Source organism: Salmo salar, chromosome ssa01, assembly GCF_905237065.1.
Source record: "Salmo salar chromosome ssa01, Ssal_v3.1, whole genome shotgun sequence".
Classification (NCBI taxonomy): Eukaryota; Metazoa; Chordata; class Actinopteri; order Salmoniformes; family Salmonidae; genus Salmo; species Salmo salar.
This window is the reverse complement of record NC_059442.1, coordinates 107882192-108026370: the sequence shown is the minus strand read 5'-3', so window position 1 is coordinate 108026370 and position 144179 is coordinate 107882192. Positions and strand designations below refer to the sequence as shown.

The 144179-nt window shown below is 40.9% G+C and overlaps 2 protein-coding genes across 14 annotated transcripts in view; one reads left to right on the top strand and one right to left on the bottom strand.

The window, feature by feature from the left end:
• Positions 1 to 17553, top strand: part of LOC106584643 (ankyrin-3) — a 110944-nt gene extending 93391 nt beyond the window's left edge. For 11 of the 13 annotated variants that reach the window (XM_045687372.1, XM_045687365.1, XM_045687350.1 and 8 more), the window contains 4 exons: positions 1 to 91; positions 4896 to 5124; positions 10545 to 10628; positions 12372 to 17553. The exon at positions 1 to 91 ends at the window's left edge or, in 10 of these variants, runs on beyond it. In XM_045687372.1, coding sequence (XP_045543328.1) covers positions 1 to 91; positions 4896 to 5124; positions 10545 to 10628; positions 12372 to 12431 — 464 coding nt within the window. In that variant the 3' untranslated portion in view covers positions 12432 to 17553. The remainder of the gene's footprint in view (positions 92 to 4895; positions 5125 to 10544; positions 10629 to 12371) is intronic. The other 2 variants (XM_045687343.1, XM_045687360.1) reach the window with 2 other exon arrangements.
• Positions 17554 to 26715: 9162 nt separating this feature from the next.
• Positions 26716 to 123702, bottom strand: LOC106591913 (phytanoyl-CoA hydroxylase-interacting protein-like). Its single transcript, XM_045687338.1, has 5 exons — positions 123527 to 123702; positions 43649 to 43845; positions 34466 to 34640; positions 31324 to 31441; positions 26716 to 29327 (listed from the first exon to the last, which is right to left on the bottom strand). Exons 1-5 carry the CDS (start codon positions 123573 to 123575, stop codon positions 28787 to 28789), a joined length of 1080 nt encoding a protein of 359 aa, XP_045543294.1. The 5' UTR covers positions 123576 to 123702; the 3' UTR covers positions 26716 to 28786.
• Positions 123703 to 144179: the final 20477 nt, after the last annotated feature.

Here is a 144179-nt window from a genome sequence, read left to right as displayed (position 1 = left end):
GTTGGCATAGTGAGACGTCCGGCGTGAACGTGGAGCCCCCGACACCTGGCCGCAGTCTGAGTGCTGAGGGCAACGACCTCCAGGACACCAGGTAGAATCTGATATCATTATTAAACATGAATAATGTTGTCAGGGGTGGAGCTTAGCTTTCCCTCCCGTGGGTCCCCCTCTTGAACCTAAATTCTTCCTCAGTATGGGCAATCGCTACATGATTTACCAATGATTTACGTTTTATCTACCATGCACACAAGCTTTTATAAGGCTACAGAAATGTGTGCCTGCAGTTACAAATTAAGTCCTAAACTATATAGCTACATATACTACAATACGCGTGATGTGGGTACTGTTACCATCTAGGTAATGATGGTATGGTATGTATTGGTATGGTATGTATTGTTGGTGTATTGTTGTCTCTACCTTCTTGCCCTTTCTGCTGTTGTCTGTGCCCAAAAATGTTTGTACCATGTTGTGTTGTTGTCATGTTGTGTTGCTACCATGCTGTGTTGTCATGTGCTGCTACCATGTTGTTGTCATGTATTCTACCATGTTGTTGTCATGTTTTCTACCATGCTGTGTTGTCATGTGTTGCTACCATGCTGTGTTGCTACCATGTTGTGATTCTACCATGCTGTGTTGTCATGTGTTGCTGCTGCCATGTTGTGTTTCTACCATGCTGTGTTGTCATGTTGTGCTGCTACCATGTTGTTGTCATGTGTTGCTGCCATGTTGTGTTTCTACCATGCTGTGTTGTCATGTGTTGCTACCATGCTGTGTTGCTGCCATGTTGTGTTTCTACCATGCTGTGTTGTCATGTGTTGCTGCTACCATGTTGTTGTCATGTGTTTCTACCATGCTGTGTTGTCATGTTGTGCTTCTACCATGTTGTTGTCATGTGTTGCTACCATGCTGTGTTTCTACCATGTTGTGCTTCTGCCATGCTGTGTTGTCATGTGTTGCTGCCATGTTGTGCTTCTGCCATGTTGTGTTTCTACCATGCTGTGTTGTCATGTGTTTCTACCATGCTGTGTTGCTACCATGTTGTTTTTCTACCATGCTGTGTTGCTACCATGCTGTGTGTCTACCATGTTGTGTTGCTACCATGCTGTGTTGCTGCCATGTTGTGTTTCTACCATGTTGTGTTGCTACCATGCTGTGTTATGTGTTGCTGCCTTCCTATGTTGTTGTCTTAGGTCTCTCTTTATGTAGTGTTGTGTTGTCTCTCGTGTTGTGATGTGTGTTTTGTCCTACATTTAAATGTTTAATTCTAGCCCCCGTCTCCGCAGAAGCCCTTTTGGTAGCCCGTCATTATGAATAACAATTTGTTCTTAACTGACTTGCCTAGTTAAAAAAGGTTAAATAAAATTAAATATTAAAAATAAATATAGCATAACCAGTGTCATGACTGTCCTGATCAGGTCAGGGTACAGGAGACCACCACCCAACAGATTATCTCCCAAAACCCCAACAGAGGAGGAGAGATCTAGGGGTCTGAAGATGTGGGGGTTTTATGACCCCTCACGCCATAATAAACCTTAGGCCACAGAGAAATTCCTTTGTCCTCACAATGGAATTCTGGCCTCAGAACATTAAACATGCAATAAAGGGACTTTGGAACAATGGTTTCCGTCAGCCACAACGGTGGTCATGACGAGAGGTGGAATATGAAAATGTATGTAACTTTTGAATTGTTATTAAAGGTTAAGAGATGACGTTATTATGAAAACATTGTACCTTTAAGAGTTTTCCCAGTATATGCCTGATGTTTATACATTGTACGTTGTGTGGAAAATATCCAAATCAAAGAGAATGTTTTGGTAAAGATGAGATGTGAAGGTAGTGTCTAAAATAGGATTTTAGTCAAATCTAGGCCTTGCCCCTTAACTTGGTCCGCCCAGAGAATTGCCCTAAAGGCGGTTACGCCCACTTCTGACCCAAGGGTATAAGGCAGGAGAGTGAAGAATTAACATAGGAGACTAAGTGACCCCAAGCTGAAGCTAAGGTCCAACAAAGTCAACGAACGCCAAAACGAAACACAAGGTTGAAGACAAAGAAATCTTTTTCTACACGAGCTACGGACGAGTAGCTGTGTCTAAGCGGGTGAATTCAAGCCGAACCACACTCTCCATTGAATCGTGGTATATACACCGTTCGAGTCCGAAGCTGTGAGCTCTGAGCTACAGAGCTGTCTGTCCTCAGAAGACCCCTTTCAGATCAAGGGCGAGGGATCAGACCACTTAGCCAAGAAGGACACTGACATCGTGAGGACAACCAGAGAGTTGCGCCGGAGAAGTGCGTCATTGAGAAGCCTAAACGACACACGCGGAGCTTCCCACCTGAGACCTCCAACACGTAATTACATCATTATATTCTGACCCATAAGAGCGGCAGTTCGGGGCAAGGCTAGGTTTAAATAAGCATGGCTGACAAATGAACCCAAATGTATATTTCTCTCGTGTACTTTCTTGATTTCTCTCTCTTTTAAATCCCCATTTTGGGTAACACGCGCCATAGTGTGTTGGCCCGTTATACTAAGTCCTAATCAATATCTAGACTGTGTTTTGTGCATGTGTAATTTTATCATCATTTTAGCTTGCTAGTAAATAAATAATCAACTAAGATTGGTGTGGTAAACTCATTGGTGAAGCCCGGGTCCGTGCAGATTCCCGGATTATGCGACGTTCAGAATGAGACTGTAGAGGAAATTGATTAATTTAGCGACTGTTGTAAAATCGATATTCTGATATCCTTTGAGTTAATTTGGGAAATAGAAACTCAATCAAAATACTGTTCCCATGGTGCCCCAGGTTGATGAGTTAATAATTGCTTGATTCATCGCTTAATTCATTTAATCATGCAATTATAAACCGTTAATCATTCGATGAGCAACAGTCGTCACATTAACTAATACAACGTCACGACACCAGTAAATAATACGCACAGACAAATGACATGGTGTAGATAATAAATCTGGAACTGCGTTGTTGGTTAAGGGCTTGTTAGTCAGCTTTTCACTGTATTTGGTGCATGTCACGAATAAAATTTGATTTGATTTGAAATGGCAAAATTGTATCACAAATAGCATTGAAAATTGGCTTAAAACCTGTTAGGGCTAGGGGGCAGCATTTGCACGTCTGGATAAAAAAATGTACCCGATTTAATCTGGTTACTAATCCTACCCAGTAACTAGAATATGCATATACTTATTATATATGGATAGAAAACACTCTAAAGTTTCTAAAACTGTTTGAATGGTGTCTGTGAGTATAACAGAACTCATTTGGCAGGCAAAACCCTGAGACATTTTCTGACAGGAAGTGGATACCTGATGTGTTGTATTACCTTTAAACCTATCCCATTGAAAAACACAGGGGCTGAGGAATATTTTGGCACTTCCTATTGCTTCCACTAGATGTCACCAGCCTTTACAAAGTGTTTTGAGTCTTCTGGAGGGAGATCTGACCGAACAAGAGCCATGGAACGATGATGTCCCATTAGACACCTGGCGCGCGAGTTCATGTTGGGTACCCTCGTTCCAATACGTTATAAAAGAGTATGCATTCGTCCACCTTGAATATTATTCATGTTCTGGTTAAAAAGGCCCTAATGATTTATGCTATACAACGTTTGACATGTTTGAACGAACGTAAATATATTTTTTCCCCTCGTTCATGACGAGAAGTCCGGCTGGCTTAGATCATGTGCTAACAAGACGGAGATTTTTGGACATAAATGATGAGCTTTTTTGAACAAAACTACATTCGTTATGGACCTGTGATACCTGGAAGTGACATCTGATGAAGAGAATCAAAGGTAATGGATTATTTACATAGTATTTTCGATTTTAGATCTCCCCAACATGACGTCTAGTCTGTATCGCAACGCGTATTTTTCTGGGCGCAGTGCTCAGATTATTGCAAAGTGTGATTTCCCAGTAAGGTTATTTTTAAATCTGGCAAGTTGATTGCGTTCAAGAGATGTAAATCTATAATTCTTTAAATGACAATATAATATTTTACCAATGTTTTCTAATTTTAATTATTTCATTTGTGACGCTGACTTGACTGCCGGTTATTGGAGGGAAACGATTTCCTCAACATCAATGCCATAGTAAAACGCTGTTTTTGGATATAAATATGAACTTGATAGAACTAAAAATGCATGCATTGTCTAACATAATGTCCTAGGAGTGTCATCTGATGGAGATTGTAAAAGGTTAGTGCATCATTTTAGCTGGTTTTATGGTTTTGGTGACCCTGTCTTTGACTTGACAAAACATTACACACAACTCTTGTAAATGTACTGTCCTAACATACTCTAAATTTATGCTTTCGCCGTAAAACCTTTTTGAAATCGTAAAACGTGGTTAGATTAAGGAGATGTTTATCTTTCAAAGGGTGTAAAATAGTTGTATGTTTGAAAAATTTGAATTTTGACATTTATTTGGATTCAAATTTGCCGCTCTTGAAATGCACCTGCTGTTGATGGAGTGCACCACGGGTGGCACGCTAGCGTCCCACCTAGCCCATAAACTACAATGCATTTTATTGAATAACTGTTCATTTGTATCTGCCTTAATTTATACAAATCAATTTGAAGTAATCTCCCCCGCTCTCCCTCTCCCACCCTCCCCTCTCCTCCTATCTACCCCTTCCTCTCTCCTCCCCCTGTCTCCCCCGCCCTCCCTCTCCCACCCTCACCCTCCCCTTCCTGTCTCCCCCGCCCTCCCTCTCCCACCCTCCCACCCTCCTCTCTTCCCCTTCCTCTCTCCTCCCCCTGTCTCCCCTTCTCCTCCTCTCTTCTCCTTCCTCTCTCCTCCCCGTCTCCCCTTCTCCTCCCCCCTCCTCCTCTCTTCCCCTTCCTCTCTCCTCCCCCTGTCTCCCCTTCTCCTCCCCCAGCCCTGTGAATTCCCTGGACTCCCTGACGACATCACCTGTCCGACCAGCAGAGAAATCCAATGGAGACCACGCTGACTTCCTGTCCCAGACCGGGTCACATCCTGAGGCCCAGGCTTCGTCCAACGGGGTGAAGGGTCATGGCCAGGTCGAGGACGAGGGAAGGGCGTCGGCGTCACAAGGAGGGCAGGAGGAGGAGGGAGGAGTGCAGAGGTCACAGCACAAAGTCCAGGTAACTCTACACAGCATGACTCTGTGCTGTTATTGTGGACATGGCTGTTCTTCTGTTCTCACCTCACAAGGTTTATGTGTTATGAGGAAGACCAATGTACTCTGGTATCTAGCTGGTGAAGACCAATGTACTCTGATATCTAGCTGGTGGAGACCAATGTACTCTGGTATCTAGCTGGTGGAGACCAATGTACTCTGGTATCTAGCTGGTGGAGACCAATGTACTCTGGTATCTAGCTGGTGGAGACCAATGTACTCTGGTATCTAGCTGGTGGAGACCAATGTACTCTGGTATCTAGCTGGTGGAGACCAATGTACTCTGGTATCTAGCTGGTGGAGACCAATGTACTCTGGTATCTAGCTGGTGGAGACCAATGTACTCTGGTATCTAGCTGGTGGAGACCAATGTACTCTGGTATCTAGCTGGTGGAGACCAATGTACTCTGGTATCTAGCTGGTGGAGACCAATGTACTCTGGTATCTAGCTGGTGGAGACCAATGTACTCTGGTATCTAGCTGGTGGAGACCAATGTACTCTGGTATCTAGCTGGTGGAGACCAATGTACTCTGCTATCTAGCTGGTGGAGACCAATGTACTCTGGTATCTAGCTGGTGGAGACCAATGTACTCTGCTATCTAGCTGGTGGAGACCAATGTACTCTGGTATCTAGCTGGTGAAGACCACGCTCAGTGGATCAAGGTGGAAAACAAATGCATCTTCTTCCCTTGTGGCTGGACAGTGTATTTCTTTAAGACAAACCTCTGAGCCAGGATCTAAAATCATTCCTGTACATGTCAGTCAGGATCTAAAATCATTCCTGTACATGTCAGCCAGGATCTAAAATCATTCCTGTACATGTCAGCCAGGATCTATGACAGGGCTGTTATGAACCACATGTCAGCCAGGATCTATGACAGGGCTGTTATGAACCACATGTCAGCCAGGATCTATGACAGGGCTGTTATGAACCACATGTCAGCCAGGATCTATGACAGGGCTGTTATGAACCACATGTCAGCCAGGATCTATGACAGGGCTGTTATGAACCATGTCAGCCAGGATCTATGACAGGGCTGTTATGAACCACGTGTCAGCCAGGATCTATGACAGGGCTGTTATGAACCAGGTCAGCCAGGATCTATGACAGGGATGTTATGAACCAGGTCAGCCAGGATCTATGACAGGGCTGTTATGAACCACATGTCAGCCAGGATCTATGACAGGGCTGTTATGAACCACATGTCAGCCAGGATCCATGACAGGGCTGTTATGAACCACATGTCAGCCAGGATCTATGACAGGGCTGTTATGAACCACATGTCAGCCAGGATCTATGACAGGGCTGTTATGAACCATGTCAGCCAGGATCTATGACAGGGCTGTTATGAACCATGTCAGCCAGGATCTATGACAGGGCTGTTATGAACCACGTGTCAGCCAGGATCTATGACAGGGCTGTTATGAACCAGGTCAGCCAGGATCTATGACAGGGCTGTTATGAACCAGGTCAGCCAGGATCTATGACAGGGCTGTTATGAACCACATGTCAGCCAGGATCTATGACAGGGCTGTTATGAACCAGGTCAGCCAGGATCTATGACAGGGCTGTTATGAACCATGTCAGCCAGGATCTATGACAGGGCTGTTATGAACCACATGTCAGCCAAGATCTATGACAGGGCTGTTATGAACCAGGTCAGCCAGGATCTATGACAGGGCTGTTATGAACCAGGTCAGCCAGGATCTATGACAGGGCTGTTATGAACCAGGTCAGCCAGGATCTATGACAGGGCTGTTATGAACAAGGTCAGCCAGGATCTATGACAGGGCTGTTATGAACCAGGTCAGCCAGGATCTATGACAGGGCTGTTATGAACCAGGTCAGCCAGGATCTATGACAGGGCTGTTATGAACCACATGTCAGCCAGGATCTATGACAGGGCTGTTATGAACCATGTCAGCCAGGATCTATGACAGGGCTGTTATGAACCACGTGTCAGCCAGGATCTATGACAGGGCTGTTATGAACCACATGTCAGCCAGGATCTATGACAGGGCTGTTATGAACCACATGTCAGCAGGATCTATGACAGGGTTGTTATGAACCACATCAGCCAGGATCTATGACAGGGCTGTTATGAACCATGTCAGCCAGGATCTATGACAGGGCTGTTATGAACCAGGTCAACCAGGATCTATGACAGGGCTGTTATGAACCACGTCAGCCAGGATCTATGACAGGGATGTTATGAACCACGTCAGCCAGGATCTATGACAGGGCTGTTATGAACCAGGTCAGCCAGGATCTATGACAGGGCTGTTATGAACCAGGTCAGCCAGGATCTATGACAGGGCTGTTATGAACCAGGTCAGCCAGGATCTATGACAAGGCTGTTATGAACCAAGTCAGAGCCCTAACCCTACCTGGTTCATCAGGAGGGTGGTAGAGATAAGGAGACCAGCTCTGTGGTGTGTTGCCCCAGTGAGGCCTGTGCTGTTGTCAATGTGCTGTCTGTCTGTGTGGCATGTCTGTCTGTGTGGCCTGGGCCTGTCTGTCTGTGTGGCCTGGGCCTGTCTGTCTGTCTGTGTGGCCTGGGCCTGTCTGTCTGTCTGTGTGGCCTGTCTGTCTGTGTGGCCTGTCTGTCTGTGTGGCCTGGGCCTGTCTGTGTGTGTGGCCTGGGCCTGTCTGTCTGTGTGTGTGGCCTGTCTGTCTGTGTGGCCTGGGCCTGTCTGTCTGTCTGTCTGTGTGGCCTGGGCCTGTCTGTCTGTCTGTGTGGCCTGGGCCTGTCTGTCTGTCTGTGTGGCCTGGGCCTGTCTGTCTGTCTGTGTGGCCTGGGCCTGTCTGTTTGTGTGGCCTGGGCCTGATGTGACAGTCAGTCTCTACAGGAACCTAGATCTCTGCTGTCTTTCTGCTGACCAGCTGCTCCCAACGAGCTGCCGCTGCTGGCTGACTGGGTCGATCTGTTCGCGGCTACTTCCACTGTCCATGTGGTAACAGCTAGTGAATGAGAGGAGCACTCCCCAGCTCTCTGACATGTTTTACATCCATCTACTTCCACTGTCTGTGTGGTAACAGCTAGTGAATGAGAGGAGCACTCCCCAGCTCTCTGACATGTTTTACATCCATCTACTTCCACTGTCCGTGTGGTAACAGCTAGTGAATGAGAGGAGCACTCCCCAGCTCTCTGACAAGTTTTACATCCATCTACCTCCACTGTCCGTGTGGTAACAGCTAGTGAATGAGAGGAGCACTCCCCAGCTCTCTGACATGTTTTACATCCATCTACTTCCACTGTCCGTGTGGTAACAGCTAGTGAATGAGAGGAGCACTCCCCAGCTCTCTGATATGTTTTACATCCATCTACTTCCTCGCCTGGCTCCATTTTATCATCAAAGTATTGACAGGTTTTATATCACAGCATGAATTCACACTCACATTGTTCCAGATTATTCTGCCATTCATTCTAATAGACGTAGTTAAAGTCAGTCTTGCATACTGTTGTTGGCTGATGTTGGCTTGTGTTGTTCCATGTCCGCTGTTACCATCACCAGCTGGGGTTTCCTCTGGATCCCTCTACGAAGCTCATCTTATAGACATTTCATGTTCTGTGTTTATTTGATGAGTGGTGGTATTAAAGGTCATGTTGTGGCAGTGCTTTTTGAAAATTGAGCTTTGTGTTGATAATGTCCCCAGGGCAGGTAGACGAACCTCAGGTAGACGAACCTCAGGTAGACTGACCTCAGGTAGACGGACCTCAGGTAGACGAACCTCAGGTAGACGAACCTCAGGTAGACGAACCTCAGGTAGACGAACCTCAGGGGTAACTACCCTCAGGGGTAACTACCCTCAGGGGTAACTACCCTCAGGTAGACTACCCTCAGGGTAACTAACCTCAGGTAGACTAACCTCAGGTAGACTAACCTCAGGGTAACTAACCTCAGGGTAACTAACCTCAGGTAGACTAACCTCAGGGTAACTAACCTCAGGGAGACTAACCTCAGGGTAACTAACCTCAGGTAGACTAACCTCAGGTAGACTAACCTCAGGTAGACTAACCTCAGGGTAACTAACCTCAGGGTAAGTAACCTCAGGTAGACTAACCTCAGGTAGACTGACTTCAGGTAAACTAACCTCAGGTAGACTAACCTCAGGGTGACTAACCTCAGGGTGACTAACCTCAGGGTGACTAACCTCAGGGAGACTAACCTCAGGGAGACTAACCTCAGGGAGACTAACCTCAGGGTGACTAACCTCAGGGTGACTAACCTCAGGGTGACTAACCTCAGGGTGACTAACCTCAGGGAGACTAACCTCAGGGAGACTAACCTCAGGTAGACTAACCTCAGGGTAAGTAACCTCAGGTAGACTAACCTCAGGTAGACTGACCTCAGGTAGACTGACTTCAGGTAAACTAACCTCAGGTAGACTAACCTCAGGGTGACTAACCTCAGGGTGACTAACCTCAGGGTGACTAACCTCAGGTAGACTAACCTCAGGTAGACTAACCTCAGGGAGACTAACCTCAGGGAGACTAACCTCAGGTAGACTAACCTCAGGTAAACTAACCTCAGGGAGACTAACCTCAGGGTAACTAACCTCAGGGCAACTAACCTCAGGGCAAGTAACCTCAGGTAAACTAACCTCAGGTAGACTAACCTCAGGTAGACTGACTTCAGGTAAACTAACCTCAGGTAAACTAACCTCAGGTAAACTAACCTCAGGGAAACTAACCTCAGGGCAACTAACCTTAGGGCAACTAACCTTAGGGCAAGTAACCTCAGGTAAACTAACCTCAGGGTAAGTAACCTCAGGTAAACTAACCTCAGGTAAACTAACCTCAGGTAGACTAACCTCAGGGTGACTAACCTCAGGGTGACTAACCTCAGGGTGACTAACCTCAGGGAGACTAACCTCAGGTAGACTAACCTCAGGTAGACTAACCTCAGGTAGACTAACCTCAGGTAGACTAACCTCAGGGTAACTAACCTCAGGGTAACTAACCTCAGGTAGACTAACCTCAGGTAGACTGACCTCAGGTAAACTAACCTCAGGTAAACTAATGATGACAGGTTAGCTAACCTCAGGTAAACTAACCTCAGGTAAACTAATGATGACAGGTGAACTAACCTCAGGTAAACTAATGATGACAGGTAAACTAATGATGACAGGTAAACTAACCTCAGGTAAACTAACCTAAGGTAAACTAACCTAAGGTAAACTAATGATGACAGGTAAACTACCGTCAGATCTGATCCTACTGTACCATATCATCCTCAGGTAGACTAACCTCAGGTATACTAACCTCAGGTAAACTAATGATGACAGGTAAACTAACCTCAGGTAAACTAACCTCAGGTAAACTAATGATAACAGGTAAACTACCGTCAGGTCTGATCCTACTGTACCATTTCATCCTCAGGGAGAAGAGGCCAGAAACATCCCTGTGGAGTCAGTGACAGAAGAGCAGTTCACAGACGAGGATGGAAACATTGTCTCCCGAAAAGTAACTGCTGTACCCCCTTCACTACACACCCCACCCCCATATTACATCCTTCCCCTGTCCTCTCTGATATCACCTGAACATCTCCCCCTGTCCTCTTCTGATATCACCTGAACATCTCCCCCTGTCCTCTTCCGATATCACCTGAACATCTGCCCCTGTCCTCTTCTGATATCACCTGAACATCTCCCCCTGTCCTCTTCTGATATCACCTGAACATCTCAACCTGTCCTCTTCTGATATCACCTGAACATCTCAACCTGTCCTCTTCTGATATCACCTGAACATCTCCCCCTGTCCTCTTCTGATATCACCTGAACATCTCCCCCTGTCCTCTTCTGATATCACCTGAACATCTATTCCTGTCCTCTTCTGATATCACCTGAACATCTCACCCTGTCCTCTTCTGATATCACCTGAACATCTCTCCCTGTCCTCTTCTGATATCACCTGAACATCTCACCCTGTCCTCTTCTGATATCACCTGAACATCTCCCCCTGTCCTCTTCTGATATCACCTGAACATCTCCCCCATGCCCATCCTCCCCATCCCCATTCCTCTGTCCTAACATGACTTTATACCCATTGATAAGTGTTGCAGAGAAGAAAGGAAGGAAATAAGCCACATTTTAGCTAAATGTATTATTATCGTCTCTTAAACAACCACTACACAGGGTCATTCCATACTTTGAAATAGGTAGCATTTGTGTTAAAAAAAAAGGTGACCCAATTTTCCCGTGTCCAAGGGCATTGAAATATTTGATATTGATTTATACACTTTGTTCTGTTGGAATTTAGAATTCCCAAATCAAAGCTAAGGTCATCAGGAAAGTAGTACGTTGTATTGCTGCTACGGCAACTACTTTTACTGCTACTACTACTGCTACTACAGAGGAGGTGAAAGCAGGAGAAGCAGCAGGAGGAGGAGGCAGGAAGGAAAATAAAGGCAGGAAGAGAAACAAGCGCTCCCGAGGAGGCCCTAAGGCAGAGCAGGAGAGCTCTAAGGGTCAGAGGTTTGCTCCATGATCATAGAGTAGACTGTAGTGTGGTGTTGACACTAACGGTAGACTAGTGGAGAGAGGTCCAACTAGACAGTAGACACTAACGGTAGACTAGAGGTGGAGAGAGGTCCAACTAGACAGTAGACACTAACGGGAGGATAGTAGTGGAGAGAGGTCCAACTAGACAGTAGACACTAACGGTAGACTAGTAGTGGAGAGACGTCCAACTAGACAGTAGACACTAACGGTAGACTAGTGGAGAGAGGTCCAACTAGACAGTAGACACTAACGGGAGACTAGTGGAGAGAGGTCCAACTAGTATAGGAGAGTTCCAGTCTGCCTGGTGTTTCCTTTCAGCATGTCTAGGACACTAGTGTAGGAGAGTTCCAGTCTGCCTGGTGTTTCCTTTCAGCATGTCTAGGACACTAGTGTAGGAGAGTTCCAGTCTGGTGTTTCCTTTCAGCATGTCTAGGACACTAGCGTAGGAGAGTTCCAGTCTGCCTGGTGTTTCCTTTCAGCATGTCTAGGACACTAGCGTAGGAGAGTTCCAGTCTGTCTGGTGTTTCCTTTCAGCATGTCTAGGACACTAGCGTAGGAGAGTTCCAGTCTGCCTGGTGTTTCCTTTCAGTCTGTCTAGGACACTAGTGTAGGAGAGTTCCAGTCTGCCTGGGGTTTATTTGTGTTCTGCCGGCCTGCCCCTCATTCTGCCATCGTCCTGTCTAACCCCTCTCGCTGTGTGTTGCAGTCTGGAGAAGGGTCAGGGTCGAAGGTGAAAAAGAAGCAAGTGGAAAAGGATCAATGGTAATAGTTGTGTGCTCAACCTGGTACGTACAAGTATGGAGCTCAGGACTGATAGAATATGGAGGGAAATGGGGATCACTTAACACTACAGCCAGGTGGTATCCTGTCTGATCCAGGACAGGCTGTCTGGATCCATTATCCTGTCTGCTCCAGGACAGGCTGACTGGATCCATTATCCTGTCTGATCCATTATCCTGTCGGCTCCAGGACAGGCTCAGTCTGGATCCATTATCCTGTCGGCTCCAGAAAAGGCTCAGTCTGGATCCATTATCATGTCGGCTCCAGGACAGGCTCAGTCTGGATCCATTATCCTGTCGGCTCCAGGACAGGCTGTTTGGATCCATTATCCTGTCGGCTCCAGGACAGGCTCAGTCTGGATCCATTATCCTGTCGGCTCCAGGACAGGCTCAGTCTGGATCCATTATCCTGTCGGCTCCAAGACAGGCTCAGTCTGGATCCATTATCCTGTCGGCTCCAGGACAGGCTGTCTGGATCCATTATCCTGTCGGCTCCAGGACAGGCTGTCTGGATCCATTATCCTGTCGGCTCCAGGACAGGCTCAGTCTTGATCCATTATCCTGTCGGCTCCAGGACAGGCTGTCTGGATCCATTATCCTGTCAAATCCAGGACAGGCTCAGTCTGGATCCATTATCCTGTCGGATCCAGGACAGGCTCAGTCTGGATCCATTATCCTGTCAGATCCAGGACAGGCTCAGTCTGGATCCATTATCCTGTTGGCTCCAGGACAGGCTGTCTGGATCCATTATCCTGTCGGATCCAGGACAGGCTCAGTCTGGATCCATTATCCTGTCGGCTCCAGGACAGGCTCAGTCTGGATCCATTATCCTGTCAGATCCAGGACAGGCTCAGTATGGATCCATTATCCTGTCGGATCCAGGAAAGGCTCAGTCTGGATCCATTATCCTGTCAGATCCAGGACAGGCTCAGTCTGGATCCATTATCCTGTCGGATCCATTATCCTGTCGGCTCCAGGACAGGCTCAGTCTGGATCCATTTTCCTGTCGGCTCCAGGACAGGCTCATTCTGGATCCATTATCCTGTCGGCTCCAGGACAGGCTCAGTCTGGATCCATTATCCTGTCAGATCCACGACAGGCTCAGTCTGGATCCAATATCCTGTCGGATCCAGGAAAGGCTTAGTCTGGATCCATTTTCCTGTCGGCTCCAGGACAGGCTGTCTGGATCCATTATCCTGTCGGCTCCAGGACAGGCTGTCTGGATCCATTATCCTGTCGGATCCATTATCCTGTCGGCTCCAGGACAGGCTCAGTCTGGATCCATTTTCCTGTCGGCTCCAGGACAGGCTCATTCTGGATCCATTATCCTGTCGGCTCCAGGACAGGCTCAGTCTGGATCCATTATCCTGTCAGATCCACGACAGGCTCAGTCTGGATCCAATATCCTGTCGGATCCAGGAAAGGCTTAGGCTGGATCCATTTTCCTGTCGGCTCCAGGACAGGCTGTCTGGATCCATTATCCTGTCGGATCCATTATCCTGTCGGCTCCAGGACAGGCTGTCTGGATCCATTTTCCTGTCGACTCCAGGACAGGCTCAGTCTGGATCCATTATCCTGTCGGCTCCAGGACAGGCTCAGTCTGAATCCATTATCCTGTCGGATCCAGCAACCGGCTGTCTGGATCCATTATCCTGTCGGCTGGAGGACAGGCTCAGTCTGGATCCATTATCCTGTCAGATCCACGACAGGCTCAGTCTGGATCCATTATCCTGTCAGATCCACGACAGGCTCAGTCTGGATCCATTATCCTGTCGGATCCAGGACAGGCACAGTCTGGATCCATTATCCTGTCGGATCCAGCAACCGGCTGTCTGGATCCATTATCCTGTCGGCTGGAGGACAGGCTCAGTCTGGATCCATTATCCTGTCAGATCCACGACAGGCTCAGTCTGGATCCATTATCCTGTCGGCTCCAGGACAGGCTCTGTCTGAAGCCAAAATAGAAATGTGCTTAACCTAACTCTCCCCAGTCAAACCCTAACCCTAATCCCAGTGTCCTGCCCAGATATAGTTTTATCCTAACTCTGCCCAGTCAACCCCTAATCCTAATCCCACAGTGTCCTGCCCAGATATAGTTTTATCCTAACTCTGCCCAATCAAACCCTAATCCCACAGTGTCCTGCCCAGATATAGTTTATCCTAACTCTCCCCAGTCAAACCCTAACCCTAATCCCACAGTGTCCTGCCCAGCTATAGTCTTATCCCAACTCTGCCCAGTCAAACCCTAATCCCAGTGTCCTGCCCAGCTATAGTCTTATCCTAACTCTGCCCAGTCAAACCCTAATCCTAATCCCACAGTGTCCTGCCGAGATATAGTTTTATCCTAACTCTCCCCAGTCAAACCCTAATCCCACAGTGTCCTGCCCAGATATAGTTTTATCCTAACTCTGCCCAGTCAAACCCTAATCCCACAGTGTCCTGCCCAGATATAGTCTTATCCTAACTCTCCCCAGTCAAACCCAAACCCTAATCCCACAGTGTCCTGCCCAGATATAGTGTTATCCTAACTCTGCCCAGTCAAACCCTAACCCTAATCCCACAGTATCCTGCCCAGATATAGTTTTATCCTAACTCTGCCCAGTCAAACCCTAACCCTAATCCCACAGTATCCTGCCCAGATATAGTCTTATCCTAACTCTGCCCAGTCAACCCCTAATCCCACAGTGTCCTGCCCAGATATAGTCTTATCCTAACTCTTCCCAGTCAACCCCTAATCCTAATTCCACAGTGTCCTGCCCAGATAGTCTTATCCTAACTCTGCCCAGTCAAACCCTAACCCTCATCCCACAGTATCCTGCCCAGATATAGTCTTATCCTAACTCTGCCCAGTCAACCCCTAATCCCACAGTATCCTGCCCAGATATAGTCTTATCCTAACTCTGCCCAGTCAAACCCTAATCCCACAGTGTTCTGCCCAGATATAGTCTTATCCTAACTCTGCCCAGTCAACGCCTAATCCCACAGTGTCCTGCCCAGATATAGTCTTATCCTAACTCTGCCCAGTCAACCCCTAATCCCACAGTGTCCTGCTCAGATATAGTCTTATCCTAACTCTGCCCAGTCAACCCCTAATCCCACAGTGTCCTGCCCAGATATAGTCTTATCCTAACTCTGCCCAGTCAACCCCTAATCCTAATCCTACAGTGTCCTGCCCAGATATAGTCTTATCCTAACTCTGCCCAGTCAACCCCTAATCCCACAGTGTCCTGCCCAGATATAGTATTATCCTAACTCTGCCCAGTCAACCCCTAATCCTAATCCCACAGTGTCCTGCCCAGATATAGGCTTATCCTAACTCTTCCCAGTCAACCCCTAATCCTAATTCCACAGTGTCCTGCCCAGATAGTCTTATCCTAACTCTGCCCAGTCAAACCCTAACCCTAATCCCACAGTATCCTGCCCAGATATAGTCTTATCCTAACTCTGCCCAGTCAACCCCTAATCCCACAGTATCCTGCCCAGATATAGTCTTATCCTAACTCTGCCCAGTCAAACCCTCACACTTTCTGAGGGCCTTGCAGTCTTGTTAGTTCAGCTGGTTAATGAAGAGAGACATTAAACTATTCACAGCATACACAGTGGTGAGAGATTTAAACTCACGTTGATCTAAATCACCTGTCATGTGTTTTTGATTTGCAGGTTTGTTGATGTTTCATGACTTCCTGGAAGGGAGATAACTGGAACCTTGAAGCAGGACAACAGCCAATAAGAACGTGTGTCTGCAGCTTTCACGTTAACGCATGGTTTTTACAGCAAGACCACTTTATTTGATTTCGCATGAGCATGAAAAAACGTACTTTTTCTGTCCACAACCTGGGCTCCAGCCGTGACCTGTCGTTACCACGGTGACAGGAGAACAGGGGTGTGGTCTTGCTCCATCATGGCGTCAGGACGACAGTAGCCACGCCTCCAAGCATCTTCTCGAAACCAATGAGGCACAACAGGACGTTTGATTGACAGATTAGAGGAACACTTAGAGTCACCTTCTACAAGCCTTATATTTTCTGTCCTGTAGCCACACCACTGGGGTGGGTGTATACAGTGGTTGTGTTTTTTTAATGACAACGGGGGGTTTGGTTGTATATAAACGACACTGTAAAACCTTCTGAAGTTAGTCACTGATAGAAAGTTCTCTGCACTGGTAGGACAGCTACGCAAAGCATTGGAATGAAATGCAAATATTTGACTCCACCTTTATGAAAACGCTTGGGTGTTACTGCACATGTCTAATTATCAGCAGGAAATGTTTGTCAAATCAAAATGGAAGCTTGATTTTAACCTAACTCCACTGCAACTCTCAAACATCACTTCTGTGAACAATATTTCCTCAGAGTACTAATATTTTGATGCATGAGATTCACCTGGTTTGACTTAGTTTTCCTCATTTGCGAACATTGTATTATGAAATAAGGTGTTTATTTCTATCAGTCTGTCTACTCTGCTCTGGCACTGACTGTTTTAAAGAAACATGAACTCACACAGCCACCCTGGGGGACAGCAGGACAGAGAGGGAACCTTCATTCTAATGCTTTATGAGGGCCCACTGTGTAACCTGGAATATACCTCTACTATTAAAGACCTGGAGCTATGAGAGCTCCCAATTTATAACGTAGACTGGCACATTGGAAAGGGTTAGAGAGGTATTACCCCAATTTATAATGTGACTGGCACATTGGAAAGGCTTAGAGCGTTTAGCCCAATTTATAATGTAGACTGGCACATTGGAAAGGGTTAGAGAGGTATTACCCCAATTTATAATGTAGACTGGCACATTGGAAAGGCTTAGAGAGCTATTACCCCATTTTATAATGTAGACTGGCACATTGGAAAGGGTTAACAGTTATCATGTGTATTGGCTCTAAACCAATCATTGCTCATTATTTTAGCAGTATAATGTTATGTTTTAAGCCTGCTGTGGTTTAAAGGGGCATTTTGTCTTTGGGTTTTGGTGCCATATTTCCTTCCGTTGTATCTATTCATATGAGACCACCTAAAGCATTGACTGATGATCTGGTAACGTATGTATGACAACCAACATGGATGATCCAATTCATTATTTAAGCAGAAATAAATTGTGATTAAACTGAACATTTCTGAGGTTGTGTTTTCATTCATTTCTACAGTATGTTCTAAATACTTTTGGGGGATTTTATTTAAAAATTTGCCAAGAATGTACATGTTGCAATACAGAAGGCCATATGAAAACCTCTAGATACATACTGTTTGAATAGTGTTCAGTTATGAGGTTGACTGTCATTTGTAACATACACTGAGAGTACAAAACATTAGGAACACCTGCTCTTTCAATGACAGACTGACCAGGTGAAAGCAATGATCCCTTATTGATGTCACTTGTTAAATCCATTTCAATCAGTGTAGATGAAGGGGGGGAGACAGGTTAAAGAAGGATTTTTAAGTCTTGAGTCAATTTTCGTATTTGTATTTATTAAGGATCTCCGTTAGTTCCTGCCAAGGCAGCAGCTACTCTTCCTGGGGTTTATTATAGATCCCCGTTAGTTCCTGCCAAGGCAGCAGCTACTCTTCCTGAGGGTTTATTACGGATCCCCGTTAGTTCCTGCCAAGGCAGCAGCTACTCTTCCTGAGGGTTTATTACGGATCCCCGTTAGTTCCTGCCAAGGCAGCAGCTACTCTTCCTGAGGGTTTATTACGGATCCCCGTTAGTTCCTGCCAAGGCAGCAGCTACTCTTCCTGAGGGTTTATTACGGATCCCCGTTAGTTCCTGCCAAGGCAGCAGCTACTCTTCCTGAGGGTTTATTATGGATCCCCGTTAGTTCCTGCCAAGGCAGCAGCTACTCTTCCTGAGGGTTTATTACGGATCCCCGTTAGTTCCTGCCAAGGCAGCAGATACTCTTCCTGGGGTTTATTACGGATCCCCATTAGTTCCTGCCAAGGTAGCAGCTACTCTTCCTGGGGTTTATTATGGATCCCCATTAGTTCCTGCCAAGGTAGCAGCTACTCTTCCAGGGGTCTAGCAACATTAAGGCAGTTATACACAATAAAAAATATTACATGACATTACATTTCATAACACTTTTCACAACGCACTGTGTTCCCTCAGGCCACTACTTTACTATCACATATATCCAATACAACATCCATGTGTATGTGTGTGTAGAGACATGGATTGTGTGTGTGTGTGTGTGTGTGTAGAGACATGGATTGTGTGTGTGTAGAGAGACATGGATTGTGTGTGTGTGTGTGTAGAGACATGGATTGTGTATGTGTGTGTGTATGTGTGTGTGTAGAGACGTGGATTGTGTGTGTGTGTGTGTGTAGAGTCATGGATTGTGTGTGTGTGTGTAGAGACATGGATTGTGTATGTGTGTGTGTAGAGACGTGGATGGTGTGTGTGTGTGTGTGTGTGTGTAGAGCCATGGATTGTGTGTGTGTGCCATTCAGAGGGTGAAGTTTTAAGGGCCATTGAGCTGGTATGGTAGCAGGCGCCAGACACACTGGTTTGTGTCAATAACTGCAATGCTGCTGGGTTTTCACGCTCAAACAGTTTCCCGCGTGTAACAAGCATGAACGGTCCACCACCCAAAGGACATCCAGCCAACTTCACAGAACTGTGGGAACCTAGGCCTTAGAGTCAACATGGACCAGCATCCCTGTGGAAGTCTTTCGACACCTTGTAGAGTCCATGCCCCGACGAACTGAAGCTGTTCTGAGGGCAAAAAGGGGGTGCAACTCAATATGAGGAAGGTGTTCTTAATGTTTTGTCCACTCATTGTAGATGTAGCGTTGTTATTTCTGGACCATTCATTTGAGCAGTGCCTCCTGCATTTAATGTAGTTCCACAGGTGGCGACGGGGGGGGGGTCACTGTCTACACAAACATCATCACAACAGTCAACATGAACCACTCCGCTCTGTTGATGTTGCGGGAAGGACGATGGTGGACTGTTCTAGTGGGAGCCGTCCTGACGGGGCCTGGCAGCAGTTCATCTCCTCGTCTAACGTGTCCAAACCAGGCGTACTAATTTCACCGCTCAGAACAATCGACTTGCTAGAGACCAGAGTGTTGAACATCGAGATAGAAACATCCAGACAGAAATATACAGCAGGAAGAGAACAGGGACCTACGCCAAGCTAGGAGCAATATTATGAGTAGTAGCTAGAAACATCCAGACAGAAATACACAGCAGGAGAAGAACAAGGACCTACGCCAAGCTAGCAGCAATATTATGAGTAGTAGCTAGAAACATCCAGACAGAAATATACAGCAGGAGAAGAACAAGGACCTACGCCAAGCTAGCAGCAATATTATGAGTAGTAGCTAGAAACATCCAGACATAAATATACAGCAGGAGAAGAACAGGGACCTACGCCAAGCTAGCAGCAATATTATGAGTAGTAGCTAGAAACATCCAGACAGAAATATACAGCAGGAGGAGAACAGGGAACTACGCCAAGCTAGCAGCAATATTATGAGTAGTAGCTAGCTTTGTGTAAATAAAGAGTGAATTCAAAACTGGCTAATGTAATGTAACAGCTGGCCAATGTAACAGGCATCTGTAAATATTAATCAACAAGGTTGTCATGAGAGTATTTCCATTTATGTTAACTGGGTTTTGCTTCATTAGTCTCATCACCTAACTAACGTTAGCTTAGCAACTTGCTACACCAAATCAAATGTTATTGGTCACATTTGCTAAGAATATATGAGTATAAAATATATGGATGAGCAGTGACAGAGCGGCTAAGATGCAATAGATAGTAAAGACTAGATAGTGAAGGATACAGTATACAGTAAATACATATGAGATGAGTAATGCGAAATATGTAAACATTATTAAAGTGACTAGTGTTCCATTATTAAAGGGGCCAGTGTTCCATTATTAAAGTGACTAGTGTTCCATTATTAAAGTGACTAGTGTTCCATTATTAAAGTGACGAGTGTTCCATTATTAAAGGGGATAGTGTTCCATTATTAAAGTGGCCAGTGTTCCATTATTAAAGTGACTAGTGTTCCACTATTAAAGTGTCTAGTGTTCCATTATTAAAGTGTCTAGTGTTCCATTATTAAAGTGGCCAGTGTTCCATTATTAAAGTGACTAGTGTTCCATTATTAATGTGACTAGTGTTCCATTATTAAAGTGACTAGTGTTCCATTATTAAAGGGGCTAGTGTTCCACTATTAAAGTGTCTAGTGTTCCATTATTAAAGTGGCCAGTGTTCCATTATTAAAGTGACCAGTGTTCCATTATTAAAGTGACTAGTGTTCCATTTATTAAAGTCTGTAGGTAGGCAGCCACCTCTCTGTGCTAGTGGTGTCTCTTTAACAATCTGATGGCCTTGAGATAGAAGCTGTTTATTAATCTGTCCCAGCGTTGATCTGTCACAGCTTTGATCTGTCCCAGCTCTCTGTCCCAGCTTTGATCTGTCCCAGCTCTCTGTCCCAGCTTTGATCTGTCCCAGCTTTGATATGTCCCAGCTTTGATATGTCCCAGCTCTCTGTCCCAGCTTTGATCTGTCCCAGCTTTGATATGTCCCCGCTTTGATCTGTCCCAGTCATCTGTCCCAGCTTTGATCTGTCCCAGCTTTGATATGTCCCAGCTTTGATCTGTCCCAACTCTCAGTCCCAGCTTTGATCTGTCCCAGCTTTGATCTGTCCCGGCTTTGATCTGTCCCGGCTTTGATCTGTCCCAGCTCTCTGTCCCAGCTTTGATCTGTCCCAGCTCTCATGCACCTGTACTGACCTCACCTTATGGATGATAGCGGGGTGAACAGGCAGTGGCTCGGGTGGTTATTGTCCTTGATGATCTTTTTGGCCTTCCTGTGACATCGGGTGCATTTTTTTCAGCCTCTTGAGGTTGTTGTGCCTTCTTCACCACACTGTTTGTGTGGGTGGATCATTTCAGTTTGTCCGTGATGTGTACACAGAGGAACTTAAAACTTTCCACCTTCTCCACTGCGGTCCCATTGATGTGGATAGGGGGATGCTCCCTCTGCTGTTTCCTGAAGTCCACGATCATCTGTTTTCTTGACGTTGAGTGTGAGGTTATTTTCCTGACACCACACTCCGAGGGCCCTCACCTCCTCCCTGTAGGCTGTCTCGTCGTTGTTGGTAATCAAGTCGACCACTGTAGTGTTGTCTGCAAACTTAATGATTGAGTTGGAGGCGTGCATGGCCACACAGTCGTGGGTGAACAGGAAGTACAGGAGAGGGCTGAGAACGAACCCTTGTGGCGCCCCAGTGTTGAGGATCAGCGGAATGGAGATGTTGTTACCTACCTTCACCACCTGGGGGCGGCCCATCAGGAAGTCCAGGACCCAGTTGCACAGGACGGGGTCGAGACCCAGGGTCTCAAGCTTAATGATGAGTTTGGAGGGTACTATGGTGTTGAACGAATTGCAAAAATCACTGAAGCTGGAGTCTTATATCTCCCTCTCTAACTATAAGTATCAGCTGTCAGAGCAGCTTACCGATCACTGTACCTGTACACAGCCAATCTGTAAATAGCCCATCCAACTACCTCATCCCCATATTGTTACTTATTTTTTTGCTCCTTTGCACCCCAGTATCTCTACTTGAACATCATCATCTGCACATCTATCACTCCAGTGTTAATGGTAAATTGTAATTATTTCGCCTCTATGGCCTATTTATTGCCTTACCTCCCTACTCTTCTACATTTGCACTCACTGTATATAGACTTTTCTATTGTGTTATTGACTGTACATTTGTTTATGTGTAACTCTGTGTTGTTGTTTGTGTCGCACTGCTTTGCTTTATCTTGGCCAGGTCGCAGTTGCAAATGAGAACTTGTTCTCAACTGGCCACCTGGTTAAATAAAGGTGAAATAAAACTGTTGATGGCTATTTAACAGTCAATAAATCAAATGTATTTATAAAGCCCTTTTTACATCAGCTGATGTCACAAAGTGCTGTACAGAAACCCAGCCTAAAACCCCAAACAGCAAGCAATGCAGGTGTAGAAGCACAGTGGCAAGGAAAAACTCCCTAGAAAGGCCAGAACCTAGGAAGAAACCTAGAGAGGAACCAGGCTCTGAGGGGTGGCCAGTCCTCTTCTGGCTGTGCCGGGTGGAGATTATAACAAAACATGGCCCACACAACCCAGTTACAACGTGACTAGAACCTCCACACAGCCCAGTTACAATGTGACTAGAACCTCCACACAGCCCAGTTACAACATGACTAGAACCTCCACACAGCCCAGTTACAACGTGACTAGAACCTCCACACAGCCCAGTTACAACGTGACTAGAACCTCCACACAGCCCAGTTACAACGTGACTAGAACCTCCACACAGCCCAGTTACAACGTGACTAGAACCTCCACACAGCCCAGTTACAATGTGACTAGAACCTCCACACAGCCCAGTTACAACGTGACTAGAACCTCCACACAGCCCAGTTACAACATGACTAGAACCTCCACACAGCCCAGTTACAATGTGACTAGAACCTCCACACAGCCCAGTTACAATGTGACTAGAACCTCCACACAGCCCAGTTACAACATGACTAGAACCTCCACACAGCCCAGTTACAACGTGACTAGAACCTCCACACAGCCCAGTTACAATGTGACTAGAACCTCCACACAGCCCAGATACAATGTGACTAGAACCTCCACACAGCCCAGTTACAACATGACTAGAACATCCACACAGCCCAGTTACAATGTGACTAGAACCTCCACACAGCCCAGTTACAACGTGACTAGAACCTCCACACAGCCCAGTTACAATGTGACTAGAACCTCCACACAGCCCAGTTACAACGTGACTAGAACCTCCACACAGCCCAGTTACAATGTGACTAGAACCTCCACACAGCCCAGTTACAACGTGAGTACAACCTCCACACAGCCCAGTTACAACGTGAGTACAACCTCCACACAGCCCAGTTACAACGTGACTAGAACCTCCACACAGCCCAGTTACAATGTGACTAGAACCTCCACACAGCCCAGTTACAATGTGACTAGAACCTCCACACAGCCCAGTTACAATGTGACTAGAACCTCCACACAGCCCAGTTACAATGTGACTAGAACCTCCACACAGCCCAGTTACAACATGACTATAACCTCCACACAGCCCAGTTACAACGTGACTAGAACCTCCAAACAGCCCAGTTACAACGTGACTAGAACCTCCACACAGCCCAGTTACAACATGAGTTGTCCAGTCCGTGCTGCTGTATGCATGCCATGTTCATAACTGGCCACTAGATGGGGTTGTTACATTGAGTAACCTCCATAGCACAGTCAGGCAGCTTCTTTTGTTGTCTCGACCTCTGAATGATCGGCTATGAAAAACCCAGCTGATATTTACTCCTGAGGTGCTGACCTGTTCACCGGACGTGCTACCTGTCCCAGACCTGCTGTTTTCAACTCTCTAGAGACAGCAGGAGCGGTAGAGATACTCTCAAAGATCGGCTATGAAAAACCCAGCTGACATCTTCTCCTGAGGTGCTGACCTGTTGCACCATCTACAACCACTGTAATTATTCTTATCATTTACTCCTGAGGTGCTGACCTGTTGCTCTCTCTACAACCACTGTGATTATTATTATCTGACCCTGCTGGTCATCTATGGACGTTTCAACATCTTGGCCATGTTCTGTTATAATCTACACCCGGCACAGCCAGAAGAGGACTGGCCACCCTAGGGAGTTTTTTTTTTTTTTTCCTGGCCACCGTTCTTCTACATCTGCATTACTTGCTGTTTGGGGTTTTAGGCTGGTTCTGTATAAGCACTTTGTGACATCGGCTGGTGTAAAAAGGGCTTTCTAAATACATTAGATTTGGAACAGGCAACACTAACTGAACCGCAACAGGGTTCTCCTTTGGACCGTATCTGTTGGCCTCATTAACCTCGGGGAACACAAGTTCAAGTCTTGTTCCCCGAGGCTGGTGTTGTTTTAGTCAAATGAGCTTGAATTCCTCACCGAGGCTGGTGTTGTTTTAGTCAACATTCTACATTTCTATGGCGGAATCTGTAATGCTTCAGCTTTCCAGACGTGCTGGTAGGATACATGAATAAAGCCCTATCCTGGTAGGATACATGGATAAAGCCCTAAGGGTTACAGCATACCGACGTCCTGGTAGGATACATGAAACCGTTTGATCAGAAGAGATGCGTAAAGTCCCTCATTTTACATTTTAGTAGACACTCTTATCCAGAGCAACTTACAGTAGTGAAGGCATACATTTCATTTCATGCATTTTTTTGTTTGTTTTTGTACTGGCCCCCCGTGGGAATCGAACCCACAACCCTGGCGTTGCACACACCATGCTGGCGTTGCAAACACCATGCTCTACCAACTGAGCCACAGGGAAGGCCTAACAGGTGTATAATACCTTATTTATTATAATAATATAGCAGTGCATTCTATAGTTTTTCTACGCTATAATCTGCCAGTTGGGGAGGACTCCTTTTGACAGGTCTCATGGGGTCAGTCTACTCAGAGGTGTGGGTGAGAAACTCTCTGTGTCTGATGCCACCTGGGAGTGATGCAATGTGAACCCAATACTGAGGATACACTCTTAGAAAAAAGGGTTCCAATGGGGTTCTTCAGCTGTCCCCATAGGAGAACCCTTTTTGGTTCCAGGGAAAACCCTTTTTGGTTCCACACATACCCTTTTGGGTTCCATGTGGAACCCTCTGTGGAAAGGGTCCTACTGTATATGGTACCTAAAAAGGGTTCTACCTGGAACCAAAAGGGTTCTGCCGGGAACCAAAAGAGTTCTACCGACAACCAAAAGGGTTCTACCTGGAACCAAAAGAGTTCTACCTGCAACCAAAAGGGTTCTACCTGGAACCAAAAGGGTTCTACCTAGAACCAAAAGGGTTCTACCTGCAACCAAAAGGGTTCTACCTGGAACCAAAAAGGGTTCTTTAAAGGTTTCTCCAATGGGGACAGCTAAAGATCAATTTTAGGTTCTAGATAGCACCTGTTTTTTCTAAGAGTGTACGGCATGAGACACCGCTATAAATGGCTCAAAATTCAACTCTGTGCAAACCTGCCCTGTCATCAAGAAGCCCCAATCAGAACCATGTCAAACTGGAACAGCTGGTTGCAGTAGAATTCAATCTTGTTTTGTGTCTCTGCATGTCAACCAACATCAACTGTTGAATTGTTGTGGTTCAGTCAGCTGTGGTTAAATGTGACTCATTTCTATCCAATCATGCGTCCTGGTTAGGATCTGTTGTACACATCCTCTGATAACACGAACAGTTTGAATGTTAGCTTTACCGCACGCTCAATTAGCATTTACTGACTTAGCAGTTTGAATGTTAGCTTTACCGCACGCTCATTTAGCATTTACTGACTTAGCAGTTTGAATGTTAGCTTTACCGCACGCTCATTTAGCATTTACTGACTTAGCAGTTTGAATGTTAGCTTTACCGCACGCTCATTTAGCATTTACTGACTTACCAGTTTGAATGTTAGCTTTACCGCGCGCTCATTTAGCATTTACTGACTTAGCAGTTTGAATGTTAGCTTTACCGCACGCTCATTTAGCATTTACTGACTTAGCAGTTTGAATGTTAGCTTTACCGCACGCTCATTTAGCATTTACTGACTTAGCAGTTTGAATGTTAGCTTTACCGCACGCTCATTTAGCATTTACTGACTTAGCAGTTTGAATGTTAGCTTTACCGCACGCTCATTTAGCATTTACTGACTTACCAGTTTGAATGTTAGCTTTACCGCGCTCATTTAGCATTTACTGACTTAGCAGTTTGAATGTTAGCTTTACCGCGCGCTCATTTAGCATTTACTGACTTACCAGTTTGAATGTTAGCTTTACCGCGCGCTCATTTAGCATTTACTGACTTAGCAGTTTGAATGTTAGCTTTACCGCGCGCTCATTTAGCATTTACTGACTTAGCAGTTTGAATGTTAGCTTTACCGCGCACTCATTTAGCATTTACTGACTTACCAGTTTGAATGTTAGCTTTACCGCACGCTCATTTAGCATTTACTGACTTACCAGTTTGAATGTTAGCTTTACCGCGCGCTCATTTAGCATTTACTGACTTACCAGTTTGAATGTTAGCTTTACCACGCGCTCATTTAGCATTTACTGACTCAGCAGTTTGAATGTTAGCTTTACCGCACGCTCATTTAGCATTTACTGACTTACCAGTTATTTCGTTTAGAATGTTTCTAAAGCTATCCCTCGGCTGTGATCACAGTCTGGTTCACCTATTTTTTATACAGTAAAAATAAATATTTTTCTATGTTGGTTTTGTGATGTTTATTATGTTGAACACAGGATAATGTAGTTTCTGTTTAATGATGGTAATACATATAACACAGAACCCATCAGACATCAGACTGACATCAGTGTAATGCTGCAACCTGCTATGCTTCAGGCTGGGATTCAATCCCATCGCGGCTTTAAAGGCATTGTTCCTTCATTCGTGGAGATCCCATTCACTGGAAACGCTGCAAATATCAGCTCCATAGGAACTTGTCTTTAAAAACCGCAATACCTATAACCCGCGATCGGAATGAATCCCTGCCGTAGAATCATCCAGAAATCACATTCCATTACAAGATAACATTAGAATGATCCAGTAATCACATTCCATTACAAGATAACATTAGAATGATCCAGTAATCACATTTCATTACAAGATAACATTAGAATGATCCAGTAATCATCACATTCCATTACAAGATAACATTAGAATGATCCAGTAATCACATTCCATTACAAGATAACATTAGAATGATCCAGTAATCACATTTCATTACAAGATAACATTAGAATGATCCAGTAATCATCACATTCCATTACAAGATAACATTAGAATGATCCAGTAATCATCACATTCCATTACAAGATAACATTGGTATGATCCAGTAATCATCACATTCCATTACAAGATAACATTAGAATGATCCAGTAATCACATTCCATGACAAGATAACATTAGAATGATCCAGTAATCACATTCCATCACAAGATAACATTAGAATGATCCAGTAATAATCACATTCCATTACAAGATAACATTAGAATGATCCAGTAATCACATTCCATTACAAGATAACATTAGAATGATCCAGTAATCACATTCCATCACAAGATAACATTAGAATGATCCAGTAATCACATTCCATTACAAGATAACTGTAACGGTCGTCGTAGTAAGTGGACCAAAGCGCAGCGGGTTGAGTGCTCATTATATATTTATTTATTTTGAATACTTAAGAAAACAAAACAAGAAAACATATGAACGAACAGGATTACAGGCTAAACACAGCTATGCAATCACAACTTCCCACAAAACCCAAACAAAACACACCCCTCTATATAGGACCTTCAATCAGAGGCAACGTGGAGCAGCTGCCTCCAATTGAAGGCCAAATCAATAAACTAAACATAGAACTAAAAAGACTAGAACATAGAAATATACTAACATAGAACATAGCCCAAAAACCCCGGAAGACACTAACCAAACACCCCTCTACATAAACACACACCCCGAACCACATAAAACAAATACGCCCCTGCCACGTCCTGACCAAACTACAATAACAAATAAACCCTTTACTGGTCAGGACGTGACAATAACATTAGAATGATCCAGTAATCATTACATTCCATTACAAGACAATGTCACATAATACTAATTCATTATGCCTTGTTGAAGCTGTTACCACAGCTTGTTTCTAGCAGCTTGGTCAAGGTGTTGTTACCTTTGGCATATCATTACATTGCACCTGTATAATATGACTGATGTCTGTTAGAATCACCACAGCCAGTAGGATTACAGAATCACCACAGCCAATAGGGTTAAAGAATCACCACAGCCAATAGGGATATAGAATAACCACAGCCAATAGGGATATAGAATAACCACAGCCAATAGGGTTAGAGAATAACCACAGCCAATAGGGTTAGAGAATCACCACAGCCAATAGGGTTAGAGAATCACCACAGCCAGTAGGGTTAGAGAATCACCACAGCCAATAGGGTTAGAGAATCACCACAGCCAATAGGGTTAGAGAATCACCACAGCCAGTAGGGTTAGAGAATCACCACAGCCAGTAGGGTTAGAGAATCACCACAGCCAATAGGGTTAGAGAATCACCACAGCCAGTAGGATTAGAGAATCACCACAGCCAATAGGGTTAGAGAATCACCACAGCCAATAGGGTTAGAGAATCACCACAGCCAATAGGGTTAGAGAATCACCACAGCCAATAGGATTAGAGAATCACCACAGCCAATAGGGGTAGAGAAGTATTATTATCCGTAGAACTGCAGGGACCTCGTAGTAACACCCCCTCCCTCCCCCACAGTTAGCCAGTTAGCGCCCCACGCTAATGTTACAGGTCTTGCAACTGGGGTCCTTCTTAGCATTGATGGTAGACATGCTACTGAACTGGTGTCCTTGGATCTCCTCCACGCTGCCTAGGGCCAGGTCCACGGGCTCGGTGTAGATCACCTCCAGAATCACATCCTGGGCGTGGTGGAACACCAGCCGCCCCTCCTCCTCCTCCTGGGTGCATGTCAGGAAGCGGTTGTCTGAGATGTCCAGCGCCGGGAGACGGCCCTTACAGAATAGGTCCCCTGGGGAGCCCTCTCGGGCCAGCACCAGGATCACGTAATGGTAGGCTGTGTACATGCAGTAGAAGTCCCCGAAGTACAGGTTGGTCTTGGTGTTGAACAGGGCCTCGGCCTGGATCTCGAAGCGGTAGCGTCCGTAGGGGGAGTCCTGCGGGGGCTTGCCTGTGTTGAACTCCGTGTTGCAGCTGAAGTAGATGCCTTTCAGCTTGCCACTGATGGGAGAGCCGTGGCTGCCACTGTTGTCCTTTACAGCCGGGAGCATCCGTTTCTCCTGTGTCTCTCTGGAATCACAAGAGGGGCTTATCACCACACCAGACCACATTAATCAACCAGCATGCAAACACTATCAAACACAGAGACAGACAATCAGCAAGGAAACAGAACTCTGAGTCTACAACAGGTCATCTTCCCATTAGTCCTATCCTGCTTGAAGGACAAGGAAAAATAGCTTTTAGGAACACAAACCTTTCCTCGTTACTCACCATGGATCACTTTTAGAATGTCAGAATGTATCTCAACAGAATCACACTTTGAGAATCTTAATCATTTGACAGATACTGCGGCTCGCTGGAGGTGTACACGGGCGGCCTCCCATTCACTTTGCCAGAAAACCAGCACGGACCGTCACCGCAGTGAGACCCCGGTGTTTGCACCGGGGGACCGGGTCTGGCTCTCAACCCGAAACCTGCCCCTCCGCCTGCCCTGCCGGAAGCTGGGGCCGTGGTTTGTGGGGCCCTTCAAAGTCCTGAGGAGGGTGAACGAGGTGTGTTACAGATTACAGCTTCCCTCTGATTATCGTATTAACCCCTCGTTCCATGTGTCTCTCCTCAGGCCGGTGGTGGCTGGTCTGCTCCAGGAATTTGAGGTGCGGGAGGTCCCTCCTTTGGACATCGAGGGGGCCCCGAAGTACTCCGTTCGTTCCATCCTGGATTCGAGGCGTCGGGCAGGGGGCCTTCAGTACCTCGTGGAGTGGGAGGGGTACGGTCCGGAGGAGAGGTGCTAGGTTCTGGTTGCGGATGTGTTGGACCCTGAACTGCTGCCGGTGTTTCACCGTCGCCGGCCGGATCGCCATGCGCTTCACCCTCCGGGTCGTCCCCGAGGTCGGTGTCGGCGCGCCGCTGGAGCCGCGCGTCAAGGGGGGGGTACTGTCACGACTTCCGCTGAAGTCAGCTCCTCTTCCTTGTTCAGGCGGCGTTCGGCGATCGACGTCACCGGCTTTCTAGCCATCGCCGCTCCATTTCTCATATGTCCATTTGTTTTGTCTTGTTCCATACACACCTGGTTTTAATTCCCCAATTAATCTACATGTATTTAGTCCTCTGTTCCCCATCATGTCTTTGTGTGTAATTGTTTATTGTTATGTGCAATGTTCACGCGTTATACTTTTGTACATGTTCCGTGTTTTCTTTTGGGCACTTTGATGTCATTTTGTGCCTCTTTCTTGACCAGAATAAAAGTGCGCCTGTTAAATCTACTCTGCTCTCCTGCACCTGACTTTGCCTCCCGTACACAGCCGTAACAGGGATTCAATCTTGCAACACTATTACCTAAACTATTATCAATACAATACTAGTACCAATACAATTATGAATACAATACTATTACCTATACTATTATCAATACAATACTATTACCAATACTATTACCAGTACCATTAAGAATACAATACTATTACCAATACTATTAAGAATACAATACTATAAGCAATATATTATGAATACATTAATATTACCAATACTATTAAGAATACAATACCATTACCGATAGTATTATCAATAGTATTATCAATACAATACTATTACCAAATACTATTATGAATACAATACTATTACCAATACTGTTATGAATACAATAATATTACCAATACTGTTACCAATACTATTATGAATACAATACTATTACCAATACTATTATAAATACAATACTATTATCAATACAATACTATTACCAATACTATTATCACTACAATACTATTACCAATACTATTATAAATACACTACCATTATCAAATACTATTTTCCAATACTATTATCAATACAATACTATTACCAATACAATACTATTGCCAATATTATTATAAATACAATACTATTACCAATACTAGTATCAATTCAATACTATTACCAATACTAGTATCAATACAATACTATTACCAATACTAGTATCAATACAATACTATTACCACTACTAGTATGAATTCAATACTACCATCTACTCTCTCATTACCAATAGAAAGCTGTTGAGCTTTTAAAGGTTGAGAGAATATGCTGTACGTACCTCGTTTTATTGAAGTAGTCCTCCTGCTGGTTCCGATAAAACACTGAGAAGCTCAACATCCTGCCAGCTACCCCCTCAGCCTTCTCCAGCAACTGTGTCAGATGCACAGTGGAGTAGTCTGGGGGAAAATAATAATGCACAGTGGAGTAGTCTGGGGAAAAACAATAATGCACAGTAGAGTAGTCTGGGGGAAAATAATAATGCACAGCAGAGTAGTCTGGGGGAAAATAATAATGCACAGTGGAGTAGTCTGGGGAAAAATAATAATGCACAGTAGAGTAGTCTGGGGAAAAATAATAATGCACAGTAGAGTAGTCTGGGGGAAAATAATAATGCACAGCAGAGTAGTCTGGGGGAAAATAATAATGCACAGTAGAGTAGTCTGGGAAAAAAAAAATAATGCACAGTAGAGTAGTCTGGGAAAAAAATTATAATGCACAGTAGAGTAGTCTGGGAAAAAATAATAATGCACAGTAGAGTAGTCTGGGGAGAAATAATAATGCACAGTAGAGTAGTCTGGGGAAAAAAAAATAATAATAATTTGAATCAAATCAAAGTTTATTTGTCACATGCCCTGAATACAACAGGTGTAGTAGACCTTACAGTGAAATGCTGAATACAACAGGTGTTGTAGACCTTACAGTGAAATGCTGAATACAACAGATGTATTAGACCTTACAGTGAAATGCTGAATACAACAGGTGTAGTAGACCTTACAGTGAAATGCTGAATACAACAGGTGTAGTAGACCTTACAGTGAAATGCTGAATACAACAGGTGTAGAAGACCTTACAGTGAAATGCTGAATACAACAGGTGTAGACCTAACAGTGAAATGCTGAATACAACAGGTGTAGACCTAACAGTGAAATGCTGAATACAGGCTCTAACCAATAGTGCAAAAAGGTATTAGGTGAACAATATGTAAGTAAAGAAATAAAAGCAACAGTAAAAAGACAGTGAAAAACAGTAGTGAGGCTATATACAGTAGCGAGGCTATATACAGTAGAGGCTATATACAGTAGAGAGGTTATATACAGTAGAGAGGCTATATACAGTAGAGAGGCTATATACAGTAGCGGGGCTATATACAGTAGTGAGGCTATATACAGTAGAGAGGCTATATACAGTAGAGCCTATATACAGTAGAGAGCCTATATACAGTAGAGAGGCTATATACAGTAGAGGGGCTATATACAGTAGAGAGGCTACATACAGTAGAGAGGCTATATACAGTAGAGAGGCTATATACAGTAGAGAGGCTATATACAGTAGAGAGGCTATATACAGACACCGGTTAGTCAGGCTGATTGAGGTAGTATGTACATGTAGATATGGTTAAAGTGACTATACATATAGGATGAACAGAGAGTAGCAGTAGCGTAAAAGAGGGGTTGGCGGGTGGTGGGACACAATGCAGATAGCCCGGTTAGCCAATGTGCGGGAGCACTGGTTGGTCGGCCCAATTGATGTAGTATGTACATGGATGTATAGTTAAAGTGACTGCATATAAAATTAACAGAGAGTAGCAGCAGCGTAAAAGAGGGGTTGGGGGGCACACAATGCAGATAGTCCGGGTAGCCATTTGATTACCTGTTCAGGAGTCTTATGGCTTGGGGGTAAAAACTGTTGAGAAGCCTTTTTGTCCAAGACTTGGCTCTCCGGTACGCTTGCCATGCGGAAGTAGAGAGAACAGTCTATGACTGGGGTGGCTGGGGTCTTTGACAATCTTTAGGGCTGGGCCGTACGCACTACCCTCTGTAGTGCCTTACGGTCGGAGGCCGAGCAGTTGCCATACCAGGCAGTGATGAAACCGGTCAGGATGCTCTCGATGTTGTAGCTGTAGAATCTTTTGAGGATCTCAGGACCCATGCCAAATCTTTTTCGTTTCCTGAGGGGGAATAGGCTTTATCGTGCCCTCTTCACGACTGTCTTGGTGTGATTGGACCATTCTAGTTTGTTGGTGATGTGGACACCAAGGAACTTGAAGCTCTCAACCTGCTCCACTACAGCCCCGTCGATGAGAATGGGGGCGTACTCGGTCCTCCTTTTCCTGTAGTCCACAATCATCTTCTTAGTCTTGGTTATGTTGAGGGATAGGTTGTTATTCTGGCACCACCCGGCCAGGTCTCTGACCACCTCTCTATAGGCTGTCTCGTCGTTGATCAGGCCTACCACTGTTGTGTCATCTGCAAACTTAATGATGGTGTTAGAGTCGTGCCTGGCCATGCAGTCGTGGGTGAACAGGGAGTACAGGAGGGGACTGAGCACGCACCCCTGGGGAGCTCCAGCGTTGAGGATCAGCGTGGTAGATGTGTTGCTACCTACCCTCACCACCTGGGGGCGGCCCGTCAGGAAGTCCAGGATCCAGTTGCAGAGGGAGGTGTTTAGTCCCAGAGGCCTTAGCTTAGTGATGAGCTTTGAGGGCACTATGGTGTTGAACGCTGAGCTGTAGTCAATGAACAGCATTCTCATATAAGTGTTCCTTTTGTCCAGGTGGGAAAGGGCAGTGTGGAGTGCAATGGACATTGCATCATCTGTGGATCTGTTTGGGCGGTATGCAAATTGGAGTGGGTCTAGGGTTTCTGAGATAATGGTGTTGATGTGAGTCATTACCAGCCTTTCAAAGCACTTCATGGCTATGGACGTGAGTGCTACGGGTCTGTAGTCATTTAGGCATGTTGCCTTTGTGTTCTTGGGTACAGACCAAACTTGCACTTTTTGATAAGCTATTCCACAGGGGATTAAAACCTGAGGAAGTTGTCATTTGGTTGCCAGTTGGTTGTCAGTTGGTTGTTGTGACCCTGGAGGATTGGAGCCGTCTGTCTCCATGACGATGACTTTGGTGCTATTCATAGTCCTCCGTTAAGAAATCACTGTCACATCTCTGCTGCTATGTAACTCTAAACCATCAGCTGTCTGTCTGCTCATTGGCACGGTTCTTCCCTCAATTAAACTCTCTCTCCCCCACCAGCTCTCCCTAATTATCCCTCCACCTCTTTCTACATCTTCATGCTCTACCTCTCCGGTTTCTCTCTTTATTTCATCACTCTTTCTTTTCTGTTTGTCACCCCATCTCTCCTCTATTTCATCACTCTTTCTCTCTCTGTTTGTCACCCCGTCTCTCCTCCCCTTGTTCTCACCTGCAGTGTAGAATTCAATGATCTCACTCCATTCAGAGACGGCATAGTTCCCGTCACTCTGCTTGGAGGCAGTCTGGACAGCTACAGTGTAATCTGTCCTGGGGCTCAGGAACCAGTGGCCTCTCACTGTCATGGGCAGTGGCACCGCCTTCGCCACCAGCTTAGTGGGGACATCCTGAAACACAGGGACAGACAAACCACTTAGTGAGGACATCCTGACACACAGAGAAAGACAACCAGTTAAACTTTTTAGTGACAGGGGGCAGTATTCGGAAATTCAGATGAATGACGTGCCCAAATTAAGCTGCCTGCTACTCGGGCCCAGAAGGTAGAATATGCATAGATTTGGATAGAAAACACTCTGAAGTTTCTAAAACTGTTTGAATGATGTCTGTGAGTATTACAGAACTCATATGGCAGGCAAAAACCTGAGAAAAATCCAACCAGGAAGTTTGACCTCACATGGTTGTAGTCATTTCAAATGATGTTCTATCTAAACTACATTGTCTGTGATGTCATATTGCACTTCCCAAGGCTTCCACTAGATGTCAACAGTCATTAGAACCTTGTTTGAGGCTTCTACAATGCAATTTGATTGAATAATACCCGGAACAGTAAGTGGTCGACCTGGTGTCATTGACTTACCTCGTGCACGCTCACGTAGGGCTAGCCATTTTTATTTTTCTTCTGTAATGAATCTGCTATAGTCCGGTTGGAATATTATCGAAATTCTACGTTAAAAACACCCTAAAGATTGATTGTGAACATGATTTGACATGTTTCTACAAACGCTGAGGGAACTTTATAACTTTCCGTCGACGGTGGATAGATGCATTTTAGAATGGTGATCTGGACGCGCCATCAAAACGGATTTATTTCGACATAAATTATGGACTTTATTGAACAAATTAACATTTATTGTGGAAGTGGGAGACCTTCCGAGTGCATTCAGCCGAAGATCAGCAAAGGTAAGATAATATTTTTAACATATTTCAGCGTTTTGTGGATGCCGTGGCTGGACGGCTAACTGAATAGCTTGGGGCTCAGTACTCAGAATATTGAACAATGTGCTTTCTCCGTAAAGTTATTTTGAAATCTGACAAAGCGGTTGCATAAAGGAATAGTTCATCTATACTTCTTTAATTAATTATATATTTTGTCAACGTTTATGATGAGTATTTCTGTAAATTATGGTGCCCATTCACCGGAAATTTTGGGGTGAATACATTTTCTGAACTTCCCGCGCCAATGTAAAATGGGTTTTTTGGATATAAATATGAACTTGATGGAACAAAAAATGCATGTATTGTCTAACATAATGTCCTAGGAGTGTCATCTGATGAAGATCGTCAAAGGTTAGTGCATAATTTTAGCTGGTTTTGTGCTTTTGGACGGCTACCCTTGCTTGGAAAATGGCTGTCCTTGCTAGGAAAATGGCTGTGTTGTTTTTTTTGTTGCTGTGGTGGTATCCTAACATAATCTAATGTTTTGCTTTCGCTGTAAAGCCTTTTTGAAATCGGACAACGTGGTTGGATTCAGGAGAGGTTTATCTTTCAAATGGTGTAAAATAGTCGTATGTTTGAGAAAATTGAATTGTGGTATTTTAGTTGTTTTTGTATTTCGCGCCATGCGATCCCATTGGCTGTTGGCTAGGGGTTCCGCTAGCGGAACGCCTAGATGTAAGAAGTTAAGGAGAAGTGTATCTATAATTCTTTGAATAACAGTTGAATATTTTATCAACGTTTATGATGAGTATTTCTGTAAATTGATGAGATCATTCACCGGAAGTTTTGGGAGGCAAAACATTTCTGAACATTACACGCCAATGTAAAATGGGGTTTTTGGATATAAATATGAACTTTATCGAGCAAAACATACACGTATTGTGTAACATGAAGTCCTATGAGTGCCATCTGATGAAGATCATCAAAAGTTAATGATTAATTTGAGCTGTATTTCTGGTTTTTGTGACGCCTCTCCTTGCTTGGAAAATGGCTGTGTGGTTTTTCTTGTCTCGGCGCTGTCCTAACATAATCTAATGCTATGCTTTCGCCGTAAAGTCTTTTTGAAATCAGACAATGTGGTTGGATTAACGAGAAGTTCATCTTTAAAATGGTGTATAATAGTTGTATGTTTGAGAAATTTGAATGATGAGATTTTTGTTGTTTTGAATTTGCCGCCCTGCTATTTCACTGGCTGTTGAATAGTGTGTCCCGCGGGTGGGACGCTAGTGTCCCACATTTCCCAGAGAGGTTAATGAGGACATAATAAAACACAAGGAGAGACAACCAGCTTAGTGGAGACATCCTGAAACACAGAGACAGAGAACCAGCTTAGTGGGGACATCCTGAAACACAGAGACAGACAACCAGCTTAGTGGGGACATCCTGAAACATAGAGACAGACAAACCACTTAGTGGGGACATCCTGAAACACAGACAGACAACCAGCTTATTGGGGACATCCTGAAACAGAGGCATACACCCAGCCTAGTGGGGACATCCTAAAACACTCAGACAGACAACCAGCTTAGTGGGGACATCCTGAAACAGAGGCATACACCCAGCCTAGTGGAGACATCCTGAAACACAGATACAGACAACCAGCTTATTGGGAACCTCCTGAAACACAGGGATAGACAAACAGTTTAGTGGGGACATCCTGAAACACAGACAGACAACCAGCTTAGTGGAGATCCTGAAACACAGAGACAGACAACCAGCTTAGTGGGGACATCCTGAAACACAGAGACAGACAACCAGCTTAGTGGGGACATCCTGAAACACAGAGACAGACAACCAGCTTAGTGGGGACATCCTGAAACACAGACAGACAACCAGCTTAGTGGGGACATCCTGAAACACAGGGACAGACAACCAGCTTAGTGAGGACAGAATAAAACACAAAGAGAGACAACCAGCTTAGTGGAGACATCCTGAAACACAGAGACAGACAACCAGCTTAGTGGGGACATCCTGAAACACAGAGATAAAAAAACAGCTTAGTGGAGACATCCTGAAACACAGAGACAGACAACCAGCTTAGTGGGGACATCCTGAAACACAGAGATAGACAACCAGCTTAGTGGGGACATCCTGAAACACAAGGACAGACAAATCAGTTTCATGGGGACATGGACTGATGCAGAAAGCAGGATGTAGTAAACCATGATGCAGTGTAGGCTACCCTGCTGGAAGCTACAGTCTGTCCTCTAACCCTAAAGTAAGCCTTATTTGTATTTTGTATTTATTATGGATCCCAATTAGTTCCTTCCAAGGCAGCAGCTACTCTTCCTGGGGTTTATTATGGATCCCCATTAGTTCCTGCCAAGGCAGCAGCTACTCTTCCTGGGGTTTATTATGGATCCCCATTAGTTCCTGCCAAGGCAGCAGCTACTCTTCCTGGGGTTTATTGTGGATCCCCATTAGTTCCTGCCAAGGCAGCAGCTACTCTTCCTGGGGTTTATTGTGGATCCCCATTAGTTCCTGCCAAGGCAGCAGCTACTCTTCCTGGGGTTTATTGTGGATCCCCATTAGTTCCTGCCAAGGCAGCAACTACTCTTCCTGGGGTTTATTATGGATCCCCATTAGTTCCTGCCAAGGCAACAGCTACTCTTCCTGGGGTTTATTATGGATCCCCATTAGTTCCTGCCAAGGCAGTAGCTACTCTTCCTGGGGTTTATTGTGGATCCCCATTAGTTCCTGCCAAGGCAGCAGCTACTCTTCCTGGGGTTTATTGTGGATCCCCATTAGTTCCTGCCAAGGCAGCAGCTACTCTTCCTGGGGTTTATTATGGATCCCCATTAGTTCCTGCGAAGGCAGCAGCTACTCTTCCTGGGGTTTATTATGCATCCCCATTAGTTCCTGCCAAGGTAGCAGCTACTCTTGCTGGGGTTTATTGTGGATCCCCATTAGTTCCTGCCAAGGCAGCAGCTACTCTTCCTGGGGTTTATTATGGATCCCCATTAGTTCCTGCAAGGCTACTCTTGCTGGGGTTCATTATGGATCCCCATTAGTTCCTGCCAAGGCAGTAGCTACTCTTCCTGGGGTTTATTATGGATCCCCATTAGTTCCTGCCAAGGCAGCAGCTACTCTTCCTGGGGTTTATTGTGGATCCCCATTAGTTCCTGCCAAGGCAGCAACTACTCTTCCTGGGGTTTATTATGGATCCCCATTAGTTCCTGCCAAGGCAACAGCTACTCTTCCTGGGGTTTATTATGGATCCCCATTAGTTCCTGCCAAGGCAGTAGCTACTCTTCCTGGGGTTTATTGTGGATCCCCATTAGTTCCTGCCAAGGCAGCAGCTACTCTTCCTGGGGTTTATTGTGGATCCCCATTAGTTCCTGCCAAGGCAGCAGCTACTCTTCCTGGGGTTTATTATGGATCCCCATTAGTTCCTGCGAAGGCAGCAGCTACTCTTCCTGGGGTTTATTATGCATCCCCATTAGTTCCTGCCAAGGTAGCAGCTACTCTTGCTGGGGTTTATTGTGGATCCCCATTAGTTCCTGCCAAGGCAGCAGCTACTCTTCCTGGGGTTTATTATGGATCCCCATTAGTTCCTGCAAGGCTACTCTTGCTGGGGTTCATTATGGATCCCCATTAGTTCCTGCCAAGGCAGTAGCTACTCTTCCTGGGGTTTATTATGGATCCCCATTAGTTCCTGCCAAGGCAGCAGCTACTCTTCCTGAGGTCCAAAATTAAGGCAGTTATACATTTTTTTTCAACATTACAATACATTCACAACAGATTATTATGACAGGCAGAGGTAACATTAGTGCATCAGTGTGTGACTGTGTGGGTTTATGGCTGTGTGTGACTGTGTGGGTTTGTGTGGGTTTATGGCTGTGTGTGTTTGATAGGAAGTGAGTGAACTTCACACCTCACTTAATATATAGTGGACGTCGTTGCTGATGCCTGAGTTTACAGCCCTGTGTCTCTCTGCAGACCTGCTACAAAGCCATGTATTAGTACCAGCAGCATTACAGCAGTGGGAAATGAAACATTAAAGGGAAATATCAAATGTGTTGCAGTGAAAGACCAGGCTCACTATTCATTACCCACTATCCTCTACAGTCTTAGCTATTACCCACTATCCACTACCCACTAGCCTCTACAGCCTCAGCTATTACCCACTATCCACTATCCTCTACAGGCTCAGCTATTACCCACTGCCCACTACCCACTATGCATTACCCACTACGCATTACCCACTATTCATTACCCACTACGCATTACCCACTATTCATTACCCACTGCCCACTACCCACTACGCATTACCCACTACGCATGACCCACTAGCCTTTACAGTCTCAGCTATTACCCACTATCCACTAGGCTCTACAGTCATAGCTATTACCCACTATCCACTATCCACTAGCCTCTACAGTCTTAGGTATTACCCACTATCCACTAGGCTCTAAAGCCTCAGCTATTACCCACTATCCACTAGCCTCTACACTCTCAGCTATTACCCACTATCCACTATCCTCTACAGGCTCAGCTATTACCCACTATCCACTACCCACTAGCCTCTACAGGCTCAGCTATTACCCACTATCCACTAGCCACTAGCCTCTACAGCCTCAGCTATTACCCACTACTGAGGCCTCTACAGCCTCAGCTATTACCCACATCCACTATCCACTAGCCTCTACAGTCTCAGCTACTACCCACTACCCACTAGCCTCTACAGCCTCAGCTATTACCCACTGTCCACTAGCCTTTACAGTCTTAGCTATTACCCACTATCCACTAGCCTCTATAGCCTCAGCTATTACCCACTATCCACTAGCCTCTACAGTCATAGCTATTACCCACTATCCACTAGCCTCTAGCCTCTACAGCCTCAGCTATTACCCACTACCCACTAGCCTCTACAGACTCAGCTATTACCCACTATCCACTAGCCTCTAGCCTCTACAGACTCAGCTATTACCCACTACCCACTATGAACTATCCACTAGCCTCTACAGCTTCAGCTATTACCCACTATCCACTATCCACTACAGCCTCAGCTATTACCCACTACCCACTATCCACTATCCACTAGCCTCTACAGACTCAGCTATTACCCACTATTCACTAGCCACTAGCCTCTACATTCTCAGCTATTACCCACTACCCTCTACAGACTCAGCTATTACCCACTATCCACTATCCTCTAGCCTCTACAGCCTCAGCTATTACCCACTATCCACTAGCCTCTACAGTCTCAGCTGTTACCCACTATCCACTAGCCTCTACAGGCTCAGCTATTACCCACTGCCCACTATCCTCTACACACTCAGCTATTACCCACTAGCCTCTAGCCTCTACAGGCTTAGCTATTACCCACTATCCACTAGCCTCTACAACCTCAGCTATTACCCACTATCCACCAGCCACTAGCCTCTACAGACTCAGCTATTACCCACTATCCACTAGACACTACAGCCTCAGCTATTACCCACTAGCCTCTAGCCTCTACAGGCTTAGCTATTACCCACTATCCACTAGCCTCTACAACCTCAGCTATTACCCACTATCCACTAGCCACTAGCCTCTACAGACTCAGCTATTACCCACTATCCACTAGACACTACAGCCTCAGCTATTACCCACTATCCACTAGACACTACAGTCTCAGCTATTACCCACTATCCACTATCCACTGGCCTCTACAGACTCAGCTATTACCCACTATCCACTAGCCTCTACAGACTCAGCTATTACCCACTATCCACTACCCACTAGCCTCTACAGTCTCAGCTACTACCCACTATCCACTAGCCTCTACAGGCTCAGCTATTACCCACTATCCACTAGCCTCTACAGCCTCAGCTATTACCCACTACCCACTAGCCTCCAGCCTCTACAGGCTCAGCTATTACCCACTACCCACTACCCACTATCCTCTACCCTGTAGCCAGGCTCAGAAATGTTACTGGAGGCTTAAGGGATTAACAGCTGATCTGCACCATCAAATCATTGAGAGCAGAACCCAAAGGTCAGAGATCTATTAGGGATAGTGTTACATACACATACAGTTGAAGTCGGAAGTTTACATACACTTAGGTTGGAGTCATTAAAACTAATTTTTCAACCACTCCACAAATTTCTTGTTAACAAACTATAGTTTTGGCATCTACTTTGTGCATGACACAAGCAATTTTTCCAACAATTGTTTACAGACAGATTATTTTACTTATAATTCACTGTATCACAATTCCAGTGGGTCAGAAGTTTACATACACTTAATTGACTAAATTTGCCTTTAAACAGCTTGGAAAATTCCAGAAAATGATGTCATTGCTTTAGAAGCTTCTGATAGGCTAATTGACATAATTTGAGTCAATTGGAGGTGTACTTGTGGATGTATTTCAAGGCCTACCTTCAAACTCATCATGGGAAAATCAAAAGAAATCAGCCAAGACCTCAGAAAAAAATGGTAGACCTCCACAAGTCTGGTTCATCCTTGGGAGCAATTTCCAAATGCCTGAAGGTACCACGTTCATCTGTACAAACAATAGTACGCAAGTATAAACACCCTGGGACCACGCAGCCATCATACCTCTCAGGAAGGAGATGCGTTCTGTCTCCTAGAGATGAACGTACTTTGGTGCAAAAAGTGCAAATCAATCCCAGAACAACAGCAAAGGACCTTGCGAAGATACTGGAGGAAACAGGTACAAAAGTGTCTATATCCACAGTAAAACGAGTCCTATAATGACATAACCTGAAAGGCCGCTCAGCAAGGAAGAAGCCACTGCTCCAAAACTGCCATAAAAAAGCCAGACTACGGTTTGCAACTGCACATGGGGACAAAGATTGTACTTTTTGGAGAAATGTCCTCTGGTCTGATAAAACCAAAATAGAACTGTTTGGCCATAATGACCATCGTTATGTTTGGAGGAAAAAGGGGGAGGCTTGCAAGCCAAAGAACACCATCCCAACCGTGAAGCATGGTGGTGGCAGCATCATGTTGTGGGGGTGCTTTGCTGCAGGAGGGACTGGTGCACTTCACAAAATAGATGGCATCTCCCGACAGACCTGGTGTAGACCTGGTGAGGCAGGAAAATTATGTGGATATATTGAAGCATCATCTCAAGTCATCAGTCAGGAAGTTAAAGCTTGGTTGCAAATGGGTCTTCCAAATGAACAATGACCCCAAGCATACTTCCAAAGTTGTGGCAAAATGGCTTAAGGACAACAAAGTCAAGGTATTGGAGTGGCCATCACAAAGCCCTGACCTCATCCTATAGAAAATTTGTGGGCAGAACTGAAAAAGCGTGTGCGAGCAAGGAGGCCTACAAACCTGACTCAGTTACACCAGCTCTATCAGGAGGAATGGGCCAAAATTCACCCAACTTATTGTGGGAAGCTTGTGGAAGGCTACCCGATACGTTTGACCCAAGTTAAACAATTTAAAGGCAATGCTACCAAATACTAATTGAGTGTATGTAAACTTCTGACCCACTTGTAATGTGATGAAAGAAATAAAAGCTGAAATAAATCATTCTCTCTACTATTTTTCTGACATTTCACATTCTTAAAATAAAGTGCTGATTCTAACTGACCTAAAACAGGGAATTTTTACTAGGATTAAATGTCAGAAATTGTGAAAAACTGAGTTTAAATGTATTTGGCTAAGGTTTATGGAAACTTCCGACTTCAACTGTATATTACCGTACAGCCCTGAAGGATGTCTGAACAATGTACTGTATGATGTACTGTATCTAACCTGTATTGATGGACTGTATTGTATTGATGTACTGACTGTATTGATGCACCTTGTGTTTGAACTATAAGATGGACTGTATTGTATTGATGTACTGACTGTATTGATGGACTGTATTGTTTTAATGGACTGTATCTAACCTGTATTGATGGACTGTATTGATGTACTGACTGTAATGATACACCTTGTGTTTGAACTATAAGATGGACTGTATCTAACCTGTATTGATGGACTTTATTTATGGACTGTATTGTATTGATGGACTGTATCTAACCTGTATTGATGGACTGTATTGATGTACTGACTGTAATGATGCACCTTGTGTTTGAACTATATGATGGACTGTATCTAACCTGTATTGATGTACAGACTGTATTGATGCACCTTGTGTTTGACCTATAAGATGGACTGTATCTAACCTGTATTGATGGACTGTATTGTATTGATGTACTGACTGTATTGATGCACCTTGTGTTTGAACTTGTTGGAGTTGTTGTGCTCCTTTTTGTTGAGGTCTAGGAAGTAGTTAGTGATGCGGTCCTTGGCTCTACAGTCCATGTCCCAGTTGATCTTGAAGGAGTCACAGGTGATATTGGTGATCTTGACGTTCTGAGGAACAGGAAGATACTCCTTTTCCGCGATGCTGCTGTCCTGAGAGTTGTTTCCTGTCAACACAGGAAATAGACAACACAGTCAACAATGAGTCAGAAAATAGTAAATAAATCAATAAAGGCATTTGAGAGGGAGAGGAGCAACATGCTTGCAGGTTGCAGCTGGTGGGGATCTGCTCTGCCTCCAGCACACCTGTCTCCTCTCACACAATCACATACACCCACACAGAGAGGGAGAGAGGGAGAGAGAGAGAGAGAGAGAGAGAGAGAGAGAGAGAGAGAGGGAGTGGGAGAGGGAGAGGGAGAGAGGGAGGAGAGAGAGAGGGGGGAGAGAGAGGAGGAGGGAGAGGAGAGAGAGAGAGGGAGAGGGAGATGTAACAGAGAGTAACAGAATGGTATGGGGTACAGCCCACTGTAAGTGGTATGTAGTAACAGAATATGGGGTATAGCCCACTGTAAGAGGTATGTAGTAACAGAATGGTATGGGGTATAGCCCACTGTAAGTGGTATGTAACAATAGTAACAGAATGGTATGGGGTATAGCCCACTGTAAGTGGTATGTAGTAACATAATGGTATGGGGTATAGCCCACTGTCAGTGGTATGTAGTAACAGAATATGGGGTATAGCCCACTGTAAGTGGTATGTAGTAACAGAATGGCATGGGTTATAGCCCATTGTAAGTGGTATGTAGTAACAGAATGGTATGGGTTATAGCCCACTGTAAGTGGTATGTAGTAACAGAATGGTAGGTAATAACAGCATGGTATGGGATGTAGCCATAAAGGATAGGACACCTAGCCTCTAGTTAATATCAGCCATAAAGGAAAGGTCACTTAACCTGTAGTTAATATCAGCCCTAAAGATAAGGAGACTTACCTGTAGTTAATATCAGCCCTAAAGGAAAGGAGACTTAACCTGTAGTTAATATCAGCCCTAAAGGAAAGGAGACTTAACCTGTAGTTAATATCAGCCCTAAAGGAAAGGAGACTTAACCTGTAGTTAATATAAGCACTAAAGGAAAGGAGACTTAACCTGTCGTTAATATCAGCCCTAAAGGAAAGGAGACTTAACATGTAGTTAATATCAGCCTTAAAGGAAAGGACACCAAGCCTGTAGTTAATATCAGCCCTAAAGGAAAGGAGACTTAACCTGTAGTTAATATCAGCCCTAAAGGAAAGGAGACTTAACCTGTAGTTAATATCAGCCCTAAAGGAAAGGAGGCTTAACCTGTAGTTAATATCAGCCCTAAAGGAAATGAGACTTAACCTGTAGTTAATATCAGCCCTAAAGGAAAGGACACCAAGTCTGTAGTTAATATCAGCCCTAAAGGAAAGGGGACTTAACCTGTAGTTAATATCAGCCCTAAAGGAAAGGAGACTTGACCTGTAGTTAATATCAGCCCTAAAGGAAAGGACACCAAGCCTGTAGTAAATATCTGCCCTAAAGGAAAGGAGACTTAACCTGTAGTTAATATCAGCCCTAAAGGAAAGGAGACTTAACCTGTAGTTAATATCAGCCCTAAAGGAAAGGAGACATAACCTGTAGTTAATATCAGCCCTAAAGGAAAGGACACCAAGCCTGTAGTTAATATCAGCCCTAAAGGAAAGGAGACTTAACCTGTAGTTAATATCAGCCCTAAAGGAAAGGATACTTAACCTGTAGTTAATATCAGCCCTAAAGGAAAGGACACCAAGCCTGTAGTTAATATCAGCCCTAAAGGAAAGCATACTTAACCTGTAGTTAATATCAGCCCTAAAGGAAAGGAGACTTGACCTATAGTTAATATCAGCCCTAAAGGAAAGGACACCAAGCCTGTAGTTAATATCAGCCCTAAAGGAAAGGAGACTTAACCTGTAGTTAATATCAGCCCTAAAGGAAAGGAGACTTGACCTGTAGTTAATATAAGCCCTGAAGGAAAGGAGACTTAACCTGTAGTTAATATCAGCCCTAAAGGAAAGGAGACTTAACATGTAGTTAATATCAGCCTTAAAGGAAAGGACACCAAGCCTGTAGTTAATATCAGCCCTAAAGGAAAGGAGACTTAACCTGTAGTTAATATCAGCCCTAAAGGAAAGGAGACTTGACCTATAGTTAATATCAGCCCTAAAGGAAAGGACACCAAGCCTATAGTAAATATCAGCCCTGAAGGAAAGGAGACTTAACCTGTAGTTAATATCAGCCCTAAAGGAAAGGAGACTTAACCTGTAGTTAATATCAGCCCTAAAGGAAAGGAGACTTAACCTGTAGTTAATATCAGCCCTAAAGGAAAGGACACCAAGCCTGTAGTTAATATCAGCCCTAAAGGAAAGGAGACTTAACCTGTAGTTAATATCAGCCCTAAAGGAAAGGAGACTTGACATGTAGTTAATATCAGCCCTAAAGGAAAGGACACCAAGCCTGTAGTAAATATCAGCACTAAAGGAAAGGAGACTTAACCTGTAGTTAATATCAGCCCTAAAGGAGAGGAGACTTAACCTGTAGTTAATATCAGCCCTAAAGGAAAGGAGGCTTAACCTGTAGTTAATATCAGCCCTAAAGGAAATGAGACTTAACCTGTAGTTAATATCAGCCCTAAAGGAAAGGACACCAAGTCTGTAGTTAATATCAGCCCTAAAGGAAAGGGGACTTAACCTGTAGTTAATATCAGCCCTAAAGGAAAGGAGACTTGACCTGTAGTTAATATCAGCCCTAAAGGAAAGGACACCAAGCCTGTAGTAAATATCTGCCCTAAAGGAAAGGAGACTTAACCTGTAGTTAATATCAGCCCTAAAGGAAAGGAGACTTAACCTGTAGTTAATATCAGCCCTAAAGGAAAGGACACCAAGCCTGTAGTTAATATCAGCACTAAAGGAAAGGATACTTAACCTATAGTTAATATCAGCCCTAAAGGAAAGGAGACTTGACCTATAGTTAATATCAGCCCTAAAGGAAAGGACACCAAGCCTATAGTAAATATCAGCCCTGAAGGAAAGGAGACTTAACCTGTAGTTAATATCAGCCCTAAAGGAAAGGAGACTTAACCTGTAGTTAATATCAGCCCTAAAGGAAAGGAGACTTAACCTGTAGTTAATATCAGCCCTAAAGGAAAGGAGGCTTAACCTGTAGTTAATATCAGCCCTAAAGGAAATGAGACTTAACCTGTAGTTAATATCAGCCCTAAAGGAAAGGACACCAAGTCTGTAGTTAATATCAGCCCTAAAGGAAAGGGGACTTAACCTGTAGTTAATATCAGCCCTAAAGGAAAGGAGACTTGACCTGTAGTTAATATCAGCCCTAAAGGAAAGGACACCAAGCCTGTAGTAAATATCTGCCCTAAAGGAAAGGAGACTTAACCTGTAGTTAATATCAGCCCTAAAGGAAAGGAGACTTAACCTGTAGTTAATATCAGCCCTAAAGGAAAGGACACCAAGCCTGTAGTTAATATCAGCCCTAAAGGAAAGGAGACTTAACCTGTAGTTAATATCAGCCCTAAAGGAAAGGATACTTAACCTGTAGTTAATATCAGCCCTAAAGGAAAGGACACCAAGCCTGTAGTTAATATCAGCCCTAAAGGAAATGAGTCTTAACCTGTAGTTAATATCAGCCCTAAAGGAAAGGACACCAAGTCTGTAGTTAATATCAGCCCTAAAGGAAAGGGGACTTAACCTGTAGTTAATATCAGCCCTAAAGGAAAGGAGGCTTAACCTGTAGTTAATATCAGCCCTAAAGGAAAGGAGGCTTAACCTGTAGTTAATATCAGCCCTAAAGGAAATGAGACTTAACCTGTAGTTAATATCAGCCCTAAAGGAAAGGACACCAAGTCTGTAGTTAATATCAGCCCTAAAGGAAAGGGGACTTAACCTGTAGTTAATATCAGCCCTAAAGGAAAGGAGACTTGACCTGTAGTTAATATCAGCCCTAAAGGAAAGGACACCAAGCCTGTAGTAAATATCTGCCCTAAAGGAAAGGAGACTTAACCTGTAGTTAATATCAGCCCTAAAGGAAAGGAGACTTAACCTGTAGTTAATATCAGCCCTAAAGGAAAGGACACCAAGCCTGTAGTTAATATCAGCCCTAAAGGAAAGGAGACTTAACCTGTAGTTAATATCAGCCCTAAAGGAAAGGATACTTAACCTGTAGTTAATATCAGCCCTAAAGGAAAGGACACCAAGCCTGTAGTTAATATCAGCCCTAAAGGAAATGAGTCTTAACCTGTAGTTAATATCAGCCCTAAAGGAAAGGACACCAAGTCTGTAGTTAATATCAGCCCTAAAGGAAAGGGGACTTAACCTGTAGTTAATATCAGCCCTAAAGGAAAGGAGACTTGACCTGTAGTTAATATCAGCCCTAAAGGAAAGGAGACTTAACCTGTAGTTAATATCAGCCCTAAAGGAAAGGAGACATAACCTGTAGTTAATATCAGCCCTAAAGGAAAGGACACCAAGCCTGTAGTTAATATCAGCCCTAAAGGAAAGGAGACTTAACCTGTAGTTAATATCAGCCCTAAAGGAAAGGATACTTAACCTGTAGTTAATATCAGCCCTAAAGGAAAGGACACCAAGCCTGTAGTTAATATCAGCCCTAAAGGAAAGGAGACTTAACCTGTAGTTAATATCAGCCCTAAAGGAAAGGAGACTTGACCTGTAGTTAATATCAGCCCTAAAGGAAAGGACACCAAGCCTGTAGTTAATATCAGCCCTAAAGGAAAGGAGACTTAACCTGTAGTTAATATCAGCCCTAAAGGAAAGGAGACTTGACCTGTAGTTAATATAAGCCCTGAAGGAAAGGAGACTTAACCTGTAGTTAATATCAGCCCTAAAGGAAAGGAGACTTAACCTGTAGTTAATATCAGCCCTAAAGGAAAGGACACCAAGCCTGTAGTTAATATCAGCCCTAAAGGAAAGGAGACTTAACCTGTAGTTAATATCAGCCCTAAAGGAAAGGAGACTTGACCTATAGTTAATATCAGCCCTAAAGGAAAGGACACCAAGCCTGTAGTAAATATCAGCCCTGAAGGAAAGGAGACTTAACCTGTAGTTAATATCAGCCCTAAAGGAAAGGAGACTTAACCTGTAGTTAATATCAGCCCTAAAGGAAAGGAGACTTAACCTGTAGTTAATATCAGCCCTAAAGGAAAGGACACCAAGCCTGTAGTTAATATCAGCCCTAAAGGAAAGGAGACTTAACCTGTAGTTAATATCAGCCCTAAAGGAAAGGAGACTTGACATGTAGTTAATATCAGCCCTAAAGGAAAGGACACCAAGCCTGTAGTAAATATCAGCACTAAAGGAAAGGAGACTTAACCTGTAGTTAATATCAGCCCTAAAGGAAAGGAGACTTAACCTGTAGTTAATATCAGCCCTAAAGGAAAGGAGGCTTAACCTGTAGTTAATATCAGCCCTAAAGGAAATGAGACTTAACCTGTAGTTAATATCAGCCCTAAAGGAAAGGACACCAAGTCTGTAGTTAATATCAGCCCTAAAGGAAAGGGGACTTAACCTGTAGTTAATATCAGCCCTAAAGGAAAGGAGACTTGACCTGTAGTTAATATCAGCCCTAAAGGAAAGGACACCAAGCCTGTAGTAAATATCTGCCCTAAAGGAAAGGAGACTTAACCTGTAGTTAATATCAGCCCTAAAGGAAAGGAGACTTAACCTGTAGTTAATATCAGCCCTAAAGGAAAGGACACCAAGCCTGTAGTTAATATCAGCACTAAAGGAAAGGAGACTTAACCTGTAGTTAATATCAGCCCTAAAGGAAAGGAGACTTGACCTATAGTTAATATCAGCCCTAAAGGAAAGGACACCAAGCCTATAGTAAATATCAGCCCTAAAGGAAAGGAGACTTAACCTGTAGTTAATATCAGCCCTAAAGGAAAGGAGACTTAACCTGTAGTTAATATCAGCCCTAAAGGAAAGGAGACTTAACCTGTAGTTAATATCAGCCCTAAAGGAAAGGAGACTTAACCTGTAGTTAATATCAGCCCTAAAGGAAATGAGACTTAACCTGTAGTTAATATCAGCCCTAAAGGAAAGGACACCAAGCCTGTAGTTAATATCAGCCCTAAAGGAAAGGGGACTTAACCTGTAGTTAATATCAGCCCTAAAGGAAAGGAGACTTAACCTGTAGTTAATATCAGCCCTAAAGGAAAGGACACCAAGCCTGTAGTAAATATCAGCCCTAAAGGAAAGGAGACTTAACCTGTAGTTAATATCAGCCCTAAAGGAAAGGAGACTTAACCTGTAGTTAATATCAGCCCTAAAGGAAAGGACACCAAGCCTGTAGTTAATATCAGCCCTAAAGGAAAGGAGACTTAACCTGTAGTTAATATCAGCCCTAAAGGAAAGGAGACTTAACCTGTAGTTAATATCAGCCCTAAAGGAAAGGACACCAAGCCTGTAGTTAATATCAGCCCTAAAGGAAAGGAGACTTAACCTGTAGTTAATATCAGCCCTAAAGGAAAGGACACCAAGTCTGTAGTTAATATCAGCCCTAAAGGAAAGGGGACTTAACCTGTAGTTAATATCAGCCCTAAAGGAAAGGAGGCTTAACCTGTAGTTAATATCAGCCCTAAAGGAAAGGAGGCTTAACCTGTAGTTAATATCAGCCCTAAAGGAAAGGAGACTTAACCTGTAGTTAATATCAGCCCTAAAGGAAAGGACACCAAGTCTGTAGTTAATATCAGCCCTAAAGGAAAGGATACTTAACCTGTAGTTAATATCAGCCCTAAAGGAAAGGAGACTTGACCTGTAGTTAATATCAGCCCTAAAGGAAAGGACACCAAGCCTGTAGTTAATATCAGCCCTAAAGGAAAGGAGACTTAACCTGTAGTTAATATCAGCCCTAAAGGAAAGGAGACTTGACCTGTAGTTAATATAAGCCCTGAAGGAAAGGAGACTTAACCTGTAGTTAATATCAGCCCTAAAGGAAAGGAGACTTAACATGTAGTTAATATCAGCCTTAAAGGAAAGGACACCAAGCCTGTAGTTAATATCAGCCCTAAAGGAAAGGAGACTTAACCTGTAGTTAATATCAGCCCTAAAGGAAAGGAGACTTGACCTGTAGTTAATATCAGCCCTAAAGGAAAGGACACCAAGCCTATAGTAAATATCAGCCCTAAAGGAAAGGAGACTTAACCTGTAGTTAATATCAGCCCTAAAGGAAAGGAGACTTAACCTGTAGTTAATATCAGCCCTAAAGGAAAGGAGACTTAACCTGTAGTTAATATCAGCCCTAAAGGAAAGGACACCAAGCCTGTAGTTAATATCAGCCCTAAAGGAAAGGAGACTTAACCTGTAGTTAATATCAGCCCTAAAGGAAAGGAGACTTGACATGTAGTTAATATCAGCCCTAAAGGAAAGGACACCAAGCCTGTAGTAAATATCAGCCCTAAAGGAAAGGAGACTTAACCTGTAGTTAATATCAGCCCTAAAGGAGAGGAGACTTAACCTGTAGTTAATATCAGCCCTAAAGGAAAGGAGGCTTAACCTGTAGTTAATATCAGCCCTAAAGGAAATGAGACTTAACCTGTAGTTAATATCAGCCCTAAAGGAAAGGACACCAAGCCTGTAGTTAATATCAGCCCTAAAGGAAAGGGGACTTAACCTGTAGTTAATATCAGCCCTAAAGGAAAGGAGACTTAACCTGTAGTTAATATCAGCCCTAAAGGAAAGGACACCAAGCCTGTAGTAAATATCAGCCCTAAAGGAAAGGAGACTTAACCTGTAGTTAATATCAGCCCTAAAGGAAAGGAGACTTAACCTGTAGTTAATATCAGCCCTAAAGGAAAGGACACCAAGCCTGTAGTTAATATCAGCCCTAAAGGAAAGGAGACTTAACCTATAGTTAATATCAGCCCTAAAGGAAAGGAGACTTGACCTGTAGTTAATATCAGCCCTAAAGGAAAGGACACCAAGCCTGTAGTAAATATCAGCCCTAAAGGAAAGGAGACTTAACCTGTAGTTAATATCAGCCCTAAAGGAAAGGAGACTTAACCTGTAGTTAATATCAGCCCTAAAGGAAAGGAGACTTAACCTGTAGTTAATATCAGCCCTAAAGGAAAGGAGGCTTAACCTGTAGTTAATATCAGCCCTAAAGGAAAGGAGACTTAACCTGTAGTTAATATCAGCCCTAAAGGAAAGGACACCAAGTCTGTAGTTAATATCAGCCCTAAAGGAAAGGGGACTTAACCTGTAGTTAATATCAGCCCTAAAGGAAAGGAGACTTGACCTGTAGTTAATATCAGCCCTAAAGGAAAGGACACCAAGCCTGTAGTAAATATCTGCCCTAAAGGAAAGGAGACTTAACCTGTAGTTAATATCAGCCCTAAAGGAAAGGAGACTTAACCTGTAGTTAATATCAGCCCTAAAGGAAAGGACACCAAGCCTGTAGTTAATATCAGCCCTAAAGGAAAGGAGACTTAACCTGTAGTTAATATCAGCCCTAAAGGAAAGGAGACTTAACCTGTAGTTAATATCAGCCCTAAAGGAAAGGACACCAAGCCTGTAGTTAATATCAGCCCTAAAGGAAAGGAGTCTTAACCTGTAGTTAATATCAGCCCTAAAGGAAAGGACACCAAGTCTGTAGTTAATATCAGCCCTAAAGGAAAGGGGACTTAACCTGTAGTTAATATCAGCCCTAAAGGAAAGGAGGCTTAACCTGTAGTTAATATCAGCCCTAAAGGAAAGGAGGCTTAACCTGTAGTTAATATCAGCCCTAAAGGAAATGAGACTTAACCTGTAGTTAATATCAGCCCTAAAGGAAAGGACACCAAGCCTGTAGTTAATATCAGCCCTAAAGGAAAGGAGACTTAACCTGTAGTTAATATCAGCCCTAAAGGAAAGGAGACTTGACCTGTAGTTAATATCAGCCCTAAAGGAAAGGACACCAAGCCTGTAGTAAATATCTGCCCTAAAGGAAAGGAGACTTAACCTGTAGTTAATATCAGCCCTAAAGGAAAGGAGACTTAACCTGTAGTTAATATCAGCCCTAAAGGAAAGGACACCAAGCCTGTAGTTAATATCAGCCCTAAAGGAAAGGAGACTTAACCTGTAGTTAATATCAGCCCTAAAGGAAAGGAGACTTAACCTGTAGTTAATATCAGCCCTAAAGGAAAGGACACCAAGCCTGTAGTTAATATCAGCCCTAAAGGAAAGGAGACTTAACCTGTAGTTAATATCAGCCCTAAAGGAAAGGACACCAAGCCTGTAGTTAATATCAGCCCTAAAGGAAAGGAGACTTAACCTGTAGTTAATATCAGCCCTAAAGGAAAGGAGACTTAACCTGTAGTTAATATCAGCCCTAAAGGAAAGGAGACTTAACCTGTAGTTAATATCAGCCCTAAAGGAAAGGAGACATAACCTGTAGTTAATATCAGCCCTAAAGGAAAGGACACCAAGCCTGTAGTTAATATCAGCCCTAAAGGAAAGGAGACTTAACCTGTAGTTAATATCAGCCCTAAAGGAAAGGAGACTTAACCTGTAGTTAATATCAGCCCTAAAGGAAAGGACACCAAGCCTGTAGTTAATATCAGCCCTAAAGGAAAGGAGACTTAACCTGTAGTTAATATCAGCCCTAAAGGAAAGGAGACTTGACCTGTAGTTAATATCAGCCCTAAAGGAAAGGACACCAAGCCTGTAGTTAATATCAGCCCTAAAGGAAAGGAGACTTAACCTGTAGTTAATATCAGCCCTAAAGGAAAGGAGACTTAACCTGTAGTTAATATAAGCCCTGAAGGAAAGGAGACTTAACCTGTAGTTAATATCAGCCCTAAAGGAAAGGAGACTTAACATGTAGTTAATATCAGCCCTAAAGGAAAGGACACCAAGCCTGTAGTTAATATCAGCCCTAAAGGAAAGGAGACTTAACCTGTAGTTAATATCAGCCCTAAAGGAAAGGAGACTTGACCTGTAGTTAATATCAGCCCTAAAGGAAAGGACACCAAGCCTATAGTAAATATCAGCCCTAAAGGAAAGGAGACTTAACCTGTAGTTAATATCAGCCCTAAAGGAAAGGAGACTTAACCTGTAGTTAATATCAGCCCTAAAGGAAAGGAGACTTAACCTGTAGTTAATATCAGCCCTAAAGGAAAGGACACCAAGCCTGTAGTTAATATCAGCCCTAAAGGAAAGGAGACTTAACCTGTAGTTAATATCAGCCCTAAAGGAAAGGAGACTTGACATGTAGTTAATATCAGCCCTAAAGGAAAGGACACCAAGCCTGTAGTAAATATCAGCACTAAAGGAAAGGAGACTTAACCTGTAGTTAATATCAGCCCTAAAGGAGAGGAGACTTAACCTGTAGTTAATATCAGCCCTAAAGGAAAGGAGGCTTAACCTGTAGTTAATATCAGCCCTAAAGGAAATGAGACTTAACCTGTAGTTAATATCAGCCCTAAAGGAAAGGACACCAAGCCTGTAGTTAATATCAGCCCTAAAGGAAAGGGGACTTAACCTGTAGTTAATATCAGCCCTAAAGGAAAGGAGACTTAACCTGTAGTTAATATCAGCCCTAAAGGAAAGGACACCAAGCCTGTAGTAAATATCAGCCCTAAAGGAAAGGAGACTTAACCTGTAGTTAATATCAGCCCTAAAGGAAAGGAGACTTAACCTGTAGTTAATATCAGCCCTAAAGGAAAGGACACCAAGCCTGTAGTTAATATCAGCACTAAAGGAAAGGAGACTTAACCTGTAGTTAATATCAGCCCTAAAGGAAAGGAGACTTGACCTGTAGTTAATATCAGCCCTAAAGGAAAGGACACCAAGCCTATAGTTAATATCAGCCCTAAAGGAAAGGAGACTTAACCTGTAGTTAATATCAGCCCTAAAGGAAAGGAGACTTAACCTGTAGTTAATATCAGCCCTAAAGGAAAGGAGACTTAACCTGTAGTTAATATCAGCCCTAAAGGAAAGGAGGCTTAACCTGTAGTTAATATCAGCCCTAAAGGAAATGAGACTTAACCTGTAGTTAATATCAGCCCTAAAGGAAAGGACACCAAGTCTGTAGTTAATATCAGCCCTAAAGGAAAGGGGACTTAACCTGTAGTTAATATCAGCCCTAAAGGAAAGGAGACTTGACCTGTAGTTAATATCAGCCCTAAAGGAAAGGACACCAAGCCTGTAGTAAATATCTGCCCTAAAGGAAAGGAGACTTAACCTGTAGTTAATATCAGCCCTAAAGGAAAGGAGACTTAACCTGTAGTTAATATCAGCCCTAAAGGAAAGGACACCAAGCCTGTAGTTAATATCAGCCCTAAAGGAAAGGAGACTTAACCTGTAGTTAATATCAGCCCTAAAGGAAAGGAGACTTAACCTGTAGTTAATATCAGCCCTAAAGGAAAGGACACCAAGCCTGTAGTTAATATCAGCCCTAAAGGAAATGAGACTTAACCTGTAGTTAATATCAGCCCTAAAGGAAAGGACACCAAGTCTGTAGTTAATATCAGCCCTAAAGGAAAGGGGACTTAACCTGTAGTTAATATCAGCCCTAAAGGAAAGGAGACTTGACCTGTAGTTAATATCAGCCCTAAAGGAAAGGACACTAAGCCTGTAGTAAATATCTGCCCTAAAGGAAAGGAGACTTAACCTGTAGTTAATATCAGCCCTAAAGGAAAGGAGACTTAACCTGTAGTTAATATCAGCCCTAAAGGAAAGGAGACTTAACCTGTAGTTAATATCAGCCCTAAAGGAAAGGAGACATAACCTGTAGTTAATATCAGCCCTAAAGGAAAGGACACCAAGCCTGTAGTTAATATCAGCCCTAAAGGAAAGGAGACTTAACCTGTAGTTAATATCAGCCCTAAAGGAAAGGAGACTTAACCTGTAGTTAATATCAGCCCTAAAGGAAAGGACACCAAGCCTGTAGTTAATATCAGCCCTAAAGGAAAGGAGACTTAACCTGTAGTTAATATCAGCCCTAAAGGAAAGGAGACTTGACCTGTAGTTAATATCAGCCCTAAAGGAAAGGACACCAAGCCTGTAGTTAATATCAGCCCTAAAGGAAAGGAGACTTAACCTGTAGTTAATATCAGCCCTAAAGGAAAGGAGACTTGACCTGTAGTTAATATAAGCCCTGAAGGAAAGGAGACTTAACCTGTAGTTAATATCAGCCCTAAAGGAAAGGAGACTTAACATGTAGTTAATATCAGCCTTAAAGGAAAGGACACCAAGCCTGTAGTTAATATCAGCCCTAAAGGAAAGGAGACTTAACCTGTAGTTAATATCAGCCCTAAAGGAAAGGAGACTTGACCTGTAGTTAATATCAGCCCTAAAGGAAAGGACACCAAGCCTGTAGTAAATATCAGCCCTAAAGGAAAGGAGACTTAACCTGTAGTTAATATCAGCCCTAAAGGAAAGGAGACTTAACCTGTAGTTAATATCAGCCCTAAAGGAAAGGAGACTTAACCTGTAGTTAATATCAGCCCTAAAGGAAAGGAGACCAAGCCTGTAGTTAATATCAGCCCTAAAGGAAAGGAGACTTAACCTGTAGTTAATATCAGCCCTAAAGGAAAGGAGACTTGACATGTAGTTAATATCAGCCCTAAAGGAAAGGACACCAAGCCTGTAGTAAATATCAGCCCTAAAGGAAAGGAGACTTAACCTGTAGTTAATATCAGCCCTAAAGGAGAGGAGACTTAACCTGTAGTTAATATCAGCCCTAAAGGAAAGGAGGCTTAACCTGTAGTTAATATCAGCCCTAAAGGAAATGAGACTTAACCTGTAGTTAATATCAGCCCTAAAGGAAAGGACACCAAGTCTGTAGTTAATATCAGCCCTAAAGGAAAGGGGACTTAACCTGTAGTTAATATCAGCCCTAAAGGAAAGGAGACTTGACCTGTAGTTAATATCAGCCCTAAAGGAAAGGACACCAAGCCTGTAGTAAATATCTGCCTTTAAGGAAAGGAGACTTAACCTGTAGTTAATATCAGCCCTAAAGGAAAGGAGACTTAACCTGTAGTTAATATCAGCCCTAAAGGAAAGGACACCAAGCCTGTAGTTAATATCAGCACTAAAGGAAAGGAGACTTAACCTATAGTTAATATCAGCCCTAAAGGAAAGGAGACTTGACCTGTAGTTAATATCAGCCCTAAAGGAAAGGACACCAAGCCTATAGTAAATATCAGCCCTAAAGGAAAGGAGACTTAACCTGTAGTTAATATCAGCCCTAAAGGAAAGGAGACTTAACCTGTAGTTAATATCAGCCCTAAAGGAAAGGAGACTTAACCTGTAGTTAATATCAGCCCTAAAGGAAAGGAGGCTTAACCTGTAGTTAATATCAGCCCTAAAGGAAAGGAGACTTAACCTGTAGTTAATATCAGCCCTAAAGGAAAGGACACCAAGCCTGTAGTTAATATCAGCCCTAAAGGAAAGGGGACTTAACCTGTAGTTAATATCAGCCCTAAAGGAAAGGAGACTTGACCTGTAGTTAATATCAGCCCTAAAGGAAAGGACACCAAGCCTGTAGTAAATATCAGCCCTAAAGGAAAGGAGACTTAACCTGTAGTTAATATCAGCCCTAAAGGAAAGGAGACTTAACCTGTAGTTAATATCAGCCCTAAAGGAAAGGACACCAAGCCTGTAGTTAATATCAGCCCTAAAGGAAAGGAGACTTAACCTGTAGTTAATATCAGCCCTAAAGGAAAGGAGACTTAACCTGTAGTTAATATCAGCCCTAAAGGAAAGGACACCAAGCCTGTAGTTAATATCAGCCCTAAAGGAAATGAGTCTTAACCTGTAGTTAATATCAGCCCTAAAGGAAAGGACACCAAGTCTGTAGTTAATATCAGCCCTAAAGGAAAGGGGACTTAACCTGTAGTTAATATCAGCCCTAAAGGAAAGGAGACTTAACCTGTAGTTAATATCAGCCCTAAAGGAAAGGACACCAAGCCTGTAGTAAATATCTGCCCTAAAGGAAATGAGACTTAACCTGTAGTTAATATCAGCCCTAAAGGAAAGGAGACTTAACCTGTAGTTAATATCAGCCCTAAAGGAAAGGAGACTTAACCTGTAGTTAATATCAGCCCTAAAGGAAAGGACACCAAGCCTGTAGTTAATATCAGCCCTAAAGGAAAGGAGACTTGACCTGTAGTTAATATCAGCCCTAAAGGAAAGGACACCAAGCCTGTAGTAAATATCAGCCCTAAAGGAAAGGAGACTTAACCTGTAGTTAATATCAGCCCTAAAGGAAAGGAGACTTAACCTGTAGTTAATATCAGCCCTAAAGGAAAGGAGACTTAACCTGTAGTTAATATCAGCCCTAAAGGAAAGGAGACTTAACCTGTAGTTAATATCAGCCCTAAAGGAAAGGAGGCTTAACCTGTAGTTAATATCAGCCCTAAAGGAAAGGAGACTTAACCTGTAGTTAATATCAGCCCTAAAGGAAAGGACACCAAGTCTGTAGTTAATATCAGCCCTAAAGGAAAGGGGACTTAACCTGTAGTTAATATCAGCCCTAAAGGAAAGGAGACTTGACCTGTAGTTAATATCAGCACTAAAGGAAAGGACACCAAGCCTGTAGTAAATATCAGCCCTAAAGGAAAGGAGACTTAACCTGTAGTTAATATCAGCCCTAAAGGAAAGGAGACTTAACCTGTAGTTAATATCAGCCCTAAAGGAAAGGAGACTTAACCTGTAGTTAATATCAGCCCTAAAGGAAAGGACACCAAGCCTGTAGTTAATATCAGCCCTAAAGGAAAGGAGACTTAACCTGTAGTTAATATCAGCCCTAAAGGAAAGGACACCAAGCCTGAAGTAAATATCAGCCCTGAAGGAAAGGAGACTTAACCTGTAGTTAATATCAGACCTAAAGGAAAGGAGACTTAACCTGTAGTTAATATCAGCCCTAAAGGAAAGGAGACTTAACCTGTAGTTAATATCAGCCCTAAAGGAAAGGAGACTTAACCTGTAGTTAATATCAGCCCTAAAGGAAAGGAGGCTTAACCTGTAGTTAATATCAGCCCTAAAGGAAATGAGACTTAACCTGTAGTTAATATCAGCCCTAAAGGAAAGGACACCAAGTCTGTAGTTAATATCAGCCCTAAAGGAAAGGGGACTTAACCTGTAGTTAATATCAGCCCTAAAGGAAAGGAGACTTGACCTGTAGTTAATATCAGCCCTAAAGGAAAGGACACCAAGCCTGTAGTAAATATCTGACCTAAAGGAAAGGAGACTTAACCTGTAGTTAATATCAGCCCTAAAGGAAAGGACACTTAACCTGTAGTTAATATCAGCCCTAAAGGAAAGGAGACTTAACCTGTAGTTAATATCAGCCCTAAAGGAAAGGACACCAAGCCTGTAGTTAATATCAGCCCTAAAGGAAAGGAGACTTAACCTGTAGTTAATATCAGCCCTAAAGGAAAGGATACTTAACCGTTAGTTAATATCAGCCCTAAAGGAAAGGAGGCTTAACCTGTAGTTAATATCAGCCCTAAAGGAAATGAGACTTAACCTGTAGTTAATATCAGCCCTAAAGGAAAGGACACCAAGTCTGTAGTTAATATCAGCCCTAAAGGAAAGGGGACTTAACCTGTAGTTAATATCAGCCCTAAAGGAAAGGAGACTTAACCTGTAGTTAATATCAGCCCTAAAGGAAAGGACACCAAGCCTGTAGTAAATATCAGCCCTAAAGGAAAGGAGACTTAACCTGTAGTTAATATCAGCCCTAAAGGAAAGGAGACTTAACCTGTAGTTAATATCAGCCCTAAAGGAAAGGACACCAAGCCTGTAGTTAATATCAGCCCTAAAGGAATGGATACTTAACCTGTAGTTAATATCAGCCCTAAAGGAAAGGAGACGTGACCTATAGTTAATATCAGCCCTAAAGGAAAGGACACCAAGCCTATAGTAAATATCAGCCCTGAAGGAAAGGAGACTTAACCTGTAGTTAATATCAGCCCTAAAGGAAAGGAGGCTTAACCTGTAGTTAATATCAGCCCTAAAGGAAATGAGACTTAACCTGTAGTTAATATCAGCCCTAAAGGAAAGGACACCAAGTCTGTAGTTAATATCAGCCCTAAAGGAAAGGGGACTTAACCTGTAGTTAATATCAGCCCTAAAGGAAAGGAGACTTGACTTGTAGTTAATATCAGCCCTAAAGGAAAGGACACCAAGCCTATAGTAAATATCAGCCCTGAAGGAAAGGAGACTTAACCTGTAGTTAATATCAGCCCTAAAGGAAAGGAGACTTAACCTGTAGTTAATATCAGCCCTAAAGGAAAGGAGACTTAACCTGTAGTTAATATCAGCCCTAAAGGAAAGGATACTTAACCTGTAGTTAATAACAGCCCTAAAGGAAAGGAGGCTTAACCTGTAGTTAATATCAGCCCTAAAGGAAATGAGACTTAACCTGTAGTTAATATCAGCCCTAAAGGAAAGGACACCAAGTCTGTAGTTAATATCAGCCCTAAAGGAAAGGGGACTTAACCTGTAGTTAATATCAGCCCTAAAGGAAAGGAGACTTAACCTGTAGTTAATATAAGCCCTAAAGGAAAGGACACCAAGCCTGTAGTTAATATCAGCCCTAAAGGAAAGGAGACTTAACCTGTAGTTAATATCAGCCCTAAAGGAAAGGAGACTTAACCTGTAGTTAATATCAGCCCTAAAGGAAAGGAGACCAAGCCTGTAGTTAATATCAGCCCTAAAGGAAAGGAGACTTAACCTGTAGTTAATATCAGCCCTAAAGGAAAGGACACCAAGCCTGTAGTTAATATCAGCCCTAAAGGAAAGGGGACTTAACCTGTAGTTAATATCAGCCCTAAAGGAAAGGAGACTTGACCTGTAGTTAATATCAGCCCTAAAGGAAAGGACACCAAGCCTGTAGTAAATATCAGCCCTAAAGGAAAGGAGACTTAACCTGTAGTTAATATCAGCCCTAAAGGAAAGGAGACTTAACCTGTAGTCAATATCAGCCCTAAAGGAAAGGAGACTTAACCTGTAGTTAATATCAGCCCTAAAGGAAAGGACACCAAGCCTGTAGTTAATATCAGCCCTAAAGGAAAGGAGACTTAACCTGTAGTTAATATCAGCCCTAAAGGAAAGGATACTTAACCTGTAGTTAATATCAGCCCTAAAGGAAAGGACACCAAGCCTGTAGTTAATATCAGCCCTAAAGGAAAGGATACTTAACCTATAGTTAATAACAGCCCTAAAGGAAAGGAGACTTGACCTGTAGTTAATATCAGCCCTAAAGGAAAGGACACCAAGCCTGTAGTAAATATCAGCCCTGAAGGAAAGGAGACTTAACCTGTAGTTAATATCAGCCCTAAAGGAAAGGAGACTTAACCTGTAGTTAATATCAGCCCTAAAGGAAAGGAGACTTAACCTGTAGTTAATATCAGCCCTAAAGGAAAGGATACTTAACCTGTAGTTAATATCAGCCCTAAAGGAAAGGAGGCTTAACCTGTAGTTAATATCAGCCCTAAAGGAAATGAGACTTAACCTGTAGTTAATATCAGCCCTAAAGGAAAGGACACCAAGTCTGTAGTTAATATCAGCCCTAAAGGAAAGGGGACTTAACCTGTAGTTAATATCAGCCCTAAAGGAAAGGAGACTTAACCTGTAGTTAATATCAGCCCTAAAGGAAAGGACACCAAGCCTGTAGTTAATATCAGCCCTAAAGGAAAGGAGACTTAACCTGTAGTTAATATCAGCCCTAAAGGAAAGGACACCAAGCCTGTAGTTAATATCAGCCCTAAAGGAAATGAGACTTAACCTGTAGTTAATATCAGCCCTAAAGGAAAGGACACCAAGTCTGTAGTTAATATCAGCCCTAAAGGAAAGGGGACTTAACCTGTAGTTAATATCAGCCCTAAAGGAAAGGAGACTTGACCTGTAGTTAATATCAGCCCTAAAGGAAAGGACACCAAGCCTGTAGTAAATATCTGCCCTAAAGGAAAGGAGACTTAACCTGTAGTTAATATCAGCCCTAAAGGAAAGGACACCAAGCCTGTAGTTAATATCAGCCCTAAAGGAAAGGAGACTTAACCTGTAGTTAATATCAGCCCTAAAGGAAAGGAGACTTAACCTGTAGTTAATATCAGCCCTAAAGGAAAGGACACCAAGCCTGTAGTTAATATCAGCCCTAAAGGAAAGGATACTTAACCTGTAGTTAATATCAGCCCTAAAGGAAAGGAGACTTGACCTGTAGTTAATATCAGCCCTAAAGGAAAGGACACCAAGCCTGTAGTAAATATCAGCCCTAAAGGAAAGGAGACTTAACCTGTAGTTAATATCAGCCCTAAAGGAAAGGAGACTTAACCTGTAGTTAATATCAGCCCTAAAGGAAAGGACACCAAGCCTGTAGTTAATATCAGCCCTAAAGGAAAGGATACTTAACCTGTAGTTAATATCAGCCCTAAAGGAAAGGAGACTTGACCTATAGTTAATATCAGCCCTAAAGGAAAGGACACCAAGCCTGTAGTAAATATCAGCCCTAAAGGAAAGGAGACTTAACCTGTAGTTAATATCAGCCCTAAAGGAAAGGAGACTTAACCTGTAGTTAATATCAGCCCTAAAGGAAAGGAGACTTAACCTGTAGTTAATATCAGCCCTAAAGGAAAGGAGACTTAACCTGTAGTTAATATCAGCCCTAAAGGAAAGGAGGCTTAACCTGTAGTTAATATCAGCCCTAAAGGAAATGAGACTTAACCTGTAGTTAATATCAGCCCTAAAGGAAAGGACACCAAGTCTGTAGTTAATATCAGCCCTAAAGGAAAGGGGACTTAACCTGTAGTTAATATCAGCCCTAAAGGAAAGGAGACTTGACCTGTAGTTAATATCAGCCCTAAAGGAAAGGACACCAAGCCTGTAGTTAATATCTGCCCTAAAGGAAAGGAGACTTAACCTGTAGTTAATATCAGCCCTAAAGGAAAGGAGACTTAACCTGTAGTTAATATCAGCCCTAAAGGAAAGGAGACCTAGCCTGTAGTTAATATCAGCCCTAAAGGAAAGGAGACTTAACCTGTAGTTAATATCAGCCCTAAAGGAAAGGAGACTTAACCTGTAGTTAATATCAGCCCTAAAGGAAAGGACACCAAGCCTGTAGTTAATATCAGCCCTAAAGGAAATGAGTCTTAACCTGTAGTTAATATCAGCCCTAAAGGAAAGGACACCAAGTCTGTAGTTAATATCAGCCCTAAAGGAAAGGGGACTTAACCTGTAGTTAATATCAGCCCTAAAGGAAAGGAGACTTGACCTGTAGTTAATATCAGCCCTAAAGGAAAGGACACCAAGCCTGTAGTAAATATCAGCCCTAAAGGAAAGGAGACTTAACCTGTAGTTAATATCAGCCCTAAAGGAAAGGAGACTTAACCTGTAGTCAATATCAGCCCTAAAGGAAAGGAGACTTAACCTGTAGTTAATATCAGCCCTAAAGGAAAGGACACCAAGCCTGTAGTTAATATCAGCCCTAAAGGAAAGGAGACTTGACCTGTAGTTAATATCAGCCCTAAAGGAAAGGACACCAAGCCTGTAGTAAATATCAGCCCTAAAGGAAAGGAGACTTAACCTGTAGTTAATATCAGCCCTAAAGGAAAGGAGACTTAACCTGTAGTTAATATCAGCCCTAAAGGAAAGGAGACTTAACCTGTAGTTAATATCAGCCCTAAAGGAAAGGAGACTTAACCTGTAGTTAATATCAGCCCTAAAGGAAAGGAGGCTTAACCTGTAGTTAATATCAGCCCTAAAGGAAATGAGACTTAACCTGTAGTTAATATCAGCCCTAAAGGAAAGGACACCAAGTCTGTAGTTAATATCAGCCCTAAAGGAAAGGGGACTTAACCTGTAGTTAATATCAGCCCTAAAGGAAAGGAGACTTGACCTGTAGTTAATATCAGCACTAAAGGAAAGGACACCAAGCCTGTAGTAAATATCTGCCCTAAAGGAAAGGAGACTTAACCTGTAGTTAATATCAGCCCTAAAGGAAAGGAGACTTAACCTGTAGTTAATATCAGCCCTAAAGGAAAGGAGACTTAACCTGTAGTTAATATCAGCCCTAAAGGAAAGGACACCAAGCCTGTAGTTAATATCAGCCCTAAAGGAAAGGAGACTTGACCTATAGTTAATATCAGCCCTAAAGGAAAGGACACCAAGCCTATAGTAAATATCAGCCCTGAAGGAAAGGAGACTTAACCTGTAGTTAATATCAGCCCTAAAGGAAAGGAGACTTAACCTGTAGTTAATATCAGCCCTAAAGGAAAGGAGACTTAACCTGTAGTTAATATCAGCCCTAAAGGAAAGGAGACTTAACCTGTAGTTAATATCAGCCCTAAAGGAAAGGAGGCTTAACCTGTAGTTAATATCAGCCCTAAAGGAAATGAGACTTAACCTGTAGTTAATATCAGCCCTAAAGGAAAGGACAACAAGTCTGTAGTTAATATCAGCCCTAAAGGAAAGGGGACTTAACCTGTAGTTAATATCAGCCCTAAAGGAAAGGAGACTTAACCTGTAGTTAATATCAGCCCTAAAGGAAAGGACACCAAGCCTGTAGTAAATATCTGACCTAAAGGAAAGGAGACTTAACCTGTAGTTAATATCAGCCCTAAAGGAAAGGACACTTAACCTGTAGTTAATATCAGCCCTAAAGGAAAGGAGACTTAACCTGTAGTTAATATCAGCCCTAAAGGAAAGGACACCAAGCCTGTAGTTAATATCAGCCCTAAAGGAAAGGAGACTTAACCTGTAGTTAATATCAGCCCTAAAGGAAAGGATACTTAACCTGTAGTTAATATCAGCCCTAAAGGAAAGGAGGCTTAACCTGTAGTTAATATCAGCCCTAAAGGAAATGAGACTTAACCTGTAGTTAATATCAGCCCTAAAGGAAAGGACACCAAGTCTGTAGTTAATATCAGCCCTAAAGGAAAGGGGACTTAACCTGTAGTTAATATCAGCCCTAAAGGAAAGGAGACTTGACCTGTAGTTAATATCAGCCCTAAAGGAAAGGACACCAAGCCTGTAGTAAATATCTGCCCTAAAGGAAAGGAGACTTAACCTGTAGTTAATATCAGCCCTAAAGGAAAGGAGACTTAACCTATAGTTAATATCAGCCCTAAAGGAAAGGAGACGTGACCTATAGTTAATATCAGCCCTAAAGGAAAGGACACCAAGCCTATAGTAAATATCAGCCCTGAAGGAAAGGAGACTTAACCTGTAGTTAATATCAGCCCTAAAGGAAAGGAGGCTTAACCTGTAGTTAATATCAGCCCTAAAGGAAATGAGACTTAACCTGTAGTTAATATCAGCCCTAAAGGAAAGGACACCAAGTCTGTAGTTAATATCAGCCCTAAAGGAAAGGGGACTTAACCTGTAGTTAATATCAGCCCTAAAGGAAAGGAGACTTGACCTGTAGTTAATATCAGCCCTAAAGGAAAGGACACCAAGCCTGTAGTAAATATCTGCCCTAAAGGAAAGGAGACTTAACCTGTAGTTAATATCAGCCCTAAAGGAAAGGAGACTTAACCTGTAGTTAATATAAGCCCTAAAGGAAAGGACACCAAGCCTGTAGTTAATATCAGCCCTAAAGGAAAGGAGACTTAACCTGTAGTTAATATCAGCCCTAAAGGAAAGGATACTTAACCTGTAGTTAATATCAGCCCTAAAGGAAAGGACACCAAGCCTGTAGTTAATATCAGCCCTAAAGGAAATGAGACTTAACCTGTAGTTAATATCAGCCCTAAAGGAAAGGACACCAAGTCTGTAGTTAATATCAGCCCTAAAGGAAAGGGGACTTAACCTGTAGTTAATATCAGCCCTAAAGGAAAGGAGACTTGACCTGTAGTTAATATCAGCCCTAAAGGAAAGGACACCAAGCCTGTAGTAAATATCTGCCCTAAAGGAAAGGAGACTTAACCTGTAGTTAATATCAGCCCTAAAGGAAAGGAGACTTAACCTGTAGTCAATATCAGCCCTAAAGGAAAGGAGACTTAACCTGTAGTTAATATCAGCCCTAAAGGAAAGGACACCAAGCCTGTAGTTAATATCAGCCCTAAAGGAAAGGAGACTTAACCTGTAGTTAATATCAGCCCTAAAGGAAAGGATACTTAACCTGTAGTTAATATCAGCCCTAAAGGAAAGGACACCAAGCCTGTAGTTAATATCAGCCCTAAAGGAAAGGATACTTAACCTATAGTTAATAACAGCCCTAAAGGAAAGGAGACTTGACCTATAGTTAATATCAGCCCTAAAGGAAAGGACACCAAGCCTATAGTAAATATCAGCCCTGAAGGAAAGGAGACTTAACCTGTAGTTAATATCAGCCCTAAAGGAAAGGAGACTTAACCTGTAGTTAATATCAGCCCTAAAGGAAAGGAGACTTAACCCTTAGTTAATATCAGCCCTAAAGGAAAGGATACTTAACCTGTAGTTAATATCAGCCCTAAAGGAAAGGAGGCTTAACCTGTAGTTAATATCAGCCCTAAAGGAAATGAGACTTAACCTGTAGTTAATATCAGCCCTAAAGGAAAGGACACCAAGTCTGTAGTTAATATCAGCCCTAAAGGAAAGGGGACTTAACCTGTAGTTAATATCAGCCCTAAAGGAAAGGAGACTTAACCTGTAGTTAATATAAGCCCTAAAGGAAAGGACACCAAGCCTGTAGTTAATATCAGCCCTAAAGGAAAGGAGACTTAACCTGTAGTTAATATCAGCCCTAAAGGAAAGGATACTTAACCTGTAGTTAATATCAGCCCTAAAGGAAAGGACACCAAGCCTGTAGTTAATATCAGCCCTAAAGGAAATGAGACTTAACCTGTAGTTAATATCAGCCCTAAAGGAAAGGACACCAAGTCTGTAGTTAATATCAGCCCTAAAGGAAAGGGGACTTAACCTGTAGTTAATATCAGCCCTAAAGGAAAGGAGACTTGACCTGTAGTTAATATCAGCCCTAAAGGAAAGGACACCAAGCCTGTAGTAAATATCTGCCCTAAAGGAAAGGAGACTTAACCTGTAGTTAATATCAGCCCTAAAGGAAAGGAGACTTAACCTGTAGTCAATATCAGCCCTAAAGGAAAGGAGACTTAACCTGTAGTTAATATCAGCCCTAAAGGAAAGGACACCAAGCCTGTAGTTAATATCAGCCCTAAAGGAAAGGAGACTTAACCTGTAGTTAATATCAGCCCTAAAGGAAAGGATACTTAACCTGTAGTTAATATCAGCCCTAAAGGAAAGGACACCAAGCCTGTAGTTAATATCAGCCCTAAAGGAAAGGATACTTAACCTATAGTTAATAACAGCCCTAAAGGAAAGGAGACTTGACCTATAGTTAATATCAGCCCTAAAGGAAAGGACACCAAGCCTATAGTAAATATCAGCCCTGAAGGAAAGGAGACTGAACCTGCAGTTAATATCAGCCCTAAAGGAAAGGAGACTTAACCTGTAGTTAATATCAGCCCTAAAGGAAAGGAGACTTAACCTGTAGTTAATATCAGCCCTAAAGGAAAGGATACTTAACCTGTAGTTAATATCAGCCCTAAAGGAAAGGAGGCTTAACCTGTAGTTAATATCAGCCCTAAAGGAAATGAGACTTAACCTGTAGTTAATATCAGCCCTAAAGGAAAGGACACCAAGTCTGTAGTTAATATCAGCCCTAAAGGAAAGGGGACTTAACCTGTAGTTAATATCAGCCCTAAAGGAAAGGAGACTTAACCTGTAGTTAATATAAGCCCTAAAGGAAAGGACACCAAGCCTGTAGTTAATATCAGCCCTAAAGGAAAGGATACTTAACCTGTAGTTAATATCAGCCCTAAAGGAAAGGACACCAAGCCTGTAGTTAATATCAGCCCTAAAGGAAATGAGACTTAACCTGTAGTTAATATCAGCCCTAAAGGAAAGGACACCAAGTCTGTAGTTAATATCAGCCCTAAAGGAAAGGGGACTTAACCTGTAGTTAATATCAGCCCTAAAGGAAAGGAGACTTGACCTGTAGTTAATATCAGCCCTAAAGGAAAGGACACCAAGCCTGTAGTAAATATCTGCCCTAAAGGAAAGGAGACTTAACCTGTAGTTAATATCAGCCCTAAAGGAAATGAGACTTAACCTGTAGTTAATATCAGCCCTAAAGGAAAGGACACCAAGTCTGTAGTTAATATCAGCCCTAAAGGAAAGGGGACTTAACCTGTAGTTAATATCAGCCCTAAAGGAAAGGAGACTTAACCTGTAGTTAATATAAGCCCTAAAGGAAAGGACACCAAGTCTGTAGTTAATATCAGCCCTAAAGGAAAGGAGACTTAACCTGTAGTTAATATCAGCCCTAAAGGAAAGGACACCAAGCCTGTAGTTAATATCAGCCCTAAAGGAAATGAGACTTAACCTGTAGTTAATATCAGCCCTAAAGGAAAGGACACCAAGTCTGTAGTTAATATCAGCCCTAAAGGAAAGGGGACTTAACCTGTAGTTAATATCAGCCCTAAAGGAAAGGAGACTTGACCTGTAGTTAATATCAGCCCTAAAGGAAAGGACACCAAGCCTGTAGTAAATATCTGCCCTAAAGGAAAGGAGACTTAACCTGTAGTTAATATCAGCCCTAAAGGAAAGTACACCAAGCCTGTAGTTAATATCAGCCCTAAAGGAAAGGAGACTTAACCTGTAGTTAATATCAGCCCTAAAGGAAAGGATACTTAACCTGTAGTTAATATCAGCCCTAAAGGAAAGGACACCAAGCCTGTAGTTAATATCAGCCCTAAAGGAAAGGATACTTAACCTATAGTTAATAACAGCCCTAAAGGAAAGGAGACTTGACCTATAGTTAATATCAGCCCTAAAGGAAAGGACACCAAGCCTATAGTAAATATCAGCCCTGAAGGAAAGGAGACTTAACCTGTAGTTAATATCAGCCCTAAAGGAAAGGAGACTTAACCTCTAGTTAATATCAGCCCTAAAGGAAAGGAGACTTAACCTGTAGTTAATATCAGCCCTAAAGGAAAGGATACTTAACCTGTAGTTAATATCAGCCCTAAAGGAAAGGAGGCTTAACCTGTAGTTAATATCAGCCCTAAAGGAAAGGAGACTTAACCTGTAGTTAATATCAGCCCTAAAGGAAAGGACACCAAGTCTGTAGTTAATATCAGCCCTAAAGGAAATGGGACTTAACCTGTAGTTAATATCAGCCCTAAAGGAAAGGAGACTTAACCTGTAGTTAATATCAGCCCTAAAGGAAAGGACACCAAGCCTGTAGTTAATATCAGCCCTAAAGGAAAGGATACTTAACCTATAGTTAATAACAGCCCTAAAGGAAAGGAGACTTGACCTATAGTTAATATCAGCCCTAAAGGAAAGGACACCAAGCCTATAGTAAATATCAGCCCTGAAGGAAAGGAGACTTAACCTGTAGTTAATATCAGCCTTAAAGGAAAGGAGACTTAACCTCTAGTTAATATCAGCCCTAAAGGAAAGGAGACTTAACCTGTAGTTAATATCAGCCCTAAAGGAAAGGATACTTAACCTGTAGTTAATATCAGCCCTAAAGGAAAGGAGGCTTAACCTGTAGTTAATATCAGCCCTAAAGGAAATGGGACTTAACCTGTAGTTAATATCAGCCCTAAAGGAAAGGAGACTTAACCTGTAGTTAATATCAGCCCTAAAGGAAAGGACACCAAGCCTGTAGTTAATATCAGCCCTAAAGGAAAGGAGACTTAACCTGTAGTTAATATCAGCCCTAAAGGAAAGGATACTTAACCTGTAGTCAATATCAGCCCTAAAGGAAAGGACACCAAGCCTGTAGTAAATATCTGCCCTAAAGGAAAGGAGACTTAACCTGTAGTTAATATCAGCCCTAAAGGAAAGGAGACTTATCCTGTAGTAAATATCAGCCCTAAAGGAAAGGAGACTTAACCTGTAGTTAATATCAGCCCTAAAGGAAAGGACACCAAGCCTGTAGTTAATATCAGCCCTAAAGGAAAGGAGACTTAACCTGTAGTTAATATCAGCCCTAAAGGAAAGGATACTTAACCTGTAGTTAATATCAGCCCTAAAGGAAAGGACACCAAGCCTGTAGTTAATATCAGCCCTAAAGGAAAGGATACTTAACCTATAGTTAATATCAGCCCTAAAGGAAAGGAGACTTGACCTATAGTTAATATCAGCCCTAAAGGAAAGGACACCAAGCCTATAGTAAATATCAGCCCTAAAGGAAAGGACACCAAGCCTATAGTAAATATCAGCCCTGAAGGAAAGGAGAATTAACCTGTAGTTAATATCAGCCCTAAAGGAAAGGAGACTTAACCTGTAGTTAATATCAGCCCTAAAGGAAAGGACACCAAGCCTGTAGTAAATATCTGCAATAAAGGAAAGGAGACTTAACCTGTAGTTAATATCAGCCCTAAAGGAAAGGAGACTTAACCTGTAGTTAATATCAGCCCTAAAGGAAAGGAGACTTAACCTTTAGTTAATATCAGCCCTAAAGGAATGGAGGCTTAACCTGTAGTTAATATCAGCCCTAAAGGAAATGAGACTTAACCTGTAGTTAATATCAGCCCTAAAGGAAAGGACACCAAGTCTGTAGTTAATATCAGCCCTAAAGGAAAGGGGACTTAACCTGTAGTTAATATCAGCCCTAAAGGAAAGGAGAATTGACCTGTAGTTAATATCAGCCCTAAAGGAAAGGACACCAAGCCTGTAGTAAATATCTGCCCTAAAGGAATTGAGACTTAACCTGTAGTTAATATCAGCCCTAAAGGAAAGGAGACTTAACCTGTAGTTAATATCAGCCCTAAAGGAAAGGACACCAAGCCTGTAGTTAATATCAGCCCTAAAGGAAAGGATACTTAACCTATAGTTAATAACAGCCCTAAAGGAAAGGAGACTTGACCTATAGTTAATATCAGCCCTAAAGGAAAGGACACCAAGCCTATAGTAAATATCAGCCCTGAAGGAAAGGAGACTTAACCTGTAGTTAATATCAGCCCTAAAGGAAAGGAGACTTAACCTGTAGTTAATATCAGCCCTAAAGGAAAGGAGACTTAACCTGTAGTTAATATCAGCCCTAAAGGAAAGGATACTTAACCTGTAGTTAATATCAGCCCTAAAGGAAAGGAGGCTTAACCTGTAGTTAATATCAGCCCTAAAGGAAATGAGACTTAACCTGTAGTTAATATCAGCCCTAAAGGAAAGGACACCAAGTCTGTAGTTAATATCAGCTCTAAAGGAAAGGAGACTTAACCTGTAGTTAATATCAGCCCTAAAGGAAAGGACACCAAGCCTGTAGTTAATATCAGCCCTAAAGGAAAGGAGACTTAACCTGTAGTTAATATCAGCCCTAAAGGAAAGGATACTTAACCTGTAGTTAATATCAGCCCTAAAGGAAAGGAGGCTTAACCTGTAGTTAATATCAGCCCTAAAGGAAATGAGACTTAACCTGTAGTTAATATCAGCCCTAAAGGAAAGGACACCAAGTCTGTAGTTAATATCAGCCCTAAAGGAAAGGGGACTTAACCTGTAGTTAATATCAGCCCTAAAGGAAAGGAGACTTGACCTGTAGTTAATATCAGCCCTAAAGGAAAGGACACCAAGCCTGTAGTAAATATCTGCCCTAAAGGAAAGGAGACTTAACCTGTAGTTAATATCAGCCCTAAAGGAAAGGAGACTTAACCTGTAGTCAATATCAGCCCTAAAGGAAAGGAGACTTAACCTGTAGTTAATATCAGCCCTAAAGGAAAGGACACCAAGCCTGTAGTTAATATCAGCCCTAAAGGAAAGGAGACTTAACCTGTAGTTAATATCAGCCCTAAAGGAAAGGATACTTAACCTGTAGTTAATATCAGCCCTAAAGGAAAGGACACCAAGCCTGTAGTTAATATCAGCCCTAAAGGAAAGGATACTTAACCTATAGTTAATATCAGCCCTAAAGGAAAGGAGACTTGACCTATAGTTAATATCAGCCCTAAAGGAAAGGACACCAAGCCTATAGTAAATATCAGCCCTGAAGGAAAGGAGAATTAACCTGTAGTTAATATCAGCCCTAAAGGAAAGGAGACTTAACCTGTAGTTAATATCAGCCCTAAAGGAAAGGACACCAAGCCTGTAGTAAATATCTGCCCTAAAGGAAAGGAGACTTAACCTGTAGTTAATATCAGCCCTAAAGGAAAGGAGACTTAACCTGTAGTTAATATCAGCCCTAAAGGAAAGGAGACTTGACCTGTAGTTAATATCAGCCCTAAAGGAAAGGACACCAAGCCTGTAGTAAATATCTGCCCTAAAGGAATTGAGACTTAACCTGTAGTTAATATCAGCCCTAAAGGAAAGGAGACTTAACCTGTAGTTAATATCAGCCCTAAAGGAAAGGACACCAAGCCTGTAGTTAATATCAGCCCTAAAGGAAAGGATACTTAACCTATAGTTAATATCAGCCCTAAAGGAAAGGAGACTTGACCTATAGTTAATATCAGCCCTAAAGGAAAGGACACCAAGCCTATAGTAAATATCAGCCCTGAAGGAAAGGAGACTTAACCTGTAGTTAATATCAGCCCTAAAGGAAAGGAGACTTAACCTGTAGTTAATATCAGCCCTAAAGGAAAGGAGACTTAACCTGTAGTTAATATCAGCCCTAAAGGAAAGGAGACTTAACCTGTAGTTAATATCAGCCCTAAAGGAAAGGAGGCTTAACCTGTAGTTAATATCAGCCCTAAAGGAAATGAGACTTAACCTGTAGTTAATATCAGCCCTAAAGGAAAGGACACCAAGTCTGTAGTTAATATCAGCCCTAAAGGAAAGGGGACTTAACCTGTAGTTAATATCAGCCCTAAAGGAAAGGAGACTTGACCTGTAATTAATATCAGCCCTAAAGGAAAGGACACCAAGCCTGTAGTAAATATCTGCCCTAAAGGAAAGGAGACTTGACCTGTAGTTAATATCAGCCCTAAAGGAAAGGAGACTTAACCTGTAGTTAATATCAGCCCTAAAGGAAAGGACACCAAGCCTGTAGTTAATATCAGCCCTAAAGGAAAGGAGACTTAACCTGTAGTTAATATCAGCCCTAAAGGAAAGGATACTTAACCTGTAGTTAATATCAGCCCTAAAGGAAAGGACACCAAGCCTGTAGTTAATATCAGCCCTAAAGGAAATGAGACTTAACCTGTAGTTAATATCAGCCCTAAAGGAAAGGACACCAAGCCTGTAGTTAATATCAGCCCTAAAGGAAAGGAGACTTAACCTGTAGTTAATATCAGCACTAAAGGAAAGGAGACTTGCCTGTTTGGCCCTGTCCGGGGGTATCATCGGATGGGGCCACAGTGTCTTCTGATCCATCCTGTCTCAGCCTCCAGTATTTATGCTGCAGTAGTTTATGTGTCGGGGGGCTAGGGTCAGTCTGTTACATCTGGAGTATTTCTCTTGTCTTATCCGGTGTCCTGTGTGTATTTAAATATGCTCTCTCTAATTCTTTCTTTCTCTCTTTCTGTCTTTCTCTCGGAGGACCTGAGCCCTAGGACCATGCCTCAGGACTACCTGGTATGATGACTCCTTGCTGTCCCCAGTCCACCTGGCCGTGCTGCTGCTCCAGTTTCAACTGTTCTGCCTGCGGCTATGGAACCCTGACCTGTTCACCGGACGTGCTTGTTGCACCCTCGACAACTACTATGATTATTATTATTTGACCATGCTGGTCATTTATGAACATTTTAACATTTTGACCATGTTCTGTTATAATATCCACCCTGCACAGCCAGAAGAGGACTGGCCACCCCTCATAGCCTGGTTCCTCTCTAGGTTTCTTCCTAGGTTTTTGGCCTTTCTAGGGAGTTTTTCCTAGGGAGTTTTTCCTAGCCACCGTGCTTCTTTCACATGCTTTGCTTGCTGTTTGGGGTTTTAGGCTGGGTTTCTGTACAGCACTTTGAGAATATCAGCTGATGTACGAAGGGCTATATAAAAATAAATTTGATTTGATTTGATTTGATTTGATTTGACTTAACCTGTAGTTAATATCAGCCATAAAGGAAAGGAGACTTAACCTGTAGTTAATATCAGCCCTAAAGGAAAAGAGACTTAACCTGTAGTTAATATCAGCCCTAAAGGAAAGGAGACTTGACCTGTAGTTAATATCAGCGCTAAAGGAAAGGACACCAAGCCTGTAGTAAATATCAGCCCTAAAGGAAAGGAGACTTAACCTGTAGTTAATATCAGCCCTAAAGGAAAGGACACCAAGCCTGAAGTAAATATCAGCCCTAAAGGAAAGGAGACTTAACCTGTAGTTAATATCAGCCTTAAAGGAAAGGAGACTTAACCTGTAGTTAATATCAGCCCTAAAGGAAAGGACACCAAGCCTGTAGTAAATATCAGCCCTAAAGGAAAGGAGACTTAACCTGTAGTTAATATCAGCCCTAAAGGAAAGGACACCAAGCCTGAAGTAAATATCAGCCCTAAAGGAAAGGAGACTTAACCTGTAGTTAATATCAGCCTTAAAGGAAAGGAGACTTAACCTGTAGTTAATATCAGCCCTAAAGGAAAGGAGACTTAACCTGTAGTTAATATCAGCCCTAAAGGAAAGGAGACTTAACCTGTAGTTAATATCAGCCCTAAAGGAAAGGATACTTAACCTATAGTTAATATCAGCCCTAAAGGAAAGGAGACTTAACCTGTAGTTAATATCAGCCCTAAAGGAAAGGAGACTTAACCTGTCGTTAATATCAGCCTTAAAGGAAAGGAGACTTAACCTGTAGGTAATATCAGCCCTAAAGGAAAGGAGACTTAACCTGTAGTTAATATCAGCCCTAAAGGAAAGGAGACTTAACCTGTAGTTAATATCAGCCCTAAAGGAAAGGAGACTTGACCTGTAGTTAATATCAGCCCTAAAGGAAAGGACACCAAGCCTGTAGTAAATATCAGCCCTAAAGGAAAGGAGACTTAACCTGTAGTTAATATCAGCCCTAAAGGAAAGGAGACTTAACCTGTAGTTAATATCAGCCCTAAAGGAAAGGACACCAAGCCTGTAGTTAATATCAGCCCTAAAGGAAAGGAGACTTAACCTGTAGTTAATATCAGCCCTAAAGGAAAGGATACTTAACCTGTAGTTAATATCAGCCCTAAAGGAAAGGACACCAAGCCTGTAGTTAATATCAGCCCTAAAGGAAAGGATACTTAACCTATAGTTAATATCAGCCCTAAAGGAAAGGAGACTTGACCTATAGTTAATATCAGCCCTAAAGGAAAGGACACCAAGCCTATAGTAAATATCAGCCCTGAAGGAAAGGAGACTTAACCTGTAGTTAATATCAGTCCTAAAGGAAAGGAGACTTAACCTGTAGTTAATATCAGCCCTAAAGGAAAGGAGACTTAAGCTGTAGTTAATATCAGCCCTAAAGGAAAGGAGACTTAACCTGTAGTTAATATCAGCCCTAAAGGAAAGGAGACTTAACCTGTCGTTAATATCAGCCTTAAAGGAAAGGACACCAAGCCTGTAGTTAATATCAGCCCTAAAGGAAAGGAGACTTAACCTGTAGTTAATATCAGCCCTAAAGGAAAGGAGACTTAACCTGTAGTTAATATAAGCCATAAAGGAAAGGAGACTTAACCTGTAGTTAATATCAGCCCTAAAGGAAAAGAGACTTAACCTGTAGTTAATATCAGCCCTAAAGGAAAGGAGACTTGACCTGTAGTTAATATCAGCGCTAAAGGAAAGGACACCAAGCCTGTAGTAAATATCAGCCCTAAAGGAAAGGAGACTTAACCTGTAGTTAATATCAGCCCTAAAGGGCAGGACACCAAGCCTGAAGTAAATATCAGCCCTAAAGGAAAGGAGACTTAACCTGTAGTTAATATCAGCCTTAAAGGAAAGGAGACTTAACCTGTAGTTAATATCAGCCCTAAAGGAAAGGACACCAAGCCTGTAGTAAATATCAGCCCTAAAGGAAAGGAGACTTAACCTGTAGTTAATATCAGCCCTAAAGGAAAGGACACCAAGCCTGAAGTAAATATCAGCCCTAAAGGAAAGGAGACTTAACCTGTAGTTAATATCAGCCTTAAAGGAAAGGAGACTTAACCTGTAGTTAATATCAGCCCTAAAGGAAAGGAGACTTAACCTGTAGTTAATATCAGCCCTAAAGGAAAGGAGACTTAACCTGTAGTTAATATCAGCCCTAAAGGAAAGGAGACTTAACCTGTAGTTAATATCAGCCCTAAAGGAAAGGAGACTTAACCTGTAGTTAATATCAGCCCTAAAGGAAAGGAGACTTAACCTGTCGTTAATATCAGCCTTAAAGGAAAGGAGACTTAACCTGTAGTTAATATCAGCCCTAAAGGAAAGGAGACTTAACCTGTAGTTAATATCAGCCCTAAAGGAAAGGAGACTTAACCTGTAGTTAATATCAGTCCTAAAGGAAAGGAGACTTGACCTGTAGTTAATATCAGCCCTAAAGGAAAGGACACCAAGCCTGTAGTAAATATCAGCCATAAAGGAAAGGAGACTTAACCTGTAGTTAATATCAGCCCTAAAGGAAAGGAGACTTAACCTGTAGTTAATATCAGCCCTAAAGGAAAGGACACCAAGCCTTTAGTAAATATAAGCCCCAAAGGAAAGGAGACTTAACCTGTAGTTAATATCAGCCCTAAAGGAAAGGAGACTTAACCTGTAGTTAATATCAGCCCTAAAGGAAAGGAGACTTAACCTGTCGTTAATATCAGCCTTAAAGGAAAGGACACCAAGCCTGTAGTTAATATCAGCCCTAAAGGAAAGGAGACTTAACCTGTAGTTAATATCAGCCCTAAAGGAAAGGAGACTTAACCTGTAGTTAATATCAGCCCTAAAGGAAAGGAGACTTAATCTGTAGTTAATATAAGCCATAAAGGAAAGGAGACTTAACCTGTAGTTAATATCAGCCCTAAAGGAAATGAGACTTAACCTGTAGTTAATATCAGCCCTAAAGGAAAGGAGACTTGACCTGTAGTTAATATCAGTGCTAAAGGAAAGGACATCAAGCCTGTAGTAAATATCAGCCCTAAAGGAAAGGAGACTTAACCTGTAGTTAATATCAGCCCTAAAGGAAAGGACACCAAGCCTGAAGTGAATATCAGCCCTAAAGGAAAGGAGACTTAACCTGTAGTTAATATCAGCCTTAAAGGAAAGGAGACATAACCTGTAGTTAATATCAGCCCTAAAGGAAAGGAGACTTAACCTGTAGTTAATATCAGCCCTAAAGGAAAGGAGACTTAACCTGTAGTTAATATCAGCCCTAAAGGAAAGGAGACATAACCTGTAGTAAATATCAGCCCTAAAGGAAAGGAGACTTAACCTGCCGTTAATATCAGCCTTAAAGGAAAGGAGACTTAACCTGTAGTTAATATCAGCCTTAAAGGAAAGGAGACTTAACCTGTAGTTAATATCAGCCCTAAAGGAAAGGAGACTTAACCTGTAGTTAATATCAGCCCTAAAGGAAAGGAGACTTAACCTGTAGTTAATATCAGCCCTAAAGGAAAGGAGACTTAACCTGTCGTTAATATCAGCCTTAAAGGAAAGGAGACTTAACCTGTAGTTAATATCAGCCCTAAAGGAAAGGAGACTTAACCTGTAGTTAATATCAGCCCTAAAGGAAAGGAGACTTAACCTGTAGTTAATATCAGTCCTAAAGGAAAGGAGACTTGACCTGTAGTTAATATCAGCCCTAAAGGAAAGGACACCAAGCCTGTAGTAAATATCAGCCATAAAGGAAAGGAGACTTAACCTGTAGTTAATATCAGCCCTAAAGGAAAGGAGACTTAACCTGTAGTTAATATCAGCCCTAAAGGAAAGGACACCAAGCCTTTAGTAAATATAAGCCCCAAAGGAAAGGAGACTTAACCTGTAGTTAATATCAGCCCTAAAGGAAAGGAGACTTAACCTGTAGTTAATATCAGCCCTAAAGGAAAGGAGACTTAACCTGTCGTTAATATCAGCCTTAAAGGAAAGGACACCAAGCCTGTAGTTAATATCAGCCCTAAAGGAAAGGAGACTTAACCTGTAGTTAATATCAGCCCTAAAGGAAAGGAGACTTAACCTGTAGTTAATATCAGCCCTAAAGGAAAGGAGACTTAATCTGTAGTTAATATAAGCCATAAAGGAAAGGAGACTTAACCTGTAGTTAATATCAGCCCTAAAGGAAATGAGACTTAACCTGTAGTTAATATCAGCCCTAAAGGAAAGGAGACTTGACCTGTAGTTAATATCAGTGCTAAAGGAAAGGACATCAAGCCTGTAGTAAATATCAGCCCTAAAGGAAAGGAGACTTAACCTGTAGTTAATATCAGCCCTAAAGGAAAGGACACCAAGCCTGAAGTGAATATCAGCCCTAAAGGAAAGGAGACTTAACCTGTAGTTAATATCAGCCTTAAAGGAAAGGAGACATAACCTGTAGTTAATATCAGCCCTAAAGGAAAGGAGACTTAACCTGTAGTTAATATCAGCCCTAAAGGAAAGGAGACTTAACCTGTAGTTAATATCAGCCCTAAAGGAAAGGAGACATAACCTGTAGTAAATATCAGCCCTAAAGGAAAGGAGACTTAACCTGCCGTTAATATCAGCCTTAAAGGAAAGGAGACTTAACCTGTAGTTAATATCAGCCTTAAAGGAAAGGAGACTTAACCTGTAGTTAATATCAGCCCTAAAGGAAAGGAGACTTAACCTGTAGTTAATATCAGCCCTAAAGGAAAGGAGACTTAACCTGTAGTTAATATCAGCCCTAAAGGAAAGGAGACTTAACCTGTAGTTAATATCAGCCCTAAAGGAAAGGAGACCAAGCCTTTAGTAAATATCAGCCCCAAAGGAAAGGAGACTTAACGTGTAGTTAATATTAGCCCTAAAGGAAAGGAGACTTGACCTGTAGTTAATATCAGCCCTAAAGGAAAGGAGACTTAACCTGTAGTTAATATCAGCCCTAAAGGAAAGGAGACTTAACCTGTAGTTAATATCAGCCCCTAAAGGAAAGGAGACTTAACCTGTAGTTAATATCAGCCCTAAAGGAAAGGAGACTTAACCTGTCGTTAATATCAGCCTTAAAGGAAAGGACACCAAGCCTGTAGTTAATATAAGCCCTAAAGGAAAGGAGACTTAACCTGTAGTTAATATCAGCCCTAAAGGAAAGGAGACTTAACCTGTAGTTAATATCAGCTCTAAAGGAAAGGAGACTTAACCTGTAGTTAATATAAGCCATAAAGGAAAGGAGACTTAACCAGTAGTTAATATCAGCCATAAAGGAAAGGAGACTTAACCTGTAGTTAATATCAGCCCTAAAGGAAAGGAGACTTGACCTGTAGTTAATATCAGCGCTAAAGGAAAGGACACCAAGCCTGTAGTAAATATCAGCCCTAAAGGAAAGGAGACTTAACCTGTAGTCAATATCAGCCCTAAAGGAAAGGAGACTTAACTTGTAGTTAATATCAGCCCTAAAGGAAAGGAGACTTAACCTGTAGTTAATATCAGCCCTAAAGGAAAGGAGACTTAACCTGTAGTTAATATCAGCCCTAAAGGAAAGGAGACTTAATCTGTAGTTAATATAAGCCATAAAGGAAAGGAGACTTAACCTGTAGTTAATATCAGCCCTAAAGGAAATGAGACTTAACCTGTAGTTAATATCAGCCCTAAAGGAAAGGAGACTTGACCTGTAGTTAATATCAGTGCTAAAGGAAAGGACATCAAGCCTGTAGTAAATATCAGCCCTAAAGGAAAGGAGACTTAACCTGTAGTTAATATCAGCCCTAAAGGAAAGGACACCAAGCCTGAAGTGAATATCAGCCCTAAAGGAAAGGAGACTTAACCTGTAGTTAATATCAGCCTTAAAGGAAAGGAGACATAACCTGTAGTTAATATCAGCCCTAAAGGAAAGGAGACTTAACCTGTAGTTAATATCAGCCCTAAAGGAAAGGAGACTTAACCTGTAGTTAATATCAGCCCTAAAGGAAAGGAGACATAACCTGTAGTAAATATCAGCCCTAAAGGAAAGGAGACTTAACCTGCCGTTAATATCAGCCTTAAAGGAAAGGAGACTTAACCTGTAGTTAATATCAGCCTTAAAGGAAAGGAGACTTAACCTGTAGTTAATATCAGCCCTAAAGGAAAGGAGACTTAACCTGTAGTTAATATCAGCCCTAAAGGAAAGGAGACTTAACCTGTAGTTAATATCAGCCCTAAAGGAAAGGAGACTTAACCTGTAGTTAATATCAGCCCTAAAGGAAAGGACACCAAGCCTTTAGTAAATATCAGCCCCAAAGGAAAGGAGACTTAACGTGTAGTTAATATTAGCCCTAAAGGAAAGGAGACTTGACCTGTAGTTAATATCAGCCCTAAAGGAAAGGAGACTTAACCTTTAGTTAATATCAGCCCTAAAGGAAAGGAGACTTAACCTGTAGTTAATATCACCCCTAAAGGAAAGGAGACTTAACCTGTAGTTAATATCAGCCCTAAAGGAAAGGAGACTTAACCTGTCATTAATATCAGCCTTAAAGGAAAGGACACCAAGCCTGTAGTTAATATCAGCCCTAAAGGAAAGGATACTTAACCTGTAGTTAATATCAGCCCTAAAGGAAAGGAGACTTAACCTGTAGTTAATATCAGCTCTAAAGGAAAGGAGACTTAACCTGTAGTTAATATAAGCCATAAAGGAAAGGAGACTTAACCAGTAGTTAATATCAGCCATAAAGGAAAAGAGACTTAACCTGTAGTTAATATCAGCCCTAAAGGAAAGGAGACTTGACCTGTAGTTAATATCAGCGCTAAAGGAAAGGACACCAAGCCTGTAGTAAATATCAGCCCTAAAGGAAAGGAGACTTAACCTGTAGTCAATATCAGCCCTAAAGGAAAGGAGACTTAACTTGTAGTTAATATCAGCCCTAAAGGAAAGGAGACTTAACCTGTAGTTAATATCAGCCCTAAAGGAAAGGAGACTTAACCTGTAGTTAATATCAGCCCTAAAGGAAAGGAGACATAACCTGTAGTAAATATCAGCCCTAAAGGATAGGAGACTTAACCTGCCGTTAATATCAGCCTTAAAGGAAAGGAGACTTAACCTGTAGTTAATATCAGCCCTAAAGGAAAGGAGACTTAACCTGTAGTTAATATCAGCCCTAAAGGAAAGGACACCAAGCCTGTAGTTAATATCAGCCCTAAAGGAAAGGAGACTTAACCTGTAGTTAACATCAGCCCTAAAGGAAATTTGACCTAACCTGTTGTTAACATCAGCCCTAAAGGAAAGGAGACTTAACCTGTAGTTAATGTCAGCCCTAAAGGAAAGGAGACTTAACCTGCCGTTAATATCAGCCTTAAAGGAAAGGAGACTTAACCTGTAGTTAATATCAGCCTTAAAGGAAAGGAGACTTAACCTGTAGTTAATATCAGCCCTAAAGGAAAGGAGACTTAACCTGTAGTTAATATCAGCCCTAAAGGAAAGGAGACTTAACCTGTAGTTAATATCAGCCCTAAAGGAAAGGAGACTTAACCTGTCGTTAATATCAGCCTTAAAGGAAAGGAGACTTAACCTGTAGTTAATATCAGCCCTAAAGGAAAGGAGACTTAACCTGTAGTTAATATCAGCCCTAAAGGAAAGGAGACTTAACCTGTAGTTAATATCAGTCCTAAAGGAAAGGAGACTTGACCTGTAGTTAATATCAGCCCTAAAGGAAAGGACACCAAGCCTGTAGTAAATATCAGCCATAAAGGAAAGGAGACTTAACCTGTAGTTAATATCAGCCCTAAAGGAAAGGAGACTTAACCTGTAGTTAATATCAGCCCTAAAGGAAAGGACACCAAGCCTTTAGTAAATATAAGCCCCAAAGGAAAGGAGACTTAACCTGTAGTTAATATCAGCCCTAAAGGAAAGGAGACTTAACCTGTAGTTAATATCAGCCCTAAAGGAAAGGAGACTTAACCTGTCGTTAATATCAGCCTTAAAGGAAAGGACACCAAGCCTGTAGTTAATATCAGCCCTAAAGGAAAGGAGACTTAACCTGTAGTTAATATCAGCCCTAAAGGAAAGGAGACTTAACCTGTAGTTAATATCAGCCCTAAAGGAAAGGAGACTTAATCTGTAGTTAATATAAGCCATAAAGGAAAGGAGACTTAACCTGTAGTTAATATCAGCCCTAAAGGAAATGAGACTTAACCTGTAGTTAATATCAGCCCTAAAGGAAAGGAGACTTGACCTGTAGTTAATATCAGTGCTAAAGGAAAGGACATCAAGCCTGTAGTAAATATCAGCCCTAAAGGAAAGGAGACTTAACCTGTAGTTAATATCAGCCCTAAAGGAAAGGACACCAAGCCTGAAGTGAATATCAGCCCTAAAGGAAAGGAGACTTAACCTGTAGTTAATATCAGCCTTAAAGGAAAGGAGACATAACCTGTAGTTAATATCAGCCCTAAAGGAAAGGAGACTTAACCTGTAGTTAATATCAGCCCTAAAGGAAAGGAGACTTAACCTGTAGTTAATATCAGCCCTAAAGGAAAGGAGACATAACCTGTAGTAAATATCAGCCCTAAAGGAAAGGAGACTTAACCTGCCGTTAATATCAGCCTTAAAGGAAAGGAGACTTAACCTGTAGTTAATATCAGCCTTAAAGGAAAGGAGACTTAACCTGTAGTTAATATCAGCCCTAAAGGAAAGGAGACTTAACCTGTAGTTAATATCAGCCCTAAAGGAAAGGAGACTTAACCTGTAGTTAATATCAGCCCTAAAGGAAAGGAGACTTAACCTGTAGTTAATATCAGCCCTAAAGGAAAGGACACCAAGCCTTTAGTAAATATCAGCCCCAAAGGAAAGGAGACTTAACGTGTAGTTAATATTAGCCCTAAAGGAAAGGAGACTTGACCTGTAGTTAATATCAGCCCTAAAGGAAAGGAGACTTAACCTTTAGTTAATATCAGCCCTAAAGGAAAGGAGACTTAACCTGTAGTTAATATCACCCCTAAAGGAAAGGAGACTTAACCTGTAGTTAATATCAGCCCTAAAGGAAAGGAGACTTAACCTGTCATTAATATCAGCCTTAAAGGAAAGGACACCAAGCCTGTAGTTAATATCAGCCCTAAAGGAAAGGATACTTAACCTGTAGTTAATATCAGCCCTAAAGGAAAGGAGACTTAACCTGTAGTTAATATCAGCTCTAAAGGAAAGGAGACTTAACCTGTAGTTAATATAAGCCATAAAGGAAAGGAGACTTAACCAGTAGTTAATATCAGCCATAAAGGAAAAGAGACTTAACCTGTAGTTAATATCAGCCCTAAAGGAAAGGAGACTTGACCTGTAGTTAATATCAGCGCTAAAGGAAAGGACACCAAGCCTGTAGTAAATATCAGCCCTAAAGGAAAGGAGACTTAACCTGTAGTCAATATCAGCCCTAAAGGAAAGGAGACTTAACTTGTAGTTAATATCAGCCCTAAAGGAAAGGAGACTTAACCTGTAGTTAATATCAGCCCTAAAGGAAAGGAGACTTAACCTGTAGTTAATATCAGCCCTAAAGGAAAGGAGACATAACCTGTAGTAAATATCAGCCCTAAAGGATAGGAGACTTAACCTGCCGTTAATATCAGCCTTAAAGGAAAGGAGACTTAACCTGTAGTTAATATCAGCCCTAAAGGAAAGGAGACTTAACCTGTAGTTAATATCAGCCCTAAAGGAAAGGACACCAAGCCTGTAGTTAATATCAGCCCTAAAGGAAAGGAGACTTAACCTGTAGTTAACATCAGCCCTAAAGGAAATTTGACCTAACCTGTTGTTAACATCAGCCCTAAAGGAAAGGAGACTTAACCTGTAGTTAATGTCAGCCCTAAAGGAAAGGAGACTTAACCTGTAGTTAATATCAGCCCTAAAGGAAAGGAGACTTAACCTGTAGTTAATATCAGCCTTAATGGAAAGGAGACTTAACCTGTAGTTAATATCAGCCCTAAAGGAAAGGAGACTTAACCTGTCGTTAATATCAGCCTTAAAGGAAAGGACACCAAGCCTGTAGTTAATATCAGCCCTAAAGGAAAGGAGACTTAACCTGTAGTTAATATCAGCCCTAAAGGAAAGGAGACTTAACCTGTAGTTAATATCAGCCCTAAAGGAAAGGAGACTTAACCTGTAGTTAATATAAGCCCTAAAGGAACGGAGACTTAACCTGTAGTTAATATCAGCCCTAAAGGAAAGGAGACTTAACCTGTAGTTAATATAAGCACTAAAGGAAAGGAGACTTAACCTGTCGTTAATATCAGCCTTAAAGGAAAGGACACCAAGCCTGTATTTAATATCAGCCCTAAAGGAAAGGAGACTTAACCTGTAGTTAATATCAGCTCTAAAGGAAAGGAGACTTAACCTGTCGTTAATATCAGCCTTAAAGGAAAGGAGACTTAACCTGTAGTTAATATCAGCCCTAAAGGAAAGGAGACTTAACCTGTAGTTAATATCAGCCCTAAAGGAAAGGAGACTTAACCTGTAGTTAATATCAGTCCTAAAGGAAAGGAGACTTGACCTGTAGTTAATATCAGCCCTAAAGGAAAGGACACCAAGCCTGTAGTAAATATCAGCCATAAAGGAAAGGAGACTTAACCTGTAGTTAATATCAGCCCTAAAGGAAAGGAGACTTAACCTGTAGTTAATATCAGCCCTAAAGGAAAGGACACCAAGCCTTTAGTAAATATAAGCCCCAAAGGAAAGGAGACTTAACCTGTAGTTAATATCAGCCCTAAAGGAAAGGAGACTTAACCTGTAGTTAATATCAGCCCTAAAGGAAAGGAGACTTAACCTGTCGTTAATATCAGCCTTAAAGGAAAGGACACCAAGCCTGTAGTTAATATCAGCCCTAAAGGAAAGGAGACTTAACCTGTAGTTAATATCAGCCCTAAAGGAAAGGAGACTTAACCTGTAGTTAATATCAGCCCTAAAGGAAAGGAGACTTAATCTGTAGTTAATATAAGCCATAAAGGAAAGGAGACTTAACCTGTAGTTAATATCAGCCCTAAAGGAAATGAGACTTAACCTGTAGTTAATATCAGCCCTAAAGGAAAGGAGACTTGACCTGTAGTTAATATCAGTGCTAAAGGAAAGGACATCAAGCCTGTAGTAAATATCAGCCCTAAAGGAAAGGAGACTTAACCTGTAGTTAATATCAGCCCTAAAGGAAAGGACACCAAGCCTGAAGTGAATATCAGCCCTAAAGGAAAGGAGACTTAACCTGTAGTTAATATCAGCCTTAAAGGAAAGGAGACATAACCTGTAGTTAATATCAGCCCTAAAGGAAAGGAGACTTAACCTGTAGTTAATATCAGCCCTAAAGGAAAGGAGACTTAACCTGTAGTTAATATCAGCCCTAAAGGAAAGGAGACATAACCTGTAGTAAATATCAGCCCTAAAGGAAAGGAGACTTAACCTGCCGTTAATATCAGCCTTAAAGGAAAGGAGACTTAACCTGTAGTTAATATCAGCCTTAAAGGAAAGGAGACTTAACCTGTAGTTAATATCAGCCCTAAAGGAAAGGAGACTTAACCTGTAGTTAATATCAGCCCTAAAGGAAAGGAGACTTAACCTGTAGTTAATATCAGCCCTAAAGGAAAGGAGACTTAACCTGTAGTTAATATCAGCCCTAAAGGAAAGGACACCAAGCCTTTAGTAAATATCAGCCCCAAAGGAAAGGAGACTTAACGTGTAGTTAATATTAGCCCTAAAGGAAAGGAGACTTGACCTGTAGTTAATATCAGCCCTAAAGGAAAGGAGACTTAACCTTTAGTTAATATCAGCCCTAAAGGAAAGGAGACTTAACCTGTAGTTAATATCACCCCTAAAGGAAAGGAGACTTAACCTGTAGTTAATATCAGCCCTAAAGGAAAGGAGACTTAACCTGTCATTAATATCAGCCTTAAAGGAAAGGACACCAAGCCTGTAGTTAATATCAGCCCTAAAGGAAAGGATACTTAACCTGTAGTTAATATCAGCCCTAAACGAAAGGAGACTTAACCTGTAGTTAATATCAGCTCTAAAGGAAAGGAGACTTAACCTGTAGTTAATATAAGCCATAAAGGAAAGGAGACTTAACCAGTAGTTAATATCAGCCATAAAGGAAAAGAGACTTAACCTGTAGTTAATATCAGCCCTAAAGGAAAGGAGACTTGACCTGTAGTTAATATCAGCGCTAAAGGAAAGGACACCAAGCCTGTAGTAAATATCAGCCCTAAAGGAAAGGAGACTTAACCTGTAGTCAATATCAGCCCTAAAGGAAAGGAGACTTAACTTGTAGTTAATATCAGCCCTAAAGGAAAGGAGACTTAACCTGTAGTTAATATCAGCCCTAAAGGAAAGGAGACTTAACCTGTAGTTAATATCAGCCCTAAAGGAAAGGAGACATAACCTGTAGTAAATATCAGCCCTAAAGGATAGGAGACTTAACCTGCCGTTAATATCAGCCTTAAAGGAAAGGAGACTTAACCTGTAGTTAATATCAGCCCTAAAGGAAAGGAGACTTAACCTGTAGTTAATATCAGCCCTAAAGGAAAGGACACCAAGCCTGTAGTTAATATCAGCCCTAAAGGAAAGGAGACTTAACCTGTAGTTAACATCAGCCCTAAAGGAAATTTGACCTAACCTGTTGTTAACATCAGCCCTAAAGGAAAGGAGACTTAACCTGTAGTTAATGTCAGCCCTAAAGGAAAGGAGACTTAACCTGTAGTTAATATCAGCCCTAAAGGAAAGGAGACTTAACCTGTAGTTAATATCAGCCTTAATGGAAAGGAGACTTAACCTGTAGTTAATATCAGCCCTAAAGGAAAGGAGACTTAACCTGTCGTTAATATCAGCCTTAAAGGAAAGGACACCAAGCCTGTAGTTAATATCAGCCCTAAAGGAAAGGAGACTTAACCTGTAGTTAATATCAGCCCTAAAGGAAAGGAGACTTAACCTGTAGTTAATATCAGCCCTAAAGGAAAGGAGACTTAACCTGTAGTTAATATAAGCCCTAAAGGAACGGAGACTTAACCTGTAGTTAATATCAGCCCTAAAGGAAAGGAGACTTAACCTGTAGTTAATATAAGCACTAAAGGAAAGGAGACTTAACCTGTCGTTAATATCAGCCTTAAAGGAAAGGACACCAAGCCTGTATTTAATATCAGCCCTAAAGGAAAGGAGACTTAACCTGTAGTTAATATCAGCTCTAAAGGAAAGGAGACTTAACCTGTAGTTAATATAAGCCCTAAAGGAAAGGAGACTTAACCTGTAGTTAATATCAGCCCTAAAGGAAAGGAGACTTAACATGTAGTTAATATCAGCCTTAAAGGAAAGGACACCAAGCCTGTAGTTAATATCAGCCCTAAAGGAAAGGAGACTTAACCTGTAGTTAATATCAGCTCTAAAGGAAAGGAGACTTAACCTGTAGTTAATATCAGCCCTAAAGGAAAGGAGGCTTAACCTGCCGTTAATATCAGCCTTAAAGGAAAGGAGACTTAACCTGTAGTTAATATCAGCCTTAAAGGAAAGGAGACTTAACCTGTAGTTAATATCAGCCCTAAAGGAAAGGAGACTTAACCTGTAGTTAATATCAGCCCTAAAGGAAAGGAGACTTAACCTGTAGTTAATATCAGCCCTAAAGGAAAGGAGACTTAACCTGTAGTTAATATCAGCCCTAAAGGAAAGGACACCAAGCCTTTAGTAAATATCAGCCCCAAAGGAAAGGAGACTTAACGTGTAGTTAATATTAGCCCTAAAGGAAAGGAGACTTGACCTGTAGTTAATATCAGCCCTAAAGGAAAGGAGACTTAACCTTTAGTTAATATCAGCCCTAAAGGAAAGGAGACTTAACCTGTAGTTAATATCACCCCTAAAGGAAAGGAGACTTAACCTGTAGTTAATATCAGCCCTAAAGGAAAGGAGACTTAACCTGTCATTAATATCAGCCTTAAAGGAAAGGACACCAAGCCTGTAGTTAATATCAGCCCTAAAGGAAAGGATACTTAACCTGTAGTTAATATCAGCCCTAAAGGAAAGGAGACTTAACCTGTAGTTAATATCAGCTCTAAAGGAAAGGAGACTTAACCTGTAGTTAATATAAGCCATAAAGGAAAGGAGACTTAACCAGTAGTTAATATCAGCCATAAAGGAAAAGAGACTTAACCTGTAGTTAATATCAGCCCTAAAGGAAAGGAGACTTGACCTGTAGTTAATATCAGCGCTAAAGGAAAGGACACCAAGCCTGTAGTAAATATCAGCCCTAAAGGAAAGGAGACTTAACCTGTAGTCAATATCAGCCCTAAAGGAAAGGAGACTTAACTTGTAGTTAATATCAGCCCTAAAGGAAAGGAGACTTAACCTGTAGTTAATATCAGCCCTAAAGGAAAGGAGACTTAACCTGTAGTTAATATCAGCCCTAAAGGAAAGGAGACATAACCTGTAGTAAATATCAGCCCTAAAGGATAGGAGACTTAACCTGCCGTTAATATCAGCCTTAAAGGAAAGGAGACTTAACCTGTAGTTAATATCAGCCCTAAAGGAAAGGAGACTTAACCTGTAGTTAATATCAGCCCTAAAGGAAAGGACACCAAGCCTGTAGTTAATATCAGCCCTAAAGGAAAGGAGACTTAACCTGTAGTTAACATCAGCCCTAAAGGAAATTTGACCTAACCTGTTGTTAACATCAGCCCTAAAGGAAAGGAGACTTAACCTGTAGTTAATGTCAGCCCTAAAGGAAAGGAGACTTAACCTGTAGTTAATATCAGCCCTAAAGGAAAGGAGACTTAACCTGTAGTTAATATCAGCCTTAATGGAAAGGAGACTTAACCTGTAGTTAATATCAGCCCTAAAGGAAAGGAGACTTAACCTGTCGTTAATATCAGCCTTAAAGGAAAGGACACCAAGCCTGTAGTTAATATCAGCCCTAAAGGAAAGGAGACTTAACCTGTAGTTAATATCAGCCCTAAAGGAAAGGAGACTTAACCTGTAGTTAATATCAGCCCTAAAGGAAAGGAGACTTAACCTGTAGTTAATATAAGCCCTAAAGGAACGGAGACTTAACCTGTAGTTAATATCAGCCCTAAAGGAAAGGAGACTTAACCTGTAGTTAATATAAGCACTAAAGGAAAGGAGACTTAACCTGTCGTTAATATCAGCCTTAAAGGAAAGGACACCAAGCCTGTATTTAATATCAGCCCTAAAGGAAAGGAGACTTAACCTGTAGTTAATATCAGCTCTAAAGGAAAGGAGACTTAACCTGTAGTTAATATAAGCCCTAAAGGAAAGGAGACTTAACCTGTAGTTAATATCAGCCCTAAAGGAAAGGAGACTTAACATGTAGTTAATATCAGCCTTAAAGGAAAGGACACCAAGCCTGTAGTTAATATCAGCCCTAAAGGAAAGGAGACTTAACCTGTAGTTAATATCAGCTCTAAAGGAAAGGAGACTTAACCTGTAGTTAATATCAGCCCTAAAGGAAAGGAGGCTTAACCTGTAGGTAATATCAGCCCTAAAGGAAATGAGACTTAACCTGTAGTTAATATCAGCCCTAAAGGAAAGGACACAAAGTCTGTAGTTAATATCAGCCCTAAAGGAAAGGGGACTTAACCTGTAGTTAATATCAGCCATAAAGGAAAGGAGACTTGACCTGTAGTTAATATCAGCCCTAAAGGAAAGGACACCAAGCCTGTAGTAAATATCAGCCCTAAAGGAAAGGAGACTTAACCTGTAGTTAATATCAGCCCTAAAGGAAAGGAGACTTAACCTGTAGTTAATATCAGCCCTAAAGGAAAGGAGACATAACCTGTAGTAAATATCAGCCCTAAAGGATAGGAGACTTAACCTGCCGTTAATATCAGCCTTAAAGGAAAGGAGACTTAACCTGTAGTTAATATCAGCCCTAAAGGAAAGGAGACTTAACCTGTAGTTAATATCAGCCCTAAAGGAAAGGACACCAAGCCTGTAGTTAATATCAGCCCTAAAGGAAAGGAGACTTAACCTGTAGTTAACATCAGCCCTAAAGGAAATTTGACCTAACCTGTTGTTAACATCAGCCCTAAAGGAAAGGAGACTTAACCTGTAGTTAATGTCAGCCCTAAAGGAAAGGAGACTTAACCTGTAGTTAATATCAGCCCTAAAGGAAAGGAGACTTAACCTGTAGTTAATATCAGCCTTAATGGAAAGGAGACTTAACCTGTAGTTAATATCAGCCCTAAAGGAAAGGAGACTTAACCTGTCGTTAATATCAGCCTTAAAGGAAAGGACACCAAGCCTGTAGTTAATATCAGCCCTAAAGGAAAGGAGACTTAACCTGTAGTTAATATCAGCCCTAAAGGAAAGGAGACTTAACCTGTAGTTAATATCAGCCCTAAAGGAAAGGAGACTTAACCTGTAGTTAATATAAGCCCTAAAGGAACGGAGACTTATCCTGTAGTTAATATCAGCCCTAAAGGAAAGGAGACTTAACCTGTAGTTAATATAAGCACTAAAGGAAAGGAGACTTAACCTGTCGTTAATATCAGCCTTAAAGGAAAGGACACCAAGCCTGTATTTAATATCAGCCCTAAAGGAAAGGAGACTTAACCTGTAGTTAATATCAGCTCTAAAGGAAAGGAGACTTAACCTGTAGTTAATATAAGCCCTAAAGGAAAGGAGACTTAACCTGTAGTTAATATCAGCCCTAAAGGAAAGGAGACTTAACATGTAGTTAATATCAGCCTTAAAGGAAAGGACACCAAGCCTGTAGTTAATATCAGCCCTAAAGGAAAGGAGACTTAACCTGTAGTTAATATCAGCTCTAAAGGAAAGGAGACTTAACCTGTAGTTAATATCAGCCCTAAAGGAAAGGAGGCTTAACCTGTAGGTAATATCAGCCCTAAAGGAAATGAGACTTAACCTGTAGTTAATATCAGCCCTAAAGGAAAGGACACAAAGTCTGTAGTTAATATCAGCCCTAAAGGAAAGGGGACTTAACCTGTAGTTAATATCAGCCATAAAGGAAAGGAGACTTGACCTGTAGTTAATATCAGCCCTAAAGGAAAGGACACCAAGCCTGTAGTAAATATCTGCCCTAAAGGAAAGGAGATTTAACCTGTAGTTAATATCAGCCCTAAAGGAAAGGAGACTTAACCTGTAGTTAATATCAGCCCTAAAGGAAAGGACACAAAGTCTGTAGTTAATATCAGCCCTAAAGGAAAGGGGACTTAACCTGTAGTTAATATCAGCCATAAAGGAAAGGAGACTTGACCTGTAGTTAATATCAGCCCTAAAGGAAAGGACACCAAGCCTGTAGTAAATATCTGCCCTAAAGGAAAGGAGACTTAACCTGTAGTTAATATCAGCCCTAAAGGAAAGGAGACTTAACCTGTAGTTAATATCAGCCCTAAAGGAAAGGACACAAAGCCTGTAGTTAATATCAGCCCTAAAGGAAAGGAGACTTAACCTGTAGTTAATATCAGCCCTAAAGGAAAGGATACTTAACCTGTAGTTAATATCAGCCCTAAAGGAAAGGACACCAAGCCTGTAGTTAATATCAGCCCTAAAGGAAAGGATACTTAACCTATAGTTAATATCAGCCCTAAAGGAAAGGAGACTTGACCTATAGTTAATATCAGCCCTAAAGGAAAGGACACCAAGCCTGTAGTTAATATCAGCCCTAAAGGAAAGGATACTTAACCTATAGTTAATATCAGCCCTAAAGGAAAGGAGACTTGACCTATAGTTAATATCAGCCCTAAAGGAAAGGACACCAAGCCTATAGTAAATATCAGCCCTGAAGGAAAGGAGACTTAACCTGTAGTTAATATCAGCCCTAAAGGAAAGGAGACTTAACCTGTAGTTAATATCAGCCCTAAAGGAAAGGAGACTTAACCTGTAGTTAATATCAGCCCTAAAGGAAAGGACACCAAGCCTGTAGTTAATATCAGCACTAAAGGAAAGGAGACTTAACCTGTAGTTAATATCAGCCCTAAAGGAAAGGAGACTTATCCTGTCGTTAATATCAGCCTTAAAGGAAAGAACACCAAGCCTGTAGTTAATATCTGCCCTAAAGGAAAGGAGACTTAACCTGTAGTTAATATCAGCCCTAAAGGAAAGGAGACTTAACCTGTAGTTAATATCAGCCCTAAAGGAAAGGACACAAAGTCTGTAGTTAATATCAGCCCTAAAGGAAAGGGGACTTAACCTGTAGTTAATATCAGCCATAAAGGAAAGGAGACTTGACCTGTAGTTAATATCAGCCCTAAAGGAAAGGACACCAAGCCTGTAGTAAATATCTGCCCTAAAGGAAAGGAGACTTAACCTGTAGTTAATATCAGCCCTAAAGGAAAGGAGACTTAACCTGTAGTTAATATCAGCCCTAAAGGAAAGGACACAAAGCCTGTAGTTAATATCAGCCCTAAAGGAAAGGATACTTAACCTGTAGTTAATATCAGCCCTAAAGGAAAGGACACCAAGCCTGTAGTTAATATCAGCCCTAAAGGAAAGGATACTTAACCTATAGTTAATATCAGCCCTAAAGGAAAGGAGACTTGACCTATAGTTAATATCAGCCCTAAAGGAAAGGACACCAAGCCTGTAGTTAATATCAGCCCTAAAGGAAAGGATACTTAACCTATAGTTAATATCAGCCCTAAAGGAAAGGAGACTTGACCTATAGTTAATATCAGCCCTAAAGGAAAGGACACCAAGCCTATAGTAAATATCAGCCCTAAAGGAAAGGAGACATAACCTGTAGTAAATATCAGCCCTAAAGGAAAGGAGACTTAACCTGCCGTTAATATCAGCCTTAAAGGAAAGGAGACTTAACCTGTAGTTAATATCAGCCCTAAAGGAAAGGAGACTTAACCTGTAGTTAATATCAGCCCTAAAGGAAAGGAGACTTAACCTGTAGTTAATATCAGCCCTAAAGGAATGGAGACTTAACCTGTAGTTAATATCAGCCCTAAAGGAAAGGAGACTTATCCTGTCGTTAATATCAGCCTTAAAGGAAAGAACACCAAGCCTGTAGTTAATATCAGCCCTAAAGGAAAGGAGACTTAACCTGTAGTTAATATCAGCCCTAAAGGAAAGGAGACTTAACCTGTAGTTAATATCAGCCCTAAAGGAAAGGAGACTTAACCTGTAGTTAATATCAGCCCTAAAGGAAAGGAGACATAACCTGTAGTTAATATCAGCCGTAAAGGAAAGGAGACTTAACCTGTAGTTAACATCAGCCCTAAAGGAAAGAAGACCTAACCTGTTGTTAACATCAGCCCTAAAGGAAAGGAGACTTAACCTGTAGTTAATATCAGCTCTAAAGGAAAGGAAACTTAACCTGTAGTTAATATAAGCCCTAAAGGAAAGGAGACTTAACCTGTAGTTAATATCAGCCCTAAAGGAAAGGAGACTTAACATGTAGTTAATATCAGCCTTAAAGGAAAGGACACCAAGCCTGTAGTTAATATCAGCCCTAAAGGAAAGGAGACTTAACCTGTAGTTAATATCAGCCCTAAAGGAAAGGAGACTTAACCTGTAGTTAATATCAGCCCTAAAGGAAAGGAGGCTTAACCTGTAGTTAATATCAGCCCTAAAGGAAATAAGACTTAACCTGTAGTTAATATCAGCCCTAAAGGAAAGGAGACTTAACCTGTAGTTAATATCAGCCATAAAGGAAAGGAGACTTGACCTGTAGTTAATATCAGCCCTAAAGGAAAGGACACCAAGCCTGTAGTAAATATCTGCCCTAAAGGAAAGGAGACTTAACCTGTAGTTAATATCAGCCCTAAAGGAAAGGAGACTTAACCTGTAGTTAATATCAGCCCTAAAGGAAAGGACACAAAGCCTGTAGTTAATATCAGCCCTAAAGGAAAGGAGACTTAACCTGTAGTTAATATCAGCCCTAAAGGAAAGGATACTTAACCTGTAGTTAATATCAGCCCTAAAGGAAAGGACACCAAGCCTGTAGTTAATATCAGCCCTAAAGGAAAGGATACTTAACCTATAGTTAATATCAGCCCTAAAGGAAAGGAGACTTGACCTATAGTTAATATCAGCCCTAAAGGAAAGGACACCAAGCCTATAGTAAATATCAGCCCTGAAGGAAAGGAGACTTAACCTGTAGTTAATATCAGCCCTAAAGGAAAGGAGACTTAACCTGTAGTTAATATCAGCCCTAAAGGAAAGGAGACTTAACCTGTAGTTAATATCAGCCCTAAAGGAAAGGACACCAAGCCTGTAGTTAATATCAGCCCTAAAGGAAAGGAGACTTAACCTGTAGTTAATATCAGCCCTAAAGGAAAGGAGACTTAACCTATCGTTAATATCAGCCTTAAAGGAAAGGACACCAAGCCTGTAGTTAATATCAGCCCTAAAGGAAAGGAGACTTAACCTGTAGTTAATATCAGCCCTAAAGGAAAGGAGACCTAACCTGTAGTTAATATCAGCCCTACAGGAAAGGAGACTTAACCTGTCGTTAATATCAGCCTTAAAGGAAAGGACACCAAGCCTGTAGTTAATATCAGCCCTAAAGGAAAGGAGACTTATCCTGTCGTTAATATCAGCCTTAAAGGAAAGAACACCAAGCCTGTAGTTAATATCAGCCCTAAAGGAAAGGAGACTTAACCTGTAGTTAATATCAGCCCTAAAGGAAAGGAGACTTAACCTGTAATTAATATCAGCCCTAAAGGAAAGGAGACTTAACCTGTAGTTAATATCAGCCCTAAAGGAAAGGACACCAAGCCTTTAGTAAATATCAGCCCCAAAGGAAAGGAGACTTAACCTGTAGTTAATATTAGCCCTAAAGGAAAGGAGACTTGACCTGTAGTTAATATCAGCCCTAAAGGAAAGGAGACTTAACCTTTAGTTAATATCAGCCCTAAAGGAAAGGAGACTTAACCTGTAGTTAATATCAGCCCTAAAGGAAAGGAGACTTAACCTGTAGTTAATATCAGCCCTAAAGGAAAGGAGACTTAACCTGTCATTAATATCAGCCTTAAAGGAAAGGACACCAAGCCTGTAGTTAATATCAGCCCTAAAGGAAAGGAGACTTAACCTGTAGTTAATATCAGCCCTAAAGGAAAGGAGACTTAACCTGTAGTTAATATCAGCCCTAAAGGAAAGGAGACTTAACCTGTAGTTAATATAAGCCATAAAGGAAAGGAGACTTAACCTGTAGTTAATATCAGCCATAAAGGAAAAGAGACTTAACCTGTAGTTAATATCAGCCCTAAAGGAACGGAGACTTGACCTGTAGTTAATATCAGCGCTAAAGGAAAGGACACCAAGCCTGTAGTAAATATCAGCCCTAAAGGAAAGGAGACTTAACCTGTAGTTAATATCAGCCCTAAAGGAAAGGACACCAAGCCTGAAGTAAATATCAGCCCTAAAGGAAAGGAGACTTAACCTGTAGTTAATATCAGCCCTAAAGGAAAGGAGACTTAACTTGTAGTTAATATCAGCCCTAAAGGAAAGGAGACTTAACCTGTAGTTAATATCAGCCCTAAAGGAAAGGAGACTTAACCTGTAGTTAATATCAGCCCTAAAGGAAAGGAGACATAACCTGTAGTAAATATCAGCCCTAAAGGAAAGGAGACTTAACCTGCCGTTAATATCAGCCTTAAAGGAAAGGAGACTTAACCTGTAGTTAATATCAGCCCTAAAGGAAAGGAGACTTAACCTGTAGTTAATATCAGCACTAAAGGAAAGGAGACTTAACCTGTAGTTAATATCAGCCCTAAAGGAAAGGAGACTTAACCTGTAGTTAATATCAGCCCTAAAGGAAAGGAGACTTATCCTGTCGTTAATATCAGCCTTAAAGGAAAGAACACCAAGCCTGTAGTTAATATCAGCCCTAAAGGAAAGGAGACTTAACCTGTAGTTAATATCAGCCCTAAAGGAAAGGAGACTTAACCTGTAGTTAATATCAGCCCTAAAGGAAAGGAGACTTAACCTGTAGTTAATATCAGCCCTAAAGGAAAGGAGACATAACCTGTAGTTAATATCAGCCGTAAAGGAAAGGAGACTTAACCTGTAGTTAACATCAGCCCTAAAGGAAAGAAGACCTAACCTGTTGTTAACATCAGCCCTAAAGGAAAGGAGACTTAACCTGTAGTTAATATCAGCCCTAAAGGAAAGGACACTTAACCTGTAGTTAATATAAGCCCTAAAGGAAAGGAGACTTAACCTGTAGTTAATATCAGCCCTAAAGGAAAGGACACCAAGCCTATAGTAAATATCAGCCCTGAAGGAAAGGAGACTTAACCTGTAGTTAATATCAGCCCTAAAGGAAAGGAGACTTAACCTGTAGTTAATATCAGCCCTAAAGGAAAGCAGACTTAACCTGTAGTTAATATCAGCCCTAAAGGAAAGGACACCAAGCCTTTAGTAAATATCAGCCCCAAAGGAAAGGAGACTTAACCTGTAGTTAATATTAGCCCTAAAGGAAAGGAGACTTGACCTGTAGTTAATATCAGCCCTAAAGGAAAGGAGACTTAACCTTTAGTTAATATCAGCCCTAAAGGAAAGGAGACTTAACCTGTAGTTAATATCAGCCCTAAAGGAAAGGAGACTTAACCTGTAGTTAATATCAGCCCTAAAGGAAATGAGACTTAACCTGTCATTAATATCAGCCTTAAAGGAAAGGACAGCAAGCCTGTAGTTAATATCAGCCCTAAAGGAAAGGAGACTTAACCTGTAGTTAATATCAGCCCTAAAGGAAAGGAGACTTAACCTGTAGTTAATATCAGCCCTAAAGGAAAGGAGACTTAACCTGTAGTTAATATAAGCCATAAAGGAAAGGAGACTTAACCTGTAGTTAATATCAGCCATAAAGGAAAAGAGACTTAACCTGTAGTTAATATCAGCCCTAAAGGAAAGGAGACTTGACCTGTAGTTAATATCAGCGCTAAAGGAAAGGACACCAAGCCTGTAGTAAATATCAGCCCTAAAGGAAAGGAGACTTAACCTGTAGTTAATATCAGCCCTAAAGGAAAGGACACCAAGCCTGAAGTAAATATCAGCCCTAAAGGAAAGGAGACTTAACCTGTAGTTAATATCAGCCCTAAAGGAAAGGAGACCTAACCTGTAGTTAATATCAGCCCTAAAGGAAAGGAGACTTAACCTGTCGTTAATATCAGCCTTAAAGGAAAGGACACCAAGCCTGTAGTTAATATCAGCCCTAAAGGAAAGGAGACTTATCCTGTCGGTAATATCAGCCTTAAAGGAAAGAACACCAAGCCTGTAGTTAATATCAGCCCTAAAGGAAAGGAGACTTAACCTGTAGTTAATATCAGCCCTAAAGGAAAGGAGACTTAACCTGTAGTTAATATCAGCCCTAAAGGAAAGGAGACTTAACCTGTAGTTAATATCAGCCCTAAAGGAAAGGACACCAAGCCTTTAGTAAATATCAGCCCCAAAGGAAAGGAGACTTAACCTGTAGTTAATATTAGCCCTAAAGGAAAGGAGACTTGACCTGTAGTTAATATCAGCCCTAAAGGAAAGGAGACTTAACCTTTAGTTAATATCAGCCCTAAAGGAAAGGAGACTTAACCTGTAGTTAATATCAGCCCTAAAGGAAAGGAGACTTAACCTGTAGTTAATATCAGCCCTAAAGGAAATGAGACTTAACCTGTCATTAATATCAGCCTTAAAGGAAAGGACACCAAGCCTGTAGTTAATATCAGCCCTAAAGGAAAGGAGACTTAACCTGTAGTTAATATCAGCCCTAAAGGAAAGGAGACTTAACCTGTAGTTAATATCAGCCCTAAAGGAAAGGAGACTTAACCTGTAGTTAATATAAGCCATAAAGGAAAGGAGACTTAACCTGTAGTTAATATCAGCCATAAAGGAAAAGAGACTTAACCTGTAGTTAATATCAGCCCTAAAGGAAAGGAGACTTGACCTGTAGTTAATATCAGCGCTAAAGGAAAGGACACCAAGCCTGTAGTAAATATCAGCCCTAAAGGAAAGGAGACTTAACCTGTAGTTAATATCAGCCCTAAAGGAAAGGACACCAAGCCTGAAGTAAATATCAGCCCTAAAGGAAAGGAGACTTAACCTGTAGTTAATATCAGCCCTAAAGGAAAGGAGACTTAACTTGTAGTTAATATCAGCCCTAAAGGAAAGGAGACTTAACCTGTAGTTAATATCAGCCCTAAAGGAAAGGAGACTTAACCTGTAGTTAATATCAGCCCTAAAGGAAAGGAGACATAACCTGTAGTAAATATCAGCCCTAAAGGAAAGGAGACTTAACCTGCCGTTAATATCAGCCTTAAAGGAAAGGAGACTTAACCTGTAGTTAATATCAGCCCTAAAGGAAAGGAGACTTAACCTGTAGTTAATATCAGCCCTAAAGGAAAGGAGACTTAACCTGTAGTTAATATCAGCCCTAAAGGAAAGGAGACTTAACCTGTAGTTAATATCAGCCCTAAAGGAAAGGAGACTTATCCTGTCGTTAATATCAGCCTTAAAGGAAAGAACACCAAGCCTGTAGTTAATGTCAGCCCTAAAGGAAAGGAGACTTAACCTGTAGTTAATATCAGCCCTAAAGGAAAGGAGACTTAACCTGTAGTTAATATCAGCCCTAAAGGAAAGGAGACTTAACCTGTAGTTAATATCAGCCCTAAAGGAAAGGAGACTTAACATGTAGTTAATATCAGCCTTAAAGGAAAGGACACCAAGCCTGTAGTTAATATCAGCCCTAAAGGAAAGGAGACTTAACCTGTAGTTAATATCAGCCCTAAAGGAAAGGAGACTTAACCTGTAGTTAATATCAGCCCTAAAGGAAAGGAGACTTAACCTGTAGTTAATATCAGCCCTAAAGGAAAGGAGACATAACCTGTAGTAAATATCAGCCCTAAAGGAAAGGAGACTTAACCTGCCGTTAATATCAGCCTTAAAGGAAAGGAGACTTAACCTGTAGTTAATATCAGCCCTAAAGGAAAGGAGACTTAACCTGTAGTTAATATCAGCCCTAAAGGAAAGGAGACTTAACCTGTAGTTAATATCAGCCCTAAAGGAAAGGAGACTTAACCTGTAGTTAATATCAGCCCTAAAGGAAAGGAGACTTATCCTGTCGTTAATATCAGCCTTAAAGGAAAGAACACCAAGCCTGTAGTTAATGTCAGCCCTAAAGGAAAGGAGACTTAACCTGTAGTTAATATCAGCCCTAAAGGAAAGGACACAAAGTCTGTAGTTAATATCAGCCCTAAAGGAAAGGGGACTTAACCTGTAGTTAATATCAGCCATAAAGGAAAGGAGACTTGACCTGTAGTTAATATCAGCCCTAAAGGAAAGGACACCAAGCCTGTAGTAAATATCTGCCCTAAAGGAAAGGAGACTTAACCTGCCGTTAATATCAGCCTTAAAGGAAAGGAGACTTAACCTGTAGTTAATATCAGCCCTAAAGGAAAGGAGACTTAACCTGTAGTTAATATCAGCCCTAAAGGAAAGGAGACTTAACCTGTAGTTAATATCAGCCCTAAAGGAAAGGAGACTTAACCTGTAGTTAATATCAGCCCTAAAGGAAAGGACACAAAGTCTGTAGTTAATATCAGCCCTAAAGGAAAGGGGACTTAACCTGTAGTTAATATCAGCCCTAAAGGAAAGGATACTTAACCTATAGTTAATATCAGCCCTAAAGGAAAGGAGACTTGACCTATAGTTAATATCAGCCCTAAAGGAAAGGACACCAAGCCTATAGTAAATATCAGCCCTGAAGGAAAGGAGACTTAACCTGTAGTTAATATAAGCCATAAAGGAAAGGAGACTTAACCTGTAGTTAATATCAGCCATAAAGGAAAAGAGACTTAACCTGTAGTTAATATCAGCCCTAAAGGAAAGGAGACTTGACCTGTAGTTAATATCAGCGCTAAAGGAAAGGACACCAAGCCTGTAGTAAATATCAGCCCTAAAGGAAAGGAGACTTAACCTGTATTTAATATCAGCCCTAAAGGAAAGGACACCAAGCCTGAAGTAAATATCAGCCCTAAAGGAAAGGAGACTTAACCTGTAGTTAATATCAGCCGTAAAGGAAAGGAGACTTAACTTGTAGTTAATATCAGCCCTAACGGAAAGGAGACTTAACCTGTAGTTAATATCAGCCCTAAAGGAAAGGAGACTTAACCTGTAGTTAATATCAGCCCTAAAGGAAAGGAGACATAACCTGTAGTAAATATCAGCCCTAAAGGAAAGGAGACTTAACCTGCCGTTAATATCAGCCTTAAAGGAAAGGAGACTTAACCTGTAGTTAATATCAGCCCTAAAGGAAAGGAGACTTAACCTGTAGTTAATATCAGCCCTAAAGGAAAGGAGACTTAACCTGTAGTTAATATCAGCCCTAAAGGAAAGGAGACTTAACCTGTAGTTAATATCAGCCCTAAAGGAAAGGAGACTTATCCTGTCGTTAATATCAGCCTTAAAGGAAAGAACACCAAGCCTGTAGTTAATATCAGCCCTAAAGGAAAGGAGACTTAACCTGTAGTTAATATCAGCCCTAAAGGAAAGGAGACTTAACCTGTAGTTAATATCAGCCCTAAAGGAAAGGAGACTTAACCTGTAGTTAATATCAGCCCTAAAGGAAAGGAGACATAACCTGTAGTTAATATCAGCCGTAAAGGAAAGGAGACTTAACCTGTAGTTAACATCAGCCCTAAAGGAAAGAAGACCTAACCTGTTGTTAACATCAGCCCTAAAGGAAAGGAGACTTAACCTGTAGTTAATATCAGCCCTAAAGGAAAGGAGACTTAACCTGTAGTTAATATCAGCCCTAAAGGAAAGGAGACTTAACATGTAGTTAATATCAGCCTTAAAGTAAAGGACACCAAGCCTGTAGTTAATATCAGCCCTAAAGGAAAGGAGACTTAACCTGTAGTTAATATCAGCCCTAAAGGAAAGGAGACTTAACCTGTAGTTAATATCAGCCCTAAAGGAAAGGAGGCTTAACCTGTAGTTAATATCAGCCCTAAAGGAAATGAGACTTAACCTGTAGTTAATATCAGCCCTAAAGGAAAGGACACAAAGTCTGTAGTTAATATCAGCCCTAAAGGATAGGGGACTTAACCTGTAGTTAATATCAGCCATAAAGGAAAGGAGACTTGACCTGTAGTTAATATCAGCCCTAAAGGAAAGGACACCAAGCCTGTAGTAAATATCTGCCCTAAAGGAAAGGAGACTTAACCTGTAGTTAATATCAGCCCTAAAGGAAAGGATACTTAACCTATAGTTAATATCAGCCCTAAAGGAAAGGAGACTTGACCTATAGTTAATATCAGCCCTAAAGGAAAGGACACCAAGCCTATAGTAAATATCAGCCCTGAAGGAAAGGAGACTTAACCTGTAGTTAATATAAGCCATAAAGGAAAGGAGACTTAACCTGTAGTTAATATCAGCCATAAAGGAAAAGAGACTTAACCTGTAGTTAATATCAGCCCTAAAGGAAAGGAGACTTGACCTGTAGTTAATATCAGCGCTAAAGGAAAGGACACCAAGCCTGTAGTAAATATCAGCCCTAAAGGAAAGGAGACTTAACCTGTATTTAATATCAGCCCTAAAGGAAAGGACACCAAGCCTGAAGTAAATATCAGCCCTAAAGGAAAGGAGACTTAACCTGTAGTTAATATCAGCCCTAAAGGAAAGGAGACTTAACTTGTAGTTAATATCAGCCCTAACGGAAAGGAGACTTAACCTGTAGTTAATATCAGCCCTAAAGGAAAGGAGACTTAACCTGTAGTTAATATCAGCCCTAAAGGAAAGGAGACATAACCTGTAGTAAATATCAGCCCTAAAGGAAAGGAGACTTAACCTGCCGTTAATATCAGCCTTAAAGGAAAGGAGACTTAACCTGTAGTTAATATCAGCCCTAAAGGAAAGGAGACTTAACCTGTAGTTAATATCAGCCCTAAAGGAAAGGAGACTTAACCTGTAGTTAATATCAGCCCTAAAGGAAAGGAGACTTAACCTGTAGTTAATATCAGCCGTAAAGGAAAGGAGACTTAACCTGTAGTTAACATCAGCCCTAAAGGAAAGAAGACCTAACCTGTTGTTAACATCAGCCCTAAAGGAAAGGAGACTTAACCTGTAGTTAATATCAGCTCTAAAGGAAAGGAGACTTAACCTGTAGTTAATATAAGCCCTAAAGGAAAGGAGACTTAACCTGTAGTTAATATCAGCCCTAAAGGAAAGGAGACTTAACATGTAGTTAATATCAGCCTTAATGGAAAGGACACCAAGCCTGTAGTTAATATCAGCCCTAAAGGAAAGGAGACTTAACCTGTAGTTAATATCAGCCCTAAAGGAAAGGAGACTTAACCTGTAGTTAATATCAGCCCTAAAGGAAAGGAGGCTTAACCTGTAGTTAATATCAGCCCTAAAGGAAATGAGACTTAACCTGTAGTTAATATCAGCCCTAAAGGAAAGGACACAAAGTCTGTAGTTAATATCAGCCCTAAAGGAAAGGGGACTTAACCTGTAGTTAATATCAGCCCTAAAGGAAAGGACACCAAGCCTGTAGTTAATATCAGCCCTAAAGGAAAGGATACTTAACCTATAGTTAATATCAGCCCTAAAGGAAAGGAGACTTGACCTATAGTTAATATCAGCCCTAAAGGAAAGGACACCAAGCCTATAGTAAATATCAGCCCTGAAGGAAAGGAGACTTAACCTGTAGTTAATATCAGCCCTAAAGGAAAGGAGACTTAACCTGTAGTTAATATCAGCCCTAAAGGAAAGGAGACTTAACCTGTAGTTAATATCAGCCCTAAAGGAAAGGACACCAAGCCTGTAGTTAATATCAGCCCTAAAGGAAAGGAGACTTAACCTGTAGTTAATATCAGCCCTAAAGGAAAGGAGACTTAACCTATCGTTAATATCAGCCTTAAAGGAAAGGACACCAAGCCTGTAGGTAATATCAGCCCTAAAGGAAAGGAGACTTAACCTGTAGTTAATATCAGCCCTAAAGGAAAGGATACTTAACCTGTAGTTAATATCAGCCCTAAAGGAAAGGACACCAAGCCTGTAGTTAATATCAGCCCTAAAGGAAAGGATACTTAACCTATAGTTAATATCAGCCCTAAAGGAAAGGAGACTTGACCTATAGTTAATATCAGCCCTAAAGGAAAGGACACCAAGCCTGTAGTTAATATCAGCCCTAAAGGAAAGGATACTTAACCTATAGTTAATATCAGCCCTAAAGGAAAGGAGACTTGACCTATAGTTAATATCAGCCCTAAAGGAAAGGACACCAAGCCTATAGTAAATATCAGCCCTGAAGGAAAGGAGACTTAACCTGTAGTTAATATCAGCCCTAAAGGAAAGGAGACTTAACCTGTAGTTAATATCAGCCCTAAAGGAAAGGAGACTTAACCTGTAGTTAATATCAGCCCTAAAGGAAAGGACACCAAGCCTGTAGTTAATATCAGCCCTAAAGGAAAGGAGACTTAACCTGTAGTTAATATCAGCCCTAAAGGAAAGGAGACTTAACCTATCGTTAATATCAGCCTTAAAGGAAAGGACACCAAGCCTGTAGTTAATATCAGCCCTAAAGAAAAGGAGACTTAACCTGTAGTTAATATCAGCCCTAAAGGAAAGGAGACTTAACCTTTAGTTAATATCAGCCCTAAAGGAAAGGAGACTTAACCTGTAGTTAATATCAGCCCTAAAGGAAAGGAGACTTAACCTGTAGTTAATATCAGCCCTAAAGGAAAGGAGACTTAACCTGTCATTAATATCAGCCTTAAAGGAAAGGACACCAAGCCTGTAGTTAATATCAGCCCTAAAGGAAAGGAGACTTAACCTGTAGTTAATATCAGCCCTAAAGGAAAGGAGACTTAACCTGTAGCTAATATCAGCCCTAAAGGAAAGGAGACTTAACCTGTAGTTAATATAAGCCATAAAGGAAAGGAGACTTAACCTGTAGTTAATATCAGCCATAAAGGAAAAGAGACTTAACCTGTAGTTAATATCAGCCCTAAAGGAAAGGAGACTTGACCTGTAGTTAATATCAGCGCTAAAGGAAAGGACACCAAGCCTGTAGTAAATATCAGCCCTAAAGGAAAGGAGACTTAACCTGTAGTTAATATCAGCGCTAAAGGAAAGGACACCAAGCCTGTAGTTAATATCAGCCCTAAAGGAAAGGAGACTTAACTTGTAGTTAATATCAGCCCTAAAGGAAAGAGACTTAACCTGTAGTTAATATCAGCCCTAAAGGAAAGGAGACTTAACCTGTAGTTAATATCAGCCCTAAAGGAAAGGAGACATAACCTGTAGTAAATATCAGCCCTAAAGGAAAGGAGACTTAACCTGCCGTTAATATCAGCCTTAAAGGAAAGGAGACTTAACCTGTAGTTAATATCAGCCCTAAAGGAAAGGAGACTTAACCTGTAGTTAATATCAGCCCTAAAGGAAAGGAGACTTAACCTGTAGTTAATATCAGCCCTAAAGGAAAGGAGACTTAACCTGTAGTTAATATCAGCCCTAAAGGAAAGGAGACTTATCCTGTCGTTAATATCAGCCTTAAAGGAAAGAACACCAAGCCTGTAGTTAATATCAGCCCTAAAGGAAAGGAGACTTAACCTGTAGTTAATATTAGCCCTAAAGGAAAGGAGACTTAACCTGTAGTTAATATCAGCCCTAAAGGAAAGGAGACTTAACCTGTAGTTAATATCAGCCCTAAAGGAAATGAGACTTAACCTGTAGTTAATATCAGCCCTAAAGGAAAGGACACAAAGTCTGTAGTTAATATCAGCCCTAAAGGAAAGGGGACTTAACCTGTAGTTAATATCAGCCATAAAGGAAAGGAGACTTGACCTGTAGTTAATATCAGCCCTAAAGGAAAGGACACCAAGCCTGTAGTAAATATCTGCCCTAAAGGAAAGGAGACTTAACCTGTAGTTAATATCAGCCCTAAAGGAAAGGAGACTTAACCTGTAGTTAATATCAGCCCTAAAGGAAAGGACACAAAGCCTGTAGTTAATATCAGCCCTAAAGGAAAGGAGACTTAACCTGTAGTTAATATCAGCCCTAAAGGAAAGGACACCAAGCCTGTAGTTAATATCAGCCCTAAAGGAAAGGAGACTTAACCTGTAGTTAATATCAGCCCTAAAGGAAAGGAGACTTAACCTATCGTTAATATCAGCCTTAAAGGAAAGGACACCAAGCCTGTAGTTAATATCAGCCCTAAAGAAAAGGAGACTTAACCTGTAGTTAATATCAGCCCTAAAGGAAAGGAGACCTAACCTGTAGTTAATATCAGCCCTAAAGGAAAGGAGACTTAACCTGTCGTTAATATCAGCCTTAAAGGAAAGGACACCAAGCCTGTAGTTAATATCAGCCCTAAAGGAAATGAGACTTATCCTGTCGTTAATATCAGCCTTAAAGGAAAGAACACCAAGCCTGTAGTTAATATCAGCCCTAAAGGAAAGGAGACATAACCTGTAGTTAATATCAGCCCTAAAGGAAAGGAGACTTAACCTGTAGTTAATATCAGCCCTAAAGGAAAGGAGACTTAACCTGTAGTTAATATCAGCCCTAAAGGAAAGGACACCAAGCCTTTAGTAAATATCAGCCCCAAAGGAAAGGAGACTTAACCTGTAGTTAATATTAGCCCTAAAGGAAATGAGACTTGACCTGTAATTAATATCAGCCCTAAAGGAAAGGAGACTTAACCTTTAGTTAATATCAGCCCTAAAGGAAAGGAGACTTAACCTGTAGTTAATATCAGCCCTAAAGGAAAGGAGACTTAACCTGTAGTTAATATCAGCCCTAAAGGAAAGGAGACTTAACCTGTCATTAATATCAGCCTTAAAGGAAAGGACACCAAGCCTGTAGTTAATATCAGCCCTAAAGGAAAGGAGACTTAACCTGTAGTTAATATCAGCCCTAAAGGAAAGGAGACTTAACCTGTAGCTAATATCAGCCCTAAAGGAAAGGAGACTTAACCTGTAGTTAATATAAGCCATAAAGGAAAGGAGACTTAACCTGTAGTTAATATCAGCCATAAAGGAAAAGAGACTTAACCTGTAGTTAATATCAGCCCTAAAGGAAAGGAGACTTGACCTGTAGTTAATATCAGCGCTAAAGGAAAGGACACCAAGCCTGTAGTAAATATCAGCCCTAAAGGAAAGGAGACTTAACCTGTAGTTAATATCAGCGCTAAAGGAAAGGACACCAAGCCTGTAGTTAATATCAGCCCTAAAGGAAAGGAGACTTAACTTGTAGTTAATATCAGCCCTAAAGGAAAGAGACTTAACCTGTAGTTAATATCAGCCCTAAAGGAAAGGAGACTTAACCTGTAGTTAATATCAGCCCTAAAGGAAAGGAGACATAACCTGTAGTAAATATCAGCCCTAAAGGAAAGGAGACTTAACCTGCCGTTAATATCAGCCTTAAAGGAAAGGAGACTTAACCTGTAGTTAATATCAGCCCTAAAGGAAAGGAGACTTAACCTGTAGTTAATATCAGCCCTAAAGGAAAGGAGACTTAACCTGTAGTTAATATCAGCCCTAAAGGAAAGGAGACTTAACCTGTAGTTAATATCAGCCCTAAAGGAAAGGAGACTTATCCTGTCGTTAATATCAGCCTTAAAGGAAAGAACACCAAGCCTGTAGTTAATATCAGCCCTAAAGGAAAGGAGACTTAACCTGTAGTTAATATCAGCTCTAAAGGAAAGGAGACTTAACCTGTAGTTAATATCAGCCCTAAAGGAAAGGACACCAAGCCTGTAGTTAATATCAGCCCTAAAGGAAAGGAGACTTAACCTGTAGTTAATATCAGCCCTAAAGGAAAGGAGACTTAACCTATCGTTAATATCAGCCTTAAAGGAAAGGACACCAAGCCTGTAGTTAATATCAGCCCTAAAGAAAAGGAGACTTAACCTGTAGTTAATATCAGCCCTAAAGGAAAGGAGACCTAACCTGTAGTTAATATCAGCCCTAAAGGAAAGGAGACTTAACCTGTCGTTAATATCAGCCTTAAAGGAAAGGACACCAAGCCTGTAGTTAATATCAGCCCTAAAGGAAAGGAGACTTATCCTGTCGTTAATATCAGCCTTAAAGGAAAGAACACCAAGCCTGTAGTTAATATCAGCCCTAAAGGAAAGGAGACTTAACCTGTAGTTAATATCAGCCCTAAAGGAAAGGAGACTTAACCTGTAGTTAATATCAGCCCTAAAGGAAAGGAGACTTAACCTGTAGTTAATATCAGCCCTAAAGGAAAGGACACCAAGCCTTTAGTAAATATCAGCCCCAAAGGAAAGGAGACTTAACCTGTAGTTAATATTAGCCCTAAAGGAAAGGAGACTTGACCTGTAGTTAATATCAGCCCTAAAGGAAAGGAGACTTAACCTTTAGTTAATATCAGCCCTAAAGGAAAGGAGACTTAACCTGTAGTTAATATCAGCCCTAAAGGAAAGGAGACTTAACCTGTAGTTAATATCAGCCCTAAAGGAAAGGAGACTTAACCTGTCATTAATATCAGCCTTAAAGGAAAGGACACCAAGCCTGTAGTTAATATCAGCCTTAAAGGAAAGGAGACTTAACCTGTAGTTAATATCAGCCCTAAAGGAAAGGAGACTTAACCTGTAGCTAATATCAGCCCTAAAGGAAAGGAGACTTAACCTGTAGTTAATATCAGCCCTAAAGGAAAGGACACCAAGCCTGAAGTAAATATCAGCCCTAAAGGAAAGGAGACTTAACCTGTAGTTAATATCAGCCCTAAAGGAAAGGAGACTTAACTTGTAGTTAATATCAGCCCTAAAGGAAAGAGACTTAACCTGTAGTTAATATCAGCCCTAAAGGAAAGGAGACTTAACCTGTAGTTAATATCAGCCCTAAAGGAAAGGAGACATAACCTGTAGTAAATATCAGCCCTAAAGGAAAGGAGACTTAACCTGCCGTTAATATCAGCCTTAAAGGAAAGGAGACTTAACCTGTAGTTAATATCAGCCCTAAAGGAAAGGAGACTTAACCTGTAGTTAATATCAGCCCTAAAGGAAAGGAGACTTAACCTGTAGTTAATATCAGCCCTAAAGGAAAGGAGACTTAACCTGTAGTTAATATCAGCCCTAAAGGAAAGGAGACTTATCCTGTCGTTAATATCAGCCTTAAAGGAAAGAACACCAAGCCTGTAGTTAATATCAGCCCTAACGGAAAGGAGACTTAACCTGTAGTTAATATCAGCCCTAAAGGAAAGGAGACTTAACCTGTAGTTAATATCAGCCCTAAAGGAAAGGAGACTTAACCTGTAGTTAATATCAGCCCTAAAGGAAAGGAGACATAACCTGTAGTTAATATCAGCCGTAAAGGAAAGGAGACTTAACCTGTAGTTAACATCAGCCCTAAAGGAAAGAAGACCTAACCTGTTGTTAACATCAGCCCTAAAGGAAAGGAGACTTAACCTGTAGTTAACCTGCCGTTAATATCAGCCTTAAAGGAAAGGAGACTTAACCTGTAGTTAATATCAGCCTTAAAGGAAAGAACACCAAGCCTGTAGTTAACATCAGCCCTAAAGGAAAGGAGACTTAACCTGTAGTTAACATCAGCCCTAAAGGAAAGAAGACCTAACCTGTTGTTATCATCAGCCCTAAAGGAAAGGAGACTTAACCTGTAGTTAATATCAGCCCTAAAGGAAAGGACACTTAACCTCTAGTTAATATAAGCCCTAAAGGAAAGGAGACTTAACCTGTAGTTAATATCAGCCCTAAAGGAAAGGAGACTTAACCTGTAGTTAATATCAGCCCTAAAGGAAAGGAGATTTAACCTGTAGTTAATATCAGCCCTAAAGGAAAGGACACCAAGCCTGTAGTTAATATCAGCCCTAAAGGAAAGGAGACTTAACCTGTAGTTAACATCAGCCCTAAAGGAAATTTGACCTAACCTGTTGTTAACATCAGCCCTAAAGGAAAGGAGACTTAACCTGTAGTTAATATCAGCCCTAAAGGAAAGGAGACTTAACCTGTAGTTAATATCAGCCCTAAAGGAAAGGAGACTTAACCTGTAGTTAATATCAGCCCTAAAGGAAAGGAGACCTAACCTGTAGTTAATATCAGCCCTAAAGGAAAGGAGACTTAACCTGTCGTTAATATCAGCCTTAAAGGAAAGGACACCAAGCCTGTAGTTAATATCAGCCCTAAAGGAAAGGAGACTTATCCTGTCGTTAATATCAGCCTTAAAGGAAAGAACACCAAGCCTGTAGTTAATATCAGCCCTAAAGGAAAGGAGACTTAACCTGTAGTTAATATCAGCCCTAAAGGAAAGGAGACTTAACCTGTAGTTAATATCAGCCCTAAAGGAAAGGACACCAAGCCTGTAGTAAATATCTGCCCTAAAGGAAAGGAGACTTAACCTGTAGTTAATATCAGCCCTAAAGGAAAGGAGACTTAACCTGTAGTTAATATCAGCCCTAAAGGAAAGAACACAAAGCCTGTAGTTAATATCAGCCCTAAAGGAAAGGAGACTTAACCTGTAGTTAATATCAGCCCTAAAGGAAAGGATACTTAACCTGTAGTTAATATCAGCCCTAAAGGAAAGGACACCAAGCCTGTAGTTAATATCAGCCCTAAAGGAAAGGATACTTAACCTATAGTTAATATCAGCCCTAAAGGAAAGGAGACTTGACCTATAGTTAATATCAGCCCTAAAGGAAACGACACCAAGCCTATAGTAAATATCAGCCCTGAAGGAAAGGAGACTTAACCTGTAGTTAATATCAGCCCTAAAGGAAAGGAGACTTAACCTGTAGTTAATATCAGCCCTAAAGGAAAGGAGACTTAACCTGTAGTTAATATCAGCCCTAAAGGAAAGGACACCAAGCCTGTAGTTAATATCAGCCCTAAAGGAAAGGAGACTTAACCTGTAGTTAATATCAGCCCTAAAGGAAAGGAGACTTAACCTATCGTTAATATCAGCCTTAAAGGAAAGGACACCAAGCCTGTAGGTAATATCAGCCCTAAAGGAAAGGAGACTTAACCTGTAGTTAATATCAGCCCTAAAGGAAAGGATACTTAACCTGTAGTTAATATCAGCCCTAAAGGAAAGGACACCAAGCCTGTAGTTAATATCAGCCCTAAAGGAAAGGATACTTAACCTATAGTTAATATCAGCCCTAAAGGAAAGGAGACTTGACCTATAGTTAATATCAGCCCTAAAGGAAAGGACACCAAGCCTGTAGTTAATATCAGCCCTAAAGGAAAGGATACTTAACCTATAGTTAATATCAGCCCTAAAGGAAAGGAGACTTGACCTATAGTTAATATCAGCCCTAAAGGAAAGGACACCAAGCCTATAGTAAATATCAGCCCTGAAGGAAAGGAGACTTAACCTGTAGTTAATATCAGCCCTAAAGGAAAGGAGACTTAACCTGTAGTTAATATCAGCTCTAAAGGAAAGGAGACTTAACCTGTAGTTAATATCAGCCCTAAAGGAAAGGACACCAAGCCTGTAGTTAATATCAGCCCTAAAGGAAAGGAGACTTAACCTGTAGTTAATATCAGCCCTAAAGGAAAGGAGACTTAACCTATCGTTAATATCAGCCTTAAAGGAAAGGACACCAAGCCTGTAGTTAATATCAGCCCTAAAGAAAAGGAGACTTAACCTGTAGTTAATATCAGCCCTAAAGGAAAGGAGACCTAACCTGTAGTTAATATCAGCCCTAAAGGAAAGGAGACTTAACCTGTCGTTAATATCAGCCTTAAAGGAAAGGACACCAAGCCTGTAGTTAATATCAGCCCTAAAGGAAAGGAGACTTATCCTGTCGTTAATATCAGCCTTAAAGGAAAGAACACCAAGCCTGTAGTTAATATCAGCCCTAAAGGAAAGGAGACTTAACCTGTAGTTAATATCAGCCCTAAAGGAAAGGAGACTTAACCTGTAGTTAATATCAGCCCTAAAGGAAAGGAGACTTAACCTGTAGTTAATATCAGCCCTAAAGGAAAGGACACCAAGCCTTTAGTAAATATCAGCCCCAAAGGAAAGGAGACTTAACCTGTAGTTAATATTAGCCCTAAAGGAAAGGAGACTTGACCTGTAGTTAATATCAGCCCTAAAGGAAAGGAGACTTAACCTTTAGTTAATATCAGCCCTAAAGGAAAGGAGACTTAACCTGTAGTTAATATCAGCCCTAAAGGAAAGGAGACTTAACCTGTAGTTAATATCAGCCCTAAAGGAAAGGAGACTTAACCTGTCATTAATATCAGCCTTAAAGGAAAGGACACCAAGCCTGTAGTTAATATCAGCCTTAAAGGAAAGGAGACTTAACCTGTAGTTAATATCAGCCCTAAAGGAAAGGAGACTTAACCTGTAGCTAATATCAGCCCTAAAGGAAAGGAGACTTAACCTGTAGTTAATATCAGCCCTAAAGGAAAGGACACCAAGCCTGAAGTAAATATCAGCCCTAAAGGAAAGGAGACTTAACCTGTAGTTAATATCAGCCCTAAAGGAAAGGAGACTTAACTTGTAGTTAATATCAGCCCTAAAGGAAAGAGACTTAACCTGTAGTTAATATCAGCCCTAAAGGAAAGGAGACTTAACCTGTAGTTAATATCAGCCCTAAAGGAAAGGAGACATAACCTGTAGTAAATATCAGCCCTAAAGGAAAGGAGACTTAACCTGCCGTTAATATCAGCCTTAAAGGAAAGGAGACTTAACCTGTAGTTAATATCAGCCCTAAAGGAAAGGAGACTTAACCTGTAGTTAATATCAGCCCTAAAGGAAAGGAGACTTAACCTGTAGTTAATATCAGCCCTAAAGGAAAGGAGACTTAACCTGTAGTTAATATCAGCCCTAAAGGAAAGGAGACTTATCCTGTCGTTAATATCAGCCTTAAAGGAAAGAACACCAAGCCTGTAGTTAATATCAGCCCTAACGGAAAGGAGACTTAACCTGTAGTTAATATCAGCCCTAAAGGAAAGGAGACTTAACCTGTAGTTAATATCAGCCCTAAAGGAAAGGAGACTTAACCTGTAGTTAATATCAGCCCTAAAGGAAAGGAGACATAACCTGTAGTTAATATCAGCCGTAAAGGAAAGGAGACTTAACCTGTAGTTAACATCAGCCCTAAAGGAAAGAAGACCTAACCTGTTGTTAACATCAGCCCTAAAGGAAAGGAGACTTAACCTGTAGTTAACCTGCCGTTAATATCAGCCTTAAAGGAAAGGAGACTTAACCTGTAGTTAATATCAGCCTTAAAGGAAAGAACACCAAGCCTGTAGTTAACATCAGCCCTAAAGGAAAGGAGACTTAACCTGTAGTTAACATCAGCCCTAAAGGAAAGAAGACCTAACCTGTTGTTATCATCAGCCCTAAAGGAAAGGAGACTTAACCTGTAGTTAATATCAGCCCTAAAGGAAAGGACACTTAACCTGTAGTTAATATAAGCCCTAAAGGAAAGGAGACTTAACCTGTAGTTAATATCAGCCCTAAAGGAAAGGAGACTTAACCTGTAGTTAATATCAGCCCTAAAGGAAAGGAGACTTAACCTGTAGTTAATATCAGCCCTAAAGGAAAGGACACCAAGCCTGTAGTTAATATCAGCCCTAAAGGAAAGGAGACTTAACCTGTAGTTAACATCAGCCCTAAAGGAAATTTGACCTAACCTGTTGTTAACATCAGCCCTAAAGGAAAGGAGACTTAACCTGTAGTTAATATCAGCCCTAAAGGAAAGGAGACTTAACCTGTAGTTAATATCAGCCCTAAAGGAAAGGAGACTTAACCTGTAGTTAATATCAGCCCTAAAGGAAAGGAGACCTAACCTGTAGTTAATATCAGCCCTAAAGGAAAGGAGACTTAACCTGTCGTTAATATCAGCCTTAAAGGAAAGGACACCAAGCCTGTAGTTAATATCAGCCCTAAAGGAAAGGAGTCTTATCCTGTCGTTAATATCAGCCTTAAAGGAAAGAACACCAAGCCTGTAGTTAATATCAGCCCTAAAGGAAAGGAGACTTAACCTGTAGTTAATATCAGCCCTAAAGGAAAGGAGACTTAACCTGTAGTTAATATCAGCCCTAAAGGAAAGGACACCAAGCCTGTAGTAAATATCTGCCCTAAAGGAAAGGAGACTTAACCTGTAGTTAATATCAGCCCTAAAGGAAAGGAGACTTAACCTGTAGTTAATATCAGCCCTAAAGGAAAGAACACAAAGCCTGTAGTTAATATCAGCCCTAAAGGAAAGGAGACTTAACCTGTAGTTAATATCAGCCCTAAAGGAAAGGACACCAAGCCTGTAGTTAATATCAGCCCTAAAGGAAAGGAGACTTAACCTGTAGTTAATATCAGCCCTAAAGGAAAGGAGACTTGACCTGTAGTTAATATCAGCCCTAAAGGAAAGGACACCAAGCCTATAGTAAATATCAGCCCTGAAGGAAAGGAGACTTAAAACAGCCTGTAGTTAATATCAGCCCTAAAGGAAAGGAGACTTAACCTGTAGTTAATATCAGCCCTAAAGGAAAGGAGACTTAACCTGTAGTTAATATCAGCCCTAAAGGAAAGGACACCAAGCCTGTAGTTAATATCAGCCCTAAAGGAAAGGAGACTTAACCTGTAGTTAATATCAGCCCTAAAGGAAAGGAGACTTAACCTATCGTTAATATCAGCCTTAAAGGAAAGGACACCAAGCCTGTAGGTAATATCAGCCCTAAAGGAAAGGAGACTTAACCTGTAGTTAATATCAGCCCTAAAGGAAAGGATACTTAACCTGTAGTTAATATCAGCCCTAAAGGAAAGGACACCAAGCCTGTAGTTAATATCAGCCCTAAAGGAAAGGAGACTTAACCTGTAGTTAATATCAGCCCTAAAGGAAAGGAGACTTGACCTCTAGTTAATATCAGCCCTAAAGGAAAGGACACCAAGCCTGTAGTTAATATCAGCCCTAAAGGAAAGGATACTTAACCTATAGTTAATATCAGCCCTAAAGGAAAGGAGACTTGACCTATAGTTAATATCAGCCCTAAAGGAAAGGACACCAAGCCTATAGTAAATATCAGCCCTGAAGGAAAGGAGACTTAACCTGTAGTTAATATCAGCCCTAAAGGAAAGGAGACTTAACCTGTAGTTAATATCAGCTCTAAAGGAAAGGAGACTTAACCTGTAGTTAATATCAGCCCTAAAGGAAAGGACACCAAGCCTGTAGTTAATATCAGCCCTAAAGGAAAGGAGACTTAACCTGTAGTTAATATCAGCCCTAAAGGAAAGGAGACTTAACCTATCGTTAATATCAGCCTTAAAGGAAAGGACACCAAGCCTGTAGTTAATATCAGCCCTAAAGAAAAGGAGACTTAACCTGTAGTTAATATCAGCCCTAAAGGAAAGGAGACCTAACCTGTAGTTAATATCAGCCCTAAAGGAAAGGAGACTTAACCTGTCGTTAATATCAGCCTTAAAGGAAAGGACACCAAGCCTGTAGTTAATATCAGCCCTAAAGGAAAGGAGACTTATCCTGTAGTTAATATCAGCCTTAAAGGAAAGAACACCAAGCCTGTAGTTAATATCAGCCCTAAAGGAAAGGAGACTTAACCTGTAGTTAATATCAGCCCTAAAGGAAAGGAGACTTAACCTGTAGTTAATATCAGCCCTAAAGGAAAGGAGACTTAACCTGTAGTTAATATCAGCCCTAAAGGAAAGGACACCAAGCCTTTAGTAAATATCAGCCCCAAAGGAAAGGAGACTTAACCTGTAGTTAATATTAGCCCTAAAGGAAAGGAGACTTGACCTGTAGTTAATATCAGCCCTAAAGGAAAGGAGACTTAACCTGTAGTTAATATCAGCCCTAAAGGAAAGGAGACTTAACCTGTAGTTAATATCAGCCCTAAAGGAAAGGAGACTTAACCTGTAGTTAATATCAGCCCTAAAGGAAAGGAGACTTAACCTGTCGTTAATATCAGTCTTAAAGGAAAGGACACCAAGCCTGTAGTTAATATCAGCCCTAAAGGAAAGGAGACTTAACCTGTAGTTAATATCAGCCCTAAAGGAAAGGAGACTTAACCTGTAGCTAATATCAGCCCTAAAGGAAAGGAGACTTAACCTGTAGTTAATATCAGCCCTAAAGGAAAGGACACCAAGCCTGAAGTAAATATCAGCCCTAAAGGAAAGGAGACTTAACCTGTAGTTAATATCAGCCCTAAAGGAAAGGAGACTTAACCTGTAGTTAATATCAGCCCTAAAGGAAAGAGACTTAACCTGTAGTTAATATCAGCCCTAAAGGAAAGGAGACTTAACCTGTAGTTAATATCAGCCCTAAAGGAAAGGAGACATAACCTGTAGTAAATATCAGCCCTAAAGGAAAGGAGACTTAACCTGTCGTTAATATCAGCCTTAAAGGAAAGGAGACTTAACCTGTAGTTAATATCAGCCCTAAAGGAAAGGAGACTTAACCTGTAGTTAATATCAGCCCTAAAGGAAAGGAGACTTAACCTGTAGTTAATATCAGCCCTAAAGGAAAGGAGACTTAACCTGTAGTTAATATCAGCCCTAAAGGAAAGGAGACTTAACCTGTCGTTAATATCAGTCTTAAAGGAAAGGACACCAAGCCTGTAGTTAATATCAGCCCTAAAGGAAAGGAGACTTAACCTGTAGTTAATATCAGCCCTAAAGGAAAGGAGACTTAACCTGTAGTTAATATCAGCCCTAAAGGAAAGGAGACTTAACCTGTAGTTAATATCAGCCCTAAAGGAAAGGAGACATAACCTGTAGTTAATATCAGCCGTAAAGGAAAGGAGACTTAACCTGTAGTTAACATCAGCCCTAAAGGAAAGAAGACCTAACCTGTTGTTAACATCAGCCCTAAAGGAAAGGAGACTTAACCTGTAGTAACCTGTTAATATCAGCCTTAAAGGAAAGGAGACTTAACCTGTAGTTAATATCAGCCTTAAAGGAAAGAACACCAAGCCTGTAGTTAACATCAGCCCTAAAGGAAAGGAGACTTAACCTGTAGTTAACATCAGCCCTAAAGGAAAGAAGACCTAACCTGTTGTTAACATCAGCCCTAAAGGAAAGGAGACTTAACCTGTAGTTAATATCAGCCCTAAAGGAAAGGACACTTAACCTGTAGTTAATATAAGCCCTAAAGGAAAGGAGACTTAACCTGTAGTTAATATCAGCCCTAAAGGAAAGGAGACTTAACCTGTAGTTAATATCAGCCCTAAAGGAAAGGAGACTTAACCTGTAGTTAATATCAGCCCTAAAGGAAAGGACACCAAGCCTGTAGTTAATATCAGCCCTAAAGGAAAGGAGACTTAACCTGTAGTTAACATCAGCCCTAAAGGAAAGAAGACCTAACCTGTTGTTAACATCAGCCCTAAAGGAAAGGAGACTTAACCTGTAGTTAATATCAGCCCTAAAGGAAAGGAGACTTAACCTGTAGTTAATATCAGCCCTAAAGGAAAGGAGACTTAACCTGTAGTTAATATCAGCCCTAAAGGAAAGGAGACCTAACCTGTAGTTAATATCAGCCCTAAAGGAAAGGAGACTTAACCTGTCGTTAATATCAGCCTTAAAGGAAAGGACACCAAGCCTGTAGTTAATATCAGCCCTAAAGGAAAGGAGACTTAACCTGTAGTTAATATCAGCCCTAAAGGAAAGGAGACCAAGCCTGTAGTTAATATCAGCCCTAAAGGAAAGGAGACTTAACCTGTAGTTAATATCAGCCCTAAAGGAAAGGAGACTTAACCTGTAGTTAATATCAGCCCTAAAGGAAAGGACACCAAGCCTGTAGTTAATATCAGCCCTAAAGGAAAGGAGACTTAACCTGTAGTTAATATCAGCCCTAAAGGAAAGGAGACTTAACCTGTAGTTAATATCAGCCCTAAAGGAAAGGACACAAAGCCTGTAGTTAATATCAGCCCTAAAGGAAAGGAGACTTAACCTGTAGTTAATATCAGCCCTAAAGGAAAGGAGACTTAACCTGTAGTTAATATCAGCCCTAAAGGAAAGGACACAAAGTCTGTAGTTAATATCAGCCCTAAAGGAAAGGGGACTTAACCTGTAGTTAATATCAGCCATAAAGGAAAGGAGACTTGACCTGTAGTTAATATCAGCCCTAAAGGAAAGGACACCAAGCCTGTAGTTAATATCAGCCCTAAAGGAAAGGAGACTTAACCTGTAGTTAATATCAGCCCTAAAGGAAAGGAGACTTAACCTGTAGTTAATATCAGCCCTAAAGGAAAGGAGACTTAACCTGTAGTTAATATCAGCCCTAAAGGAAAGGACACCAAGCCTGTAGTTAATATCAGCCCTAAAGGAAAGGAGACTTAACCTGTAGTTAATATCAGCCCTAAAGGAAAGGAGACTTAACCTGTAGTTAATATCAGCCTAAAGGAAAGGAGACCAAGCCTGTAGTAAATATCAGCCCTAAAGGAAAGGAGACTTAACCTGTAGTTAATATCAGCCCTAAAGGAAAGGAGACTTAACCTGTAGTTAATATCAGCCCTAAAGGAAAGGAGACCAAGCCTGTAGTTAATATCAGCCCTAAAGGAAAGGAGACTTAACCTGTAGTTAATATCAGCCCTAAAGGAAAGGAGACTTGACCTGTAGTTAATATCAGCCCTAAAGGAAAGGACACCAAGCCTGTAGTTAATATCAGCCCTAAAGGAAAGGAGACTTAACCTGTAGTTAATATCAGCCCTAAAGGAAAGGAGACTTGACCTGTAGTTAATATCAGCCCTAAAGGAAAGGACACCAAGCCTGTAGTAAATATCAGCCCTAAAGGAAAGGAGACTTAACCTGTAGTTAATATCAGCCCTAAAGGAAAGGAGACTTAACCTGTAGTTAATATCAGCCCTAAAGGAAAGGAGACTTAACCTGTAGTTAATATCAGCCCTAAAGGAAAGGACACCAAGCCTGTAGTTAATATCAGCCCTAAAGGAAAGGAGACTTAACCTGTAGTTAATATCAGCCCTAAAGGAAAGGAGACTTAACCTGTAGTTAATATCAGCCCTAAAGGAAAGGACACCAAGCCTGTAGTAAATATCAGCCCTAAAGGAAAGGAGACTTAACCTGTAGTTAATATCAGCCCTAAAGGAAAGGAGACCTAACCTGTAGTTAATATCAGCCCTAAAGGAAAGGAGACTTAACCTGTAGTTAATATCAGCCCTAAAGGAAAGGAGACTAAGCCTGTAGTTAATATCAGCCCTAAAGGAAAGGAGACTTAACCTGTAGTTAATATCAGCCCTAAAGGAAAGGACACCAAGCCTGTAGTTAATATCAGCCCTAAAGGAAAGGAGACTTAACCTGTAGTTAATATCAGCCCTAAAGGAAAGGAGACTTAACCTGTAGTTAATATCAGCCCTAAAGGAAAGGAGACTTAACCTGTAGTTAATATCAGCCCTAAAGGAAAGGACACCAAGCCTGTAGTTAATATCAGCCCTAAAGGAAAGGAGACTTAACCTGTAGTTAATATCAGCCCTAAAGGAAAGGAGACTTGACCTGTAGTTAATATCAGCCCTAAAGGAAAGGAGACTAAACCTGTAGTAAATATCAGCCCTAAAGGAAAGGAGACTTAACCTGTAGTTAATATCAGCCCTAAAGGAAAGGAGACTTAACCTGTAGTTAATATCAGCCCTAAAGGAAAGGAGACTTAACCTGTAGTTAATATCAGCCCTAAAGGAAAGGACACCAAGCCTGTAGTTAATATCAGCCCTAAAGGAAAGGAGACTTAACCTGTAGTTAATATCAGCCCTAAAGGAAAGGAGACTTAACCTGTAGTTAATATCAGCCCTAAAGGAAAGGAGACTTAACCTGTAGTTAATATCAGCCCTAAAGGAAAGGACACCAAGCCTGTAGTAAATATCAGCCCTAAAGGAAAGGAGACTTAACCTGTAGTTAATATCAGCCCTAAAGGAAAGGAGACTTAACCTGTAGTTAATATCAGCCCTAAAGGAAAGGAGACTTAACCTGTAGTTAATATCAGCCCTAAAGGAAAGGAGACTTAACCTGTAGTTAATATCAGCCCTAAAGGAAAGGAGACTTAACCTGTAGTTAATATCAGCCCTAAAGGAAAGGAGACTTAACCTGTAGTTAATATCAGCCCTAAAGGAAAGGAGACTTAACCTGTAGTTAATATCAGCCCTAAAGGAAAGGAGACTTAACCTGTAGTTAATATCAGCCCTAAAGGAAAGGACACCAAGCCTGTAGTTAATATCAGCCCTAAAGGAAAGGAGACTTAACCTGTAGTTAATATCAGCCCTAAAGGAAAGGAGACTTAACCTGTAGTTAATATCAGCCCTAAAGGAAAGGAGACTTAACCTGTAGTTAATATCAGCCCTAAAGGAAAGGAGACTAAGCCTGTAGTTAATATCAGCCCTAAAGGAAAGGAGACTTAACCTGTAGTTAATATCAGCCCTAAAGGAAAGGACACCAAGCCTGTAGTTAATATCAGCCCTAAAGGAAAGGAGACTTAACCTGTAGTTAATATCAGCCCTAAAGGAAAGGAGACTTAACCTGTAGTTAATATCAGCCCTAAAGGAAAGGAGACTTAACCTGTAGTTAATATCAGCCCTAAAGGAAAGGACACCAAGCCTGTAGTTAATATCAGCCCTAAAGGAAAGGAGACTTAACCTGTAGTTAATATCAGCCCTAAAGGAAAGGAGACTTGACCTGTAGTTAATATCAGCCCTAAAGGAAAGGAGACTTAACCTGTAGTTAATATCAGCCCTAAAGGAAAGGAGACTTAACCTGTAGTTAATATCAGCCCTAAAGGAAAGGAGACTTAACCTGTAGTTAATATCAGCCCTAAAGGAAAGGAGACTTAACCTGTAGTTAATATCAGCCCTAAAGGAAAGGACACCAAGCCTGTAGTTAATATCAGCCCTAAAGGAAAGGAGACTTAACCTGTAGTTAATATCAGCCCTAAAGGAAAGGAGACTTAACCTGTAGTTAATATCAGCCCTAAAGGAAAGGAGACTTAACCTGTAGTTAATATCAGCCCTAAAGGAAAGGACACCAAGCCTGTAGTAAATATCAGCCCTAAAGGAAAGGAGACTTAACCTGTAGTTAATATCAGCCCTAAAGGAAAGGAGACTTAACCTGTAGTTAATATCAGCCCTAAAGGAAAGGAGACTTAACCTGTAGTTAATATCAGCCCTAAAGGAAAGGAGACTTAACCTGTAGTTAATATCAGCCCTAAAGGAAAGGAGACTTAACCTGTAGTTAATATCAGCCCTAAAGGAAAGGAGACTTAACCTGTAGTTAATATCAGCCCTAAAGGAAAGGAGACTTAACCTGTAGTTAATATCAGCCCTAAAGGAAAGGAGACTTAACCTGTAGTTAATATCAGCCCTAAAGGAAAGGAGACTTAACCTGTAGTTAATATCAGCCCTAAAGGAAAGGAGACTTAACCTGTAGTTAATATCAGCCCTAAAGGAAAGGAGACTTAACCTGTAGTTAATATCAGCCCTAAAGGAAAGGACACCAAGCCTGTAGTTAATATCAGCCCTAAAGGAAAGGAGACTTAACCTGTAGTTAATATCAGCCCTAAAGGAAAGGAGACTTAACCTGTAGTTAATATCAGCCCTAAAGGAAAGGAGACTTAACCTGTAGTTAATATCAGCCCTAAAGGAAAGGAGACATAACCTGTAGTTAATATCAGCCCTAAAGGAAAGGAGACTTAACCTGTAGTTAACATCAGCCCTAAAGGAAAGAAGACCTAACCTGTTGTTAACATCAGCCCTAAAGGAAAGGAGACTTAACCTGTAGGTTAATATCAGCCCTAAAGGAAAGGAGACTTAACCTGTAGTTAATATCAGCCCTAAAGGAAAGGAGACCAAGCCTGTAGTTAATATCAGCCCTAAAGGAAAGGAGACTTAACCTGTAGTTAATATCAGCCCTAAAGGAAAGAAGACCTAACCTGTTGTTAACATCAGCCCTAAAGGAAAGGAGACTTAACCTGTAGTTAATATCAGCCCTAAAGGAAAGGAGACTTAACCTGTAGTTAATATAAGCCCTAAAGGAAAGGAGACTTAACCTGTAGTTAATATCAGCCCTAAAGGAAAGGAGACTTAACCTGTAGTTAATATCAGCCCTAAAGGAAAGGAGACTTAACCTGTAGTTAATATCAGCCCTAAAGGAAAGGACACCAAGCCTGTAGTTAATATCAGCCCTAAAGGAAAGGAGACTTAACCTGTAGTTAACATCAGCCCTAAAGGAAAGAAGACCTAACCTGTAGTTAACATCAGCCCTAAAGGAAAGGAGACTTAACCTGTAGTTAATATCAGCCCTAAAGGAAAGGAGACTTAACCTGTAGTTAATATCAGCCCTAAAGGAAAGGAGACTTAACCTGTAGTTAATATCAGCCCTAAAGGAAAGGAGACCTAACCTGTAGTTAATATCAGCCCTAAAGGAAAGGAGACTTAACCTGTAGTTAATATCAGCCCTTAAAGGAAAGGACACCAAGCCTGTAGTTAATATCAGCCCTAAAGGAAAGGAGACTTAACCTGTAGTTAATATCAGCCCTAAAGGAAAGGAGACTAAGCCTGTAGTTAATATCAGCCCTAAAGGAAAGGAGACTTGTTAATATCAGCCCTAAAGGAAAGGAGACTTAACCTGTAGTTAATATCAGCCCTAAAGGAAAGGAGACCAAGCCTGTAGTTAATATCAGCCCTAAAGGAAAGGAGACTTAACCTGTAGTTAATATCAGCCCTAAAGGAAAGGAGACTTAACCTGTAGTTAATATCAGCCCTAAAGGAAAGGACACCAAGCCTGAAGTAAATATCAGCCCTAAAGGAAAGGAGACTTAACCTGTAGTTAATATCAGCCCTAAAGGAAAGGAGGCTTAACCTGTAGTTAATATCAGCCCTAAAGGAAAGTAGACTTAACCTGTAGTTAATATCAGCCCTAAAGGAAAGGACACAAAGTCTGTAGTTAATATCAGCCCTAAAGGAAAGGGGACTTAACCTGTAGTTAATATCAGCCATAAAGGAAAGGAGACTTGACCTGTAGTTAATATCAGCCCTAAAGGAAAGGACACCAAGCCTGTAGTAAATATCTGCCCTAAAGGAAAGGAGACTTAACCTGTAGTTAATATCAGCCCTAAAGGAAAGGAGACTTAACCTGTAGTTAATATCAGCCCTAAAGGAAAGGAGACTTAACCTGTAGTTAATATCAGCCCTAAAGGAAAGGAGACTTAACCTGTAGTTAATATCAGCCCTAAAGGAAAGGAGACTTAACCTGTAGTTAATATCAGCCCTAAAGGAAAGGAGACTTAACCTGTAGTTAATATCAGCCCTAAAGGAAAGGACACCAAGCCTGTAGTTAATATCAGCCCTAAAGGAAAGGAGACTTAACCTGTAGTTAATATCAGCCCTAAAGGAAAGGACACCAAGCCTGAAGTAAATATCAGCCCTAAAGGAAAGGAGACTTAACCTGTAGTTAATATCAGCCCTAAAGGAAAGGAGGCTTAACCTGTAGTTAATATCAGCCCTAAAGGAAATTAGACTTAACCTGTAGTTAATATCAGCCCTAAAGGAAAGGAGACAAAGCCTGTAGTTAATATCAGCCCTAAAGGAAAGGGAGACTTAACCTGTAGTTAATATCAGCCCTAAAGGAAAGGAGACTTGACCTGTAGTTAATATCAGCCCTAAAGGAAAGGACACTAAGCCTGTAGTTAATATCAGCCCTAAAGGAAAGGAGACTTAACCTGTAGTTAATATCAGCCCTAAAGGAAAGGAGACTTAACCTGTAGTTAATATCAGCCCTAAAGGAAAGGAGACTTAACCTGTAGTTAATATCAGCCCTAAAGGAAAGGACACAAAGCCTGTAGTTAATATCAGCCCTAAAGGAAAGGAGACTTAACCTGTAGTTAATATCAGCCCTAAAGGAAAGGAGACTTAACCTGTAGTTAATGTCAGCCCTAAAGGAAAGGAGACTTAACCTGTAGTTAATATCAGCCCTAAAGGAAAGGAGACTTAACCTGTAGTTAATATCAGCCCTAAAGGAAAGGAGACTTAACCTGTAGTTAATATCAGCCCTAAAGGAAAGGAGACTTAAACCTGTAGTTAATATCAGCCCTAAAGGAAAGGAGACTTAACCTGTAGTTAATATCAGCCCTAAAGGAAAGGAGACTTAACCTGTAGTTAATATCAGCCCTAAAGGAAAGGAGACCAAGCCTGTAGTTAATATCAGCCCTAAAGGAAAGGAGACTTAACCTGTAGTTAATATCAGCCCTAAAGGAAAGGGAGACTTAACCTGTAGTTAATATCAGCCCTAAAGGAAAGGAGACTTAACCTGTAGTTAATATCAGCCCTAAAGGAAAGGAGACTAAGCCTGTAGTTAATATCAGCCCTAAAGGAAAGGAGACTTAACCTGTAGTTAATATCAGCCCTAAAGGAAAGGGAGACTTAACCTGTAGTTAATATCAGCCCTAAAGGAAAGGAGACTAAGCCTGTAGTTAATATCAGCCCTAAAGGAAAGGAGACTGCCAGAATAACAACCTATCCCTCAACGTAACCAAGACTAAGGAGATGATTGTGTCACCAACAAACTAACATGGTCCAAGCACACCAAGACAGTCGTGAAGAGAGCACGACAAAACCTATTCCCCTCAGGAGACTGAAAAGTTTTGACATGGGTCAAGGCTCCTAAACAGCTTCTACCCCCCCACCCTTTTATGCCTCTGCTACTCTCTGTTATTATCTATGCATAGTCACTTTAATAACTCTACCTACATGTACATATTACCTCAACTAACCGGTGCCCCCACACATTGACTCTGTACCGGGACCCCCTGTATATAGCCTCCTTATTGTTATGTTATTATGTTACTTTAAAAAATATATATTTTGTTTATTTGGTAAATATTTTCTTACCTCTTCTTGAACTGCACTGTTGGTTAAGGGCTTGTAAAGTAAGCATTTCACGGTAAGGTCGGCAGGGTCATGTGATAAATAAAGTTTGATTTGATTTGACCAATGCTACACACCGCTCCTTCAAGCCATGGCCCTGCCGCCCTCCAGGGTCCTTACCTTCCCTGTCACTCAGCTGTATCAAGTCCAGGTTCAGGTTCTCCATCATGTCGTCGCAGCGGCTGACAGGGCTGCTGGTGCCGTCGTCCACACGCGGAACCTCCAAAGCCTTTACAGCGTCTCCTACTGTTGTCTCTTCGTGGTGCTGAACTGATCTTCACCTTCAATACACAGTCCAGTCACTCGCTGTGCTCAGTGCTCCCCTCCCCTCCTCCTCTTCCCTTACCCCCTCCCCTCCTCCCCTCCCTTCCTCCTCTGATCTCCTCCCCTCCCCTCCTCTTCCCTTACCCCCTCCCCTCCTCCCCTCCCCCCTTCTTCCCCTGCTCCTCTCGGGTCCCCTTCCAGTGCTCAAGCAGCTACAGCACAGCGGCATGACACGGCACTACTTGGACAAACGGTCCCCGCTGAGACGCGGTGGATAAACGGAAAGAAATGGAGAAAAAGGAGGGAACATGCCGTTATCTATTAGACACGTTATTGTGTTATTAATGCGTTGCTGATGTAACAGGCCACGTGTGTTTATTCAGCCTCGGGGCAGAGAACATAGAGCAGGGATTAGCAGAAAAAATGAATTAAATGACGGTTGATGTAACCAGATTACTCTGCAGTCGCAGCTCCAATGAAACCTCTGTCGTCTTTTCATCACGTTCATCTCTATTTTCTTCACAAATAAATGACAAGGCCAGTAAATACTTCATTTGAAATGTGACAATATGCCGGCTGCAGGCAGCTACCTTCACCTCTGATGGCACACCATCAGATCAAATCAAATCGTTAATTGTCACATGCTTCATAATCAACAGGTGTACAGTAACAGCGAAATGCTGACTGACGGGTCCTTTTCCAACAATGCCGATTCAAAGATAAAGATAGATAGATAAATAAAATGAAATAGTCACATGAGGAATAAATAATAACAAAAACGAGTAAAAATGAGACGGGACCCAAATGTAAGAGGTATCAGTATTGGTAAACATGAATATAAACTAAACTTATTTGCAGATTATCTCCCGATATACTGGACCAAAATTGAAAACTCAATACCCCCTTTGCTAAAAGTATTTTCAGAATACTCAAAAATCTCAGGTTATAAAATGTACGTGGGAAAAAAACTAAATAATGGCAATAGGAAAAATAAATAATAACTCATGATCTACAGCAATCCTTTCAGTGGACCACAAAAAAATATTAAATACTTAGGATGCTTAATAAGCGACAACAAATATATAAAGATAACTTTATTCCATTACTCAACAATATGAAAGAAAATTTTATTAAATGGAATAATCTTCCCATAAATCTTACAGGTAGAATAAACATCTTTAGAATTGCACTGTTGTCAAGGTTTTTTAATGTATTTTTGGTAATACCAATTACCTCACCGAAGACATTCTTTAAAAAGTATACTCGGTCATTATGGGCAAATAAAATAGAATAAAAAGGAACGTTTGAGGGAGGTTTTAACCTTCCAGACTTGGAATTGTATCAACTCACTACCCAAAGCTTTTACTTGCAACATATAGTTAAATATCCTAAAGAGGATCAATGGGAACATATTGAAGATGCTCATCCTCAGAATCTTTTTACGTGTCTATTTTCAAATGATAAAGCTGAGAACATGAACAACTTCATAGTTAAGAACACTATAATAACATAGAACACTACAACAATATAGAACATTATAATAATATAGAACACTACAACAATATAGAACATTATAATAATATAGAACACTATAACACTACAACAATATAGAACACTATAACACTATAGAACACTATAACAATATAGAACGCTATAATAATATAGAACACTATAACAATATAGAACACTACAACAATATAGAACACTATAATAATATAGAACACTATAACAATATAGAACACTATAACAATATAGAACACTATAACAATATAGAACATTATAATAATATAGAACACTAGAACAATACAGAACACTATAACAATATAGAACACTATAACAATATAGAACACTATAACAATATAGAACACTATAATAATATAGACCAGTCAACCTAAAGTAACACAGCCTTAATGACTAGTCAACCTATAGTAACACAGCCTTAATGACTAGTCAACCTAAAGTAACACAGCCTTAATGACTAGTCAACCTAAAGTAAAACACACAGCCTTAATGACTAGTCAACCTATAGTAACACAGCCTTAATGACTAGTCAACCTAAAGTAACACAGCCTTAATGACTAGTCAACCTATAGTACAACACACAGCCTTAATGACTAGTCAACCTAAAGTAACACAGCCTTAATGACTAGTCAACCAATAGTACAACACACAGCCTTAATGACTAGTCAACCAACAGTACAACACACTGCCTTAATGACTAGTCAACCTAAAGTAACACAGCCTTAATGACTAGTCAACCTAAAGTAACACAGCCTTAATGACTAGTCAACCTAAAGCAACACAGCCTTAATGACTAGTCAACCTAAAGTAACACAGCCTTAATGACTAGTCAACCTATAGTACAACACACAGCCTTAATGACTAGTCAACCTAAAGTAAAACAGCCTTAATGACTAGTCAACCTAAAGTAACACAGCCTTAATGACTAGTCAACCTAAAGTAACACAGCCTTAATGACTAGTCAACATATAGTAACACACACAGCCTTAATGACCAGTCAACCTAAAGTAACACAGCCTTAATGACTAGTCAACCTAAAGTAACACAGCCTTAATGACTAGTCAACCTATAGTAACACAGCCTTAATGACCAGTCAACCTAAAGTAACACAGCCTTAATGACTAGTCAACCTATAGTAACACACACAGCCTTAATGACTAGTCAACCTAAAGTAAAACACACAGCCTTAATGACTAGTCAACCTAAAGTAAAACACACAGCCTTAATGACTAGTCAACCTAAAGTAACACACACAGTTTTAATGACTAGTCAGCCTAAAGTAACACAGGCTTAATGACTAGTCAACCTATAGTAACACACACAGCCTTAATGACTAGTCAACCTAAAGTAACACACACAGCCTTAATGACTAGTCAACCTAAAGTAACACAGCCTTAATGACTAGTCAGCCTAAAGTAACACAGCCTTAATGACTAGTCAACCTAAAGTAACACAGCCTTAATGACTAGTCAACCTATAGTAACACAGCCTTAATGACTAGTCAACCTAAAGTAACACAGCCTTAATGACTTGTCAACCTATAGTAACACAGCCTTAATGACCAGTCAACCTAAAGTAACACAGCCTTAATGACTAGTCAACCTATAGTAACACACACAGCCTTAATGACTAGTCAACCTAAAGTAAAACACACAGCCTTAATGACTAGTCAACCTAAAGTAAAACACACAGCCTTAATGACCAGTCAACCTAAAGTAACACAGCCTTAATGACTAGTCAACCTAAAGTAGCACAGCCTTAATGATTAGTCAACCTATAGTAACACATCCTTAATGACTAGTCAACCTATAGAAACACAGCCTTAATGACCAGTCAACCTAAAGTAACACAGCCTTAATGACTAGTCAACCTATAGTAACACACACAGCCTTAATGACTAGTCAACCTAAAGTAAAACACACAGCCTTAATGACTAGTCAACCTAAAGTAAAACACACAGCCTTAATGACTAGTCAACCTAAAGTAACACACAGTTTTAATGACTAGTCAGCCTAAAGTAACACAGCCTTAATAACTAGTCAACCTAAAGTAAAACACACATCCTTAATGACTAGTCAACCTATAGTAACACAGCCTTAATGACTAGTCAACCTATAGTAACACAGCCTTAATGACTAGTCAACCTATAGTAACACACACAGCCTTAATGACTAGTCAACCTAAAGTAAAACACACAGCCTTAATGACTAGTCAACCTAAAGTAACACACACAGTTTTAATGACTAGTCAGCCTAAAGTAACACAGCCTTAATGACTAGTCAACCTAAAGTAAAACACACATCCTTAATGACTAGTCAACCTATAGTAACACAGCCTTAATGACTAGTCAACCTAAAGTAACACAGCCTTAATGACTAGTCAACCTAAAGTAACAAACAAAGCCTTAATGACTAGTCAACCTAAAGTAACACAGCCTTAATGACTAGTCAACCTATAGTAACACACACAACCTTAATGACTAGTCAACCTAAAGTAACACAGCCTTAATGACTAGTCAACCTAAAGTAACACACACAGCCTTAATGACTAGTCAACCTATAGTAACACAGCCTTAATGACTAGTCAACCTAAAGTAACACAGCCTTAATGACTAGTCAACCTATAGTACAACACACAGCCTTAATGACTAGTCAACCTAAAGTAACACACACAGCCTTAATGACTAGTCAACCTAAAGTAAAACACACAGCTTGAATGACTAGTCAACCTATAGTAACACAGCCTTAATGACTAGTCAACCTAAAGTAACACAGCCTTAATTACTACTCAACATATAGTAACACACACAGCCTTAATGACCAGTCAACCTAAAGTAACACAGCCTTAATGACTAGTCAACCTAAAGTAACACAGCCTTAATGACTAGTCAACCTATAGTAACACAGCCTTAATGACCAGTCAACCTAAAGTAACACAGCCTTAATGACTAGTCAACCTATAGTAACACACACAGCCTTAATGACTAGTCAACCTAAAGTAAAACACACAGCCTTAATGACTAGTCAACCTAAAGTAAAACACACAGCCTTAATGACTAGTCAACCTAAAGTAACACACACAGTTTTAATGACTAGTCAGCCTAAAGTAACACAGGCTTAATGACTAGTCAACCTATAGTAACACACACAGCCTTAATGACTAGTCAACCTAAAGTAACACACACAGCCTTAATGACTAGTCAACCTAAAGTAACACAGCCTTAATGACTAGTCAGCCTAAAGTAACACAGCCTTAATGACTAGTCAGCCTAAAGTAACACAGCCTTAATGACTAGTCAACCTATAGTAACACAGCCTTAATGACTAGTCAACCTAAAGTAACACAGCCTTAATGACTTGTCAACCTATAGTAACACAGCCTTAATGACCAGTCAACCTAAAGTAACACAGCCTTAATGACTAGTCAACCTATAGTAACACACACAGCCTTAATGACTAGTCAACCTAAAGTAAAACACACAGCCTTAATGACTAGTCAACCTAAAGTAAAACACACAGCCTTAATGACCAGTCAACCTAAAGTAACACAGCCTTAATGACTAGTCAACCTAAAGTAGAACAGCCTTAATGACTAGTCAACCTATAGTAACACATCCTTAATGACTAGTCAACCTATAGAAACACAGCCTTAATGACCAGTCAACCTAAAGTAACACAGCCTTAATGACTAGTCAACCTATAGTAACACACACAGCCTTAATGACTAGTCAACCTAAAGTAACACACAGTTTTAATGACTAGTCAGCCTAAAGTAACACAGCCTTAATAACTAGTCAACCTAAAGTAAAACACACATCCTTAATGACTAGTCAACCTATAGTAACACAGCCTTAATGACTAGTCAACCTATAGTAACACAGCCTTAATGACTAGTCAACCTATAGTAACACACACAGCCTTAATGACTAGTCAACCTAAAGTAAAACACACAGCCTTAATGACTAGTCAACCTAAAGTAACACACACAGTTTTAATGACTAGTCAGCCTAAAGTAACACAGCCTTAATGACTAGTCAACCTAAAGTAAAACACACATCCTTAATGACTAGTCAACCTATAGTAACACAGCCTTAATGACTAGTCAACCTAAAGTAACACAGCCTTAATGACTAGTCAACCTAAAGTAACAAACAAAGCCTTAATGACTAGTCAACCTAAAGTAACACAGCCTTAATGACTAGTCAACCTATAGTAACACACACAACCTTAATGACTAGTCAACCTAAAGTAACACAGCCTTAATGACTAGTCAACCTAAAGTAACACACACAGCCTTAATGACTAGTCAACCTATAGTAACACAGCCTTAATGACTAGTCAACCTAAAGTAACACAGCCTTAATGACTAGTCAACCTATAGTACAACACACAGCCTTAATGACTAGTCAACCTAAAGTAACACAAACAGCCTTAATGACTAGTCAACCTAAAGTAAAACACACAGCTTTAATGACTAGTCAACCTATAGTAACACAGCCTTAATGACTAGTCAACCTAAAGTAACACAGCCTTAATGACTAGTCAACCTATAGTACAACACACAGCCTTAATGACTAGTCAACCTAAAGTAACACAGCCTTAATGACTAGTCAACCTAAAGTAACACAGCCTTAATGACTAGTCAACCTAAAGTAACACAGCCTTAGTGACTAGTCAACCTAAAGTAACACAGCCTTAATGACTAGTCAACCTATAGTAACACAGCCTTAATGACCAGTCAACCAAAAGTAACACAGCCTTAATGACTAGCCAACCTATAGTAACACACACAGCCTTAATGACTAGTCAACCTAAAGTAAAACACACAGCCTTAATGACTAGTCAACCTAAAGTAACACACACAGTTTTAATAACTGGTCAGCCTAAAGTAACACAGCCTTAATGACTAGTCAACCTAAAGTAAAACACACATCCTTAATGACTAATCAAACTATAGTAACACAGCCTTAATGACTAGTCAACCTAAAGCAACACAGCCTTAATGACTAGTCAACCTAAAGTAACACAGCCTTAATGACTAGTCAACCTATAGTACAACACACAGCCTTAATGACTAGTCAACCTAAAGTAACACAGCCTTAATGACTAGTCAGCCTATGGTAACACAGCCTTAATGACCAGTCAACCTAAAGTAACACAGCCTTAATGACTAGTCAACCTATAGTAACACAAACAGCATTAATGACTAGTAAACCTAAAGTAACACAGCCTTAATGACTAGTCAATGTAAAGTAACACAGCCTTAATGACTAGTTAACCTATCTTACAACACACAACCTTAATGACTAGTCAACCTAAAGTAACACAGCCTTAATGACTAGTCAACCTAAAGTAACACAGCCTTAATGACTAGTCAACCTATAGTACAACACACAGCCTTAATGACTAGTCAACCTAAAGTAACACAGCCTTAATGACTAGTCAACCTAAAGTAACACAGCATTAATGACTAGTCAACCTATAGTACAACACACAGCCTTAATGACTAGTCAACCTAAAGTAACACAGCCTTAATGACTAGTCAACCTATGGTAACACAGCCTTAATGACTAGTCAACCTATGGTAACACACCCTTAATGACCAGTCAACCTAAAGTAACACAGCCTTAATGACTAGTCAACCTATAGTAACACAAACAGCCTTAATGACTAGTCAACCTAAAGTAACACAGCCTTAATGACTAGTCAACGTAAAGTAACACAGCCTTAATGACTAGTCAACCTATAGTACAACACACAGCCTTAATGACTAGTCAACCTAAAGTAACACAGCCTTAATGACTAGTCAGCCTATGGTAACACAGCCTTAATGACCAGTCAACCTAAAGTAACACAGCCTTAATGACTAGTCAACCTATAGTAACACAAACAGCCTTAATGACTAGTCAACGTAAAGTAACACAGCCTTAATGACTAGTCAACCTATCGTACAACACACAGCCTTAATGACTAGTCAACCTAAAGTAACACAGCCTTAATGACTAGTCAACCTAAAGTAACACAGCCTTAATGACTAGTCAACCTATAGTAACACAAACAGCCTTAATGACTAGTAAACCTAAAGTAACACAGCCTTAATGACTAGTCAACGTAAAGTAACACAGCCTTAATGACTAGTCAACCTATAGTACAACACACAGCCTTAATGACTAGTCAACCTAAAGTAACACAGCCTTAATGACTAGTCAACCTATAGTAACACAGCCTTAATGACTAGTCAACCTATAGTAAAACAGCCTTAATGACTAGTCAACCTATAGTAAAACAGCCTTAATGACTAGTCAACCTAAAGTAACACAGCCTTAATGACTAGTCAACCTAAAGTAACACAGCCTTAATGACTAGTCAACCTAAAGTAACACACACAGCCTTAATGACTAGTCAACCTAAAGTAAAACACACAGCCTTAATGACTAGTCAACCTAAAGTAACACAGCCTTAATGACTAGTTAACCTAAAGTAACACAGTCTTAATGACTAGTCAACCAAAAGTAAAACAGCCTTAATGACTAGTCAACCTATAGTAACACAGCCTTAATGACTAGTCAACCTATCATACAACACACAGCCTTAATGACTAGTCAACCTAAAGTAACACAGCCTTAATGACTAGTCAACCTAAAGTAACACAGCCTTAATGACTAGTCAACCTATAGTACAACACACAGCCTTAATGACTAGTCAACCTAAAGTAACACAGTCTTAATAACTAGTCAGCCTATGGTAACACAGCCTTAATGACCAGTCAACCTAAAGTAACACAGCCTTAATGACTAGTCAACGTAAAGTAACACAGCCTTAATGACTAGTCAACCTATCGTACAACACACAGCCTTAATGACTAGTCAACCTAAAGTAACACAGCCTTAATGACTAGTCAACCTAAAGTAACACAGCCTTAATGACTAGTCAAGCTATAGTAACACACACAGCCTTAATGACTAGTCAACCTAAAGTAAAACACACAGCCTTAATGACTAGTCAACCTAAAGTAACACAGCCTTAATGACTAGTCAACCTATCATACAACACACAGCCTTAATGACTAGTCAACCTAAAGTAACACAGCCTTAATGACTAGTCAACCTAAAGTAACACAGCCTTAATGACTAGTCAACCTATAGTACAACACACAGCCTTAATGACTAGTCAACCTAAAGTAACACAGCCTTAATGACTAGTCAGCCTATGGTAACACAGCCTTAATGACCAGTCAACCTAAAGTAACACAGCCTTAATGACTAGTCAACCTATAGTAACACAAACAGCCTTAATGACTAGTCAACCTAAAGTAACACAGCCTTAATGACTAGTCAACGTAAAGTAACACAGCCTTAATGACTAGTCAACCTATCGTACAACACACAGCCTTAATGACTAGTCAACCTAAAGTAACACAGCCTTAATGACTAGTCAACCTAAAGTAACACAGCCTTAATGACTTGTCAACCTATAGTACAACACACAGCCTTAATGACTAGTCAACCTAAAGTAACACTGCCTTAATGACTAGTCAACCTATGGTAACACAGCCTTAATGACTAGTCAACCTATGGTAACACACCCTTAATGACCAGTCAACCTAAAGTAACACAGCCTTAATGACTAGTCAGCCTATGGTAACACAGCCTTAATGACTAGTCAACCTATAGTACAACACACAGCCTTAATGACTAGTCAACCTAAAGTAACACAGCCTTAATGACTAGTCAACCTATAGTAACACAGCCTTAATGACTAGTCAACCTATAGTAAAACAGCCTTAATGACTAGTCAACCTATAGTAAAACAGCCTTAATGACTAGTCAACCTATAGTAACACAGCATTAATGACTAGTCAACCTATAGTAAAACACACAGCCTTAATGACTAGTCAACCTATAGTAAAACACACAGCCTTAATGACTAGTCGACCTAAAGTAACACAGCATTAATGACTAGTCAACCTAAAGTAACACAGCCTTAATGACTAGTCAACCTAAAGTAACACAGCCTTAATGACTAGTCAACCTATAGTAACACAACCATAATGACTAGTCAACCTATAGTAAAACAGCCTTAATGACTAGTCAACCTATAGTAACACAGCCTTAATGACTAGTCAACCTATAGTAACACAGCCTTAATGACTAGTCAACCTAAAGTAACACAGCATTAATGACTAGTCAACCTAAAGTAAAACAGCCTTAATGACTAGTCAACCTAAAGTAACACAGCCTTAATGACTAGTCAACCTAAAGTAACACAGCCTTAATGACTAGTCAGACTATGGTAACACAGCCTTAATGACCAGTCAACCTAAAGTAACACAGCCTTAATGACTAGTCAACCTATAGTAACACAAACAGCATTAATGACTAGTCAACCTAAAGTAACACAGCCTTAATGACTAGTCAACGTAAAGTAACACAGCCTTAATGACTAGTCAACCTATCTTACAACACACAACCTTAATGACTAGTCAACCTAAAGTAACACAGCCTTAATTTCTAGTCAACCTAAAGTAACACAGCCTTAATGACTAGTCAACCTATAGTACAACACACAGCCTTAATGACTAGTCAACGTAAAGTAACACAGCCTTAATGACTAGTCAACCTAAAGTAACACAGCATTAATGACTAGTCAACCTATAGTACAACACACAGCCTTAATGACTAGTCAACCTAAAGTAACACAGCCTTAATGACTAGTCAACCTATGGTAACACAGCCTTAATGACTAGTCAACCTATGGTAACACACCCTTAATGACCAGTCAACCTAAAGTAACACAGCCTTAATGACTAGTCAACCTATAGTAACACAAACAGCCTTAATGACTAGTCAACCTAAAGTAACACAGCCTTAATGACTAGTCAACGTAAAGTAACACAGCCTTAATGACTAGTCAACCTATAGTACAACACACAGCCTTAATGACTAGTCAACCTAAAGTAACACAGCCTTAATGACTAGTCAGCCTATGGTAACACAGCCTTAATGACCAGTCAACCTAAAGTAACACAGCCTTAATGACTAGTCAACCTATAGTAACACAAACAGCCTTAATGACTAGTCAACCTAAAGTAACACAGCCTTAATGACTAGTCAACGTAAAGTAACACAGCCTTAATGACTAGTCAACCTATCGTACAACACACAGCCTTAATGACTAGTCAACCTAAAGTAACACAGCCTTAATGACTAGTCAACCTAAAGTAACACAGCCTTAATGACTAGTCAACCTATAGTACAACACACAGCCTTAATGACTAGTCAACCTAAAGTAACACAGCCTTAATGACTAGTCAACCTATGGTAACACAGCCTTAATGACTAGTCAACCTATGGTAACACACCCTTAATGACCAGTCAACCTAAAGTAACACAGCCTTAATGACTAGTCAACCTATAGTAACACAAACAGCCTTAATGACTAGTCAACCTAAAGTAACACAGCCTTAATGACTAGTCAACGTAAAGTAACACAGCCTTAATGACTAGTCAACCTATAGTACAACACACAGCCTTAATGACTAGTCAACCTAAAGTAACACAGCCATAATGACTAGTCAACCTATAGTAACACAGCCTTAATGACTAGTCAACCTATAGTAAAACAGCCTTAATGACTAGTCAACCTATAGTAAAACAGCCTTAATGACTAGTCAACCTAAAGTAACACAGCCTTAATGACTAGTCAACCTAAAGTAACACAGCCTTAATGACTAGTTAACCTAAAGTAACACAGTCTTAATGACTAGTCAACCAAAAGTAAAACAGCCTTAATGACTAGTCAACCTATAGTAACACAGCCTTAATGACTAGTCAACCTATCATACAACACACAGCCTTAATGACTAGTCAACCTAAAGTAACACAGCCTTAATGACTAGTCAACCTAAAGTAACACAGCCTTAATGACTAGTCAACCTATAGTACAACACACAGCCTTAATGACTAGTCAACCTAAAGTAACACAGCCTTAATGACTAGTCAGCCTATGGTAACACAGCCTTAATGACCAGTCAACCTAAAGTAACACAGCCTTAATGACTAGTCAACCTATAGTAACACAAACAGCCTTAATGACTAGTCAACCTAAAGTAACACAGCCTTAATGACTAGTCAACGTAAAGTAACACAGCCTTAATGACTAGTCAACGTAAAGTAACACAGCCTTAATGACTAGTCAACCTATAGTACAACACACAGCCTTAATGACTAGTCAACCTAAAGTAACACAGCCATAATGACTAGTCAACCTATAGTAACACAGCCTTAATGACTAGTCAACCTATAGTAAAACAGCCTTAATGACTAGTCAACCTATAGTAAAACAGCCTTAATGACTAGTCAACCTAAAGTAACACAGCCTTAATGACTAGTCAACCTAAAGTAACACAGCCTTAATGACTAGTTAACCTAAAGTAACACAGTCTTAATGACTAGTCAACCAAAAGTAAAACAGCCTTAATGACTAGTCAACCTATAGTAACACAGCCTTAATGACTAGTCAACCTATCATACAACACACAGCCTTAATGACTAGTCAACCTAAAGTAACACAGCCTTAATGACTAGTCAACCTAAAGTAACACAGCCTTAATGACTAGTCAACCTATAGTACAACACACAGCCTTAATGACTAGTCAACCTAAAGTAACACAGCCTTAATGACTAGTCAGCCTATGGTAACACAGCCTTAATGACCAGTCAACCTAAAGTAACACAGCCTTAATGACTAGTCAACCTATAGTAACACAAACAGCCTTAATGACTAGTCAACCTAAAGTAACACAGCCTTAATGACTAGTCAACGTAAAGTAACACAGCCTTAATGACTAGTCAACCTATAGTACAACACACAGCCTTAATGACTAGTCAACCTAAAGTAACACAGCCATAATGACTAGTCAACCTATAGTAACACAGCCTTAATGACTAGTCAACCTATAGTAAAACAGCCTTAATGACTAGTCAACCTATAGTAAAACAGCCTTAATGACTAGTCAACCTAAAGTAACACAGCCTTAATGACTAGTCAACCTAAAGTAACACAGCCTTAATGACTAGTTAACCTAAAGTAACACAGTCTTAATGACTAGTCAACCAAAAGTAAAACAGCCTTAATGACTAGTCAACCTATAGTAACACAGCCTTAATGACTAGTCAACCTATCATACAACACACAGCCTTAATGACTAGTCAACCTAAAGTAACACAGCCTTAATGACTAGTCAATCTAAAGTAACACAGCCTTAATGACTAGTCAAGCTATAGTAACACACACAGCCTTAATGACTAGTCAACCTAAAGTAAAACACACAGCCTTAATGACTAGTCAACCTAAAGTAACACAGCCTTAATGACTAGTCAACCTATCATACAACACACAGCCTTAATGACTAGTCAACCTAAAGTAACACAGCCTTAATGACTAGTCAACCTAAAGTAACACAGCCTTAATGACTAGTCAACCTATAGTACAACACACAGCCTTAATGACTAGTCAACCTAAAGTAACACAGCCTTAATGACTAGTCAGCCTATGGTAACACAGCCTTAATGACCAGTCAACCTAAAGTAACACAGCCTTAATGACTAGTCAACCTATAGTAACACAAACAGCCTTAATGACTAGTCAACCTAAAGTAACACAGCCTTAATGACTAGTCAACGTAAAGTAACACAGCCATAATGACTAGTCAACCTATCGTACAACACACAGCCTTAATGACTAGTCAACCTAAAGTAACACACACAGCCTTAATGACTAGTCAACCTAAAGTAAAACACACAGCCTTAATGACTAGTCAACCTAAAGTAACACAGTCTTAATGACTAGTCAACCAAAAGTAAAACAGCCTTAATGACTAGTCAACCTATAGTAACACAGCCTTAATGACTAGTCAACCTATCATACAACACACAGCCTTAATGACTAGTCAACCTAAAGTAACACAGCCTTAATGACTAGTCAACTTAAAGTAACACAGCCTTAATGACTAGTCAACCTATAGTACAACACACAGCCTTAATGACTAGTCAACCTAAAGTAACACAGCCTTAATGACTAGTCAGCCTATGGTAACACAGCCTTAATGACCAGTCAACCTAAAGTAACACAGCCTTAATGACTAGTCAACCTAAAGTAACACAGCCTTAATGACTAGTCAAGCTATAGTAACACACACAGCCTTAATGACTAGTCAACCTAAAGTAAAACACACAGCCATAATGACTAGTCAACCTAAAGTAACACAGCCTTAATGACTAGTTAACCTAAAGTAACACAGTCTTAATGACTAGTCAACCAAAAGTAAAACAGCCTTAATGACTAGTCAACCTATAGTAACACAGCCTTAATGACTAGTCAACCTATCATACAACACACCAGCCTTAATGACTAGTCAACCTAAAGTAACACAGCCTTAATGACTAGTCAATCTAAAGTAACACAGCCTTAATGACTAGTCAAGCTATAGTAACACACACAGCCTTAATGACTAGTCAACCTAAAGTAAAACACACAGCCTTAATGACTAGTCAACCTAAAGTAACACAGCCTTAATGACTAGTCAACCTATCATACAACACACAGCCTTAATGACTAGTCAACCTAAAGTAACACAGCCTTAATGACTAGTCAACCTAAAGTAACACAGCCTTAATGACTTGTCAACCTATAGTACAACACACAGCCTTAATGACTAGTCAACCTAAAGTAACACTGCCTTAATGACTAGTCAACCTATGGTAACACAGCCTTAATGACTAGTCAACCTATGGTAACACACCCTTAATGACCAGTCAACCTAAAGTAACACAGCCTTAATGACTAGTCAGCCTATGGTAACACAGCCTTAATGACTAGTCAACCTATAGTACAACACACAGCCTTAATGACTAGTCAACCTAAAGTAACACAGCCTTAATGACTAGTCAACCTATAGTAACACAGCCTTAATGACTAGTCAACCTATAGTAAAACAGCCTTAATGACTAGTCAACCTATAGTAAAACAGCATTAATGACTAGTCAACCTATAGTAACACAGCATTAATGACTAGTCAACCTATAGTAAAACACACAGCCTTAATGACTAGTCAACCTAAAGTAACACAGCCTTAATGACTAGTCAACCTATAGTACAACACACAGCCTTAATGACTAGTCAACCTAAAGTAACACAGCCTTAATGACTAGTCAGCCTATGGTAACACAGCCTTAATGACCAGTCAACCTAAAGTAACACAGCCTTAATGACTAGTCAACCTATAGTAACACAAACAGCCTTAATGACTAGTCAACCTAAAGTAACACAGCCTTAATGACTAGTCAACGTAAAGTAACACAGCCATAATGACTAGTCAACCTATCGTACAACACACAGCCTTAATGACTAGTCAACCTAAAGTAACACACACAGCCTTAATGACTAGTCAACCTAAAGTAAAACACACAGCCTTAATGACTAGTCAACCTAAAGTAACACAGTCTTAATGACTAGTCAACCAAAAGTAAAACAGCCTTAATGACTAGTCAACCTATAGTAACACAGCCTTAATGACTAGTCAACCTATCATACAACACACAGCCTTAATGACTAGTCAACCTAAAGTAACACAGCCTTAATGACTAGTCAACTTAAAGTAACACAGCCTTAATGACTAGTCAACCTATAGTACAACACACAGCCTTAATGACTAGTCAACCTAAAGTAACACAGCCTTAATGACTAGTCAGCCTATGGTAACACAGCCTTAATGACCAGTCAACCTAAAGTAACACAGCCTTAATGACTAGTCAACCTAAAGTAACACAGCCTTAATGACTAGTCAAGCTATAGTAACACACACAGCCTTAATGACTAGTCAACCTAAAGTAAAACACACAGCCATAATGACTAGTCAACCTAAAGTAACACAGCCTTAATGACTAGTTAACCTAAAGTAACACAGTCTTAATGACTAGTCAACCAAAAGTAAAACAGCCTTAATGACTAGTCAACCTATAGTAACACAGCCTTAATGACTAGTCAACCTATCATACAACACACAGCCTTAATGACTAGTCAACCTAAAGTAACACAGCCTTAATGACTAGTCAATCTAAAGTAACACAGCCTTAATGACTAGTCAAGCTATAGTAACACACACAGCCTTAATGACTAGTCAACCTAAAGTAAAACACACAGCCTTAATGACTAGTCAACCTAAAGTAACACAGCCTTAATGACTAGTCAACCTATCATACAACACACAGCCTTAATGACTAGTCAACCTAAAGTAACACAGCCTTAATGACTAGTCAACCTAAAGTAACACAGCCTTAATGACTTGTCAACCTATAGTACAACACACAGCCTTAATGACTAGTCAACCTAAAGTAACACTGCCTTAATGACTAGTCAACCTATGGTAACACAGCCTTAATGACTAGTCAACCTATGGTAACACACCCTTAATGACCAGTCAACCTAAAGTAACACAGCCTTAATGACTAGTCAGCCTATGGTAACACAGCCTTAATGACTAGTCAACCTATAGTACAACACACAGCCTTAATGACTAGTCAACCTAAAGTAACACAGCCTTAATGACTAGTCAACCTATAGTAACACAGCCTTAATGACTAGTCAACCTATAGTAAAACAGCCTTAATGACTAGTCAACCTATAGTAAAACAGCATTAATGACTAGTCAACCTATAGTAACACAGCATTAATGACTAGTCAACCTATAGTAAAACACACAGCCTTAATGACTAGTCAACCTAAAGTAACACAGCCTTAATGACTAGTCAACCTATAGTAACACAAACAGCCTTAATGACTAGTCAACCTAAAGTAACACAGCCTTAATGACTAGTCAACGTAAAGTAACACAGCCTTAATGACTAGTCAACCTATAGTACAACACACAGCCTTAATGACTAGTCAACCTAAAGTAACACAGCCTTAATGACTAGTCAGCCTATGGTAACACAGCCTTAATGACCAGTCAACCTAAAGTAACACAGCCTTAATGACTAGTCAACCTATAGTAACACAAACAGCCTTAATGACTAGTCAACGTAAAGTAACACAGCCTTAATGACTAGTCAACCTATCGTACAACACACAGCCTTAATGACTAGTCAACCTAAAGTAACACAGCCTTAATGACTAGTCAACCTAAAGTAACACAGCCTTAATGACTAGTCAACCTATAGTAACACAAACAGCCTTAATGACTAGTCAACCTAAAGTAACACAGCCTTAATGACTAGTCAACGTAAAGTAACACAGCCTTAATGACTAGTCAACCTATAGTACAACACACAGCCTTAATGACTAGTCAACCTAAAGTAACACAGCCTTAATGACTAGTCAACCTATAGTAACACAGCCTTAATGACTAGTCAACCTATAGTAAAACAGCCTTAATGACTAGTCAACCTATAGTAAAACAGCCTTAATGACTAGTCAACCTAAAGTAACACAGCCTTAATGACTAGTCAACCTAAAGTAACACAGCCTTAATGACTAGTCAACCTAAAGTAACACACACAGCCTTAATGACTAGTCAACCTAAAGTAAAACACACAGCCTTAATGACTAGTCAACCTAAATAACACAGCCTTAATGACTAGTTAACCTAAAGTAACACAGCCTTAATGACTAGTCAACCAAAAGTAAAACAGCCTTAATGACTAGTCAACCTATAGTAACACAGCCTTAATGACTAGTCAACCTATCGTACAACACACAGCCTTAATGACTAGTCAACCTAAAGTAACACAGCCTTAATGACTAGTCAACCTAAAGTAACACAGCCTTAATGACTAGTCAACCTATAGTACAACACACAGCCTTAATGACTAGTCAACCTAAAGTAACACAGTCTTAATAACTAGTCAGCCTATGGTAACACAGCCTTAATGACCAGTCAACCTAAAGTAACACAGCCTTAATGACTAGTCAACGTAAAGTAACACAGCCTTAATGACTAGTCAACCTATCGTACAACACACAGCCTTAATGACTAGTCAACCTAAAGTAACACAGCCTTAATGACTAGTCAACCTAAAGTAACACAGCCTTAATGACTAGTCAAGCTATAGTAACACACACAGCCTTAATGACTAGTCAACCTAAAGTAAAACACACAGCCTTAATGACTAGTCAACCTAAAGTAACACAGCCTTAATGACTAGTCAACCTATCATACAACACACAGCCTTAATGACTAGTCAACCTAAAGTAACACAGCCTTAATGACTAGTCAACCTAAAGTAACACAGCCTTAATGACTAGTCAACCTATAGTACAACACACAGCCTTAATGACTAGTCAACCTAAAGTAACACAGCCTTAATGACTAGTCAGCCTATGGTAACACAGCCTTAATGACCAGTCAACCTAAAGTAACACAGCCTTAATGACTAGTCAACCTATAGTAACACAAACAGCCTTAATGACTAGTCAACCTAAAGTAACACAGCCTTAATGACTAGTCAACGTAAAGTAACACAGCCTTAATGACTAGTCAACCTATCGTACAACACACAGCCTTAATGACTAGTCAACCTAAAGTAACACAGCCTTAATGACTAGTCAACCTAAAGTAACACAGCCTTAATGACTTGTCAACCTATAGTACAACACACAGCCTTAATGACTAGTCAACCTAAAGTAACACAGCCTTAATGACTAGTCAACCTATGGTAACACAGCCTTAATGACTAGTCAACCTATGGTAACACACCCTTAATGACCAGTCAACCTAAAGTAACACAGCCTTAATGACTAGTCAGCCTATGGTAACACAGCCTTAATGACTAGTCAACCTATAGTACAACACACAGCCTTAATGACTAGTCAACCTAAAGTAACACAGCCTTAATGACTAGTCAACCTATAGTAACACAGCCTTAATGACTAGTCAACCTATAGTAAAACAGCCTTATTGACTAGTCAACCTATAGTAAAACAGCCTTAATGACTAGTCAACCTATAGTAACACAGCATTAATGACTAGTCAACCTATAGTAAAACACACAGCCTTAATGACTAGTCAACCTATAGTAAAACACACAGCCTTAATGACTAGTCGACCTAAAGTAACACAGCATTAATGACTAGTCAACCTAAAGTAACACAGCCTTAATGACTAGTCAACCTAAAGTAACACAGCCTTAATGACTAGTCAACCTATAGTAACACAACCATAATGACTAGTCAACCTATAGTAAAACAGCCTTAATGACTAGTCAACCTATAGTAACACAGCCTTAATGACTAGTCAACCTATAGTAACACAGCCTTAATGACTAGTCAACCTAAAGTAACACAGCATTAATGACTAGTCAACCTAAAGTAAAACAGCCTTAATGACTAGTCAACCTAAAGTAACACAGCCTTAATGACTAGTCAACCTAAAGTAACACAGCCTTAATGACTAGTCAGACTATGGTAACACAGCCTTAATGACCAGTCAACCTAAAGTAACACAGCCTTAATGACTAGTCAACCTATAGTAACACAAACAGCATTAATGACTAGTCAACCTAAAGTAACACAGCCTTAATGACTAGTCAACGTAAAGTAACACAGCCTTAATGACTAGTCAACCTATCTTACAACACACAACCTTAATGACTAGTCAACCTAAAGTAACACAGCCTTAATTTCTAGTCAACCTAAAGTAACACAGCCTTAATGACTAGTCAACCTATAGTACAACACACAGCCTTAATGACTAGTCAACGTAAAGTAACACAGCCTTAATGACTAGTCAACCTAAAGTAACACAGCATTAATGACTAGTCAACCTATAGTACAACACACAGCCTTAATGACTAGTCAACCTAAAGTAACACAGCCTTAATGACTAGTCAACCTATGGTAACACAGCCTTAATGACTAGTCAACCTATGGTAACACACCCTTAATGACCAGTCAACCTAAAGTAACACAGCCTTAATGACTAGTCAACCTATAGTAACACAAACAGCCTTAATGACTAGTCAACCTAAAGTAACACAGCCTTAATGACTAGTCAACGTAAAGTAACACAGCCTTAATGACTAGTCAACCTATAGTACAACACACAGCCTTAATGACTAGTCAACCTAAAGTAACACAGCCTTAATGACTAGTCAGCCTATGGTAACACAGCCTTAATGACCAGTCAACCTAAAGTAACACAGCCTTAATGACTAGTCAACCTATAGTAACACAAACAGCCTTAATGACTAGTCAACCTAAAGTAACACAGCCTTAATGACTAGTCAACGTAAAGTAACACAGCCTTAATGACTAGTCAACCTATCGTACAACACACAGCCTTAATGACTAGTCAACCTAAAGTAACACAGCCTTAATGACTAGTCAACCTAAAGTAACACAGCCTTAATGACTAGTCAACCTATAGTACAACACACAGCCTTAATGACTAGTCAACCTAAAGTAACACAGCCTTAATGACTAGTCAACCTATGGTAACACAGCCTTAATGACTAGTCAACCTATGGTAACACACCCTTAATGACCAGTCAACCTAAAGTAACACAGCCTTAATGACTAGTCAACCTATAGTAACACAAACAGCCTTAATGACTAGTCAACCTAAAGTAACACAGCCTTAATGACTAGTCAACGTAAAGTAACACAGCCTTAATGACTAGTCAACCTATAGTACAACACACAGCCTTAATGACTAGTCAACCTAAAGTAACACAGCCATAATGACTAGTCAACCTATAGTAACACAGCCTTAATGACTAGTCAACCTATAGTAAAACAGCCTTAATGACTAGTCAACCTCTAGTAAAACAGCCTTAATGACTAGTCAACCTAAAGTAACACAGCCTTAATGACTAGTCAACCTAAAGTAACACAGCCTTAATGACTAGTTAACCTAAAGTAACACAGTCTTAATGACTAGTCAACCAAAAGTAAAACAGCCTTAATGACTAGTCAACCTATAGTAACACAGCCTT

Bases quoted from the DNA above. Each gene is read 5' to 3' on its own strand.
- LOC106591913 (XM_045687338.1), bottom strand. From the start codon at position 123,575: ATGATGGAGAACCTGAACCTGGACTTGATACAGCTGAGTGACAGGGAA. The intron at 43,846-123,526 runs GTAAGGACCCTG...CTGTGTTGACAG, and splicing joins ACAGCTGAGTGACAGGGAAG to GAAACAACTCTCAGGACAGC. The intron at 34,641-43,648 runs GTGCATCAATAC...CCTGTGTTTCAG, and splicing joins CCAACAAGTTCAAACACAAG to GATGTCCCCACTAAGCTGGT.